Below are 108,421 nucleotides of genomic sequence, written 5' to 3'. Positions count from 1 at the left end.
GAAAATCAAATCAAATAAATACATAATTATAATAAAGGTCAATCAAATGGACCAATATGGCAAGGCCATGATAATCCAGTTGGTAAAGTAAATCCGCTTGGCATCTTTCTTGGCCTTCAGACAACAATTCTGATGGCTAAACTGTCCTGTTTGGACAGGCAAAAAACAAACAAACCAAAAACACTTTCAGCCTTCATCTTCACGTGCATCTCAGCATGCAACTAGTTAGCCCACTGTTGCAGTAGATTCATAGGTATCCATCACTCCTGTGGTAGCTTTTGCTATGACTTGCTCCTTCTGTTCCTGTCAGTTGTGCCAGAAAAAAATGGAACAAATTAACTGACTGTTGAATGACACAGAAAGATAAGCAAAATGTGCTTAAACTGAACTTAATTTTATAGACTGTCTTTAAGCATGTCATCAACTACAGCAATGTAAAGGGCAAATTGTAAATGATCTGTTGACAGACTAACTATAAGTAGCTGAAAACTGCACCAATTACAGCACTGTTACTGGTATATCAGTTGCAAGAAACTTATGGTTATGTAGACCATAAATGGACATTGCATTCTCAGTAAAAGCAATAATGTGAACATAAACCTGTATCCAGTATATTAAAAATGTGACACATTTGTGCTGTAAATACAGCTGCATTCCTCATTTAACATTTATAATCCCCAACTTCCCCATATCTGGAGTAAATGATTTACTATGAAGAAAGTTAAACATATATAAGAAGTGTAGATGACTCTTTTGATGTAAAATAACTAACCTGTGTTTATGAGATAAGAGCTGCTTCCTTCTTGTTTAAAGCCTTAGGGCTTAAAAAGGGTTACCATTTCCTATAGAAATAATACAGTCATCAAAAACATTTCATTCAGTCCTTTCATTCAGTTGCTTGAAGAACCACTGTTAGCAGCAATAACTTGAAGTAATTTTCTGTATGACTTCATCAGTCTTTCATATCATTGGGGAGGAATTTTGGCTAGTTGTTTTTAGAGCATAGCTGCAGTTCATTGAGACTGGAGGCCATGCATTTATTCACAGCTCACGTAAAGGCCTACTGATATCTGGACTACAGCAGCACATCCCTCCACCACCGTGCTTGACTGCTGGTTTGTCTGTGCTAATATGTTTGGTTTTCACTTAACACGGTGCTGTGCATTATGGCTATAATTGTTATGTCTTTTTCTAATGTGATGGACTGTACTAAGTTGTAGTTCTTGTTTCAGCTACTTCTGTGATGTTTGCATGGTCTGACCCCTTAGTAAAATTTGCTTGGAACATCTGTCCCAGGGAAGACTGGCAGCTCTCTCACATGTTTCCCTGTTGTTTTCACTGTAGAATGATGGACTTCACATTTTTGGAAATGGCCTTATACGTCTAACCAGATTGGTGGGCAGCAGCAATTGTTTCTCTAAGATTATTGTTGATGTCTTTCCTCCTTGGGATTGTGTTAACACACACCTGAATCCTCCAGGCCAACAAACTGCCAGAGCTTCTGCTTTTATAAAGGCGCTCACTCTTGATGATGATCAGTTAATCAACTGGATTTGATTAGCAGCACCTGGCTGCTTATTACACTTGTAATTCCTATGGATGCACTTAGTTTTTCACAGGACTACATAGTCTTGTGAAAACTTTCTTGTTCACATAACTGTGTAAAGTCTAGTGACACCCTTTTCATTGCGTGTATGCATTTTGAGGTTAATGAAGAGTGATGCTGCACACATTATCCTTGTTCGCCTTTACACCTGTACCTGAGGAGTCATGTTAAAGTTAAGTAGTCTGTCTTTTTCATGTGTGTAATTTGCTCTTTCGCTCTCTGTCAGCGTGAATGATTAAGGCTGATCTGCTCACAATTTCTTTTTGGCTTAAAGAAAAATAAAGCCAAGGATGTTTTCTCTTTTCTGCGTTTGATGTGTTGTTGTGAACCGAGATAAGAAACGACGTGGAATCATTACCAAACCTCTGCTGTACAATTAAATAACTAAATAAAATTAGGAACACTCAAAAGTAACTAACTAAAAGCATGGACAACTTCAAAAGTGAGAACTAAGTGGAATGACCTTAGTGCTGCGTTCGATACTGTTGACCATAATATCCTATTAGAGCGATTAGAACTTGCTGCAGGTATTACAGGTACTGCGCTGCAGTGGTTTGTATCATATCTATCTAATAGACTCCAATTTGTACATGTAAATGGAGAGTCCTCTTCACACACTAAGGTCAATTATGGAGTTCCACAGGGTTCAGTGCTAGGACCAATTCTGTTTACATTATACATGCTTCCCTTAGGCAGCATCATTAGAAGACATAGCATACATTTTCACTGCTATGCAGATGACACACAGCTCTATCTATCCATAAAACCAGATAACACACACCAATTAGTTAAACTGCAGGAATGTCTTAAAGACATAAAGACCTGGATGGACGCTAACTTTCTGATTCTTAATTCAGATAAAACTGAGGTTATTGTACTCGGCCCTGAAAAGCTTAGAAATATGGTATCTAAGCAGATTCTTACTCTGGATGGCATTACCTTGGCCTCCAGTAACGCTGTGAGGAACCTTGGAGTCATTTTTGACCAGGATATGTTCTTCAACGCACATATTAAACAAATATGTAAGACTGCTTTCTTCCATTTGCGCAACATCTCTAAAATTAGAAATATCCTGTCTCAGAGTGACGCTGAAAAACTAGTTCATGCATTCATTACTTCCAGGCTGGACTACTGTAATTCATTATTATCAGGATGTCCAAAAAACTCACTGAAAAGTCTTCAGCTAATCCAAAATTCTGCAGCTGACAGGGACTAGAAAGAGAGAGCAGATTTCTCCTGTTTTGGCTTCCCTTCATTGGCTCCCTGTTAAGTCCAGAATTGAATTCAAAATCCTGCTCCTCACATACAAGGTCTTAAATAATCAGGCCCCATCTTATCTTAATGGCCTTATACTACCATATCACCCCATTCACTCTCGCACTGCAGGCCTACTTGTTGTTCCTAGAGTATTTAAAAGTAGAATGGGAGGGAGAGTCTTCAGTTTTCAGGCCCCTCTTCTGTGGAACCAGCTTCCAGTTTGGATTTGGGAGACAGACACTATCTCTACTCTTAAGATTAGGCTTAAAACTTTTCCTTTCTGCTAAAGCATATAGTTAGGGCTGGACCAGGTGACCCTGAATCCTCCCTTAGTTATGCTGCAATAGGCATAGGCTGCCGGGGGACTCCCATGATGCATTGAGTTTTTCCTTTCCAGTCACCTTTCTCACTCACTATGTGTTAACAGACCTCTCTGCATTGAATCATATCCGTTATTAACCTCTGTCTCTCTTCCACAGCATGTCTTTCATCCTGTCTTCCTTCTCTCACCCCAACCGGTCGCAGCGGATGGCCGCCCCTCCCTGAGCCTGGTTTCTGCCGGAGGTTTCTTCCTGTTAAAAGGGAGTTTTTCCTTCCCACTGTCGCCAAAGTGCTTGCTCATAGGGGGTCATATGATTGTTGGGGTTTTCTCTGTACCTATTATTGTGCAATCTACTGTACAATATAAAGCGCCTTGAGGCGACTTTTGTTGTGATTTGGCGCTATAGAAATAAAATTGAATTGAATTGAATTGAATTGAATTGAATTGAATTGAATTGAATTGAATGTATGGATGCATTACATGTGAACCTGTATTTATGGCTGTAGATTTCCATGGCAGTAAGTTGAGCTGATCATCTAGTGGCAGATGCTTACTAGTAACATAACCTGTGTGTACTGTTGCTAGCTAGGTTTGTGCTGCTAGTTGACAGGTCAGAGTTCCTAGAAACACTTTTTCTGCCCTTCGCTTCATGCACTCTAATATGTTTTCATTTTAAAACAGGTAACATGCATTCAGCTCTGTCTGTACTCTGCCATTCTGGGAACTCTCTTTAAGGTGGGACTCAGACATTCACATTTTCTTTCCAAATGAGAGTTTTGCAAATTAGGCATAATATGAGCTAGTGCCAGTCTAACCTTCAATTTAGCCACTGGTCAATCCAACAGTCCACATCGATTTGTTATCATATTGGGTAACCAGAGGGTAACACAAGCTTACAGTTTATCTCGCGATGGCCTCCATATATTTTCCGACAGTGGAACGATTCTGACTGAAAGGCTGTAAGACAAAAATGTGAGACCAAGGGTGTAGATTTGGTTTTGGCATTGGTGGGGACGGATGATTCAACCTTTGAACCCTGCCCTGTTTCTTTTTTTTCCTTTTGTCTTTGTTTCTTGATAAAAAAAAAAAAAAAGGAGAAATATACTTGCCCTCATATGCAGTTCTACATGCTTTTAAACCATTTAAAATCGCAATTCATAGTTTTACATTTGAATTATATAATGTTAAATTATTATTAAACAAATGACTGACTAAGTATTTTAGGCTTTAGTTTACTTCAGCCATATTCCATATAAATCAGGTATCATACAAACATAAAAATAGCTTCAAATACATTCATGACAATAAAAGAATATGACTTTAACCCTCTACAGCATAGCGTTGCCCTGAGGCAACAAACCACATTTTCATGCCTTACATGGCCCTTCAAAAAAAAAAAAACTTTTTTTTTTTCAAATAATGCTACCAGACACATCTCTTTCCAATAAAATGATGAGTTGAAGGTGGTGTGACTTTCATTTTGGTGGGGGAGGACCCCTTTCTGCAAGCTGCACTACATGAGGGACATCTCCATTAGGAGGCAAGAAAAATATCACTACTTTACAAGTTTATAGTGAAATAAATGTATATTAAAAAATACTTGTATGTGCATGAATATGTTAAGAAGCATATTTGATTGTTTGTTCTACTTTTGTAAATTTATTTAGACAGTAAAACTGTTAATTTTCATTCATTGCCTCAAGGCAACACTGCGCAGTTAGCCCAAAAATTTTCAGGCATTACCGGGAGTGCAGAATTATTAGGCAAGTTGTATTTTTGAGGAATAATTTTATTATTGAACAACAACCATGTTCTCAATGAACCCAAAAAACTCATTAATATCAAAGCTGAATGTTTTTGGAAGTAGTTTTTAGTTTGTTTTTAGTTTTAGCTATTTTAGGGGGATATCTGTGTGTGCAGGTGACTATTACTGTGCATAATTATTAGGCAACTTAACAAAAAACAAATATATACCCATTTCAATTATTTATTTTTACCATTGAAACCAATATAACATCTCCACATTCACAAATATACATTTCTGACATTCAAAAACAAAACAAAAACAAATCAGCGACCAATATAGCCACCTTTCTTTGCAAGGACACTCAAAAGCCTGCCATCCATGGATTCTGTCAGTGTTTTGATCTGTTCACCATCAACATTGCGTGCAGCAGCAACCACAGCCTCCCAGACACTGTTCAGAGAGGTGTACTGTTTTCCCTCCTTGTAAACCTCACATTTGATGATGGACCACAGGTTCTCAATGGGGTTCAGATCAGGTGAACAAGGTGGCCATGTCATTAGTTTTTCTTCTTTTATACCCTTTCTTGCCAGCCACGCTGTGGAGTACTTGGACGCATGTGATGGAGCATTGTCCTGCATGAAAATCATGTTTTTCTTGAAGGATGCATACTTCTTCCTGTACCACTGCTTGAAGAAGGTGTCTTCCAGGAACTGGCAGTAGGACTGGGAGTTGAGCTTGACTCCATCCTCAACCCGAAAAGGCCCCACAAGCTCATCTTTGATGATACCAGCCCAAACCAGTACTCCACCTCCACCTTGCTGGCGTCTGAGTCGGACTGGAGCTCTCTGCCCTTTACCAATCCAGCCACGGGCCCATCCATCTGGCACATCAAGACTCACTCTCATTTCATCAGTCCATAAAACCTTAGAAAAATCAGTCTTGAGATATTTCTTGGCCCAGTCTTGACGTTTCAGCTTGTGTGTCTTGTTCAGTGGTGGTCGTCTTTCAGCCTTTCTTACCTTGGCCATGTCTCTGAGTATTGCACACCTTGTGCTTTTGGGCACTCCAGTGAGGTTGCAGCTCTGAAATATGGCCAAACTGGTGGCAAGTGGCATCTTGGCAGCTGGACGCTTGACTTTTCTCAGTTCATGGGCAGTTATTTGGCGCTTTGGTTTTTCCACACGCTTCTTGCGATGCTGTTGACTATTTTGAATGAAACGCTTGATTGTTCGATGATCACGCTTCAGAAGCTTTGCAATTATGAGACTGCTGCATCCCTCTGCAAGATATCTCACTATTTTTGACTTTTCTGAGCCTGTCAAGTCCTTCTTTTGACCCATTTTGCCAAAGGAAAGGAAGTTGCCTAATAATTATGCACACCTGATATAGGGTGTTGATGTCATTAGACCACACCCCTTCTCATTACAGAGATGCACATCGCCTAATATGCTTAATTGGTAGTAGGCTTTCGAGCCTATACAGCTTGGAGTAAGACAACATGCATGAAGAGGATGATGTGGACAAAATACTCATTTGCCTAATAATTCTGCACTCCCTGTATAATGCATTTGCATATGAGTGTAGAGATGTGTTTGTGTGCATTTATATGATCATAGTCAATGTTTTATACTTTACAATCTACTCATAATTACAGGACATGGATGTAAATACCTTTTATGGAAGGAAACCAAGGGAATGTGCACTTTCTGTCCTCAGAAATGAGGACAGTGAGCTTTCAGGGAGTGACATTGAAGTAGAGGAGTGGATCCCTGAATGAGGTTTGGGGGGATACTTAGGAGCTCAGGGGTCAGTTGGTAAAGTAACTGTGTCTGTGTGTGTGTTAGTGCCCACATAGCAAGCAGGTCTGGCCAGGATCTGGTATCAAGTCGGCACTGCTGGCCGACTTCTGGCATGATAAGACGTATGTCATCAGGCCTGGCATAGATGGCACTGTCTATGTGATGGCATGCCATATCTGGCTTGATTGTGGCTTGGTTTATGTGGCCCAGGCCTACAGAAAAGAGGTCTGGCATCAAGCTGGCACTTCTGACTGACTGGTGTTTTGGCAGAGTGTATGCCAACCAGATGTGTGCCAGGTCTGGCAATGACGCCACTGTTTATAGCATAGTAGTAGTAGTATTTATTTATTGTCATTGTCAAGAACAAAGAAATTGCGTTTGGGGCTTCCATACAACCCAAAAAAAGAAGAAAATAATAAATACCCCTTAAAACCCAAGTGTACATATTTAACCCAGTGTGACTCCAATGCAATAAGACAATCCTTAGCAATAATGTTCGTAGAAATTCAGACAAAGACCTGAGAAACATGACAAAATACAACAATGCAACCCATTCAATATTATTGTACTGTGAGATATGATATCAGATATGATAGTTATCTATTTAAGAAAGAGGGGGGGGGGGGGGGGGCAGGAGGGGGAAGAGAATAAAGATATGATGCACCAATGCAGACCAGTTCATTGCTATTAAGAAGTTGGATATGGTTATTGTCCGTGAGAGGGGGGCAGAGAGTTCAGGAGCCTCACAGCCTGTGGATACAGGCTGTTGGCCAGTCTGGATGTTCTGGCCTGTATAGACCTGTACCTTCTCCCTGAGGGCAGCAGATGGAAAAGGTGGTGCGCAGGGTGATGTTGGTCCCGCAGGATACTGTGCACCCTCCTCAGACAGCGAGTGGGGAAGATATTACTGATCTCTGGCAGACTTGTTCCAATAATTCTGCCAGCTTCTTTCACCACCCGCTGGAGTGCTTGCTGATCGGCCTTGGTGCAGCTGGGGAACCACACTAGAAATCCATACGTCAGAACGCTGCTGATGGCACAGTTGTAGAAGTTCAACATCAGAGATCTGGGAATGTGTGCGCTCCGCAGTCTCCTCAGGTAGTAGAGGCGCTGTTGGGCCTTCCGTGCAACTGAGGTGATATGGTTGCCCCAGGACAGGTCCTCGGTCACAGTTACCCCCAAGAATTTAAAACTGCTCACCCTCTCCACCGCCTCACTGCCAATGAAGAGAGGCAGATGGTTGTTATGACCCCTCTTCCGGAAATCTACAATGATCTCCTTGGTCTTTTTGGTGTTTAAGACCAAGTTATTGTCGTGGCACCACGACTCTAGTTGTTGCACCTCTGTCCTATAGTTTGTCTCATCATTGTTGGATATAAGTCCGAGCATGCTGAGCATGTCCGAGATATGGCATGCTATATCTCAGGTGGCAGAGCAGGTTACAAACTGATAGGAAGGTTAGTGGTTCGATCCTGGCTCCTCCAGTCTGCATGTCAAGAGTGTGAATGTGTATGAATGTAGTTAGGAAGCACTCTGTTAAGCAAAAGTGGGTGAATGTGGCATGTTGTATAGAGCAGTTTGAGCAATCTGGGAGAGTAGAAAAGCGCTATATAAAAATCAGTCCATTCACTGTCTGAACAGAATTTCGGCATGTTACTTTTGCACTGTTTTGCATGTTCTGCCACATGTTGTTATTGCATGGCTTGATTAAGGTACACATTAGGCTGACATCTGGGGCCAGAGCTGAAACCGTTCTGGGCCAGCACAGGGCCAGCAGTGTGTCTACAACTGGCCCGTGACTGCGCATCACCTACAGATGGCCCACATACTGCAATGAATGACGGCCCTTTGGTGGCCCAGATCAGGTTTGCCAGAGGTAATCCACACATGGGCCAGCACAGGACCACCAGTGTGTCTGAAACTGGCCTTGTGCTGGCCCATGTGTAGGCCACCTCTGGCAAACTAGGTCTGGGCCACCAAAGGGCCGTCATTCTTTGCGTGCACAATGTGTGTGTGTGTGTGTGTGTGTGTGTGTGTGTGTGTGTGTGTGTGTGTGTGTGTGTGTGTGTGTGTGTGTGTGTGTGCATGCGCGTGCATGGGGTTAGGGTCAAATGTTGGATGTATTTTGGTGTTTTATTGTTCTTTTTATTTTTGGTGTTTTATTGTTCTGTGAAATGTTTGCATTGTTTATTTGTTGTTTATTTATTTGTTCATCCTTGTTGTACTAATACAACTTATTATAGCATAACTTGGCATTTTACTACCCTTGTTGCACAGTGTTGTCTTGAAGCAACAAACCAATATCTGTTTGGGGGGGGGCAGGGTGTCAAATTTTATGATTGATATATTATTAGGGACCCTAAAGCTCCCCCAAAATAGGGAGAAATATTTTTTTCCCAAAAAATTAACAACATTAGTTCCGTTATAGTACACCAACATCTCTAACATATTAGCACTAAGGGAACACTGAATGACCTGGTGGTTTTTGTCCATAAAACTACTCATCTAAGATTACCACAAAATATCTCTCAGCAAAATTATGCAACATTTTAGTCACTATTGCCCCGATCAAATCAGTGAGCTGGGATTTTTAATTCTAAACATGAACTACTGTTACAGCAACAGACATGGACTACATGTCCATGGGGCGATCATGGCTCAAGAGTTGGGAGTTTGCCTTGTAATCGGAAGGTTGCCGGTTCGAACCCCGGCTTGGACAGTCTCGGTCGTGTGTCCTTGGGCAAGACACTTCACCCGTTGCCTACTGGTGGTGGTCAGAGGGCCCGGTGGCGCCAGTGTCCGGCAGCCTCGCCTCTGTCAGTGCGCCCCAGGGTGGCTGTGGCTACAACGTAGCTTGCCATCACCCAGTGTGTGAATGTGTGTGTGAATGGGTGGATGACTGGATATGTCAAGCGCTTTGGGGTCCTTAGGGACTAGAAAAGCGCTATATAAATAAAGGCCATTTACCATTTACCAGGCCATGTCCCACACAACAACTCAACGTCCTCTATGTGAAGGAGCCAAACACATGCCTTCTCCTCTTGTTAACTGAGATAAACTGCTGGCATATTTGTTTTACATCTATACTGTCCAATGTCTCCTGGTGGACATGGCATACAGCAGCATTGTTTAATCTCATTTGAGTCATTGTTGACCTTACCCATCTTTTTAGTCTTCTGAGAGCACTGAAGCTTCTTTCAGCCTCAGTACATGCGTTTTATCCTCAGATTACAATTATTATTCTATGCTTGATGTGCCTCACCTTTGGCCCTGGCTCTTCCCCTCTGACTGCACTAGGACATATTGCTACCTGATAAAATAACACATTGATTCATGCCATATAAAAAGTGAGACATGTCAATTCAGATTCTTTGTCAAATATACACTAATGAATCAATTTACATCAGCAGCCTAACAGTTGTCATGATAATAAATACTAGTTAATCTATAGCACCAAATCATCAGTCAGTCACCTGTGACCTCGCCTCTTCACCTCTGTCTGAGCTACAACATGGCAGAGCTGCCTCTGTCAGCTGATGAATAACAGTGAGACATTCCACATACATGCAGTCACACATGTGCTTCAAATACAGTAATGAACCATCAAGTCATCATCCAATTTCACCTGTGATCTTGTATCACCATTACTCTCTATCACCTGACAAATAGGACATACATCAGTAATGTTTGTAGGGTGAGTGCATTTTTAAAACAATTTGTGCAAACTGCACTCCAAGGTGGAATATTTGCACAATCATGACTACCTCATGATATTTTGTCTCAAAAATTAACCCTATGAATATGTCAGTGCCATTAGGATGAAATTATTGTGTCACCAACATTTTAATGTTAGACATATAATTTTAACAGCCTCTGTAAACTAATATCCGGGCTTGCTCGAGGCTGCCGTTTTCTCTGACAGTTTCAATCAAAATTAGAAATGCTACTCTGGGAGACTGAGAGAACTAATAGTGCTGCCTGTTGTGCAGTTAGTTTCCGAAATACTTTTTTATATCCAGGTTCTTCCTTTGTGCTGCCGTCCTCCTCTCCTCCTTGCAGGTCCTGGCAGCGCAGGCTTGCAGCTGCTAAAACTAAACAGAGCTCCCTGAAAGGCACAGCCAATCACATTGGCCATATCTATCACATGACGTAGGACTCCAGTAGAGAACGTAATTTAACTCTTTCTGCACCGCTGGGTGAATGAGACGTCGACAGATGTTTGTTTTTTTTTTCTTTTTATCGGGTTTGTTTTTCTTTACTCGAAGAAATCAAATTATTGGTGGGGACAATTCAATATTCGCTGGATATTGGTGGGGACATGTCCCTTCCGTCCATGCCAAATCTACGCCCTTGTGTGAGACTGACTGTTCAGTAATGTGCACATCATTTAAAGCAACCTTTGTTACAACTTGATTTACAATATTGCCATTTAAAGATGAAATAACAACACAGTTATTAATATGTACAGAAGTCTGAATAAGAGTATTTTTTATTACATTTACTAACATATTTTTAATATAAATGAAATGCAGCACTTATAATGATAATGGATTGGATTTATATAGCGCTTTTCAAGGCACCCAAAGCGCTTTACAATGCCATTATTCATTCACTCTCACATTCACACACTGGTGGAGGCAGCTACAGTTGTAGCCACAGCTGCCCTGGGGCAGACTGACAGAAGCGAGGCTGCCATATCGCGCCATCGGCCCCTCTGGCCAACACCAGTAGGTGGTAGGGTAAAGTGTCTTGCCCAAGGACACAACGACCAGGACAGAGAGCCCGGGGATCGAACCGGCGACCTTCCGGTTACAGATACGATACCAAAGTTGATGATTACAGCAACTAGAAGACGGAAGTAAATAGTGTAAAAAACAAATATTTATCAGTAGCAATATCAGCAATGTCAGTCTGCCCCAGGCAGCTGTGGCTACAACTGTAGCTTGCCTCCACCAGTGTGTGAATGTGAGAGTGAATGAATAGTGGAATTGTAAAAGCGCTTTGAGGGTTTCGAAAAGCGCTATATAAATGCAATCCATTATTATTATCAATATCAATGTAGTAAATTATTCACAGAAAACATATTCAGCGATCAGAGCTCAGAGAAATACATTCAGAAAGGAAATTTAAGCAGCTGCACGTGTACAGATGTGAAGCAGAACTTGCATCTAATTATAGACACCACGCAATAACACGAGGTGCACGCTATACGTTCAGTCATTCCCACCGCATGGCTGTTTGCATGCAGAAATGTTTATATTGCTTTCATGTGATGTATGAACCACTGCTACAAATCCTCCAGCTGGCAGCTCAGTGAGGTCTCTTTACAGCACATGACATTAACAGAGACGGCTTAGCTGCTTTGCTTTAGTTATTAGCCAAAGTGCTAATCTTATACACCCGAGGTCTTCCTGTCTGAGTGGAAAAATACAGCAGGGAAGTGGCATTAAATCGGATCTTTGTCACAGCCAAAGCTCTTTTTTTTTCTAATGCGTAACGTGCAGAGCAATAATTGGGTCAGAGGAGTTAAAGCAAACCAGGTTACTTTGTTTCTCACTTTGGCTCTGTTCATGACATGTTTGCTGTGTAGAGCTCTCGCAGTGTAAGCGGCTGAGAGGAATACTGATCAGTTTTCTGGGGCTGGAAAGGGGCTCTTGGGGGCGGGAGTTTGATGATGGAGAGGTAGGTGTTCACCGCGTTTTTCTTTTGCGCTTTACGCTTTAACGCCAAAAAATGCGGCAGCACTCTGTCGCCAGTTCAATTCCCGATTATCCTACGAGCTTAAGTTCAACGAATGAATAAATTAAGCTTATAAGCAATGCCAAATAATCAGCTGAGAAGTTCTGAATGTGTGCAATAAAACCCCCAGAGCTCTCTGTCAGTGTGAATGAGAGCTTTAAAGGTTTGACAGCAGTTGTCCTATAAGTGTGGAGGAAGTGGAAGGACATTGGGGTGAGGGTTTTCTTATTGTTTTTAAAAAACAAAAACAAAAAAAACAAACAAGAAAAACAAACAAACGAACAAAACCAATACAACTTAATTTGCTACTGATTTTCTCAGCATGCCGAGGGAATTTCTTAAAGGAAGCAGCCTGGACGTACCCGGACAAGAAAAAGGTCTCATGAAGAAGACTCAGTTGCTCGACCGCGGCCAGTGGGCGAGCAAGTTGGAGTTTTTACTGGCTGTAGCAGGAACATTGGTTGGCCTGGGAAACCTTTGGAGGTTTCCCTACTTGTGCTACAAAAATGGGGGAGGTATGCAGATCAAACATATATCCCCTCTGCTTTTCTGTCATTCTCTCAAAATTGTTGATATGTGAACATGAAGGGTAATGCTTGAAGAGATTTGCCCCAAGCGAAATCTTGTGGCATATTTGTGTAATGATCCTCGTGTTTCTACTCTCAGGTGCATTTCTTATTCCCTACGTCCTGTTTCTGCTTGCTTGTGGCATCCCAATGTTCCTCCTGGAAACAGCTATGGGACAGTTCACATCTCAGGGATGTATTACCTGCTGGAGGCACTTCTGCCCCTTGTTTGAAGGTCAGTGTATAAAAAAAGCTGAAATATGTAAGTGAGAGTTGATACTGTGTGAAAACATGCCCTCTTTACCAACAGTTGAATTGTCCTTTAGTTTCACATAAAAAAAAAATGCACATTACTTTTTGGGAATTGCATGTTAAATACATTTCCGTGAAAAACAATAACTCAAATAATAGGTTTTATTTTTTGGAGTGATGTATGGTTATGTATGAAACCATGAAGTAAGCGCAAAAAAGTTTTTTAGCTTTACTTAACTTTGTTCAGAGCACAAGTGTGAGTAATGTGTTGTATCTTACAGTGTCGAGACTGTCGTGCTGTCTCATCTACTGCACTGGTTCGTGTGTTCTTTGACAGATCTGACATATCTGACTGACACAGAACATTTCCCTGAGAAAAAAAACATCAAGGTCGAGATTATACGTTCTTCAGAGAATTGCAAAATAACTTGTTGACTTAAGAAAAAAGAAATCAGTTATGTTCACTGCCAAAAAGAAAAGCTTCTCATGTCTAGGGAAGGGTATTGATAAGATTTTCATGATTCCGATTCCATTTTCGATTCTGTTTGACGATTCGATTCTTTATCGATTCTCTTATCGATTCTTTTTAAAAAAAAAAGGAGAACACTAAGGTCGATTAGCTTAGAACTTTGTTTTATATCTTCTCTTTGAACAAGATAGAAATTTAGGAGTAACATGGCCTTACAAACCCAACAGTGAGATCTTAAGAGATCCACAGCCTACGGCTCTTCAATGGGGTGTCACAGGGTCCCCAGGAAAAAAATTGTAAATGTAAAATAATAAAATAAATATTCTTCTGTAGCAATAACAAAGTATAACATAAATTATTCTGCAGCAATTACACAAGAATATCCAGTAATGTCCCTGCCTACAATTAAACACATTCACTTACCAAAAATCGAGGGCATCTGCTTTGGCAAATGGGTGCAAGCCTTTTACCACAAACTTAGTCACTGCTCGGTGACATTCGTCTATCCTGGCCTGAAAGGAAACGCTACCGGTAGACTGCAGCGAGAACTGCCAGCATCTGAGCCAGACTCTGTCTGTCTCTCTCATCATGGTCACCTAAATGCACAGTAATGGCAGGTTTTGTAATAAGGCAGATCGCGCTAACATAATATGCACTGTTGTTGATTATTTACCTGCCGCATTAACGGGAGAGGACGTGCTGCTGGGTTGAGATTCACGAGTCCGGAGTGGAATTAAAAACACGACATTCATTTAAGCTTATCGCGTGTTTTTTGCATATTCGTAGTGTTTCCTCCCTTAAATGAAATATCTACTTTGCAAGTATTGCAAGTTGCCCCGTTGTCATCCGTTCTTGTAAAGTATAACCAAACTTTTGAGTGTTTGAGCCTCTTAGGTACCATGTTTCGATACCCATCCCTACTCATGTCTGTCCCCAGCACATACAGTGCAAAAGTATTCGGCCCCCTTGAACTTTCCCACATTTTGTCACATTACAGCCACAAACATGAATCAATTTTATTGCAATTCCACGTGAAAGACCAATACAAAGTGGTGTACACGTGAGAAGTGGAATGAAAATCATACATGATTCCAAACATTTTTTACAAATAAATAACTGCAAAGTGGGGTGTGCGTAATTATTCAGCCCCCTTTGGTCTGAGTGCAGTCAGTTGCCCATAGACATTGCCTGATGAGTGCTAATGACTAAATAGAGTGCACCTGTGTGTAATCTAATGTCAGTACAAATACAGCTGCTCTGTGACGGCCTCAGAGGTTGTCTAAGAGAATATTGGGAGCAACGACACCATGAAGTCCAAAGAACACACCAGACAGGTCAGGGATAAAGTTATTGAGAAATTTAAAGCAGGCTTAGGCTACAAAAAGATTTCCCAAGCCTTGAACATCCCACAGAGCACTGTTCAAGCGATCATTCAGAAATGGGAGGAGTATGGCACAACTGTAAACCTACCGAGACAAGGCTGTCCACCTAGGAAGAAAACCCCTTGGAGTCTGCAAAAGACTTGAGACTGGGGCGGAGGTTCACCTTCCAGCAGGACGACGACACTAAACATAAAGCCAGGGCAACAATGGAAGGATTTAAAACAAAACATATCCATGTGTTAGACTGGCCCAGTCAAAGTCCAGATCTAAATCCAATCGAGAATCTGTGGGAAGATCTGAAAACTGCTGTTCACAAACGCTGTCCATCTAATCTGACTGAGCTGGAGCTGTTTTGCAAAGAAGAATGGGCAAGAAGTTCAGTCTCTAGATGTGCAACGCTGGTAGAGACAAACCCTAAAAGACTGGCAGCTGTAATTGCAGCAAAAGGTGGTTCTACAAAGTATTGACTCAAGGAGCTGAATAATTACGCACACCCCACTTTTCAGTTATTTATTTGAAAAAAATGTTTGGAATCAAGCATGATTTTCGTTCCACTTCTCACGTGTACACCACTTTGTATTTGTCTTTCACGTGGACTTCCAATAAAACTGATTCATGTTTGTGGCTGTAATGTGACAAAATGTGGGAAAGTTCAAGGGGGCCGAATACTTTTGCACTGTATGTGCTGGGGACAGACATGAGTAGGGATGGGTATCGAAACATGGTACCTAAGAGGCTCAAACACTCAAAAGTTTGGTTATACTTTACAAGAACGGATGACAACGGGGCAACTTGCAATACTTGCAAAGTAGATATTTCATTTAAGGGAGGAAACACTACGAATATGCAAAAAACACGCGATAAGCTTAAATGAATGTCGTGTTTTTAATTCCACTCCGGACTCGTGAATCTCAACCCAGCAGCACGTCCTCTCCCGTTAATGCGGCAGGTAAATAATCAACAACAGTGCATATTATGTTAGCGCGATCTGCCTTATTACAAAACCTGCCATTACTGTGCATTTAGGTGACCATGATGAGAGAGACAGACAGAGTCTGGCTCAGATGCTGGCAGTTCTCGCTGCAGTCTACCGGTAGCGTTTCCTTTCAGGCCAGGATAGACGAATGTCACCGAGCAGTGTCTAAGTTTGTGGTAAAAGGCTTGCACCCATTTGCCAAAGCAGAAAAGAAAACTGCCTGTGACTCCTGAAAACCTGATGGATGTTGTGTACAAGTCCACGTGATCCACATGACACATTTTGCAACTCAGAGGAGAGGTGCAGACTTTGGGGCGGAGCCAGGCATTGCTTCCGTCTTTTTAACCACTCTTATAGATTTCTTAACCTTTTATTTGCTGTAACTCCTGCTGGTTGGATACGGTTTAAAGATTAGTCATTACAAGGCATGTTTGTGGAGGATTGGCTCTTCCCATAGTTTTAGCACTGTTTTGACATTGCCCTTACTGAGGTTGTAGTGGAAAACCACCTAGATTCATTGTGACGATAGCATCTACAGTAGATGGTCAATAGTACACATTAGGACATAAATATATATAACAAGATATGTGAACATGGGAAAGTGTTTGATTTTTGCTTGTTGTTATATTACTGTCATGATTGTTTGTGCATGCTTTACATCATGACATGTATCCATATACAGTATGCTTTATATATTTAAAATATCTTTTTGTTTTCCTCTTTTATCCCGCTGTAAAGCACTCTGAATTACCTTGTGTCTGACTAGTGCCATACAAATCAAGTTGACTTGATTTATGAAGCCGACTCACACCCCTTCCATTCATAAATATGGCAGAGATGTTGAAACACTTTTTTTTTTTTAAAAAGGAAGTCAGTTCTACCACGCAGAGGTGTCAATATTCCCTGAAGGGCAAGTTTAACCTTAGCGTAAAATTCTCACAGACGTGAGAAAGTCTCTCACGCCTGGATTTGGGGATCCTCTGCCATTCCTCCTTGCAGATCCTCTCCAGTTCTGTCAGGTTGGATGGTAAATGTTGGTGAACAGCCATTTTTAGGTCTCCAGAGATGCTCAATTGGATTCAAGTCAGGGCTCTGGCTGGGCCATTCAAGAATAGTCACAGAGTTGTTGTGAAGCCACTCCTTCGTTATTTTAGCTGTGTGCTTAGAGTCATTGACTGGTTACAAGGTAAACCTTGGGCCCAGTCTGAGGTCCTGAGCACTCGGGAGAAGGTTTTTGTCCAGGATATTCCTGTACTTGGCAGCATTCATCTTTCCCTCGATTGCAACCAGTCGTCCTGTCCCTGCAGCTTTTTTTTTTTTTTTTTTAGCAAACTCCATGGTGGCTTTCATGTGTCTTGCACTGAGGAGAGGCTTCCAGCGGGCCACTCTGCTATACAGCCCCGACTGGTGGAGGGCTGCAGTGATGGTTGACTTTTTACAACTTTCTCCCATCTCCCAACTGCATCTCTGGAACTCAGCCACAGTGATCTTTGGGTTCTTTTTACCTCTCTCACCAAGGCTCTTGTCCCCCGATAGCTCAGTTTGGCCGGACGGCCAGTTCTATGAAGGGTTCTGGTCATTCCAAACATCTTCTGTTTAGAACTGATGAAGCTTCTCGGATGAGAGGTGAAACGTCTTCATGCAACTTAAAGAAGTCCAGACGCTTTTCTTTGCAAGCTCCTTTGACTACGATGACCTGGATGACTGAGAACCTTCACAGACATCTTCTGTTTAAAGATTATGGAGGCCCCTATAGTCTTAGGAACCTTAAATGCAGCAGAATTTTTTTTGTAACCTTAGGTAGCTCTGTGCCACAATTCTGTCTCTAAGCTCTTCAGGCAGTTCCTTTGACCTCATGATTCTCATTTGCTCTAATATGCATTATGAGCTTTAAGGTCTTATATAGACAGGTGTGTGGCTTTCCTAAGTTCAATCAGTATAATCAATCAAATGAAGGTGTAGAACCATCTCAAGGACGATCAGACAAAATGGAAACACCTGAGTTAAATGAATAAGTATCACAGCAAAGGGTCTGAATACTTTGGACCATGTGATATTTCAGTTTTTCTTTTTTAATAAATCTGCAAAAATGTCAACAACTCTGTGTTTTTCTGTCAGTATGGGGTTCTGTGTGTACATTATTGAGGAAAAAATTAACTTAAATTATTTTAGCACATGGCTGCAATAAAACAAAGAGTGAAGAACTTAAGTGGGCCTGAATACTCTCCGTACCCACTGTACATCTGTAATGGCCTTAAAAAACAAGAATTGGGTAAACAAGTTTGAATTTATTCAGAATTTTCTGTAATCTACACAGGGTTATAAGTATGCATGCAGACACAAATATATTTCTACACTATCATTTAAATACTTCCATAAGTAGGGCTAAAGGCAAGGCATATTAGAGTAACTTCTTGTTATGTAAAAGTGTGAAAGCGCATTAAGTTAATTGCATTGGATGCCAAAATGTCAAAGCAAAAATGTCTGCTGCTGTATTTTAAGAAAACATATAAATTTTTAGTCAAAACAGTGAAATTTGTTTTATATGACAAAATAATATATAGTCCAAAATAAGTATTTGGCTTGCTATTTTCCGCCAGCAAAGTTTGCAGTTGCCAATTTGGAAGTGTGTCATGTGATTCAAGTCAAAGCCCTGGGACATTTTTCTTTGTATCTCTGGTATATGGAATATGTTTGTGGAAACAAATGACACCTGATCTTTCAGCTGAGCTTCTCTGCACTTACACTTGCTTTCAACTGACATATTCTAATATAATTTATATTTAAGTCACTTAATCTTATAAGCAGTGAACCCGTGATGGAAGCTAGGGGATAATGAACTATTGCTAATTGCTAATAAGAGACTGCAAGAAGCATTCCTTTAATCTGAAGTTCATAGAGATGTCCCCAGTAGAGTGCCGTGAAGTATAGTTTATTGCTTTAACAACTGGCATGTTCCACGAGGATTCATGTGAATTTGTTAGAGGAGAATATTTCATTATTTCATTAATATATTTCAATATATTAGCTTCTTATCCCCGAACAGCCACCAAACATCTGCTTTACCAACAGTATGGTTTAAAAACCAGTGCACTTCACATGCATCAGTGTCAGTAACCCAAATTCCAGCTTCCATTAGCCCTTGTGAAGCAGGTGTAGTTTCCGGGATATGGTTCTACATCACGAGGGACCTGCAGGAAACAGATAGTGGTGAGTGTGACAATTAGTATCATAAGTGATTGAAGAGTTTTGGAACGGCAGTAAAACATCTCAGAACTGATGGACTATTATTACTGTCCAGTTTAAAAGGAATTGGAGACTTTAGACTGTGGGGCTGTCCAAAACATTCAGTCTAGCCATACATTTTTGTCTGATCATCATGTGGCCATTGTAGCCTTACTGCTTGGAGGTCCTGCACTAACCTCCATCTTTGTGATAGGGATGCTTTCTTTACAGGAAACAGGTGTATTACACATGGAATCTGGGCACTCTTTTACCCCTGCCTTATTTAAATCTTCTGCTTCTTTTTTTACTGGGTACTTTCTTTGGTGAGACCTATAAAATGATTTAGGGGGTATTTTTACTGGTTCTATTCCTTTAATATGTCCAACATCCGTGGACCCCTTTGACAACAATGTGTCTGGAATGTCTTTGTGTGATTTCTCCTCTTCTGTTGTAAGAAAACCATGGATACCTGTCACTATCCCCGGTCATCTAGATGTATTTCTTTTCTTATTTTTGTGCTCCAGTTTAACCTGGTAACATATGCTTTCAAAGAGGGAGAGTACTGTACGCCTGGGTGTCTCTTTTCTTCAGCCCAATCCCTTGTTTCCTCAAATCTTGTTACAAAGGCTTCTAAATCCTGCCACCTCTCAGTTTTCCTTTTCGCTAATGACACGTTAGGAGCTTCAAATCCTCTGTACTGGCCTTTTTCTTCAGGGCCTAATTTACAGGCCACCACTATGCTCCCTTCCAATATAAAGCTGTGAGGAATAAAGGGGCACTTTGGGTTTGAAGAAGTTTCTGCTCATAAGCTGCATCTGAGCCCGGGTCGTCTTTGTAAGACATGGTGCAGTGTATGCCTATTGTGTTTTGGATGTCTGTGTAAGGTCCTGCTCTGCGTCGGGTCATGTCATGCAACTGTGGTGTCACACTGCTGGGGCCACTTGGTACTATGTCCAAACTATACCAGTACCTGGGTGTTTTTGGTGAGAAATGTACAAATGTATCTGTACCATTTTTGTTCATCCTGTCCACCTTGGTCCCATTAACCCAGGTAATACGGAGTTCACCTGAGCAACTGGTCCGTGGTCCGGTGGATTTTGTTGTCACTGTGAGATTTTCCCCTTTGTCTCAACTGGAGACACTGGTCAGTCACACACAAACCATTTTAAATAGCTAGTCTTTTTTCCAATTTATTTTTATTTTATGGTTATTTATTATTATTATTATTAACATGCACAAGCCCTCAAGTGCCTGACTCCTAGTAATAGGCCTACTTTATTTTCCACTCGAGGTTCCGTGTTAGTGGCCCAGACCGCTTGCTCCCAATTCAAGTTGCTCCTCTGGTTCATGGATCTTGTCACACTTCTAGTTGCCTCTGCTCCCGGCCTCTATGTCCTCAAACGGTGTTTTTAACAACACTGGGGGGGGGGGGGGGGGAGATCTTTGATTGTAAGGAATCCCAGACACCCCTGTGCTTGGTCTCGGTCGCGTTCCCGAGGCGAGTGGGGTAGATGGATCTGACTCGAAGGACCAAACTGTCAGAATAAAACTAAACAAAAATAAGGAAAAGTCAAGAACTGGAGCGTTTGTTCTTGCAAGGGACCAAAAGCATCGCTTTTGCATCGCACAAGGTTTCATGCAAGGGGTCGAAGGGGGAAGTCCCCAGTGAGCTTTTTATTAAACTTTGTTAATCCGACCCTCCTTTGCCTTAAGACTGTCACACAATAACATTTTTCCTTCTACAGGCTTCTCACGAGGACAGTTATGAGTGTGTGTACTGTAATGAGCAGATAACTTTTTTTAAAAAAAACTGGGCATACTTCCAATCACTAAGCGCACTGAGTTTATCCTTCAGTATCATACAGCTCATACTAATTAGAAAACACTGCATAGGATATTTTTTCCAAAATGGAGCCTCAATTTATATGAACAAATTGGAGTCTATTAGACAGATATGATTCAAACCACTGCAGCGCAGTGCCTTTAATACCCACAGCATTCTCTAATCACAGTAATAAAATGTTATGGTTAACAGTATCAAATGCTGCACTGAGGTCAATGACAAGCACTGAGATGAGTCCACTGTCAGAGGCAATAAGAAGATCATTTGTAACCTTCACTAAGGCTGTTTCTGTGCTGTGATGGGCTCTGAAACCTGACTGAAACTCTTCAGATAAACCATTCCTCTGCAGACCTGCAGATGATCTGTTAGCTGTTTGACAACTACTCTTTCAAGGATTTTTGAGATAAAAAGAAAGTTGGAAATAGGCCTTACCTAGGATGACTACTGCCAGCTTGAAGGCATGTGGTACATAGCTGGTAAATAGATTTAGGCTCATCATATTTAAGATTGAAACATTGACACACATTAATGGCAGGAGGAATGGGGTCTAAAAGACACGTCGATGGTTTGGAGGAAGTAATTACTGAAGTTAACTCGGAAAGATCAATTGAAGAAAAAGACTCCATCAATGGTACTGAAGGTAGCTGTAGATAACGTTACATATGTGAGATGATTATGAGTCGTTTTTTTCCTAACGGTTAAAATTTAATTTGTGAAGAAGTTCATGAAGTCATTACTAGTGAACGTTAAAGGAATGGTTGGCTTAACAGTGCTCTGACTTTTTGTCAGCCTGGCTACAGCGCTGAAGAGAAACATAAGGTGGTTTCTATTTCCTTCAATCCGTGATAATAGTAAGATGTCCTAGTTTTCTGAAGGGCTCTTTTTTTTTTTTTTTTACATGCAGTGGGCATTCAGTCAGACCTTCTCTTGGTTGGTTCTAACACATTTTTTAAACAACAATGCATTGTGTAGTGAATTAGCTTTCCCAGACTGTCACCACCTCTCTGTCCCTCTTACTTTGGACTGATGTTAGCACCATTATTTTCAAAATAATTTCCAACAGCTACTTTCCAGATAGTTCTGTGAAACTCTCTTGCAGGGCAGGTTTAAAAAAACAAACAAAAGTACATTAAATGTTTTGGATGCCATTGAAATTTACTCCATATGCTGCAGTATAATTTAATTGCCTTTTTATAATATATACTGACTCCACTTTATCTTCTCAGGTATTGGATATGCAACCCAGGTAGTGATTGCATATGCTGCTGTTTCATACATTGTGATCCAGGCATGGGCTTTCTTCTACCTCTTTTCATCCTTCAGTGCTGAGATTCCATGGGCTAGCTGCAGGAATTCCTGGAATACAGGTAGCTATTCAAAGCGAAGGAAGATTTCACTGTGGTCATTCTTTATTTCAGAGTTATTGACATGGTGATCTAGATGATTTGGGGAATCTCACATGACAGTGAGGTCATTTTGTGCTTGACAAATGTGTAGTCTCTAATATCTCTTTTATCAAACATAGATTAAACTTTGTTGACATGGCTCTGCTTTTTTCTTTGTCAGAGTCTTGTTTTGAATTTGATAAAGCAAATGCGTCATCCAACTGGACAGCAGCTGCAAACGCAACAACACCAGCAACAGAATTCTGGGAGTAAGTGTAAATGACATGTGTCTGACCTCGGTAGATGGATTTACCTCTGGAGCTTTTGCCGAACACTGAAGCCATCAGTCCCTAAATTTCAACAACATATATTTGAGTTATTGGAAAGCAGCATTTCCATACTGGTTAACCAATAGCTGCTCATTATTTCTCAATAGTTATCAGAGTAAGCAATCTGTATACACATGGTAACCACACTACATAATCAGTCCAAATACAATTTCCTGATTGTTAATCTGGAACATCCATCTTTTTAGCTCTCATTGTCTTTAGATGTGTTCTTGTAATCTGGTACAGATGTAAGATCCTTTTTGGGATGGATGCTGATAATTGGCGATAATACCATCAAGTCATTTTTGTGTTGGATTATTCAGATACTGATTAGGTCACATCGTGTTTAGTCATAACACGCGGCTGTACACAGCTGTACGCTCATCTGGCCCAGTCTCGATTCTCAGTGTTGATAAAAATTATGAACTCGCCAAATATCAAATTATGTAACTGCTTGAAATATCACTTTGTACCACATACAGCATACCACCTTTGTGCTATTGGATGATTTTAATCATGATACTGTTGGTCACGATTATGGAAGGAGTGGTCCTATTGATATAGTCAATATTAAGAAGGTATGATTGGTGCCTTCTTATCACCATGTATGTCATAAATGTACTGACATCAGTAATGTGATCAGTGGCATGCTGATACTTTTGTGGCCAAGATTACTACTAATCATATACTCACAACAGTCCTGAACTTAAACACTTGGCGCTGAATGAGTTTAAGTTGCCCCTGATATGACTGGTTACAGCCAACTAGTGACTTCACACATTAAAATGCAGCAAATCTCTATGTATCAGTTTGTTCACAAACTCCTCTTACATGGTCATAAGTTATGCAACCAAACTTGGCTGCTAAAAGTTCTTATCTATTTTACATATTATGATTCATCATGTTGCCTAGTAACCACCAAACAACACAATGCAAAATGAGTCATTTACAGTGATTATAACACCTTATCATTTTAACTCCATGACAGTAACATGTCATTTACTGAATATAATAAAAGTATAATCATTTCTGATTCCTTTTCATCTGTGGTGTTTACTGTATAAGTATTGCACTGTATCATTTGATACATTAATTGATTAAATCAAGGTTCCAGTATTTGGGATTTTACAGTATTGTGCAAATGTCTTGAGCCACCCCTCATTGTTTATATTTTTCCAAGTTGCCAGATTTTATTGTAGTTTATTTTATTTTATTTTTTTTTATTTTTTAAGTGCTCAATAGTTTTGAAAGTGAAAGTCTGAAAGTCTTTCGAAGTGTTTCTTTGTTGCTTCTTTGTTGCTGTGTTACTAACTACTAAACACTGTCATCAATCATTTAGGTGTAGAAAAAGCACCTAACTCTGAAATGATATCTTTAGGCACTTTGTGACTAGCAGCCTGTCACAAAAATACACTTTTGTTGGAATTAGACAAGTGGATAAAAGAAGACGTATCAGAACTAAAAGACTATCTGTAGAATTGCATTCTAAATAAATACCTTGAACATATTTTAGGTAATGAGATTTGAATCCACTGAATTTGTTGAAATTATGTGCATTTTATATCTATATAGATAAATAAGGGAGGTTAGTGTCTGGCTGATGGGCAACTACATAACTGACTTTCTGGTTTATTGTAAATAAATATTGTAACATTTGCATTGTGTCAACTCTGTTATCACTTATAGTAGTTGTGAAAAAAGTTCTTTTGCGCCCAAATGGCTTTTGTTTTAACAAATAATATGGGTTTCTTTTCAGGAGAAGAGTACTGGGTATATCTCAAGGGATTGAGGAGATTGGTAGCCTGAGGTGGGATTTGGCCTTGTGTCTCTTACTGGCATGGATCATTTGTTACTTCTGTGTTTGGAAAGGAGTGAAGTCCACTGGAAAGGTAGAGAAACATCTTTAAAATATGATTTATTAGTCTACATTTAGAAAATAAGTTCTGTAAACACAGTTTATACATCTACTATCACATCTGCGATACCTTTTGAAGTAATATTGCAAGAATACATTTGTGAACCCTTGGAAAATACCAGGATTGTTTTAATTGGTCACTGAAAAGAAAATTATCAGAGTCACATCCAAGGTCTGGTTGCTGAAAGTTTAATCGTCTCATATAAATTTGTTGGTGGGAACATATACTTCAATCAAAAGAACCTTCATAGGACCTTAGAAGGACAATACAGAAATACATACAAGCTGGAGTTTATCAGGATGTAACAAGGCAAAAGTTCAGGACTGTTGGTACTCTCCCTGGGAGTGGCTTCCTGTGTAGATTACACTACTGCAGTAGTGTAATCTACACATCTCTTTTAGAATTGCACATGTGCAATTCTAAAAGAGATGAGTAAGAACCTAAGGTAACAGCAACCCCCTCTTAAGTTTCAAAGATCACATGGTTCCAGTATTGCTTAATGTTCTGTGAACAGCTCAAACTAAATCTGAACTCTTTGGGAGGAGGCACAGGGATGTATTTGGAGGAAGAGGAGTTACACCTAAATGCAGACAGCAGTCATGTCTCATTTTGCAAGCAAAAAAAGAGAGACAATACTATGGCACAAATGAGGAATGTATTGTCTGAAATATGTTTAGATGGAAAAAAAAATGTTTTCTTACACCAAAGAACATCAAACTTTACACTGTCCCTGTGATGTCTGCTTTGAACCATGCATTTCCTTCTTGTTGACAGGTAGTTTACTTTACGGCCACTTTTCCCTACGTGATGTTGGTGGTTCTGTTAGCTCGTGGACTCACTTTACCAGGAGCCATAAACGGCTTAGCTTTTTACCTGTATCCTGACCCCACAAGGTTGGTGGACCCTCAAGTAAGTAATAAGATCAAAACAATGTGTCAATACCAAGAAAAGCTGCAAGCTTGCACGCTACCCACGGAAGCCTAAATACTAAAATACCTACATTTTACACAATGAATATCATCATTTAGTGATGAGTAAACTAATATCTGTGTGTTGGCATCAGGTTTGGATGGACGCGGGTGCACAAGTCCTTTTCTCCTTTGGGATTTGTCAGGGGAGTTTGACGGCTCTGGGCAGTTACAATAAGTATAACAATGATTGTTACAAGTGAGTACGCTCCCCCGCCCATGTTCTTAAATTAAAAAAAATATGCTCAAAAATTCTAGTAATCTTATTGTTATGACAAGATAAAACTGCACTAAACAGATGTTTTCAACGTTATTTAATCCCTGGCCACTTAGTTTTAAAATAGCCAGCAGGGAGCATCAAAGTGATACTTTCATAAAACTGCACAGGCTTTCTTAATAACATGCAGACTGTAAATAAAAAAAGTTTACATAATGCTCAAATCCTGTACAACTTTTTTCTTCTTACTTAATATCTTGGGCAGCAAGGTACTTTTTTTTTCATATTTCAACATTTTAAACAGCTGCTTTTGCTTTAAGTGTGTTTCTTGTTTTGCTCTTTGTTGAATGCTGTGTGTTTTCTTCTGTCTCCACAGAGACACATTTGTTCTGTGTTTGGTTAACGGAGGATCCAGTTTTGTTGCAGGGTTTGCAATCTTTTCTGTTCTGGGATTTATGTCCTACGAACAAGGACTGCCAATATCAGAAGTGGCAGCTTCTGGTAGGGCATCATTACACAACGTCTGTTATATTTAATGAAGTCATTACACTGTCAGTGGGTTTTATTAATCCACTTTAAAATACCCCCCCCCCCCCCAAAAAAAAAACAAAACAAAAAAACAACCAATCAACCAAACAAAAAAAACCCCAACCAAAATCAAGGCAAAACAAAGCAATGCTAAATGGAAAAGCTGGGCCTGTGTTTTTACTTGGCATGGAAATGGCTTTAATTTAATTTTGGAGACAAAATTCCTGTATTAGCTTCTCTTAGCTAAGCACGGCTAATACAGTAATTCCCCGCCTTTAATCCTGAACAATCCTCCTGACCTTAAACTCCTTCCAATGAAATAAATGAATGCTATCAGGTCATTATGCCTAACAGTAGGATGTTGCAAGAATTTGTGAGTCCAGATTTAAAACATTTAGAGTGCTGTAACTAAAATATAAATTGGGAGAAGGCTGCAGTAAGCAGTTTTATCCAAAAATATTTAAGTTGCCATCAATGACTGAAAATATTTCTGAACAGGACCTGGCTTGGCATTTATTGCCTATCCGCGCGCGGTAGCCATGATGCCTTTACCTCAATTATGGGCTATATGTTTCTTCATCATGGTCATCTTGTTGGGGGCAGATACACAGGTTTGCTTTAAGCCAATAGAAATCCTGTTTATTTTTCACCACTGTACATGTTTGGTTCTTAGTAAATGTGTTTGATTTGTCTGCGTCTCTTGCAGTTTGTGAGTTTGGAGTGTTTGATGACCTCAGTGACGGATATGTTCCCCAATGTGTTTCGAAGAGCTTATCGTCGAGAATTGCTGCTGCTCTGCCTCTGCTCTGTTTGTTTTTTTCTCGGCCTCCTCCTCGTCACCGAGGTGAGAGCTCTGATTAACTTTCCCACAAGTCTTTACACTACCCTCAGTAGGGTGTAAAAATGGACCAGTGCTCATTACTCTTAACTTACTTCTTTCTAGGCAAAACTGAATTTGTATGCATGCATTTGTTGTCTTTATCTTTGATTAGCTATACCAATTAACCTCTCTGTCTTCCTGCAGGGCGGCTTGTATTTCCTTCAACTCTTTGATCATTATGTGTGTAGTGGAAACAATCTTCTCCTTCTTTCTGTGTGTCAGTCGATAGCGATTGGATGGATATATGGTGAGTCATTAAAATCCGAGAGTCAAATCCTTGCATGTTTGCACAGATCTGGCTAAGAAAGCTGATTCAAATCCTGCTAATCCCACATTAATTGAAAATACACTTAAGACTGCTTTTATTGAGTCGCTTATTACTAAAAGGCCAAAATTTAGGCTTACTGTATAGGCGTTCATTCCAGCTATTCTGAATCTTGCTCAGCTGGGGTCACAAGAATAAGCCGTGTCTTGTGGGTACTGGCTCAGCACCACTTTACCAGCAGCTTCACTTTTTAAACACTTTCTATTGAGGTGGAGTTTTCCCTTCAGGCCCAGTCCAACAGCACAATTATGTGAAGTTAGTGTTAAAAAAAAGCTCTCAAATTAGTTAGAGGTTAAAATTATGACCACTAACTACTGCATTCTTCCAGAGGCTCATCTAATATTTCCTATATCTCCCTCTTGCTAACTAAGGAATTCGTTAAATCAGTGGTTCTCAAATTGTGAAACAGAGTGACAGGTGGGGTTCTCACCTTTTGTTTATGTACTCATGTTGAAATGTTGTTGTTGATGCTTTGCTCTTTTCATTTTTAGCTTTTTTAGCAAATGTTTGGACATTTGCCTTGTGAAAAAAACTGCTTGTATTTACTGCCACTGGCTGAAACATAACCTGAAGGCATAATGGATCCATCCTACTGCTTAACAGCTGACATGTGTTGTGGCTAGAAAGTTCTGCTTTAACTTCATGTACCCATAGGACTTTCTCCGTTTAGCCTAATTTAGATATACAAACTTGCAAACCTCTGATGCTGAATTTAGTGTCGATTATGCATAAAAGTCTTGTGGTTTGGCAGGTGTTGCTAGAGGTTAGGTTTTCTTTCACACATCAACTTCCTTTTAACTACCATTTGTTAATAGTGTTGCAAACTAAAGATACCTGGAAATCCGTCCTATAGCTTTTTCCTACTTTCCTTGCATCATTTGTCTTAATATTAAAAATACTAAGGAGCTACTTAGATGAGCCAGTGGCTGCTGATTGATTGGCTGATGTGGAACTTGTAACCTTGGTAATCATCTGAGAGATCAAGCTAAGCTTGCCTAAACCTTTGCATGGTTTGGTTAGCTCTAAAATTGTACAAGATGTGTACAGTGTGCCCGTTATTTACTAGAAGCAATGGCCTGAAACATTTCTATTCATGTGATGGAAGAAACTGATGCTTAAAGATAATGTGCGGGATAGTGCTGAGGTTATTTAGACTGGAGAAGATGTGGTCATATTTTGTATGTTCAAAAAAATTAATATGCAGACCTTCATTTTACTGTTTTTCTTTGTGCTTTAACTAAATGTGTCATTTTCAAATGCATTTAGTGTTTCTTATGTGTGTACTTTGTGGCACCAAATCAGCTGAAAGTAGTGATTCTTTGAATGTGAATGAACGCAAAAGATCTAAAGAACACTAAACATTCAACTATAACAACACATCTGCAATGCATGAACAAAGCTTTATGGACCGCCTCACAGTGTTTCCTGGTTAGGATGAGAAAAACATTTGGTGTGTGAAGCGGTGATGTCAGCTGATATCTTCATTCATATCTAAGTGTAAATATTGTTATTAAACTCTTTGTGAGACGGTGATGCTCAACTAGGACCGAACCACTGGCACCACGGTGTCAATAATCATAATGTGTCAGATAAATTGGCAAATACTGATTGCACGACTGTTAAAAATCAATTGTCATCTACTGACATCGTACAGCTATCTTATTTAGGAACAGTGATGGGAATAACGGCGTTACAAGTAACGGCGTTTCTAACGGCATTACTTTTTTCAGTAACGAGTAATCTAACTAACGGTAATCACGGTCACTGTCTTGCACAACACCTGGAGCTAAGGAGGCAAAACAATCGCATGAGTGCTGCTGTTTGACTGAGGAAGAATAAAGTAGTCGTGGTAAGCCAATCACATGACCACTTCAACATGACAAAGCAACAAGGTGATATATACCAGTTTTTAAATTGTGTTGATAGGCCACGTAAAACCAGAGTCATGATAAACAATATATAGGCGGCGTTTTTTCCTCAATAGTTTTGTCACGTTTACTGTCTAAGGACAGCGCTAGCAAGCACTCTCTGCTTATGAGCAAAACAAACAAACAAACAAACAGGGGAAGTTTTAGGAGTGATGGTGAGAGAGAGAGAGAGAGAGAGAGAGAGAGAGAGAGAGAGAGAGAGAGAGAGACAGCAGAAAAAGAGAGAGAGCGAGTTTTGAGACGTGAGAGATTTGTGAATTTAGCGTGTTTGGAGTGTGTAGTTAATGTGTTGTCTTGTGTAGTTAGTGTGTAGTGTTGTGGATAGTTTTGTGTTGTGTGTCAGAACAATGAGGCGACTGCTGTCTCCAGGTAGAAAAAGGAGTGAAACACCTGCTGCTGTCAGGCCTGCAGGTATCAGGCTGTGATGTTCTCCTTTATAGTGGACAGAAATTATTGTTTTGGAGTGGCACAAATAATTTGTGTGGCATCTTATTGAATGCAGAACAGCTGATTGTTCTGTAAATAGTTTGAAATGGTTATTTAAAAAATCAAGGTAAAAGGTAAATGGATGCAAATAACTTTGTTTGCAAAACTTGTGCATAGGATTTTAAAATTGACAATTTATATTTGCATTTAAAGTTATGAAATATGATTCATTAAACATGTTTGTGGTTGTTACAGTACAAATATAACTTTTCTACTCTGATTTTATGTTGTTTGTCTGATTTTAGATCAATTGTGTTAATACAGTATGTCAAAATGAAAAGATGACTGTAAATTCAGACATGTGAGGTTGTGCTGAAAAGAATGAGACCAAACAAGGCAAAGTAAATCGTTTTTAAAGGTGAAATGTGGAGGGAACATCAAAAGTAGTTAAAAATGGCCAATTATACCCTGGACCCCAGAGGGTTAAACATTTTTTTAAAGTAACACAATAGTTACTTTCAAGTAATTAATTACTTTTAGAATATTGTAACTCAGTTACTAACTCAGTTAGTTTTTTTGAAGAAGTAGCTAGTAACTATAATTAATTACTCTTTTAAAGTAACTTGTCCAACACTGTTTAGGAATGACTTTCACTGTTTTGGTTGACTTTGTAGAAAGCATTTTATGATTCTATTCATTAATAACTCTTATGATTTTATTATTATTTTATCAGTCCTGGTAAAATTTATAGTGATAATTCTAACCTTGTTATTAACTTCTCATGTTTTGCTCAGGTGCTGATCGTCTTTATGACAACATTGAAGACATGATAGGTTATCGTCCCTGGCCTCTAATGAAGCATTGTTGGCTTTACGTTACCCCTGCTGTGTGTCTAGTGAGTGAAACAGAGTTCCTAAGAACACAAGTAGTCTAATTTATTCATGAAAACTTGTGGACTCTTTTTGTGATAAAGCACCAAACAACAATTGAAAGCTAAAACTTCCTCTTCTAGTTCAGGAAATAGTTTGAGGTGAGGAATGAACAAGAGATGCAAGTGAATAAAGAAGAGAAAAAAGTGTCCATAACCTTCCAGTGTCATTGTGGCATATGACTCTGTGATAAACTGTGCAGGGTGCACCCTGCTGGTGATACACTAAAACTAGTATGAGACAGTTATACGAATATGGTGGCGAGAGATAGGAAAAGTGGGGGGAAAAAAGAGAAAATCTACTATAGTTTATTTCATTATTAATTATTGTGTGTGTTTGTTTTCATTTATTTCAGGATTATTTTTTAGAGACAGTTCACAAAAACAGTCATCTCAAGATGTATTTTATTGCATAATGCAAGGACCCTACATTATCACACTATGAACAGCCAGCAAGGCAAAGCAGAAACTAAAGGACTTGTAGACAAATGTCAATGAGCATCGTGCCAGATAAATATGTCAGCAGGGAAAACAGGGGTTTGGAGGGAAAGTGACACCAGCATCTGCAAGCAAGATGTTTCTTGACCAAAAATCAAATTCTTTAATAACTTATTTTAGATTTGCTGACAATGAAGGAACAATGAATCCACAGAAAATATTCCCAGATGAAGAGAACACAAATCAAAAGTATCCATATACATTTAGAGTAACTGTAGATAACCTATACTTAGCAACCTATACTCATTGTACTTTCCCTGGTGATGATAAAGATTTTTCTAAAACTGAATTTCTTTTAAAATTTCAAAACTTCATTGTTGTGTTGTTTGTGTTTCTTTCAGGGTACTTTTGTCTTTTCAATTGTGAAATATAAGCCTCTCAAGTTCAACAAAACCTACGTCTATCCGACCTGGGCGTACGCTTTGGGCTGGTTTCTTGGACTGTTCTGTGTTCTTCTAGTTCCTCTGTGGATCATCTTTAAAGTTACTACAATGAAAGGGACAATTTGGCAGGTATGCACTCAGTAAAGAAAACAGGAGCACCACCGAAACACCATTAAGCTCCCAGGTGATCTTGTTACTAATTCAGTTCAGTTTAGTGTTAAATGTTTTTCCACCATGACAAGTGCAGTCAGGCTAAGGTAGTGTGGCGGATGGATCAAAACAGTGTCCATGCTTGGATTCAGCAGTGCTGTGTGCATGTCTCCTCTTGTTACTGGTGCCGAACAAAATATTTTAAAAATCTAAAACTATATGAGCTTTTTAATCTGCCAACACATCAGAATGTTCTTTTCTTTAACTAACAGCCCAACACATTCAAGAGCATTAAACCTTACAATTCTGTAGTTTAAAGTAAAAGCTTTTCACATCAGTGTCCTTAAAGTTGCAGCCTCTCTGACACAAGTTATTAACACAGACAGTTCAGCAACTCATCTTAAGCCAAAAACATTAGCAAAGCTGGGCACCAGACAACAAAATACTTCCTGATGGATTACCTTAAACTTTAATATGCTTTTGCTGCCAGAAAAGCCAAAAGGCCGTCATTAGATTGGACTGGCTGAAAGGTCACTGAGTTAAAAAAAAAAATGCTCCAGTGTCGTTCAGATAAGATATCCATCTGGAAACATGTAAGAATAATGAAAAATCAGGGGCTCAGTAAAGTTATCCCCTACATCCTGTGTGGGGGCATTAATATCTGTACTAAATCCCATCACAATCCATCTAATAGTTATTAAAACATTTCCATTAGAAGTCCTGAGTTCATTCTGGTGTTAGAGGAACAGTCAGCAGATCAAGTAGAAGACTCCCGGCCATCATCCTGTCTGTTAAACTGTAAACTTGTTCATTTTCAAAATTCGTAGAACAAACAAATTAGCAGTAATCTAATCAATAGTGAGGGACACTGGGGAAGCTGTAATAGGTGTTTGGTCATTTCTGCACATTTTGAAAAGTTATGATTTATTGCAAATGGACTGAACTGATCGTCTTTCCACAGAACCTCAGGCAGCTGTGCGTCCCGCAGAGCTTGACGCACAGAAAAGCAAAGCAGCCCGAGCAGTGCCCTTTAAACCCAGACATTACTCTTACTCCTGTTGCCAACGAATACAAGGGAAGAGGTGGAGCTGAGATGGAGATGCAAGTCTGAAAACCATAACATTTTTATAAATTTTTCAGATGTGATGTTTTTATTTTATTTTAAACTCAAGGTTTTGTAAAGGAAATACTGATAAGATCATTAATTCCGAAGACTTCTAGCAGAGTTCAGAGGCAGGTCGAGTTTTGAGAGACCGTGTAGACTAGTGACTAGCGAGGTAACTTTATTCCCCGCTACATTTTTTGTCTTGCTAGCAGCAATCAGTTTCAAATCATTCCAGTGTTTGGTTGGCTCTTATTTAGCACCACAATCCTCAAACAAAAGCACTTGAGCCTTGTAGTTGACTTTCACATTAGATTGCCACAAACACTGCCACAATTTCTGCTGATTGATAGAATTCATAACTGTAACTGTGTTGAAATGTACTTTTAATAATGTGGCAATAATATTGATAAGCCTATTAATGTAGGCAGCTGGAAAAAGTTTTTCTAAATTTTCTCCTGCATCTATGCTGAATCTGTCTTACACTGCCTGGTCAAAAAAAGAAAGAAAGAAAAGCAACCACCCGTATTTAAATAAGCAAGCTGGTAAGAGAATGATGGTGAACCATCATCTTGGGGAAAAAGGATGAAATTTTTTCATCTTGGGAAAAAAGTTTTATGAAGCTAACAGCATTTCCACATTGTTAAGACAGTACAAGTTGTGTGGCTTTAGGAAAACTACTTATCAGTGGTCAGCTGACTACCGCTGATGTACTGAATTGCCATCAATGTGTTTTTTTTTCTCATGATTCTGAGAAGACAAATCGAGGATTCAGCAACTCTGAAAGATTAGATTAGATGAAACTTTATTAATCCCTCGGGTGGGTTCCTCTGGGAAATTCAGTTTCCAGTAGTGCAGCACCGACAGAAGTTGCATGTTACAATAAAGGGGATTGAGAGTATGGATGTGAGCATATGTAACACGTGGCGACACTAAAGCGGTCGCACTAAAAAGAAAGATTCTTTAAAATACAAGGGGGAGCAAGAGAGTCAGATACCACGGGCACAGAGAGGAAGCAGGTCTGATCAGAAACAGTTTATTACTAGGCCAGGGAGCACAAATAAAAACACCCTTAAAATGCACATAATAAAATGTTGTCAATCTACTAAAACTAAATAAAACAATTCTAAAACCCGTAAAACTACCATTTTCTACATTCACCAAACCCCCCCCCCCCCTGGTATAATTATGCCACATGTTCATTATGGGTCCATCAGCAGGCCAGGAATTCCTTCTTTAGAGCAGAGTCCACGCCAGCCTCGTCTTCGGCAGACAAGAAAGAGCCTCCCATCTTCTTGTCCTTCCGCTGGCCCATCACTTCCCAGCCCGGCTTGCGTTCTGCACCCGAATCCATCATGCGACCACCGCCACAGCTCCCCTTGCATCGGTGTCCTGTAAAATAACAAATAGGGGCCAGAACAATGGTCCCAGAAGCGGCCCTGGCTCATGGCCATGGCAACCCTCTCCCAATCCAGCGGCACCCAGTAAACAACAGTAGAGACCCTACTCACAAATGCAGGCAGAGGTAAACCTCTGCCCTGCTGCCAATCACACGCGTTGTCTCTTACTGTTGCCGTTCCATGAGGTCAGGACTGGGTTGCCGCGTCACGCTGGCTATCTCGCATTAACCTTCCAGTCTGGGGCCTCTCTCCTTCAGTGCTCAGCTAGCCTGTTTTTAAAAGGTCTTTAGACAGCTGATAGGCCACCTCTGGACACACCCCTGCCTCAGCAGGTGGTCCCTATCAGCTAATTTGTCCCATGTGCAGCCAGTCCACAGTGGATAAAAACCATGTCACATAAAACACTAAAAACCATGCAATAGAAACAGAATAAAACCATGCAAATAAAACGACACTCATAAATAAACACTAAAAATCAGAATAAAAACAATATACAAGATAAATACAAATTTCCACTGTGTGACACATAAATATACCAAATATGCACATATACACATATATAAATACAGAATATATAATATGGATGAATAGGAATACCAGTGGATTGCACATTTGAGTGAGTATATTGCACAGTGATTATTGCACAGTCAAATATAAGAAAAAATATTGCAAATATTGCACAGAGTTGTTTGTGGAACACGAGACAACATTTTCACACATGAATCAGCTGACACAATACAAGATCTTAGTGAAAAATTTGTGCAATTCTTGCCTAAGATTATGAAACGATACCATGGGAATTTGCGTTGTCATCAAAATTTGAAGCAATTCTAATAAAACATTTGAGTTGTTCTTGTTTTTTTGACTTGGCAGTGTAAAATTTTTAATGGCCTTTTTTATTGTTGTTGTTGTTGTTGAAAGTGTTACTTGCTCCCTTTGAAAGAAATATATTAATGTAATATTCTTGTGCCAAAAGTTCCCTTTCGATATGAAGGCAACTCAACACTGAGTTGACTCGCCAACATCTCAGTTGCCTTCGTAGTGTCATATACCACAAACACCACTCAAGATGAGTTTGGGTTTGTTTAGTTTTTTAAATGACCACAGGGAAAATTAGTTAAACCACTTCGTAGTACAGCCCTCAGGTCTCTGCAACATGCACAATAAGCAATAATGTGTCACTGTGAGGCATAGAGCAATAACACACTTTTGAGATAACAAGGTTTGTGAAGTTTGCCAACACTTTTTTTCAGTAAAGGATAAAGGATTACAGCCTGTCACCTTGTTCAAGGATCAGAAGATGCAAATTATCACCGTCCACTGTGACCTCAGATTATTACACAATCTGAAAAAAACACAAACAAAAAAATCAAGTTGCAGCTGATGTGTGTGTGGATACAGTGAGCTCAACATATATTTTATACACTGACATGGTTTCTGTTATTTTAGCTGTGTGGGTAGGAAGATTTTATGTTACGTACAGTTATGAATTTGATGTAGACGTGGTTTTAGAGATTTAATGTGGGGGTTGGACAAAAATATTGCTTTAATCATTTACAAATTCTTGCAATAATTATATGTTGTCCGTCATCTTGAGGGGCTCAATTATAATTGCACTAAAGCCATTTCATTGATATGTGTGTGCTTTGTCTTTTCTTTCTTTTAAGTATATTAATTCTTCATACATCAAGCAGGTAAATGTTTGAGGGGTGTTCAGAAGGTGGCATTTGCATTTTAAGCTGCTGCTGAAAATTTACAACATGCAGTCAAAGATGCTACCAGTGAAAATGAATGAGTGATTTTTACATTGTTAAAACATTAGAAAGTCATTAAAGAGACAGTGAGAACATTAGAAGGTCAAATTCAGAGAAAAGAGAGAAAACAGTGGTGAGGTCTGCAAGATAGACCTACACATCCATGGAAGAGGATGGTTTCTGTGGCTGAAGAAGACTTTCCAGGAGCTGGGCATGTGATTGTCCAAGTCTATCGTAAAGATAAGTGGCTGCAAAGTGCAGTGGTTTACACATTCACTTGATGATTGAAAGGTTCCTGGTTTGAATCCAGCCAGAGACACAAATCCCTTCAGGGTTTGTCTGGTGTGAAACTTTCCCACATCAAACATGCTGAGGATCCTGCTGTGGTGAACCCTTGTCACAATGGAGTAGCCAAAAGTAGTTTCTTCTTATTGTTCTGACATAAAAAGAAGATAAAAGCTGGTTAAAACTAGAGATGGCACGATACCACTTTTTTATGTCTGATACCGATACCGATATCATAAATTTGGATATCTGCTGATACCGATATGAATCTGATATAGTGTGTTTTTTAATCAATAAAACTTTTTTTTAATATCTTGCTGCATTTTGTATAAGTTCATACTCAAGTTTAAATAAACAACAACACTAAAGCTATTCTGTTATACCTGTATGTAAAAAAATACACTGCACCCAAAATATTTCATAGTTCAGCAACACTGATCAATCTAATAAAGTTAAACCTACTCCATCCTTCCTATTCTGGTATTTTAAAGAGTACTTAGCCGAAATATTAAGCAACCTAACTAATAGGGTTGCAAACTCCCAGCAAAAGAAAACAGGGAACCACCACCCACCCTCCACCTCATGATGCTTAATCGATGTAATCAACTTTAATTTGATGCAGTGTGGAAAAAAAATGCACAGAATTAAATTATTTTTCAAGAATAATTAAATAGATTCAACATCTTTCTTCAACAGAATTGCAGACTGCACAGATGGTATCTTCCCAAAGGAAAAAGTATTATAGCTTACTAGGGTATATTAGACACAACAGTTACTATATACAATAATGGACTTCTATACATTTTACATCAGATTAAAACTTTGGGTGTAAGATTCAGATAATTATTTATTAAAAGCTAGACATTTTAAATGAGAATAAGAAAGAAAAGTATGTCTTTGTGCCCCCTTTTCCCTGTTAATGCCCTATCGGGGCATTAACAGTGGACATGCATATTAGATCGTTTTTTAGTGAAATATAATCCCTCCAGAAAGGCAGGAAAAGCCCGGAAACTTACTTTAAAACTAAATATGTTCCCTAAAACGGTGGACAGAGCTACAGACCCATGACAGCCTTACACAGGTAGCCAGCAGCTATGACCAGCACTACTTGTGGAGTTAATAAAAGGACAGGTAATGTTTGTCGCGCTGTTGCACACACAGCACGCTCGTTTGTTTCAGTTCGTCAGTTGCAACAAGACAGCTTACCAACGTGTACGTAATAAGCTAATACTCCTGTGTGCTACACACTACAGTGCACGCTGTACACCTACTTACTGGTTTTGTCGCATCAGTCTGTCTCTGAGTTAATTTGTGTTTCTCCTACAGCTCCGGACCGCAAAAAATGCGCGTGCTCTTTGTGAGCTCGTTCCCGGCTCGTAACCAGCGCGTTCTGCCGTCGAGGGCGATCATTGGTTAAATGTGATCATGTGACTGATGCAAGCCAGATCCTTTTATTTAGCAAAACTATGATTAATAGTTAAATATTATTGTTGAGGGGCACAGACAGGACTCCGCACGCACACACACATAAAAAAAATAATAATATATATATATATATATATATATATATATATATATATATATATATATATATATATATATATATATATATATATATATATATATATATATATATATATATATACAGTGGCGTGCACAGACATTTTGGGGGGCAAGTGCTCCAGGGGGAAAAAAGGGCACTTTTTGCATATGTGGAAAACCTTTTCTTTGTATAATAAAAAAATCGCACAGGTTAAATGCAATTTGACTTTTATTTTCTCCTTTCTCAGCCTCTCTTTCCTAGGCATTATGCTTGCTGAAATTAGTAAATAAATAGACCAAAATGTATGAGAACGAATAAGACTGACTGTGGTCATTACAAGAACAGGGCAGAATGGTCGTTTTCACAGGCAATTGGGAACTGCCTATTTTTCCTTTAGCAAATTAATGTGTTAATGTTGCCAATATGTTACACCAAAAAAAATTAACATGTCTAACCAGTGCTTCTCAAAACTTTTAACATGCACCACCCCCAACACCGTACCCTTCAAACTACCAATAACAACGTCACTGTTCTGTCACAATCAGGTCACAACACAGTGCGTAAATGTCTGCGAGCATCACTGAGTCAGTAACAACCAGTTAGGCTAAAGACTGCATCTTTAGACAGTTGGACGGTGTTCTAACTTTCTCACAGGAGACACCTACTAAAGACAGTCAAAGACATTAATTTCAATCTTACCAAAGTAGGACAGTAGTTGACGTTAGTTATGGAAAGGCTAATCCACAAAAACGGAGAAACGTCCATAATTCTATTATTCATAATCATGTCAAGGTTTTAGGTTTTTCTGCAGTTCCATCTCTAAAAAGTGTGATGTCTTCCCGTCACTGACTTCAGTTTGAAAACTTTGTATTTATTCACAGATTTCCGTGAGATCATCCTAAAATTTGTAACGAAAAATGGGCTCAAAAGAGCCCTCTGCCTAACGGCATGTAGCCTTAGCCTATAGCATAACGTGATATTTTCAATAGTGTATGCAAAAAGGTCGGAATTGATGGAGAGTGGGGTTGCCTAAATGGTTTAGGTTACATTTTAAATGTGTCGTTTTTTTGTTTATCCATATGGATGGATGGAGGGGTAAGCTGGCAAAGTTTGTCATGTGCAGTTTCTGACAGGCTACTTCACAACAAAACAATTGCAGGTTGGTCTTAGAGGGCAAACAGAATAATTTCACTCGATTCATGGGTTACCTGACTGGTTGGGAAGGGAAAGAGCTGCCGTGTTGTCCGCCGTGGCTCCCAGTCGCTATAGTCAGCCTACTATGCCTACTCCAAGTAGTCCTGTGTCATGCCGCTGCTACACGCCTCACAACAAATGAACTGCAAGCGTGTTCACGTGACACGGTGACAGTGAAAAAGCGACAGGGTTCGGGTGTCTTTGAAGAAGGGGCACAAATCAAGCCATTATTTTCACACCTTTTTAAATCGCGCAGCTTTAAAAAAAAAAAAAATCACGTCTTTCAAAAGGGCACTTTTTTGGACTGAGGGCAAAAGGGCAAGTGCTTCAGCACCACCTCGTCTCTATCTGTGCACGCCAGTGTATATATATATATATATATATATACTATGTGTGTATGTATGGATGATCATTTAAGAAAGAAAACGATGTGTGTGTGTGTGTGTGTGTGTGTGTGTGTGTGTGTGTGTGTGTGTGTGTGTGTGTGTGTGTGTGTGTTTTTCTTTCTTTTCCCGCAGGACAGATACCGAGCACGCCCACACCCACGGAACACCTGTGGGCGTAACGGATTTTGACAGGTAAGCACGTTTCTTCACCGTCATGCTCGCACTGTCCCTATAGGCTGTTGGTCATGTTATAACATCTGCACGCACCGCGAATTGCTACATGTTGAAAGAATTCTATCAGAACAAAAAACAAAACAAAACAAAAAACAATTAAGGAGGGAGCTGGACTTCACTGACTAGTCGGCTGCTGGCCCGACAGTCTTGCAAAGCTCGGTTTGTGGCCTCACAGTCGGACAGTTAGGAAACAATTGGGTAACATTTAGGTAAGCTCGTGCACATCTGCATGACACGGTCCCCAGCCCGTCACTCCAGAAACTCGGGGACTTGTGTCAGTTTTACCATTAGGTAAGCTCTCTGCACAGCAGCATGGCAGACTCTCTGTGCAGACTCTTCCATTCCTCCACAAAGACCACTTCAAAAACTGTAGAAGAGCGTGGCAAGTGGGGCAGCAAAAAGGAGTTCATCCTGTCTGTGGCCGGTGCTATTATTGGACTTGGCAACGTGTGGAGATTTCCATATCTTTGCTACAAGAATGGCGGGGGTGAGTATTTCTGTTATTCTCCCCCTTACTTAACCAAAGTGCAGTGCGATGTCTGAACCTCCGAAACTCTTTGTTCCCATAATAAAAAACAGAGAGAGAGAGAGAGAGAGAGAGAGAAGAAACAGAATGACCAGTAGACTATTGTTTTATTAATCGCAGATGACTTTTTCTTGGTTGGGGGAGGGTCTAATTAGAGGATGAAAAACATATTAAATGGTTGATAAGCAGCTTAGTTTTCATCCCCGTTTCCTTCTGCCCCACAGGTTATTGAAAAAAAAAATACATTGCCAGATTTATTCTGTTTTTTTATTACAAAGAAAGTTGCTTTCGCCTTTTTTTCTAGCCTAATTTGAATTTTACTGATTAATCTGCAGAGTTTTAGGCGCATGACAGAAGCAAACAACAAAAAGTGCGCTGGATCAATGCAACAGTGTTTTGGAACAGGGCAGCAAGTTTACCAATCAGAACAAGTTACAAAGTAAACGCCATGTGATGATCTCAGTGTAATAAGGAGTAAAGTAAGTAAAACATCCCGAAAGTCGTTATATTAGTAAATGTTTACACGAGAAGCAGTCGGTTAAACCATCGTAACAAATGCCACTGGTATATGAAGCTGGACTAGAAAACAAGCTCAAGAACCGCCTTTCAGTCAAAGCGCAGGGCGTGGAGCCGGAGTCAGCGTGGTTTTCACGAGCCAGTCTCAGCGGAGACTACATACCTGTTACGTAACGCAGTACCAAACCGCTGCGGTGCGCAGAAAGTCCCACAGTGCATACTTTTCGCATACGGAGCTTATTATCACCACTACTGGCGCACATCCCAGGACTGCTCCTCACCAGAAAACAGTCTGTCCACACGGATGCACAGACCGTGGAGCTGCTCGTTATAGTGTCGTTAGTTATACCAGGGGCGATTCCAGGATCAGAGCTTTGGGGGTGCTGAGCACCCAGAGAGTTGCCCAGCCAGGCAAGATAAACCTGTCTCTGTCAGTCCCTGCATCCTTAAATGTTGTCCCGACTCCCGAGTTCTCTCTGACTGTCACTTTGGTGCATTTAAACCCCTGTTCCTCCCTGTCCTCATTGTCTGTTGTCTTCATCTCCGTTATCAGTCATCATAATTTTACCATCTCTGTGCAAGTCTGCAAATTTCTTTATTAAATCATACGATTCTTAAATTCATCAAGTCTCTCTGTGCCTGTGTCCTCGTCACAAAACATGACATCACTGTTTTGTACATTTTAACACAATTTAATCCCCACAGTTGTGAAAGAAAAGCAAAACACTTTGCCTGTAACAAAACCATCAAATCTGATAAAGGTTATTTAAATGCTGCAAAAGAAGAATGGATTGGAATAGAAAAAAATACATATCCTAACCTTAATTACTCGGGGAGAATAATGAGTGATGCTCATAGTGAGTAAAAAGTAAACTGAGTGCATTTTATGGACAGAGATTCACTTTTATTGTGTATGTATAATATAATACAGATACATTAAAAAAAACACTCCCAAAACAGAATAAATTATTACAAATAAATTATTACAAAATATTAATAAAAACTATAAAAATGGAGGCAACTTTGCCTGTGGTAGAATGTATACAATGACAACAAATCTTTATTGCAGATACTAATTTTACTAATTTAATAATAATAACTTTGTGTTGTAAGATTTATGAGGTTCATGCTTTCATAGTGGTACTTTTTGGACATTTTTTCTCAGGTGGTACACACTGTAAAAAGTTTGAGAAACACTGATAAGTGTATGTGTGCTTTTGGAAAACATTTAAAGCTGCTGTACAGAATCTTTGAAACAAGATTAAAACATTTTTAGAATATAAACAGAGCATCTGCTTCTCTTTACAGCTCCTCACTCCACCAGGGCTATTTGGCACTTTCTGATAATGTGCAAATGTGATGTACGTACTGCGGCAGTCATACAGGCAACTGGACGGTCCAAAAGTTGGCCTACCTATTACTGTCTGAGGTTTTAGTAGAGTTGTGGCTGAACCACATAAAAATATATCATTAATTTTAATCTCCCCAATCAATTATAATGTTATGTTGGAATGTTGTTAAAGAGGGTCAAAAATGTTTCAACCCAGTTTGTTTTGCAGATTCTGTATAGCAGCTTTAATATAGGGAGAACACAACTTCCAGACTGTGTGAGTAAAATCAGGGTTTTTTTTCTCTTTGTCAGTTTAACAGTTTCTGTTGTGCCTGTCACTGTTCCCTGTCTGTTTTCTTACCTGGTTCTTCCTGACCTTGTACTTTCTCCTCACGTTCCCCTCTGTCCTCTCTCCCTCTTTGGACTGACAATCATACACAAATAGATTGTATTCAATTAGATGAAAAATTACATTAATATGAAAAAAATTCTATTAAGATCACTAATAAAAAGTCCTCTCTCAGTCTACTTTCAACCAAAAGGCAAATAACTAAACCACATGAACATCTAATAAAAGATATAAACATTGAAACACTGATCCAACATTATTCTTGATTGATGGATCATTTGATTTTACACTTTTACCTGAATGTGGCTCCTTTTTTTGAAAAAACCTCCTTATATCCATTATGAACCTGGCTGTCTCTCTGTACACAAACACACACTCACACAACAGGAGTTATAAGGTTAATGGGCATTCAGTCAGTTAGCTAGTTAGTATCCATTTCAAAGAGGACAGTGGTAACCAACAGTAGGCTGCAGACAATTTAAAGTTTTAGATTTTAAATAGGCTGTATACATTTCAATGGGAGCAACAGGACGATCAAAAGTTGCTGACAGAGAAGGACGGATAAGGTAGCAAACATTGTTGGAAAACACGTTTTCAACACTGCAGGTTACCTGGTGTAATGCTTTTCAGCTAAAAAGAAACATGGTCTGACTCCTACCTAACTAAGAGTAACTGAAGGTTAAACGCAGCTAACATGTCCTTTTTAAGTCAGGCACTTACACCCCCACTCCGCTGCGTCTCAGCCACCATGCTCTGGCAGCAAGAGCCCTAGAGCCAGAGTAGGGGAGAGGCGAGCTGGAACAAACCATTTTGGGAGGGGGGTTATCTATACTTTTGTTGTTAAAATTTTATGTCTCAAACAAGTACAGTACTGTATGCTTTTTATATTTTTAGTAGTGTGTCACACAAACAGCGAATGTTCTAAAAAAAAAGTAAGAAATCTTTGGGGGTGCTTTGATTCATTTTGGGGGTGCTGAAGCGCCCCCCAAAAATGGGCTAAAATCGCCCCTGAGTTATACACAGTAGTGGTTTTAGATACGGGCGACACGGGCGGTTCCCGGGGCGGCATCGTGGTGGGGGGCGGCATCACGGGCATCGGCAAAAAAAAATGCTCGTACTCATGCTGCCCCAACGTCAGCCAGGGAATGGCATAGGCACCGATCGGTTTTCTATCGCCCATTTGCTGGGTGTAAGGGCGCCCTCCGTTTGCCAGGTGCGCCTGCTGCTTGCGGCACAGGGAGGAGAGGGCGGGGCGGTAGGGGATTCTCTGGCTGGAGCAGCATCTAATAATAATCAACTCACAAAATAAAAACAAAATAAAAATAAACCAACAAACACGAAAACACCAGACATTATGATACAGAGTCAAAGGAGCTTGCAAAGAAAAGCGTCTGGACTTCTTTAAGTTATTATGATACAGACTTATAATTTGCACCGATGTTTTTTCGAAATTCTGTACCGAAAAGTGAGCGCGAGAGCCCTCGGTGCGCCTGCTCGCTGCTGAAGCCAAAGTAAACTTTATTCTCATCTCCGCTACATACAGTCCAGTATATAGAGAGACGAGACGACAAGGCTCCAGTTACAGCAGTGCAAGTAAACAAACAATATATATAAGAAGAGTAAGAAAATAAATATACACTTTAGGACTCGGGGTAAAGGGATCAATAACAATTTAAAATTTAAAATTTACAGTTTGATGATTTAAAGTCTCACACACAACCCGTCGAAAGGGGAGGGGGCCCGGCTGCTTCCAAATAGAGCACATTTCATTTATAATGTTGTAAATCCAAGCCCATTATCTATTCATGATATGAATCCTGGGTTGTGTGAAATCCCAGAAATAAACTCTAGACAAAGTGAATCTGTGAACTAAGGTGTTGGTCTATTAGGTTATGTTGTGGTGATGGGTGTTCATACTGGAGTGCAAAATTAAAACCAATGGAAGATGGACAAGAAAAGTTCAAAGCCATCAGGTGCTCAGTTTAGAAAAAAGAGAAAAGAAGAGGAGAAACAAGCAAAAGATGCAGGTATGCAGATAATGGCAGGTCATCCTGAAACAATCGGAATCAGAATACTTTATTAATCCCTAAGGAAATTATGTGGGTTACAGTTGCTGCAAGAAGAAATGGTAAAAATAGCAACAGTAACAGACTAAACTCCAAACAATACATTATGTTACAGATTTTAATATTAATTAGTCCTTGTCAATTGTTGATTTGTCCTGTTCTCATTGTATGACGAATTATGATGGCTGTTTGGTGGCTATTTGCATACTATGCATACTCTCTCTCTCTTCACATGTGTGTGTGTGTGTACAACAGATTTATGTGGGTAAATGAAACAAAATTTGTCATCAGAGGATGAAAGATGAAGAGCTTTGGCAGTATTTTCTAAACCAGCGGTCCCCAACCTTTTTTGCGCCACGGACCGGTTTATGCCCAACAATATTTTCATGGACCGGCCTTTGAGGTGTCGCGGATAAATACAACAAAATAAAACTAGTACCGGTACCGAAAAAAAGAAAATTTATTCATAACACACGTGAAAAGACCCAGGAAAACCAAGTAAACGATGAAAACGATAACAAAATAACGCTGAAAACTGATAAAACCCCTGAAAACTATACATTTCACACCTGAGCCTCAACTCTTGCGGCCCGGTACCAAACGACTCACGGACCGGTACCGGTCCGAGGCCTGGGGGTTGGGGACCGCTGTTATGTATGTATGTATGTCAATTTTAATGAGATTTATAACAAGAAGAGGAGCGATTTGGCACCAAAAACAGGTTCTGTGCCTCGACAGCTGCAAATATTAATCTCAAAGAGGGTTAAAGGCCACATTTACCAGCAAGTTTACTTCAGCTGCCAGAAAGGTGTGAAAGAATGTGTTCTTTGACACTTCAGTAAATTACTTACAGCTCTTTCTGCTGCCTTCCCTCCAGAAATACATGATACTTTCAGATTTCAACATGTAAGCTAAATCAAACCCAGCCTGTCCCGTCTCAGGAACAGGAGCTGCAGCCCAGGAGTCTTGACTTTGCCTTTTTTTAAAATGTTAAATAAAGCCAGGTTGGCAGAGTACAAATTTGTTAAACTGGACACTTTAGAACAGGATCTCAAGAGCGACTGGGTTTCTAAATCTACCCGCAAGCTTGACTTGCTGTATCACCTTTGTTTACTTGTTATACCTAAAAAATGTTGAAGAGTTTAAATTTTTAGAGGTTACCTTAGGTTTCACCCTTACATTAAGAAATCAAGCCTAACACAAGTGGTGTTTCAAATAGATCCCACAGGTGTATCTGCTAAAAAATCTCAGCCTCAAGGTCAGGGGTCAGAAGTCAAGTTTTCTAAAAATCTTGTGGATATGATAACTCAAGAAGGAAGTTACCTAACATTTTGAAATCGATACCACAAGTGCATTTACTAAAAATCTCCAACGAGTTCGAATCTCAGTGACCTTGAACTAAAGGTTAGAGGTTAGAGGTCAAGTAGTGATACCACAGGTGCATCTATTAGCAGGCTGTGCCACAGCCAGTATTTTAATTGTTGTATAATTCTGTATGTCTGATTAACACTTTGATACATTTTGCATAATTTTCCATTTGTCAGCATGTGTATCTGTTACGGTTTGGAGGAGGACTCAAGCACAGGACTCCGGTTCTGATGCTCACAAGAAGGATTTATTTACAAGTCACCAGGTGTATATACAAGAATGTGCGGGGGGGTGTTATATACAGCTGAGTGGGGGGAGAAGGGGTCTCCAGGGAAGTCCAAGGGAAAGCACGCGTTCTTCAGAATATCCACTCACACGATCACAGGCTCACACTCCGACACTGCCACACAGGAATCACACGGGGAAAAATCCAGGAAGCTCTGTAGACAGGGAGACAGGGTTAAGAACGACGCACAGAGGAAAACACTCTTAACTAAACTTGTTGTAGCTTGACTTCACTAACGCGTGGTAGACAACGATCCAGCGACGAACAGCAGTCACCTCCTGGCTTAAATGCTGCTCCAGGTGTCTCATCTCCCGAGGGCGTGGGCTGAGGGCGTGAACCCACAGTGAGTTCTGCCCCGGCGAGAGAGAAGAGGAAGAGAGAGAGAGAAACAGAGAGGGCTGATCAGCGTGCAGCTGATCCGCCTGGCCGTGACAGTATCTGTAGGTATGCATGTATGTGTGTGTGCTTGCACATGCATGTAGGTGTGAGTCTTGGCATGTCTCTGCTGATAGACTTTATAAATCCGTCTCTCTGGACAGCAAATGGAATTGAGCTAACAGCTGAATCAGATAAAGAGCATTGATCCCCTTGTGTGATTCATTAAACAGTTAAACTGAAAGATACTATTTTGCTTGGTTATCAGGAGGATATAATGTCGTTACTGTATTTCGTCCCTGTTATTTTAACTGTTAACATTTGCTGCCCTCAAAGCAGAGCCAATCCATATGTTGTTTACTGTTTATTTTTTCCTACCTCTAGGTGCTTTCTTAATTCCTTATGTCCTGTTCCTTGTGACCTGTGGCATACCTCTATTTGTGCTGGAGACGGCACTGGGCCAGTACACCAGTCAAGGGGGGATCATGTGCTGGAGGAAGGTCTGCCCCTTGTTTGAAGGTGAGCTAACCACTGGGATTGTGGTGAAGCAGATCAATGAAGAAAAACTGAGGTAATGCAATGTTAACAGTTATGTTGTTTCCAGGCATGGGATACACCAGCCAAATGATCATTTTCTATGGAAGTATCAGCTATATTGTGATTTTAGCCTGGGCTTTTCTCTACTTGTTCTCTTCCTTCTCTGGAGAGTTGCCATGGGCCACCTGTAATAACACCTGGAACACGAGTAAATTCAATTTTCTGTCCCACATATACATCAACAAATTACTGACTTAATTGGTAAATGAATTGGAAGTATGTAAAGATTGGATTGAAATGTTAATATGCAAATATTCACACAACTATACATTTATGAAATACTAAAGCTAATGTTCACAATATTTAATGCAGTATTCACTTGTTGATGTGTCAGCAGAGCGTGTTTAACAAGATTTTGATACATTTCAGATCGTTGTGTAGAAATTAACAACTACAATACTACTGCCAACTGGACATCACCTGTGAATGCATCATCTTCTGTTTTAGAGTTTTGGCAGTAAGTCACAAATCAGAGATAATTTGTTAACAATCCTCAATATTGTTTCAAAATGTATGTAAATTCAGATACGTATATTACATGCATTATATGGCTGTTAGCATTAATGGTAATTAATGGTAATTTATCATGTAGTTTGGAGGGCTTCACATTCACTATATTAAGTAGACCTAGTTAGTACAAGGGTAGATCCATTTTTTTTTTTTTGCCTTCAGAACTCCCTTAATTCTTTATACCATAGATTGAACAAGGTGCTGGAAACATTTCTCAGAAATTTGCACCACATCCCAAAGGTGCTGTATTGAATTGAGATCTGGGTACTGTGGAGGCCAGAGGGGTACTCAATGTCATATTCAAGAAACTATTTTGAGGTAATTAGAGCTTTGTGACATGGTGCATTATCCTGCTGGAAGCAGCCATCAGAAAACGGGCACATTGCGATCATAAAGGGATGGACATGATTAGCAACAAAAGTCAGACAGGCTGCAGTATTTGAACATCGCTCAATTCATGTTGTTTACGTCAGTTCATGTTGTTTACCATCTGAATGTGTGAGCAAAAATCAAAGCTCATCAAATCAGGCAAAACTTTTCTAGTCTTCAGTTGACCGACTCTGGTGAACTTACTGGAACTATAGCCTCAGTTTCCTGTTTGTAGGTGTTTGGAGTGGCACCCAGTATGGTCTTCTGCTGCTCTCCATCTGCTTTCATGTTTGATGCATTTTGTATTCAGATATGGTCTTCTGCACGCCTTGGTTATAACAACTAGTAATTAGGGTTACCAATTAGCGGTATTGGGGTATTGGCCTTGTTGATGACCTCTGGCATCAGCAAGCTAATGGTTTTCTTTGACCATTAGCTATAAACTGTGGATGGTGGCATAATCCCAGTAGATTAGCGGTTTCTAAAATACTCGAGCTACAACTGGCTTATCTGTAATCATGTTCAGAGTCATGTAATTCGCACTTCTTTCTCTTGTTGATGATCACTTTAAAGTTCAGCAGGTTGTTTTGACCACATCTAAGTGCATGAATGCACCGACTTGCTGCTATCCTGCTGGCTGATTAGATATTTACATTAATACAGTTGTACCTAATAAAGTGGCCAATGAGAGTAAGTGTCATTAATTATTGTTTTTCTCTGGCTTTAATTGCTATGATAAGGGACTATGATAACAGATCTTTTTTGCAAAACACTTATTTGCTACTATTTGATGAGTACTATAATAAGTATCATTTGATACTCATTATAGTATTCTGTGTATACTGACATATACTTTATAACACCAGTATAGTTTTTAAAGAATTTTACTTGACTTTTTAAAATGAGAAGTACAAATCTAGAGGAAATTATAGGTTAGGAGTAGTATGAAATGTCATGTGTCTGTTAAGCAGGGTTAAACTGTTATGACACATTTAGAATGTGTAGAACACCAAAACTAAATTAAAAATCTTACAGAAATATCCCACATTTTGATAAATGTTTAGTGTGAAGATGCTTTAGATACAAGTAGTAGGGTCTGTTACTTCTTTTGACATTTTGCTGTCAGTGTGTAGAGATCTACAAACTGTTAAACTGATGTCTCAGTCACTAATGCCCCTGGCATTAAACACTTAATTTGGCCATAATAACTGAAAACACCCATGTACTGAAGGTGTGAAGGGCTTTTAATTGCATGTTGAAGCTTGTGTCATTCTAAATAGTTTCATGAGCTTTAACTTCAACAGACCTTTCATGCCGAACCCAGTGACTTGTCAATCTATATGTAAGTACTTAAGTAGTCCACTGTGTAAGTATGCTGACATCAGTTTTCTAGCCACACTCACTGAATCTTCATTTTTAAAGTCTTTGTGAATTAACTAGATTCAAATTTTTACAAAAGAGTAGGTTTTACCCAACTACATACATTGGTTTAAAAGACCTTTCCATACACTGATAGTACGTCTTCTTTCAGGCGTCGGGTGTTGAATATATCCAGCGGCATAGAGAACTTGGGAACCATACAGTGGGACCTTTCTCTGTGCCATCTTCTAGCCTGGGTCATCTGCTACTTTTGTGTTTGGAAGGGAGTAAGATCCACGGGAAAGGTAACACTAAAAGGAAAAATGTTGAGTCGCATTTTATACCCTCAGCAGTTTTCAGCAGTTGTCACTGGCTTTCAGGTTCTTCAGGGAATCATTCAGATTCATTTCATGTTGCACAGTGTCTTTGTAGCTGTTGCCAATTTTATTGTGAAAATCTAATTTTCATTTATTTGGAGTTTTCTAGAGATAGACAGATGTTTTGCATACTTTCTAATCTGGATTTGTAAACTTTTAGGCACACCTGTTTCCTCAATTTCCCTTCACGACCTTTGTATATCCGTTAGTTGTGTAAGCATGAAATTACATCACCTACTGACATAAAATGCGGTTAAGTTGTTGTGTAGTGAGGTGAGATGATCAGTGGCTGCTGTTATAAAAATCCCAAATTGTTTCGGTACTGAGCTCAAATTACTTACTTGCTACTACTTGTTCTCAGAGTGATTAAGGTGTGGTGTGAAGAAAAATGAAATGATCAGAACTCCCAGACGTCCACTGCTTTTTTTCCCCCTTCAGGCTGCCGCCATGGCAGTCGTTCAGTCTCACATTTGCACATGCCTGGCTATCATACAGTATATTCGAACCACACCACAACACATAACAGCCGAAGTTGGCACAAAAGAGGGTTATGAAAGCAAGTTTTGCAACTGTTATGGACAATACAGCCTCCTTTTAATAAACAAAGGAAAATATAGCAATATTATATTCTTGTACTTCTTTATGTTATTTCTTGGTCCAATGTGTCGCACATGATTTAAATTCTGGTCATGGAAGTCGCAGTTAAATAAGAATGGTATTATGCATTTGGTGTTACCTCCAAAGACCAAATGCAAATATTCACACAACTGTGAATATTGTTCACAGTTGTGGGACTTGTTGAATAATATCTTGATGCTGACATTAACAGCATGGCCTCATCATAGCGTGTGGTCATAAACAAGTAATCCTTAATTTAAAACCTAATTTATTTTTTATATATATACAGGCAACATATTTCACAGCCACGTTCCCCTTTGTCCTGTTAATCATGCTGTTTGTCAGAGGAATGACCCTTCCTGGAGCCTTCCATGGTATCAAGTACTACTTGTATCCCAATCCTGAACGGCTCGCTGACCCACTGGTATGATTCAGCCTCATTTCTTAATCGTGTCAGACATTTCTGCAGCGGTGTTTATGAACTAATAACTTGGTTTACAGGTCTGGATGGATGCTGGAACACAAATATTTTATTCTTATGCCATATGTTTGGGATGCCTAACTACACTTGGGAGCTACAACAAGTACAACAATAACTGTTACAGGTGAGCTCCTCACGAAGATGTGACAAACATTTTAGTTTGTATGTCAGTGGCTGTCTCCAAATACTTTGCCACTAAATGTGTTTACAGCAGCTTTCTTACTTTCTGAAAGGCTTTAGCACTGGTCTAAGTAAATAACACATCAAGAAAACACATACTTGAAAATGATTTTGATTACAGCCCTTGTAATATGTGCATCCATTACCCCTTCTATTTTTATTAACCTTTAAGCACAGGTAGACATTCAGTCACCGTACAAAGCACTTTTCTATCTTACTAACCTCTTAAAGCACTTTAGACTACAGATCACATTTTAATCACACATTCATGTAGTGCTTTATTCCATGCACTTTATTATTTATGTATTCTATGGGCAGACTCCAGTAAAACCATACTGGATTACTGGCGACCGCAGTCCTTGTTTTTTGCTCTCAAGGAGATCCCTGAGAATCTGTAGCAGCTGTAGAACTGGTTTATAAACATCTGCACTGAACTCACTAAGGCTGCAAAGAAAAGCAATCTGTGCTGAGAAGCACCTTGTTAACTGAATTAGCACCTCAAGCACTACCGCAAACAGAATATTAACCAGTGGGTAACAATGAAAGTGTTTCCCACAGCCCATTATCTTTTTGTTGTCTTAAAGAAAATAGTGACATTATGCTTTCTTTCTGATTTGCAGAGACTCCTTTTATCTTTGTTTGTTGAACAGCGCGACCAGCTTCATGTCAGGCTTTGCCATTTTCTCAGTTCTGGGTTACATGTCGCAAAAGCAGGGTGTCGACATTGCTACAGTCGCTGAGTCAGGTACGGATGTCAGTCTGAAAAGTATTTGAGTCTGGCTTTTTTTTTTTTACCTCATCCATTATGCAAAAAATAAAGACAGATTAACATGAAAGCTTGTGATTTAGTTTCAAAGTTGATCCAAGTACAACTCTGGACACAAGAATTTTTAAAAGAGCTTCTTTAACACTGCAAGCAGATTAGTTCTTTCACACAACACATGCATCAAATTGAAAAAAGAGGAAAATGTCATCTAAATGTTCTCAAGATAATATCATGAACTCAGCTGGATCCAGCAGCTCAGTTCATGGAAGCAGTTTTCAGCCTTGGTCGAGGTGTATGAGCTCTTATTTTTCATTTTTATAGTTAGGATTTTTAGACCTAAATTTTAAAATTATCCACAAGCATACAGGATCAGCTCTGGCACTACTGACTTTGACAATATAAGGCATGATGCTGGGGAATTTTCACAAGCATGGAATGATTGTCCCTTATTTCCCAAGACTTGGAGCAGCTTGTGCTTGTAATGCTGAAATGTCTGTACTCCATGCTGTGTAGTGTGTGCTCAACTACTGCCAACCAAAATTGAGTAAGAATGCCACCCAGGGTTTCTGTAGTCAATAACAACCCCAACACATGAATGCAGCACACATTTTATTATCAGATGGTCTGTCAGTCAATATCATAGAGCAATATTTGTATTTTTGGCCATCAGGCTGTTCTATTTAGCAGTAGCAATAATTAGTTATTGTTAATATTTCTTCCCTCACACCCAACTGGTCACAGCAGATAGCCGCCCCTCCCCTGAGTCTGCTTCTGCCGAAAGTTTCTTATCATAAAAAGGACGTTTTTCCTTCCCACTGTTGCCAAAGCGCTTGCTCATAGAGGGTCAAATGATCGTTGTAGTTTTTTTCCTTTTTTCTCTGTATTATTGTTGAGTCTTTACTTTAAAATATTAAGTGCCTTAAGGACACTGTTGGAAACATAAACCTAATGCATCTATCTTTCCCGGCTGTTGTTTTGAACTACTATGTACAAAAAAACACTACTATTATGGAAAATGTTGTTTTCCATTAACTACAACCTGCTTTCTGGAGGCATATTGCATCCCTCAAGGGACTATGCATGCCTTTTCTATCTACATAAAGTACACCGTCTTTCAAGGTTTTACATTTCAGTAAATTTAAAAAAGGCAGAAGCAGTGTATGAAAAACTAAGTGGACTGAATGTTTTATTAGCTTGTGGAACCATCTTTAGCAGGAATAACTGAAGCAGTTGTTTTCTGCATTACTTTCTCGCATCATTCTGGAGGAATCGTAGCGCTCCCTGCTTCTTAAAACATAGCTTCTCTTCACTGAGGTTTACGGACATTCATTTATTCGCAGCTCTCTTAAGGTAGCCACACAGCATTTCTGACTTCTTAATTTCAGCTTGAATTTAGGCCTATTTAAATGTATATAAGAAATCAGCACCTTACTGGTAATTCATTTTCTATTCCTACCATTTAACATGTTTCAGATTTATTTGATCCAATCTGCATTTCCTTAACAATTGTACAACTCCGTAATGATCATAAAGTTGTCATTTAGAGACACTTTGGCATCTGTTTCACTTTGTAGGTCCAGGCCTTGTTTTCATAGTCTACCCACAAGCTGTGACCCTGCTGCCTTGGCCTCAGGTCTGGTCTGTGTGCTTCTTTGCCATGATCATCTTGTTAGGAATAGATGGTCAGGTGAGTTGCAGTTTTTTTATATCTCCTAAGAAAATGTAATGCAGTATTGTTTTTTTTTTTCTTCTGGTTAACTTACCTCGACACTAACCTGTCTTTGTGTAATTCTCAAGTTTGCAGGTCTTGAAAGCATCATGACCTCTTTGACAGATGTCTTCCCCTCCCATTTAAGGAAAGGATATCACAGAGAGCTTTATCTGATGCTGATCTGTGCGCTTTGCTATCTGTTTGGCCTGTTATTGGTGTCACAGGTGAGATGTTTAAAAACAGCATAATTATTATAACTTTCATGCCTGAAATTCATTTCATAAAAGTTGGAACAGTGGCAATGCAAGACTGGAAAAATGTAGTGCTACAAAAAAATGATGGTTGTGTAAATCTGAATATTTAATGGCATCTGCTTTTATATGGATCTTGTTCAGTGTTTTTGTAAATGCCCCAGGCTTGGTGGGCTTGGTATCACGGGTATAACAAAATGGAAATCAAAACAAGGGAAGCACAAAAATCACATGTCTGCATGTGCTCAGGGGAGTCTGGGTGTCCTGCGAGGACACTTCAGGTGTATGTGGTACTGGGCCCGTTGCTGTGGACTTTTAGTTCCTTCACAACAATAGTGAAACCCCGCTTTGAATTAATAGCAATGTCAGGTTTGGTGGGTGTTGAATTCCCTTTGTTTCTGATTCTGTTCAAAATTCTTATTAATACATTTGTGTGAGACATAATGGACTCATGATCACAACCTTGCTTTTTGTGTATGATGTGATCCTTCAGGCTTCATCAAGTGGCAGTTTGCTGGCAAATGGGGAGCAGCAATGATGAGAATTACCACCTTGAAGTCTGATTGGATTGGAATGCCTGCTCCAAGTTGGTTGGCATTGCTGCCACATGTAGAAAAGTTCAAGTACCTCAGGGTCTTGAGTGGGGAGAGTGGTAGGAACAGTGACAGGGATGTTCATAGCCTCACTTATAACCACGAGCTATGGGTTGTGGTCAAAAGGACAAGATTGGAAATAATTAGCAAAAATGGATGTACGTTGAAGGGCATCTGGGACTTAGGCTTACAGTTACAGAGCAGTTTGGTCAATTTGTAGGCAAGGTGTTTTTAGAAGGGTTAGGAAGGATGGCCCAGGCAGGACACAACAGAGTGATGGGGGTGTGGGAATCTCATCAACCCAGACCTGAGTGGAGAAGCGGCTGTCTTTCAAAACTGCAGCAAATGGTTTCTTCAGTTCACAAAGAGCATATTAACCTAATTAACCTAATTTATTGGTAAACATGCCCCTGTCTGGAGATTTATGAAATTTGTTGATGAGATTTTGTCCTAATGCTTCTTTTAGTATAATATAGAGTTCACTTTGCTTTCTAAGTTTGTAGGATATCAAAGTTGTTGATATACTAGATAATAAGTGTGAATAGCTTCAAGATTAACATGATGAATGTTTTAATTTTAGGCTGGTGCATACATTCTGCAGATCTTCGATCACTATGTTTGCAGCGGTCCTACTCTGCTGCTGATGGCAATTTTCCAGTCAGTTACGATTGGATGGATTTATGGTAAGACAAAATTATTATTGTTATAAAAGTCTTTGGTTTGTATGTCTTTTTATAGTGACGTCCTAATAGCTGTCCACTATTATTACCAAAATATATCTTGTAAATCTCTATACATGCTGTATATACATACACATGTAGGGCTGGATTTACAGCACAAAGCATTTTTGGTAATTTAAAAGCAACTGTCAGGACCTGCTAAAGAGGCACAGTATCAACTGAAAGATGGGGATGCAGGTTTTTTTGCTATTGAACTTATTGCATCTTATCGTATCTGCAGAAATCTTGAAATGTACTGAATTTAATGCAGACAAAAGCAGGTCTGTTTTCATACCTGATGCAGTGTTTTTTGGAAGATATTTGCGACATGTTATTATTTGCATAATCAGCACGAGTGGATAGCTGAATGGTGTGAGTCCCCAAGCCCCCCACACCCAGCCCTGTATCTTTTTTTCTTATATTTATCTTTCAAGGAGTCAGATTATCTTATTATATTTTTTAAGTTGTCTTGAATAATACTCCAGGCTTTCTGAAGGTATTTCAAGGTTTTTCTTTGGACGTTGGCTGTTTTCACTTATTGTCAGTCCAGTTCTTGTACCGGCCCATTTTCAGAGGAATGTTTTATTTTGTTTGTTAAACACATAACTCAAGGGATGAACTAGTGTTGTGTCTACAAATAAAATACAAGCAAATAACTGATTTTATATTGTATCTTCAGGCAAAAACATAATTTATTCCCTTTTCTTTGGTTGATTTTATGACAAAATAGCATAAAGTAGTATTTTTGTACCAACAAGGTGATTCTCAAAGACCTATTAGCTGAAAACCTGGCATATATTAGCATGGTATGCAGTGTGTCCTTAAAATAATTTGAGGAACCTGAACAATTGACAAAGACCTCCTCCTTAAAGGAAGCTGAGAGTTTACAGCCCATATTCACTGTATAACTCATTTGAAAAAGCGGTCATTGTAAAAACCTTAAAAATATAATTTTGTTGTGGGGAAATATTAAAAGTTAAACACAAGTTTCTTTCTAGTAAACTGTCTCTGTTCTAGGTGCCGATCGCTTCTACACCAACATTGAGGACATGATTGGATACAGACCTCTGTCACTGATCAAGTACTGCTGGCTCTATGCCACCCCTCTCATTTGCAGTGTAAGTTTCTAAAGCAGCTTCTGTAAACAGTTTATCAGTATGCTCTATTCTCATAAGATAAGATGAGATAAGCTTTATTAGTCCCACATATGGGAAATTCATCCCATAATGTTTATTATTTATATGTTTTCTTTTGAAGGGAACACTTATATTTTTGCTCCTGAGGTACACCCCTCTGAAGTTCAACAACACATACATGTATCCTTGGTGGGCTTACTGCATTGGCTGGTTCCTCGCGCTGTCGTCACTTTCTATGGTCCCAGTCACTATGATCTACAAACTGGCCAAAGGAAGAGGGAGTCTCTGGCAGGTCAGTGATGTTGTTAGTGTCGGCTGTTAGTGATAATAACTGATAATACCTGATAATAACTGACAATATTAATTCCTTTACCAAGCGTCTGAAGACCAGCTCCCAGCCTGCAAGTGATCTTCGAGGAATGGAAAAGGAAATGATAAATGTCCATGATTCACTACGTGCCCCAAAATAACTGTTCAGCCTTATTCACTGAAATGCAAATCTTTAAATGTACCTTTTAATTTGCGTTTTAAATAATACTTAAGGTGTGGGTCCTCTATTATGCACATATATGGTGGCTGGTATTAATATTTTTTATAAGGTGAAAGGGTCTATCTGAAGCACGAAATGTCTGAATATCTGTTAGAGGCTGAATGTATAAAATACTACACTGATATGGAGCCTCTGATATGACTTTAATTTGCATTTCAAATACCTCAAACCCTAACAATAACATTTTTACTTGACTTTTTACTTTAAACTCACTACGAACACAGACGTTGAGATTGAAAAGAAACTTACAATTATTATTTATAGACCAACACAGTGAATAGAGATTTTAAAACTAGTGCTGTCGGCGTTAAATCTTGTTAGAATGACGTTAACACCATAACCGCATTAACGCAGCAAATTTCCGTTAACGCGGATCGCCATGGTGACAACGCGCCGTGCAGCCCCTCGCACCGTGACAAGTTTTTTTTTCTTTTTTAGAAACATAAAAGCAAGGTCTTTTAGTGTTTAAAAGTATTGAGCTGAAAACACATATTCACAGTTTAACACGTTTTTATGATGATCACTTTTTTAATGATTTCCTACATCAACTGCTACTTCTGTTGTGTTTTTGTGATGTTTCATGGAAATCTGGGTTATTTTAACACAACGTTTTTATATATTCATACAAATTGAAAAGTAAAAGGCTGTTTTTCTGTTCCTCTCTCAGTCAGAACCTGTTTTAAAAACTATATCTATCATCATTCTGGCATTAAGTTCTAAATACTTAAATAACATGGGGACCTGCGTAGAAACACCTTCATAACATTTAAAATGAAAAAGATTAGCTTCACTAAGCTTGTAGCTTTATTTTGGTTACAGCTACAACATACAAGATACAAAATGCTTTATAACATACGCATGAAAAATAAAAACTTACATTTCATAGAACAAAGGTCAACATTGCTACATGCTGACATGCTAAGTAATGCCAAGGATCGCACATCAAGTTTTCAGTGTTCTGAACCTTTTTTATGTTTATATTCCTATAGTTTTTTGGCTGAAATACACTGAATGTAAGCAACAGAGGTCAGTTTTGTTTTTGTTTTTTACTTCAGACTCCTTTAGTGCCCCCTCCTTTTTTAATTACCTGGAACTGAGGAGTAACTATGAAATTGTGTCCTTTGGAAAGATTTCTCCTTGACGTTTTCTGGTATGTGTTTCATGTTGCTTGTGCTACACACACATATCAGGAAACACTAGGCCTAACGATCCGTATGTATTTTAAGCATTCAGAGTATATTTCATGATATTCTTTTTTTTATCAACATGTATAATAAACCAAATAAATATTGCTCTTCAAGTCTGTCAAAAAGTGGTTAATGTTTGCTCCTTACATTTATAACTGAACTCCTACTTTTACTTTAAGGTGCATTGTATTTTCTTGGATTATTGTATTGGTTACAATACTTTTTAAATGTGTCTTGATATTTGACCTTGAATTTGTATAATAAAATACTTTGGGGAATAATTTAGCTTTCACTGTGAAAGCTTTTCTGTAATTTAAGTGAATGTGTTGAGAGAGTGTGACAGATACAGACTCTATGGTGCAGGCCAATCCATGACTGATCAGTTTCCATTGTGTCTTTGGAGCATTGACAGATCGTTTGGGCTTGTTGTCATGCTAGAAAATAAAACTGTTGCCAATCACATGCTTTCTAGATGGCATTGCATGGTGGATGACAATCTGATGGCACCTTTCTGTGTTCATAATTACATTAATTTGAAAAAATCCCAAACAACTGGCTGAAATTCAGCTCCTCCAACATGCTTTACAGATGTTTGTAGACACTCGTTGTGTCTCTCCAGAGCTTTCATTTTACAGATATGCAGTAATCAATATTTGATTGATGCTGCTCGTCATTTAATTGCTCTCGTGGTTTTATTCTTGTTCCTTGCGGAGTTAAAACTTATAACCAATACACATTGTAATAATCAATTTGGCTTTAAAACGGAATTTGTTTTGATAGTGATAACTAAGTAGGAATGTCTAATAGTTTGGTGGATTAATATTGTCTACAGGTTATTTGCACAGCTGAAGAAAACACATTTTACTTACATTAAAAAGATATTTATTTAAAAAAAGCAACCAAACAAACAAAAGTTTCATTTAACTGGATACATTTGCTCTGAGAATTTTGATATCATCAGCTGGACGATCTTGGCTGTTCGTCTCCACCATCCCAATCCGGTTCAGCACTCCCATTCCCTGACACACTCTTCCAAAAATACTGTGCTTTCCATCTAACCACTGAGTGGGTGCGAGGGTGAGGAAGAACTGACTGCCATTGGTGTCCGGCCCCGCGTTGGCCATCGCTAGAATACCAGCACCTAACAGGCACAGAGACATAATGAGAAATTATAAATGTCCTCACTATCAGTTATCACACAGGTATTTATCGGGATCACTGGACTCAGTTTATTCAGCTGTGAACTAAAGAAATGTTTCAAAAACACCAGAAACCTTTACAAGTTATTGGTATACATGAACTCTACTGAAGATTTGAATCTAAAAATAAAGCGTCCATATGTGAACATGTGCATACAAATACCAGATTAAGACATCAGTACTGACACACACAAATGATTTGAAGGATTTGCTCCAGAGCCTGTCTTTATAAGCCTATAAAAGCTTCTTCTACGTGCATTACCTGTGAATTTTAGTTCTGGGCGTAGTTCATCCTCAAACTGTTTGCCAAAAATGGAGGCACCACCTCGACCTGTTTGGAAAACAAACATTACAAGTGGCGCATTGGATGAGTTTTCTGAAGACCATGAACATGTGAAATTAATCAGACAGTAGTGACAGGGCCACTTTATTAGGTATACATATAACTACTCATTAATCTAAAAACCTAATCACATAGCAGTAACTGTAGACGTGTTCAAGACGACAATAAAGTTTAAACTGAGCATCAGAATGCAGAAGAAAGGTGATTTAAGTGACTTTGAACTTAGCAGGAGTACTTCAAAATTGCTGATCACGCAACCATCTCCAGGGTTTACAGTCTGTAAAAGAGAAAATTCTCTGGGCAAAAATGCCTCGTTGATGCCAGAGGTCAGATAAGAACGGACAGACCTCTTTAAGTGATATGAAGCCAACAGTAATTCAAATAACAACAACCAAGGTATGCAGAACACAGCGTATTGAAGCGTGAAGCAGACGGGATACAGCAGATCACACTGCGTGCCACTCCTGTTAGTTAAAAACATGAAACTGAGGCTACAATTCACACAGCTGGTGTTAATGGTGTGGGAGATATTTTGTTGGCACACGTTGGGCCCCTTAGTACCAGGTGAACATCTTTCAACAGTCAAAGCCTGCCTGACTATTATTGCTGACCATGCCCATCGCTTTATAGCCACAGTGTTACCCATATTCTGATGGCTGCTTCCAGTAGGATAATGCACCTTATCACAAAACTCAGATAGCCTGAAATTGGCTTGATTTACATTACAACGAGATCACTGTGCTCAAATACAGCACCTTGTTATACAATATTTGAAATTAACAAAACAAACACCCCCCCCCCCCCACACACACACACACACACACACTATATTTTCAGAAATACTTGTGGGTTTTTCTTGTTTGTTTGTTTTTTTGTACTACTTCAACACTAAAGTGGCCCTCACATGAGATGACCGTGCCTGCAGTGGCCCACAGCTCATTCAAGTTTGAGACCCCTGAAATACAGCATCATTGATGAAAGTTGAGCTTCAATAGTAGATGTCCAGCGGACAAAGCTGAATGTTTCCAACATCTTGTTCAACGTGTGCCATGAAGAATTAAGGCAGTTCTTTAGGCAAAAGGGGCTCCAACCAAGTATTAGCAAGGTGTGCCTAATAAAGTGGCTGATTAGTATGTATAAAAGAGGATTCAATATTAAGAAAATTACATATTTTTCTTGGAAAAATACAGACATGCTTTTGATGGCAAAGAAAAAGAACAACTGTAAAATATACAGTATTATAAGCATCTGTAAATATTATTTGCATATGCAAACACACCGTTTAATGAAGTTCTGTATTAACAAACAAAGCATCTGGTTAAAAGTCATGTTAATCACCTGAACACTGGATCTATATTAAGAGTTCTGACTGATTATAAAACTACGAGCATTAATATGCTGCTTCAACAGCCCTCATGATTCCATATAAGAATTTTGGAACCTGGCTGGTTTACAGCCAAATGAGCGGGAATGTAATATTGGGCAGCATCAACACCAAAACTTCATTTATGGAGTTTGCTTTGTGCACAGTCATAAAACAGTCATGTCAGTGTATTAGGGGAGGGGAAAAAAACACAACACATTGTAAATTGGAACAATACGAAAGACATCTACATTTACTTAGCTTCATGTTAAAGTGACTGACATGTTTAGTAATCTAGACACCAGGGGCGGAGCGTGGGGGTGGCTTACGGGGCTTAAGCCCGGGTTGTTTTGTCAGAAGCCCGGGGTATTTTGGAGTGTAATTTTTTCATAGTTAGATGCCTGGCTGACAACTGTATAAAACAAAAAGTACACACAATATTCGAAGCACATAGTGCACACTGTGGGAATTTACGACTGTGCGTGAATCCCCCCCTGATATTGGTATGATCCAAGCTCAGGCACTAAGCGACTGAGCGAGGGGGCGGGGCAGCTGCTGCCCCTGAGTGCGCTGTTGGAGAGACGGAGCCAGCCATACTAAGGAGAGCTTAAGTTTGAGCAGGTACCAAAGCAAATCATTCGTACCATACAAATAATGTAAATATGACGGTGCATCACGAAAGATTGATATGAAACTGATCACTTGACCAATATTATTTTACTTGCTCTTCAAGTGAATCAACAAATGGCGAAATGAAAAGCCGAACAAATGCTATTTTTTAGAGAGTCTTAGCTTACGTGTGTTTATTTCATATTTTCAGTTCTTACCCTCCCCGACTAATTCGGTTTCAGTTATGTACTGAAATATAAGAATGGACATTAGAGGGTTCTTTCAAAGAAAAAACTCAGGTAAATGTTATTTTATATATTATGCTTTGTATGTTGTTCAGTATATTTCTATGCAAAACAAGAGGGATTTCAGTACACAGCAGGATATTCACATTTGTAACCAGATATTTACATACACTTTAGGGAGAAAACATAAAACATTTTTACTGTACAACATCAATTTAGAGTAAACTTTTGTTTTAGATAAATATTGAAATATATTTTGAATTAGTTAAATGTCAGAATAAAGAGAGACAGAGCTGTCTATTTTTTATCACTTTCATTAAATTTAGGAGTACATGTACACTAAGTTTATTGTTAATTAATAAGAAAACTCCAGACGATTCCATTCTGAGCTGAAGAAGCTTCTGATAGGTTAGTAGAGTCCATGTGAGTAAATTGGTGGCACAGCTGTGGATGCATATAAGGCAAAACACAGAGCCTGTTTCTTTGACATGGGAAAATCAAGAGATGTCAACCAAAACACCAGGAAAAGAACTGTGGAGCTCCATAAGTGTGGCTCAAGTTTGAATACAATTTGGTGCCATTTGCAATTAAAAAACACAGACAGTTTCTCTCTTTACTCTTAAAGTTAACAAATATGTTTTTATATTTATCAATCTAAAAAAATAAACATTTAGTCTGATTTGATGTTACAATTAAAAAAGTGTTTGTGTTTTGATCTGAAGAGTTTGTAAATATCTGGTTTCAACTGTATATTTGATGATTGTCAGCACAAAGAGGGAGAGAGAGGAGCAGAGATTGAGATGGAGAATGAGGACAGAACAGAGATGAACAAGAGCAGGTGAGACACACATGTTAGTCAAATGGTTGCTTACTAAAAGTATCACTGTATCATAGGTACTCATGTATCTCGTACCTAGTGTTTCTTTTTAGGTTTGCTATTTTTCAAATTCTATATTTATTAAGTTCTGCAGGCTTGTTTGCACAACAAGGCTAAATAATTATATAAACTTTTCTCAATCTAAATATTGTACTTTGGTAGAATTAAATAAATAAGTGTAGTGCAGGTCTATGATGATTTTTAGTGCTACTATCATCTAGTTCTGATTGTGGTTATGTCTTGGTTAAGTCCTCAGTAATCCTGCTTTTGAACTGTTGTAGTGTTTTAATTCTGGATCAGTTCTGGGTCTGGTTGAATTGGGGTTTAGTCCTCGTGTCTTGATACAGCCCCGACTTCGTTCTGTCTTGCTGCTCAATTAAAAAACTAGTTTAAGGTGTCCTGCATGTGTGATATATATATTTCCCTATATGAAGTCATTCTTTTTTGAACAAAACTCAAAACAGAGCCTATTAATCTTTCAGTCATTTCTACACCCCCCCTAAAAAAAAAAAAAAAAATCCCACATGCATACTACCCTTTAGGGCTAAGCCCCGGGTGTTTCAAATGTCTGGCTCCTCCTCTGCTAGACACCCTTAAGTAGCATTTAGCCTACTCAAATCATGAACCTGTTACCCTAACATGTGGACAGTGGTATTCAAACACTTATCTGTGACGAACCCACCTGTTCCTGTGGGATCTCCTCCCTGCACCATGAAGTCTTTGATGATCCGGTGAAACTTGGTGTTGTTGTAGTAGCCTCTTCTGGACAGCTCTGCGAAGTTCTTGCAGGTCTTTGGTGCATGGTTCCAGTACAGCTCCACCACAACAGTCCCCATCCTGCAACGCACGGCCAGTTAGCATGTCTTTAGCGGCTCTGAATAACAAAGGCTGTCTCTTAAACTAGTTTTTAGCGGAAACGTGCTATGCTTCATGGGGTTTGTTAAAAAGATTGTGAAAAAATAAAATATGCAAAATTTATTAACGCAACAGACACCAACACTTCAGGTTCCTCAAAGCTAGCTGAGTTAGCATCCAGTGTTTCATTGGGGACTTACGTCGTCTCCAAAGCCACTGTGGGAGGCTGCCATGTGTCCGGAGGAATCCCCGACATTATCACCTCAAACCGTAAGCTACAACAGTTGTGAAAAAATGTTTCGTTAAACTTAAGTTCTAATAAGTAGCCAGGAATTTCTTAGCCCAGTGAATTCATTCAACACATTTCAAAAGGAGTTTCTTCTTCTGTGGTTTGCCGAGCATTTCCTTTGAATGTTAGAGAAAGGCTGCCATCTGCTGGACGAACTAAATGATACCACCCCTTTTTTTATTGTGTTGCTTACGTTTAGCATTCTTTACCAGCATCAGCTTCTCAGAAGTTCAGATTAACAGACGACTTTTTAACAGTGTTGTTACTAAGAATAAACTGAAAAACTACATTACAAACCACATTTCACTGTCATTTACGCTTTACTTTGTAAGAAAGAAAAAGGACCCTGTCTTAAAGTTTGGTTATCTGGAAATACATTTTGTCTTGATAATGTAGTTAAAGAGATTTCTAAATATGTATGATATAGTAAATACATTTAACAAAAGAAATTCATATCATTATCATCCCCTGTAGTAGTAATAATAGCAGCAGTAGTTTATGTCATTACTAATAAAGTGCTTCCAAGGTGCAGTAACACATGTATCTTATGCAACTGAAGGATCCCTGGTAAGATTGTAAGAAGAGACGCAGAGCCAGCCTCAAGGGGTGCTGATCCAACCGAGCCTGAAAAGGGAAAAGAACAAAGACATCATTTAAAAACTGGGGGAGAGGGTGTGTGTGTGTGTGTGTGTGTGTGTGTGTGTGTGTGTGTGTGTGTGTGTGTATTGCTACGTAGTATCTTAACTGGACAGAGACCTCTGATGTTGCGCCTGGAATCTGCTGGACCCACTCTCCTAGTTTGCAGCTTACAGCTCCTAATGCTAAATAAGCAGCTGGAAAATGTAGTGGCAACATGAGAAGTGAGCTGCAGGTGCTAGACAGACGTCACGTCTGTCTAGCACAGCATGCCTACAGCAAGTCTACACTGTTCAGCTACAGCATAAGCTGCTTACATATGAATCCCAGATTTTTGTTTAATGACTTCGGTTGAAGCTGAAAAGATTTTATTTGTCGTATATGTCATATTAATTTAACTTAAATGTCTTGATAGATAAAAATTACCAAATTACATCATTGTCCAAAAATTATACTGACATTACTCTGCATTTGTAGTTATCACTTGTTTCACTTTAATAAAATGTTGTCTTTTAAACTCAGATTTGATCCCATCATCTCTCCCGTTTAAGCTTTTTAAGCTTTATGGAGGTGAGAGGACAGACACATGGACAGACGTGTGGACAGTCTGTCCTGCCTCTTTTCTGAAGAAATCTCTGCCTCTGAATCAACATCTTATGTCCTTCGGTGCATTTTTATTTCTGGAAGTATTCTTAAAAGCATTGTAATACATGTTCTGGTTCATGATGTCAAAGCAGGATTTGAATTGAAGGTCTTCCTTAACCAGCTTTGAGTTTACTCTCCCATTCATCCCAGGCTTGTTGATGATGGTCACTGGGTGATTCTAGCACCCCTTGTTGACCCTGTCTAAAACTGCTCCTCAACAGGAGAAAATACAAAATAATCATAAAAGTTAGGCTGCCTGCTCCACCAGGAAGGTCACGAACACAAGCAAAGGGAGAAATGTTATTACTTGCACAGAGAAATGTCAACATAGCACCATAATTCATGAATTGTGGTTGGGTTTCAAACAAGCTTCATTGGCCTTCTTCCCACCGTTCATTTGATACTGGACTGCCCAGTTCTTCCACCCAAGCCTCTCTGTGATGACTGGTATTTACTGGCACCATAAAAGCAGTGCTAAAGAGCAAGAGTTCAAATACTTCGAATGTGGCTGTGAGAGAAGTTGTCATGGTATCTGCTTGCCCATCTTTTCCATCTGTTTCCCCCCTTCCATGGCTCTCTCTCTCTCTGCCTCCTCTATCTCTCATTAATTTCCTGTGTTCCCTAGAGGTGTCACTACCTGCAGGTTTCCCCTGGTTCCCTGGCTGGCACATCTGATTGTAACTCACTGTTCACTCACTTGGACTATTTAAGGATGAACTCTTTTACTCGCTCTCCATCAGATCTTTTGTCAATTGGAGTATCGTTCAGGCTCTCTAGTGTAGCTAGCTTTGCTTTCCATGTGACTTACCCTTTATCTCGATGTGCTTCTTGTGAATCAGAGAACATGTCCAGTCTGGTTTACATATCTAACCGCTCTACAACAGTGTCATTCAAAGATATTCCCTTTACCTGTGAAACATCCACAGCACATTCTCTGTGTCTCCTGCTTTAGAGGTCGCCAGAGCTATAAAACCTCTCCAGAAGTAAATGGTGACAGGTAGGATATACTGACTTGAGGGAAGTAAAGAAAATGGGGCAAAGGAAAGTGGTATCTAATGTGGGACTGATGGAAAGAGGTAAACTTATTATCAATGTACCGATATCCAATACAGGAAAACATTTATCTCCAGTTCAGAAACAATTATTGCTGGTATGAATATGTCAAGTATATTATAGGGTGTTATCCTGGCACTTCAGTACACCCTTCACATAGCTTTTTTTCAGTAGTAAAAGGCCTTTACTGACCAAGTCAAGGCCTGTGCACACTGTCAAACATCACCTTGGAGTGAGTGAAACCCTTATAAAGGAGTAAGCTCTACTGCTTTACTTCCTCCAGTCAACTGGCCCACTTTACTTAAAAATACTCTCAGTGCATCTTGTGTTTGCTTCTCATGTCTGGCCATTGTTCCCTGTGTGTCTTCTCCTTCCCATCTTTATAGTCTCTCCAAAGAAACAGTTCTCACAACTGGACGTCTTTGGACCCACAACATCCTTCAGTGTTAATGCTATTGGCTCCTTCAAGTTATGCCAGTTTTCGTCAGTGGTCACAAATATCTATTAGCTCTCAAACTTATTACCTCCACTGAAGTAGTCATGTGATTGGTTCACTTTGTCTGCTTGCTTGTTTCTTGGTTTGTTAGTTACAAAGGATTGCTGAAAAAAGTTATGGACCAATTTGTATTAAAAATTTTACCTGAGTTTCAATTAATCAGAAAGATTAACTTTTGGAATCGACCCAGATATGTGAACATATCATATTTGTGAACATATCATATTTGTGAACAGATATGTTCACAAATATGTACAGAAAAGATTTTTTTTAAAGGTTTGGCAGCAAGAACTCCAATCAAGCTTTTACATGACTGCGAAGGAATATTGACCCACTCTTCTCCTTTTGAGCATGAACAGTCCCGTTTAAGGTCCAGACGATGCATCTCACCCTGATTTAAGTAAAGAATTTGACTAAGACACTCTAAAATATTCATTTTTTTAAGGCATTCACATGTGGGCTTGCATAGCCAAACTGCACTTGAGCTTCAGGGGATGAATTGATAGACATTCTCTTTCAAGATTTTCTGGTAGAAAGCAAAATTCAACAAGTCCAGTCGTGAAATTTCCTCATTACTAAATATTCTACAATCAGCTGTTAGTGGTATTATAACAAAGTGGGACAAGAGGGAATGTCTCTGCACTCTAGAGCAGTGGAGATGTGGTCTCTGGAGTGACGAATCACACGTCTCCATCTGGCAGTTGACCACCCCAGAGCCTGGACTTCAACAATATTGAAGCAGCGTGGGATCATGTCGACAGATATCAGAACAAAAGGCAGCCAACATTCAAAGAAGAGCTTTGAATGTCTTTCAAGAAGCCTGGAGAACTATTCCTAAAGACTACTTAAAGAAATTATAAGAAGGTCTGCCTAAGAGAATTCAGACCGTGTTGAAGAATAAAGCTGAAAATATTGATTTTCAAGCTCAAACCCTGTTTTTGCCTCACATGTTCGCATGTTTTAATTAACTGCTACACCTATTACCAATGCCCTAGCAAAACATAAAGAGATGACGAGCAGCTCAAGACTTTTGCACCACACTGTACTTGTTTTTCATATGATACATACTATGTTTTTGATTTCTATTTGATATTGTTAATATTAAGAGTTCTAATTGTTCTTTTTGTTAACTAAGCATTAACTACGCATCAAATCGATACAACAGTCACCTTGAGGTGACTGTTGTTTTCATTTAGCGCTATATAAATACAATTGAATTGAACTGAATTTAAATTATGCATGCAGGATTTTTATTTGTAAAGGAATATTTTAACTTTGTGGTATCAAAACTTAATTTTATTTTCTGAATACTTGTTTCACTGCTTAATCAAAGAGAATTTGCCAAAAGGAGCAAAGCACTTGTGGGAAAGCTGAAGAGCCAACACTGGCAGCGAAGGAGGAAAGTATCAGTCTCCACTCAGAGAGAGGTATCAAAGATCCTGAGGTGCCCCCTGCTGTGACTTTGAAATAGTGAGATGCTCATAAATAGTCCTTGATGAGAAGAAATGATGGAAATGAATACGAGTAATTTAGTTACTAGATACTTGGAGGCAACATAATACTAGGACAAGTTAGGAGGGAAGTAGAAGAAAACATAGATATAAAGTGATACATGAAATAGAAAACATTAACAGCTGAAAAATCAAAGTCATATATTTCGTTTCCTAAACATAGACAATTTAGTTTATCCAAAAAGTTAAAAGTAAATAAAAAGTTTTTTATTTTTGTTGTGTTTGCTCAGCATGTGTCACAGTAAGAAGAACAGGAACCTTTTAACATTAACCTCATCAAAATCAACTCCTGCAGATATGGTGACAAATGGTTGAGTTTAACTTTATTATCACAATAGAATACATATCCATCAATTAATCTGAAATTGAGAAAACCAGTCCTGTTAAAGATACCACATCACTAAAGTTTATTGCACCAGGTCTGCTACCTGTTGCAGAAACTGCAAAAGGACATCATCAAAATAGAGCCAAATGCAAAAAGTGCTGTGCATCCTGAGCACAAACACACTGTGAGGAATAACAGCTACACCATTAAAGTTCACCAACCTACCTGAGTGAGTGAGCTTATACAGACACTCACATGTAGAAAGAAAATTTATCCCCAAGTGAAATATTACTTCTACAAATCCTTACTAAAGATTGATTTCTCTACATAGAACAAGAACTTGTGTTCCTCACAACTTTCTACACGCCTGTGTACCATTTGGATTCAACTGTGCACTGGAAACTTTTCTAGCACATAATTATGGGCACATATTCTGATGTGAGAGTGATGTTTAGAGTGTTTATAAATAATGTGAGCTCAAGGTTCACTTTATCAAGAATGAGCAGAAATGTTTCAGGCAGCCAGGAGAACCCTGAGAACAACTCTGAATGACTGTGTAAAGATGCTCTGCTACCTAGTTTTGAAGTTAATTTTCTTACTGGACATATTTCTGTTTCTATGTCAGCTCATCTATCCAGATGAGGCTAAAGCAACTCTCTCCAGATTCAGATAAGAAAGACTACACTAAGACTATAGAAATGTCATCTTAAAGGGCATTGTGGGTCATTTAGTGGGCAAAACCTGAGGCCTGCTTTAAAAATATATATTTTACATGCTTACTGACCAGTGTGAAGCTGAATCCCACTAAGGTTGCTTCTACCCACTTGCAAGGAAGCTTTTGTCACATATGGTCACGTGAAAATAAAGTTTTCACCAGACTTTATGTAGCCCTGTGAAAAAGTGAGTGTGTCTTTACTGCTTGCACAGGAAATAAGATGCTAATTACTTAATTACAAACTGCACATCTGGAAAGGCACAGAGCTGAAAGGTCTATACATTATTTAGAGCAACTTATGCTCCCCTCAACGATCTTTTTTGAAGTAGGCCTTGCATATTTCTTTAAGACAATGCTAAACCGCATGCTGCAGTGTGTACACTACAGTATAGCTTCACAGTAGAAGAGTCCCAAATTTCCCTCTAAAAATAAACAAAATATCTATAAGTCTTCATTATTAAGAAGACAACATGGTGCATTTAGCTGATGGAACGAAATGTACACAGCACAGCACACAGAAAACGGCATCTAATGAGGCTTTAGAAATTCTTGGCCTCCTGGCAAAGACTCTCTTGGGGGCTTCAGTATTAAGTATTGGAAATTCCCTGCATGATCCTTGTTTTATTACACAAAACTGTAATAATGTATAACAATATACATGAATGCAAGAAGACTGAGAGGAGGCTAATCTCTGTTTTTAACTTGGTTAAACTATCACTATTACTGTAGTTGTTAGTCATTTATAGGTGGTTTGAGACAGTGAACCCTCCTTTCTAAGCCTTCAATACCATGCTCAAAAGGAGATTAGTCACACGTGCTTCTCTCTCCTGTTTGTCGGCTATATGCTGGGAAATTACTTTTGGGTATAAATCTAGAGGTCCCCCTTGTGGCCGTGCAGGTCATCAATTAGATAAGCATTAGGTAACCCAATACAAATCTACATCAGACAGTCCCCAGCCAGTCAATCCAGACACTCAAGAGTCTTTGCCAGTACTACCATTAGACCACTTGCTCAGCAGTATGGCAGACTCTCTGTGCAGGCTGTTTCATCTCCCCACAAAGAGCACTTCAAAAACTGTTGAAGAGCGTGGCAAGTGGGGCAGCAAAAAGGAGTTCATCCTGTCTGTGGCCGGTGCTATTATTGGACTAGGCAATGTGTGGAGATTTCCATATCTTTGCTACAAGAATGGTGGAGGTAAGTATTTCTATTCATTATTCTTAATTAATAAAAGTGTAGTATTATGGTTGATCATAGTGGGGGTTTTTTCTTAAGGAATTAAGAAGATATGTTTTTATTATTCACCAAAGCACAATTATGGGCTTTAATTAGATATTTATTTTCACTGCCAAATACGTTCATTCAAAGTTTTGTTAAAAGCTGCAAATGATTAAAACTGTCCAATGTGAAGTGTATCTGCTATCCATCTGTCTCTGTCTGCCTGTTGATTAAGGATTTGACAGGTTACAAAAGGCTATAAAAATAACAGTCTGTGTCCATGCCAAAAATCACAATCAGATTCTTTGCTGAAGCCCTTTAAGTTCAGCATTGCTCCACTTGAATGAAAAATATCTAGCTGTGATGGTGCTAAACTGGAAACAAACTGGACATCGTAAACATTTCACGTGGCAGATTTTGATGATAACGTTCCAAAAATGAACGAATGAAATCAAACGAACAAAAGATAAGATAAGATAAGATAACCTTTATTAGTCCCACACGTGGGAAATTTGTTTTGTCACAGCAGGAAGTGGACAGATGAAATATTATTAACTTACCTCTTAGGGATGGAAATGTTCATTTGAAAGTTGGTGATTTGCCCCTTCTTTGACCTTAAATGAGGACAGATATGTCAGAGGCATTTCAAACAAATAAACTTCAGGCCTAACGACTATTTTCAGCCATAGCAAAATGATGATATTATTTAAATGTTCTAGCTTTTATCCTTGAGAAATTGACAATCTGCTCATAGACATTATCAGCCGTTGTTCCAATTTGATTAAGTGTCCCCATAACAAGTGATAAATTCAGGGTTCTTATTTCCCATCCTTTTTTTTTTTCTTACTGAGAAAAGCCCTATGTCACAGAAGAATCACACATAGTCGTTCAAGGTAACACTTATTTGACAATGGAAGAAAGTGAACTGCACCAGAAAGAATCATCCTGCATCCTGCTTGGCAACAGCAATAAAAAATACTTGTGGCTTTATTAGCTTACCTCATAAAAAATAGCTGAACAATTGAATTATGTAAATATGAGTGTATCTAAGCTATCAGCTAACAGAGATATCTCAAAGGTGTCTGTCTTTTTCTAAATCATCCTATTTTAGACCACACACTATTACATACTATAACAGCATCATCCTGAAACCTGACCTGGTTTCTACTGTTGTACTTATAAACATCTCCCTGCAGTTATAAAAAATCTGAATCTCAGAAATAATAATGTAAAGACTGATGCTGCAGCAGATTCTGTAACCGTGTATAATTTTTTACATTCTGCTGGCTTCAGTCGTTTGTCAGTGTTCCTAATCCACATGAATAGTTCCTTTATCTTGATGTGTCATGGACAGGACACTGTAAGTGGCTGGGTATAGCTTTTGATAGTTAAGTTAAGCACCCCTACTGATTTAGTCATATTGTTTACTGTAACATTGTTCAATGTAAGAAGATTGGAAATTTAAATACTTTGCATAAAATCAACACAAAATGACGTCAGATTGTGCAGAAAAAAACTTATAATTTATAGTCATCTCATTAAAAGTGCATTGCAAAAAGATATCTCAAGATAGGTCCTCTAGGTGTTTTAATGAACTAGATGCAAATTTCTTTTTTTTAAAAAGATTGTTTTTGGGGCCTTTTGGACTTTACTAAATAAAACAATTAAGATAGATAACAAAATGAGGAGAGAGAAAGGGAAGACATGAAGCAAAGGGCAGCAGGTCCGGCTTAAAGCTGGGCCGCTGCACCACCGTATTTTACACCTTAGGCTTTGAACCTTTCCTAAAGTACATAGACTATAAAATATATTTATATTCAGACAAATTGCCTTCAACTGTGTCCTCTGTGTGAAAATTCAGTCAGAGATAGTTACAGTAATATTCACTTGTGTGTAACTGTGTGGTGTGGAATTGCCACAGGTTTTGGGGATGATCACACAGGAATTAACGATATTAAAGAAGTGGTTTGATATAAATAAATTATCATTGAATCTAGATAAAACCAAATTTATGTTGTTTGGAAACCAAAAGAAAAACATCGAAGTAGAAATATGTGTTGACAATGTATATTTAGAAAGAGTAAATGAAATAAAATTTCTTGGGGTGATCATTGACCACAAGCTCTGTTGGAAGCCACACATTACTTATGTTCGGGGGAAATTGGCACGGGGCATTGCCGTCCTGGGGAAAGCAAAGCATATGTTGGATCAGAAAGCACTGCACATTTTATACTGTGCTTTACTACTGCCATATATGAGCTACTGTGTAGAGGTCTGGGGAAACACATACAAAAGTAACACACAAACAATAACTATAATACAGAAAAGGGCCATTAGATTAATAAATAATGTAGGGTACAGGGACCATACAAATGCACTCTTTGTCAAAATGCAAGCTATTAAATTCCAAGACTTGGTGAAGCTTAAAACAGCGCTAATAATGTATAAAGTAAGAAATAAATTGCTTCCCAAAGAAATCTGTAAATTGTTCATAGAAAGAGAAGGTGGGTATAACTTAAGAGGGAAATGGAATTTAAAAATACAAAGTGCTAGAACAACTTTAAGAACTATGTCAATCTCAATTGCAGGAGTTAAATTATGGAACAGTCTAACAGAAGAAATAAAAGACAGTAAAAACATAAAACAGTTTAAAGTAAAATATAAAAACCTAATTTTAAATAAGTATAAGAATGAAGAAAACGGGGTTAACCCAGGACGGTAATGTTGCTGGTAATGGTGTTGCGGTTCTTTTTTTGTTTTTTTGTTTTGGTTTGTTTGTTTTTCCATAACTTGTGTATCTGCAAATATACACATTCTGTATTTTTCATATGAAAGAAACTATACTGTGGTGGGGCTTGCTAATTTCTTTTGTTGATTTATGTATGTTTTGTTTTGCTTTACTTCATATGTTTCATATGTTTCATATGTTGTTTGTTTAATTTAAGACAAAAAAAATTTAAATGAATGAGAGGTAAAACTTGAGGGGGTAGGGACAAATAAGTAAATACTTCAGCCTACTCCTTTTCAAACAAATAATCCATCCATCCATCCATCTTCATCCGCTTTATCCGAGGCCGGGTCGCGGGGGCAGCAGCCTAAGCAAAGAGGCCCAGACCTCCCTCTCCCCAGCCACCTCCTCCAGCTTATCCGGGGGAATACCAAGGCGTTCCCAGGCCAGCCGAGAGATATAATCTCTCAAGCATGTCCTGGGTCTGCCCCGGGGCCTCCTCCCGGTGGGACATACCTGGAACACCTCACCCAGGAGGCGCCCAGGGGGCATCCTTGTCAGATGCTCGAACCACCTCAGCTGGCTCCTTTCGATGTGGAGCAGCAGCTGCTCTACTCTGAGCCCCTCCCGGATGGCCGAACTTCTCACCCTATCTCTAAGGGAGAGGCCAGCCACCCTTCGGAGGAAGCTCATTTCTGCCGCTTGTATCCGCGATCTCGTTCTTTCGGTCACTACCCACAGCTCGTGGCCATAGGTGAGGGTAGGGACGTAGATCTACCGGTAAATTGAGAGCTTCGCTTTTACACTCAGCTCCCTCTTCACCACGACGGACCGGTGCAGCGTCCGCATTACTGCAGCTGCAGCCCCAATCCGTCTGTCGATCTCCGGCTCCCTTCTCCCATCACTCGCGAACAAGACCCCGAGATACTTGAACTCCTCCACTTGGGGCAGGAACTCATCCCCGACCCGGAGTGGGCACTCCACCCTTTTCCGGCTGAGAACCATGGCCTCAGATTTGGAGGTGCTGATCCTCATTCCCGCTGCTTCACACTCGGCTGCGAACCGTTCCAGTGCGAGCTGGAGGCCCTCACCCGATGAAGCCAACAGAACCACATCATCTGCAAAAATCAGAGATGAGATTCTGAGGCCACCAAAGCGAAAGCCCTCCGCCACTTGGCTGCGCCTAGAAATCCTGTCCATAAAAATTATGAACAGCACCGGAGACAAAGGGCAGCCCTGGCAGAGCCCATCACCCACAGGGAACGAGTCCGACTTATTCCCGGCAATGCGAACCAAGCTCTTGCAACTGTTGTATAGGGATCGAATGGCCCGTAGCAATGGGCCAGACACCCCATACTCCCGCAACACCTCCCACAGGACACCCCGAGGGACACGGTCGAATGCCTTCTCCAAGTCCACAAAACACATGTAGACTGGTTGGGCAAACTCCCATGCACCCTCAAGTATCCTTGAGAGGATAAAGAGCTGGTCCAGTCAAACAAATAATGGAATGATATTTTGTAATGATTGTGAAGGCACATGTTTGAAATGTTTGAAATAAAAATGAACTGAACTGAACTGAACTGAACTAACTGTGTGTAACTGTGTGTCACTGCGGATACAAGTGAGACATCCATTCTAGCCAATCAGAAAAGTCTACTTCCATTAACAAAAAACAAACCATTTGTGGTGTACCCCAAGGTTCCCTCATGGGCCCAGTTCTTTTCAGTTCACTCATAATACCTTTATAGTCTACTAACTACAGATATGACATGTTTCTGTAGCTGCATTTTTCTCTCATGATTCAAAAGTATATCCTAGCATTGCCCAAGTAAGTACTTATTGTCTTGAAAGATGAACATGAATATTTTTGCAATATAGTATACCAGTCATGTGCTAATGTAGTTTGTTGTCACCTGCAGGCGCATTCTTCATCCCTTACGTCCTATTCCTTCTCACTTGTGGCATACCTCTATTTGTGCTGGAGACGGCACTGGGCCAGTACACTAGTCAGGGAGGAATCATGTGCTGGAGGAAGGTCTGCCCCTTGTTTGAAGGTGAGCTAACCACTGGAATTGTGGTGAAGCAGATCAATGAAGAAGAAGTAAGAGAATGCAATGCTAACAGTTGTTGTTTCCAGGCATGGGATATGCAAGCCAAATGATCATTTTCTACGGAGGCATCAGCTATATTGTGATTTTAGCCTGGGCTTTTCTCTACTTATTTTCTTCCTTCTCTGGAGAGTTGCCATGGGCCACCTGTAATAACACATGGAATACAAGTAAATACATATGTTGCTATTATACTTTTATCTGCCTTTGCATACACCAAAAAATCAGTGGCCTTAAAAATAGTATGGATAATGTTAATGTCACTTCATTGTGTTTCTAAATGTGACATCTCGCTTAAGCAATTTAACTGACATAAATAAAATTCAAGCCTTTGAAGATTTGTCATCTTTAACTGTGTTTTAATCTATTTCAGATCGTTGTGTGGTAATAAACAACTACAATGCCACCCTCAACTGGACTTTACCTGTAAATTCATCATCTTCTGTTGTAGAATTTTGGCAGTGAGTTATCATGAGTTTTTTTAATAAAACTTCATTTGAAAGCTCAGCTATAGGTATACTATACTAAAGATAAAAGCTCTGCATGTCGATGCCACAGCCACATCAGATCTTTGTTTTTCCACACTGCTTTCGTGTGTTTCTTTGCATGTGCTATGATAAATTTGCCAGTTTTATCATGTAGTTTGTAAGGGTGCAACGATACTCGTATCGATATTGAACCGTTCAATACATTGCTTTCGGTTCGGTATGCATATGTATCGAACAATACAACATTTTTAATTTATTTTATTAACTTTTCTTCTGACGATGCTGTCTGTGTTGAGCGCTCAGTGGATCTGCGTTCGACTACTCCGCCTAGGCTGCACTGTCCAGCGCAGATCCACTGAGCGCAGCACAAGCTAGCAAGACAGAAGCTAAGCTCCTTGCAACATGGCAAATTGAACCTCCCCCACCCTCATTCAGATCTGGCTTTTGGAACTGTTTTGTTCTTCATGTGAAGTATGACCCTGAAGGTAAGCGCGTCATGGACAAAAGTAAAACAGTATGTTTGATGTGCCACGCAGTGCTCAATTACATGGGTGGGAACTAGTGCGTTAGCGCAGTTAGCTCGTTAACGTGTTGACACCGTCCAGCCCCACGCACAGGGCGATCCGTGGTAGCTCGTTAACGGAGATTTGCTGTGTTGTGGCGTTAACGTCATTTCAGATTAACGCTGACAGCACTAGTGGGAACACAACGAATATGACTGCACATTTACGCCGACATCATTCTAGTGCAAAGACAAGTGGAAGCAGACAAAACAACAAGCATGCATGCTACAAACTTTACCCGAGTCATTTAGACAGCCGTTAGCACATGATTCTCCTTATGGGGACCTGATATGTTTAATATGCTGCTGAGAATATAGCCCAGAAGAAGCGTATAGTATAGCTTTTATTTTGGAAAGAGCCATTTCTCTGTAATAAACTCTCTTTTCCAAAGATGAGTGATTTCTCTATCAGATAGATTATTTTTTTTATTACTTTGTTGTTTCAGCAACATTAAATTTAAAAACTGTACTTTTGAGTTAAAATATATATTTATAATTTTAATAAATGACAAATTAAAAAAGAATGAACATTTTTTTTGTATCGAAAAAATATAGAACCGTGACACCAAAGTATCGAACTGAACCGAACCGAGAATTTTGTGTATTGTTGCACCCCTAGTAGTTTGGTGAGTCCCCTTAGCGCCACACAGATGTCTGATTGCTCCTAACTGAAAACACCTTCAAACACAACGTGAAAACAAAGAAATTACCTAATCTGCACTATTATGAAGTTTTATTCAGATCTTCTGCCTTATCTGAGAGACTCATATTTCCTGAGCAAGACAGTTCACGTGTAACAGCATATGCTGTAGCATCTGTCAGCATAGCTCCCCCACAGCACTGAGATGGGATCAATCAACCAGAATAATTGAAAACACCTGTGTACTAAAGGTGTGAAGTGATTTTAATTGCACATTCAAGCATATATCATTCTGAATAGTTTAATGAGCTTCAACTTCATCAGGTCTTTCATGTTGGCCCCAGTGACTTGTCAATCAAATATGTAACTAATAATATTTTTTCTGATATAAATGTTCCTGGGTATTGGATTTTCAACATGCAAACTCACGCAATGCTCACATGTTGCCCATTTTTGTAGCCCTCTCCAAACTCACACATATGTGTAGGTAATGACAGTAATGGTAAAAAAAAATTAAAATCTTAACTAGTAACTACAGTCCAAAGATGAAGTTTTACACAACAACACATACTGCTTTAAAAGGCCATTCATCTAACTAACACTGCGTCATCTTTCAGGCGTCGGGTGTTGAACATATCCACTGGCATAGAGGCCTTGGGAAACATTCAGTGGGAACTTTCTCTGTGCCTTCTTCTAGCCTGGGTCATCTGCTACTTTTGTGTCTGGAAGGGAGTTAAATCCACAGGAAAGGTAACACTAAAATGACAAATGTGTGTCCGAGATTTGTAGTAGATACACCACTATTATCAATTCGAAGCTCCTACTTAGCTTTATTATTGAGTTATTGCATTCAGAAACTTGGGTGACCACAATGCCCGCCCACCCGCCTACTAGCCCACCCCCACCGACCAGCCTACACGGCAGGGTGATGAAAAACCCCCATCAGCCTTTTACAGCTGAGTACTAAAAACCCTTTTAGGAGACTTTTGTTCCACTTAGCACACACCGCATGCTTAACAAAGAAGATAATGTTTGGCACTTAAATTCAATGACAGACATGGTACAGGATGTCTAGTTCACAAAACGTTATAATCAGTAGTTACTTGATGATGAAGGGGTCATAAATAATCTGAAACACTTTCCCTCCTGTTCTAAAATCACCCACAACAACTTTTCCTCACTGAGAATGGCTGAGTGACTAAGGTGTGGCATGGAAAATAACAGACCAGAACTCCCAGACAGCCACAGTTTTTTTTTTTTTGGGCTGCTGCCAAGCCAATAGTTCAGTGTTACGTGTGCTTAGCTTTCAAAGCAGACCACAACACATAACAGTGTTGTCATGCAGTTGTGGTTGTGTCAGACCTGCAGCCACATGCAATCAGATTGTTGGACTCAGTATTAAAGAAATTACTGGTGATTAGTTAAAATAGGAAGCAGCCGCACTGAAGCCACCCAAGGCACAATTCTAGTTTGGTTAAATTTAGATGTTAAGATATCAACAAATTTCCCACGTATGGGACTAATAAAGGATTATCTCTTATCTGAGATACTTTAAAAAAAAAAGTTTGGTTAAACTACTTTGTAAAGAAAAAAGCAGGCCCCTTTTTCACATAAACTACAAAAACAAAAAATAACTCCCATATACATGGGAAAAAAAACACGTTGTGATGTAACATATTCAGTCTATATAACCCAAAGGTTTGTTTTGTCTAGACCGATAAAAAAAAGTAACTGAACAATTTGAATCTTTCAAATATAAACTTAAAGCAGCCACGAGCAAGCTAATGTCAAATACGGTTGCGAGTTTAATTTCATATAGAAAGCAACAGTTTGACGAAACGTTATGAAACACGCGAAGACTCTCGTGTGCCTCGTTCAGTGGATAGGCATGACTCATGTGAGGCTTGTGATTTGTGAGAAAGTGAATTGGAAGTGCTGACTGGGAAATCTCTCTGTGGGAGAGACGTGTGCAATAGATCCCAGCTGTCTCTGCCATATAATTACCTACTGTAGCGTGTAGTAACTTATTTTCTTCCTAAATCACTGGAGTTAATTGAATTAATCCACTGGTGCCTTTTTTCCTGAAGTGATACAGTTAGAAAATTCAAGATTGTAAAAACAATAAATAAAGATAGTCTTATTAAGTAACATTGATGGATTGGTGAAAATTTTTTAAAAAGGTTTGCACAGCCAAAATCACAGCATTGTCACAACATATCCCCTTGCAAATGTTACCATGCCCTCTATTGTTAGTTATGGTGTACTTTTTGTATTGCCCGTTTTATTTTTTTACAGGCTACATATTTCACAGCCACATTCCCCTTCATCACATTAGCTGTGCTGTTTGTCAGAGGAATAACCCTTCCCGGAGCTTTCCATGGGATCAAATACTACTTGTATCCGAATCTGGCACGGCTTGCTGACCCACAGGTATTATTTAGTCTATTTTCTTTTGATTTTTGTGCCACGATAACAGCATTTAGTAGCAGCATTTTTGGAAAAATAATCTTCTGTTGGTTTACAGGTCTGGATGGATGCTGGAACACAAATATTTTATTCTTATGCCATATGTTTGGGATGCCTGACTACACTTGGAAGCTACAACAAGTACAACAATAACTGTTATAGGTGACTACCTGATGAAGATCTAATTTGATGGTTTAAATCACAATTTGCAATTATGTCCTACTATAGCTGCTAATTCCTAATGCTAAAGAATTATCAGTTAATAAGACTTGTGTAAAAGATTCAAAATCTTAATTAAATTTTTTCATTACAAGTGTCGAACCCTTACTATGAGTCAATGTAACTTTAACCTGCACCCAAACAAAAGAATTTAATAGCACTGACCAACACTGTTGTGATAATGCAGGAACAACACAAAATGTGAGATACAGCATGAAGAAGAATTAAATTCACATCAGCACAACTTCCATAAATATGACACACACCCCAAACACACACACACAAAATGTCACGGCGGGGTGCGCCGATGTGTGCGGAAGCAGGACCCAAAAGCAGATGATGACGAGGGATAGTAATGATTAACAGAAAAGTGAACCTTTATTGCGATGACGGCAGGAAATAAACCAAGAGACCAAAGCAAACAGGCAAAACACTAAGAAACAAAACACTGAACTGACAAAACACTAAGAAACAAAACACTAAAGGTACTAAGACCAAAAACTATAACTATGACCGAGGTGGAAAATAAACAGGCTATGACTATGACCATGATTCTGGTGAGAATAAACAGACGAACTGACAATGGCATGAAGAAAACAAAAGGCTTAAATACAGACATGAGGTGATCAGGGGAAGTGGCGACACATGGGGGAAAACAGCTGACAGACATAAACCTAATGACAGGACCAGGAGAGGAAAGCTAAATACAATGAACAAAGAACACATGACATTGTCAGAATAAAACAGGAAATGACAACACAACTTAACAGACCTAATACGTGATGAAATAAATAGAAAACCCCAAAACATAGAAAACCCAGGAACAATAACTGCCTAAACTAAAGGCAAATAGGAAATAACACAAAACTAACAACATCTCAAAAAATGAGAACAATACAAAGAAAGCTCAAAGTGCTGGGTCGGAGACCCAGCCTGTGACAGAGCCCCCCCCTTAAGGGCGGATTCCAGACGCCCCAAAACCTCGAAAAACAAAACCAAAAACAACCCACCAAGGGCGGGCGGCCGGGGTCCAGGTCGGAGGGCCAGAAACAAGGCCAAAAAAACAAAAAGTCCATCAAAATCACAGGAGCGCAGGGAACGGTTCATGACTCCTCAGGGGGCCGACCCGGAGGGTGACGGTCCAGAAAGTCATAGTTCATGCGATCAGGGGGCCGTCCGTGCGGACGGCAACGGCGGCGACACGGAAACGGTTCAGGGGGCCGACCGTGCGGACGGCAACGGCGGCGACACGGAAACCGTTCAGGGGGCCGACCGTGCGGACGGCGGCGGCGGCGCCCAAGTGTCAGGCGTACTGGCCGAGGCTTGGAGGGCACAGGACCAGGCGACGCTAAAGCACAGGCAGAGGCCGGACCAGGCGTAGCAGAAGCACAGGCCGGACCAGGCGTAGCTGAAGACTCTGACGAGGCCGGAGCTGAAGACTCTGACGAGGCCGGAGCTGAAGACTCTGACGAGGCCGGAGCTGAAGACTCTGACGAGGCCGGACCAGACGAGGACGAAGGCTCTGAGGCTGCGGCTGACGAAGCACAGGCTGGAGCTGCGGCTGACGAAGCACAGGCTGGAGCTGGACCGGGCGAAGCACAGACCGGAGCTGGACCGGGCGTAGCAGAGGCAGAACCAGGTGACAGTGAGGCAGCCACAGGTGGTGAAGCAGAAGGTGGCTGGACGGGCTCCTCAGGCCCTCCAGCTGACGAAGCATGAGGCTGAACGGGCTCCTCGGGCCCGCCAGCTGACGTGGCGTGAGGCTGGACGGGCTCCTCGGGCCCCCCAGCAGACGTGGCTTGAGGCTGGACGGGCTCCTTGGGCCCTCCAGCTGACGAGGCTTGAGGCTGGATGGGCTCCTTGGGCCCTCCAGCTGACGAGGCATGAGGCTGGATGGGCTCCCCGGGCCCTCCAGCTGACGAGGCATGAGGCTGGATGGGCTCCTTGGGCCCCCCAGCAGACGAGGCTTGAGGCTGGTGTGGTTCTCCTGAACCTTCAGCAGACGAAGCATGAAGCTGGCTGGGTTCTCCTGAACCTCCGGCAAACGAAACATGAGGCTGGCTGGGTTCTCCTGAACCTCCAGCAGACGAAACATGAGGCCGGACGGGCTCCCCGGGCCCTCCGGCTGACACTGAAATTGGCTGCACCAGCTGTACCTCCGTCTCCGGCTCCAAACCGGCCTGGATAGCAGTACCACAGCAGCTTAGCTGAGCCTGATGGCTAGCTTTTCCAGGGCAAACAGTCTCTGTATAGCCGGGCTCATTAACCGGAAAAGTAGTGTCAATTTCAACAACTTCCTGAGAGAAAACATGAGGAGCCAAAATGTAATCACTCACTTGCGTTTGTGATACGGAGCGTCGGTGGCGCGCACGCCGCTTTTTCTTAGGAGTGGAAGACGGCGGAGCGATGGGTGGAAGTCCTTGGTAACTCCGAGGTCCCCCGAGAGCCAGTCGAGTTCCCCGGAAAGAGTGCTCGTGCTCCGGAATGAGCCACGGCTTCCACCGGAGCTCCTCCTCCAAGAGAGCGCAGAATATAGACTGGCGCTCGTCGTCGTCCAAGTCTATGGTGTGCGGCGCTTCCTCGCGCTGAACTGTGACAGGAGTATGGCGAGACTGTGATGAGGGCGTGGAAACTGGTGAGCTGAGAGGTGGTGACGCTGCGGCGAATCTCAGCGAACCGACACGAACACACTCAGGTTCCGGAGGCAGCAATGGAGATGACTGATTGTGGGGTTGTTGTGACTGGTGGGTGCTGGAAGCCTTTTCCTGACTCGACAGTCCCTGGGCCTGCAGCATCTCCTTTATCCTCGTAAAGGCATCAACGATGGCAGGTGAGTCCGGGAGCTGGAGAAGGCGGGGATCCCTCTCCATAATAGCTTCAGCAGTGTTAATCATTACCAGCTTGCTCTTCAAATCGGGCGCTGTGAGGACGCGGTTGAGGATCGCTTGGATCTGAGCCATCTCCTCCAGACACTCGGTGAGAGCAGAGTCTGCTGGGTCCATGACTGGTCAGTTCGTTCTGTCACGGCGGGGTGCGCCGATGTGTGCGGAAGCAGGACCCAAAAGCAGATGATGACGAGGGATAGTAATGATTAACAGAAAAGTGAACCTTTATTGCGATGACGGCAGGAAATAAACCAAGAGACCAAAGCAAACAGGCAAAACACTAAGAAACAAAACACTGAACTGACAAAACACTAAGAAACAAAACACTAAAGGTACTAAGACCAAAAACTATAACTATGACCGAGGTGGAAAATAAACAGGCTATGACTATGACCATGATTCTGGTGAGAATAAACAGACGAACTGACAATGGCATGAAGAAAACAAAAGGCTTAAATACAGACATGAGGTGATCAGGGGAAGTGGCGACACATGGGGGAAAACAGCTGACAGACATAAACCTAATGACAGGACCAGGAGAGGAAAGCTAAATACAATGAACAAAGAACACATGACATTGTCAGAATAAAACAGGAAATGACAACACAACTTAACAGACCTAATACGTGATGAAATAAATAGAAAACCCCAAAACATAGAAAACCCAGGAACAATAACTGCCTAAACTAAAGGCAAATAGGAAATAACACAAAACTAACAACATCTCAAAAAATGAGAACAATACAAAGAAAGCTCAAAGTGCTGGGTCGGAGACCCAGCCTGTGACACAAAAACCCCAAACATAAGTGTGCATCAGGATAGGCAAAGAACAGAAGACACATACACAGAGAGAGACATTTTTGGAGGTTTTAGTAATTTCTTGTTATCACAGTGTCAGTCCTTGTTGTACGTTACCGATTCACAAATAAAGACAGGAAGCTTTGTTTCTGATTTGCAGAGACTCCTTCTATCTTTGCTTGTTGAACAGTGGGACCAGCTTCGTATCAGGCTTTGCGATCTTCTCAGTTTTGGGCTACATGTCACAAAAACAGGGTGTGGACATTGCTACAGTTGCTGAATCAGGTGAGGCTGCACACCTGCTTGGTTAGATTTCAGACTGGCATGTGTTTTTTTTTTTCTCTAAAGTTACGGATTGTTAATTGAAAAATAATCTTTTTCCTCATGACAATTATTAAGCCTGGAACCTTCTAAATGTTAAAATGCATTAAACATTTCTCCGTAAACCGAAGACACTGTGGCACTCTGACATGATTTACTTGTTCTTGGTTTCACTCTGTAGGTCCAGGACTTGTCTTCATAGTTTACCCACAAGCTGTGACCCTGCTGCCATGGCCTCAGGTCTGGTCTGTGTGCTTTTTCACCATGATCATCTTACTGGGAATAGATGGCCAGGTCAGCTTCAGTCTTTCCTATGTCTTGTAAAAAATCTCTTGCTTAACTTATCTTGACACTAACCTGTCTTTGTGTTACTCTCCAGTTTGCAGGTCTCGAGAGCATCATGACCTCGTTAACAGATGTGTACCCAGCCCAGATACGAAAAGGATACCGCAGAGAGCTTTATCTGATGCTGATCTGTGCGCTCTGCTATATGTTTGGTCTGTTATTAGTGTCAGAGGTGAGCTGTCAGAAGCACATTTATTGTTGGTCAAATGTAATCAGTTTACTGTGTAAAAATTTTTTCCAGCATGGTCAAATGACACAAAATACACAGTAGGTACACTCCTAAAATGTGTTTTTGTTTCCATTAAATCAACAGGATTTTGAGTTGTTTGCAGTAATACTTTTTTTTAAATAAATCAAATCCACTGTATTCGCTGCTTTCATTTTAGGCTGGCGCATACATTCTGCAGATCTTTGATCACTATGTATGCAGTGGGCCCACTCTTGTTCTGATGGCAATTTTCCAGTCAGTGATTATTGGATGGATCTATGGTATGTTATAAATGTCAGTGGTACAATTGTTTATATATATATATATATATATGGAAACCAAAGAGAAACGGAGGTTCACACCCTTCAATGTGCAGACATGGAAAGACATGTAAGTGGAGGAGGCAGCAACAGCAAGCTCCTTGTGCAGGAAAGAGTATGCATTGTTGCGCTTATAGTTGCTGCAAATTGGAAATTAGCAGCAACTGTGAGCATGCTAACCCAGGTAAAAATAGCCCTAGCTTCTTTTTTGTTTACAATAATTAAATAAATACTTCTGTCCTAGGTGCTCAACGCTTCTGTGACAACATTGAGGACATGATTGGTTACAAACCTCTGTCACTAATCAAGTACTGCTGGCTGTATGCCATTCCTCTTATTTGCAGTGTAAGCATCTGAAGCAGTCTGACTAAATAGTTTATCGATATTGTATAATTTCCATCTTTCACTGATTATTATTGACGATGATTTCCTTTAAAGGGAACCCTTGTGTTTTTGCTGATAAGTTACACACCACTGAAATTCAACAACACCTACGTGTATCCTTGGTGGGCTTACTGGATTGGCTGGTTCCTCGCCATGTCGTCTCTTTCTATGATCCCAGTCACTATGATCTACAAACTGGCCAAAGGTAGAGGGAGTCTCTGGCAGGTCAGTGATGTTACTAGTGGCAGCTTTGTATTTGAATAACTAACTGTGATGTTCATCGGCGTAACTTTGTTCTGAACATTGGAGGGGTCAAGATCTCTCTCTAAATAAATAAATAAATAAATCTGGGTAAATTCCCAGATGATTAAACATGCAACTATTTTGCTGGTAATACCTGAAATGAGTAAAGAAAATCAACAGCCTATCTATGAAAGGTCATTCATAATTGTATTGGAGAGGTTATATTGGTCGGGTCTGATTATTGGAGGGTAATAACCCCCTTAACCCCCCTGGAAATTATGCCCCTGGTGATATTCATTGACAATCTTAATGCCTTTTTCCAGCGTCTTAAGACCAGCTCCCGCCCAGCAGATGATCTTCCAGTGATGGCAGAGGTGACAGCAAAAGAAAGGGCGAGCTTCACTGCATGTCCACGATAATGGAGCAAATGACCATATTTTTAAAAAATCCAAACTTTAAGAGCAACTTTAATTTTTTTTATTTCAAAAATATGTAGAGTAGCTTGTTTACTGCATGGTTTTATATGGTGGGTCATTTTTAGTACAGCAAATTGTTTTAACACAAAAAGACCAGCTTGACAGATCAAAGATCTAAAATAAGCTTGTTTTTTTTTTTTATTAAATTGTGTTGAAATTCACTGCCATCATTGCTATATTCAACTCTAAGCTAAAAGGACAAAGTGGTACAGAACGACAAAGTTCCTCTGGCATTAACATCAGCACAAAAGCTGTGTCCTAGGAGCTACATGGCATGGCTTTTCTGTAAGTGTAATATGTAGGTGGTGCAGTACTTTTATCCATAAAGATTATCATCATATTATCAGCATTCCAAATTCTCATTTGTGTTTTTCACTGGGAGGAAAAAATAGCATTTTTTTTACTACATATAAATTTAAATGAATATACAGTACCTCTTTTACAGTTGTCATAGGTGTAATGATGCTTCCTGCTTGAATTTATACAATAATTCTACAATATCTTATAAGCTAGTTTTACTTTGTTATTTTTTAGGGGTAAGTATTTTCTTGGATTAAAGTAGTATTAAGAGCTTTTTTATTTTACTTCTATATTTACGCATGGATTTACATTTCTATTAAGAACTCTAGAACAGCTATAAACATAATGGGTTTGGGTCACTGACTATATGCACCATGACAGCATGACAGGTAAATTTCTGTGGCTAACATTTATTCAGGGTCTAATTCATGTATTTTTATTAAATATAATACACCAAATATGTATATCCTCCACAAAGGTATTAGGACTTGCTTGAATCTGTAACACAATTTTTTTTAACACTTTAATTCAGAGTTTTCCTTTTTTCTAAAGTATTTTTGTACTGATTAAGGGTTTTTATTCAACATGTGACTTTAAATTTGTATAATAAAATAATTTTGGGGGTAATTTTGCTTCTTTGCTTTTATTTTGCATGGAAAAAAAATTACTACAAAAAACGACCACCTGCCATTCTTGTTAAACCCATTCACAGCGTATATAGCCTGTACAGTGACTTTGTATCTGTCACAGTCTGGCTGAGGCAGACTGTATATGTTGTGAAAAAGGACTTGAATGCAGACCGAAACACAATGTGAAATGTGATGTGGATTAACAGAAAACGAGCAGTTTATTATCGCTGGCAAAATAAATACAAACGAAGGGCATGGGTGAACTAAATAATAACCTGAACTGGGTGAACTAAAATGAAACATGAAAAACCCTTAAACATGGAGAACTGGCGTGGCTACCCGGTGACACGATGTGGACTAGCAGTCGCCCTGACAAGGAATGACTGAAAACACACGGACTAAATACACACAAGAGGCTAATGAGGGAAGTGGGAACACATGGGGAAAACAGCTGACACACATGAACACAACGAAGTCACAGGGGAAGTGTAAAACTAAACACACTGAACATAGAAACACAAGACCTCTTCAAAATAAAACAGGAAACATAATGGGACGCAGACATGACAATAAATAGTGAGGGGAACATAAATACAGGGGTAGAAAAAACAAAGTGAATCTAAATAAACAAATGAACTTAAGCAAACCATAAACATCAAAATAAACTAAAACTCAAAACGCTGGGTTAAAAGACCCAGGATCGTGACAGTGTCACTTAGAATAGAATAGAATAGAATAGAATAGAATAGAATAGCCTTTATTGTCATTGTACAGAGTACAACGAAATTGGAGTGCCACTCCCTTGGTGCAAGTTTCAATAATAAATATAAATGTAAAATATAAAAAGTACAAAAAAACAATCGTAAGTACTCAAACAATAGTATGTACAATATATACAGGATAGCAGCATTAATATAATGACAGTATGAATAGCAGCATAATACAATGACAGTGACGGTATGGAATAGGTTCAATTGTTTTTGTGCTTATTTACTACGGTGATAGCTCTGGGAAAGAAGCTATCCCTGAATCTGTTTGTCCTGGTTTTATGTGACCTGTACCGTCGGCCTGACGGTAATAGTTCAAACAGTTGGTTGCTGGGGTGAGAGTAGTCCTTGATGATATTGCCAGCTCTGCTGAAGTACCTTATATACTTTGCTGTGTTACAGCTACAATTATAGTCACTTAAAGCCAGTTTTCAGAACACAGAGCATGTTATGAAGTCCAAAAAAACTTGCAGAGCATTTAATATTGCCCTGGAAGAAGCCAGGAGCCGTGGGGATTTTTTAGGCTTGACTGTCTGACAGAACTATAACAGACCCAACAAAAAACCTTTGGTAAGGCAGTAGAACAACAAACATGTTGAATTCATGGACTGAAAATATTTTTAGTAAAATATGAAAAATTATTCGTTTTCTATTTTTTTCATTAAATCTCTAATACATTAAAGTGTGCAACCAGTGGACTATATGATACTTTCCAGTGTAATCTTACCTGAATTTTGCAAAAATGTTGTTGTTTTTTTATTAAACTGTCTACAACGTGCAGCCCCTCAGTTTATCCACTGTCTGAAACAAATTTGTTTTGGTTTTTTACAGTAGCTTCTCTCAAGTTAAGGTCAACCTTCCCTTAAACTGCCTTACTGACTGCCGCGCACACACAAATACTTTTAAACAGCCGTTGAGCAAGACTTCTGTACTGACAGAACTGCTGTATGTAGCTAAGTTAATCATTTTAAAGAGGTGCTGAATCCATGCAACAAATGTGGTTTCAAAGGATGAAATGGCTGCTGAAATGAGGTCTCACTTCTCGCTTGTGAAGTGATCTCGGCTGACTGTAACAGATTAGTTTGTAAATCCATCAGATAACCTTTGTGAAAGTTAAAAGCTATCCCTCTGAATTCTGTGGGAAAAAAGAAAAAAAGTAGAATCCATTATAGTGCACTATTGGACTGATTGTATTTCCAGATACAATATTTTGTGTTTCATCAAAATGGGGCAGCATGGCTGTGTGCTGTTTATTTTTGATCCTTTATTATATTTATTTATTTTTTAAGTCTTTCAGCTGCTCCCTTGGCACAAGTAGCCCTGCATATTTGTCTTACACCAGATGACCATCCCAGCCACGCAACACAAATTTGATTTATGTCTCCTGCTGGAATTGAACCAGCAACCTTTGTTTGCTTGGTAAATATGTAAACAGCTACACAGCTACTGTTTCACTTCAAGTTTTACTGAAAGATGACCTAATTTCCTTTGAACTGTTTCACTGTAGATTTTGATTGGCTGTATTAGATGGAAATACTTGAGGAAATTAAAAAAGCAAGAATTATAATATTGCTTTATAATAATTATAATATAATGGGGCTTCATCTGAAGATTATCTGTACAAGATGGGAAAATTGTGAAATGTTTTGCAAAACAGGTGCACTATTTAGATAAAGGTATTAGGCCACACCTCCTGATCTTTCAGTTCAGGTGTTGGCCCATTCTGTTGTTGCAGGTCTATGGAAATCAAGCACCTATCCATGCAATCTGCCTTTATTCATTTTTGTAAAAGAATAGGTCTCTAAAGAGCAAGGTTGCAACAAGTCAGCCATGAACAACTGAAGTGGTGTTATTACAAAGTTTAACAGTTTATGAACCACAGCAAATAACCCATGAAGTGACAGACCATGTATGGGCATGTGCTGAGACGCACAGTGCCTAAAAGGATGTAAATATGTAAAAATTGTGTATGTTTCTGTTTTGTGTCTTGTGTACTGTTTGTTTTAATATGTGTCTTTCTTGCAGCTGTTACATCCAAATTTTCCCTTGTGGGACATTTAAAGGATTATTCTATTATTCTATTACCTTGGCCTCCAGTAACACTGTGAGGAACCCTGGAGTCATTTTTGACCAGGATATGTTCTTCAATGCACATATTAAACAAATATGTAGGACTGCTTTTTCCATTTAAGTAACTTCTCTAAAATTAGAAATATCCAGTCTCAGAGTGATGCTGAAAAACTAGTTCATCCATTCATTACTTCCAGGCTGGACTACTGTAATTCATTATTATCAGGATGTCCTAAAAACTCCCTGAAAAGCCTTCAGTTAATCCAAAATGCTGCAGCAAGAGTGCAAGAAAGAGAGAGATTTCTCCTGTATTGACTTCCTTTCATTGGCTCCCTGTTAAATCCAGAATTGAATTCAAAATCCTGCTCCTCAAGTCTTAAATAATCAGGCCCCATCTTATCTTAATGGCCTTATACTACCATATCGCCCCATTCACTCTCGCACTGCAGGCCTACTTGTTGTTCTTAGAGTATTTAAAAGTAGAATGGGAGGGAGAGTCTTCAGTTTTCAGGCCCCTCTTCTGTGGAACCAGCTTCCAGTTTGGATTCGGGAGACAGACACTAGCTCTACTTTTAAGATCAGGCTTAAAACTTTCCTTTTTGCTAAAGCATATAGTTAGGGCTGGACCAGGTGATCCTGAATCCTCCCTTAGTTATGCTGCAATAGATGTAGGCTGCCGGGGGACTCCCATGATGCATTGAGTTTTTCTTCTTCAGTCACCTTTCTGACTAAACATGTGTTAATAGACCTCTCTGCTGAATCATACTTGTTATTAATCTCTGTCTCTCTTCCACAGCATGTCTTTATCCTGTCTTCCTTCTCTCACCCCAACCGGTCCCAGCAGATGGCCCCGCCCCTCCCTGAGCCTGGTTCTGCCTGAGGTTTCTTCCTGTTAAAAGGGAGTTTTTCCTTCCCACTGTCGCCAAAGTGCTTGCTCATAGGGGGTCATATGATTGTTGGGCTTTTCTCTGTATGTATTATTGTAGGGTTTACCATATACAATACAATATAAAGTGCCTTGAGGCGACTGTTGTTGTGATTTGGCGCTATAGAAATAAAATTGAATTGAATTGAATTGAAAAGTTGTCATCGGTCTGCTGACACAATAACAGCCGTGCTTGAAACTTCCTACAGCATTAACATCAGCACAAAAACTGTGCACCGGGACCTTCATGGCATGGGTTTCCATTTTTGTCCATGTAGTGTATGTGATTAAATTCACTTACAGCTTCATTTAAACATTTTATGAAAAAACGTGTGATTGTGTTTCAGTTTTGTCTGGGTTTTTTTCCCCTGAAATATTAAAGGTTTCCTTCTGTTGCTAAGTTTTACACCTGAGGTTCGCTGTAGTTGTCAATTGCAAAATTAACTGCACAGCACACAATACAAAAACCATTCCCCATACTTCCTCTATGAAAGCCTATGCATGTTAACGGAGGTCCATATTGACAGAGCTGTGAGTTAACACCAGTGTTGGTCAAGTTACTCGAAAAAGTATTCAGTAATTAGATTACTTCCCCAAAAAAGTAATCCCGTTACTTTACTGATTACTTATTTTCAAAAGTAATTAATTACTTAGTTACTTAGTTACTTTTTAAAAACACGATTTACAACCTGAATAGGTGATAAAGCGATAGATCTTTCAGCCCAATTCTACTTTTTCTGCATAATCCATCATACAAAATGTAATCAAATGGAAAAGTTTTTTTTTTTTAAACTTGTTTTATCAGTTTTAATCTTTTAACTTTATGCATCAACCAAAAATTAAATTATATGCAACATTCTCTGACTGGAAGAAATTAGTTTAACATTTAAACCTATTTTCTGCACATTCCAGCACATAAAATAAATTATTTTTTGTGTTTACACTCTTTCAAAGAGATGCAAGTAAAACACAGCAGAAAATAAATAAAATCAAAGACTAGCGGTCCTGTTGCTCTATTTTCACCTGTAAAGCAGGAGTGGGGTAGGTGGAGGTGTGCAAGTTTCTCTGTGAATTTCCCGTTACGTCGTTGCGCACTCGGAGCTTGTTTAGGGGTTTTTTTTCGTTGTAAAAAGAAGTTTTCTTCCCACGCACAACGGACGCTAATGTTTTTGTCACTTTTTATGGAATCAAACTCAAAGTAAGGCCAGTACTTCCACGCTTTAAACGCTGCACGCTCATACCCTATCCATTGTTGATCTGCACACAGCTGTTGTCACAAATGTCGCACTTGCTTATGTCACTGTCATGAGACATTCTGGCAAAAAAATCACGGTTTTAGTAACGCAGTAACGCAGCGTTCCTACGGGAAAGTAACGGTAATCTAATTACCATTTTTTGCAATAGTAATCCCTTACTTTACTTGTTACTTGAAAAAAGTAATCAGATTACAGTAACTGCCCATCTCTGGTTAACACTGATGTTAGTTACTCAAGTTCAACATTAAATACCAAAATTCTGACTGACTGATCACAGACCTATGGGCTGCAGTATCTTCCTCCCTCAGCCTACACTTATCTGGGGGGCTTTCTACAAGACTTGGGAATTTGGCTGCAAGGATTTGCTGACATGCAGCCAAACAAGGAGTATGAGGTTGAATACTGATGTTTAGGAGCATGCTGGTGTTCCAGTTTATCCAAAAGATGTTGCTGGGGTTGTGTCAAGACTTTATGCAAGCACTTTCTTCTGCACCAGAACAGTGACACTTGTTATCTTGGATTGAAACCTGGAATGTAAGGGTATATTGTATAAAACACCAGTAATTCTCAGTTTTATTATATTGTAAAAGGAACATTGTGATCTGCAACTTACTATAAGGGTTTAAAAAAGAAGAAGAAATAAAGCCAAAAGACTGAATGCTGGTTTAGCTCACTGGGTTGAGTAAACCAGCACCCAGTATGAGGCACCCCTGGAATTTCTTCCAACAGCTATCCTGTTGCAATAAAGGCTAAAAACCCAAAGAATATATATAAGAAGGTTGAAGACAGAAAAAGTTGAAGACAAAAGCTACTGTCCCTGGCTGCCATGTGTCTTGAGGTATCAAAGTGGATAGAGACCTTAAGCATCCTCAGTAATTCTGTCTGCAAAAGAAAGTGCCTCACTGACCACGTGATATATCACACACCATGCCACCCTGATCCAAACAAGGATGGTGGAGACAATATAATGAACAAATATAAAAATACGATGCTCTACAGTAAGGACTAAAAGTATAAACGTTTGGGGGGTTTTTTGTGTTAAATCACTTATTACATTTTGTAATATATATATATATATATATATATATATATATATATATATATATATATATATATATATATATATATATATATATATACATATATATATATATATATATATATTCCTTTTAAATCACTGAGAAAGCATTTAAAAAACATACTAGAAACATACTGGCACAAGAAAGATTAAGATTACCAGCTGATAAAGATGATATTCGTCATTCCACATTTCATTTTTTCAAATGTAGCATACGGTTGTTCTTGTTTGCTGGTGATGGTGCAATAAAGAAGAAGAAGAAGCTGGGATAGATTTAAAAATCTCAGAAGGCAGGGTCAATTTACAGTGGGGCAAAAAAGTATTTAGTCAGCCACCGATTGTGCAAGTTCCCCCACTTAAAATGATGACAGAGGTCAGTAATTTGCACCAGAGGTACACTTCAACTGTGAGAGACAGAATGTGAAAAAAAATCCATGAATCCACATGGTAGGATTTGTAAAGAATTTATTCGTAAATCAGGGTGGAAAATAAGTATTTGGTCACCTCAAACAAGGAAAATCTCTGGCTCTCACAGACCTGTAACGTCTTCTGTAAGAAGCTTTTCTGTCCCCCACTCGTTACCTGTATGAATGGCACCTGTTTGAACTCATCATCTGTATAAAAGACACCTGTCCACAGCCTCAAACAGTCAGACTCCAAACTCCGCCATGGCCAAGACCAAAGAGCTTTCGAAGGACACCAGGAAAAGTATTGTAGACCTGCACCAGACTGGGAAGAGTGAATCTACAATAGGCAAGCAGCTTGGTGTGAAAAAATCAACTGTGGGAGCAATCATCAGAAAATGGAAGACATACAAGACCACTGATAATCTCCCTCGATCTGGGGCTCCACACAAGATCTCATCCCGTGGGGTCAAAATGATCATGAGAACGGTGAGCAAAGATCCCAGAACCACACGGGGGGACCTGGTGAATGACCTGCAGAGAGCTGGGACCAAAGTAACAAAGGTCACCATCAGTAACACACTACAACGGCAGGGAATCAAATCCCGCAGTGCCAGACGTGTTCCGCTGCTGAAGCCAGTGCATGTCCAGGCCCGTCTGAAGTTTGCCAGAGAGCACATGGTTGATACGGCAGAGGATTGGGAGAATGTCATGTGGTCAGATGAAACCAAAGTAGAACTTTTTGGTATAAAGTCAACTCGTCGTGTTTGGAGGAAGAAGAATACGGAGTTGCATCCCAAGAACACCATACCTACTGTGAAGCATGGGGGTGGAAACATCATGCTATGGGGCTGTTTTTCTGCCAAGGGGACAGGACGACTGATCCGTGTTAAGGACAGAATGAATGGGGCCACGTATCGTGAGATTTTGAGCCAAAACCTCCTTCCATCAGTGAGAACTTTGAAGATGAAACGAGGCTGGGTCTTCCAACATGACAATGATCCAAAACACACCGCCCGGGCAACAAAGGAGTGGCTCCGTAAGAAGCATTTGAAAGTCCTGGAGTGGCCTAGCCAGTCTCCAGACCTCAACCCCATAGAAAATCTGTGGTGGGAGTTGAAAGTCCGTGTTGCTCGGCGACAGCCCCAAAACATCACTGCTCTCGAGAAGATCTGCATGGAGGAATGGGCCAAAATACCAGCTACTGTGTGTGCAAACCTGGTAAAGACCTATAGTAAATGTTTGACCTCTGTTATTGCCAACAAAGGTTATGTTACAAAGTATTGAGTTGTATTTTTGTTATTGACCAAATACTTATTTTCCACCCTGATTTACGAATAAATTCTTTACAAATCCTACCATGTGGATTCATGGATTTTTTTTCACATTCTGTCTCTCACAGTTGAAGTGTACCTCTGGTGCAAATTACTGACCTCTGTCATCATTTTAAGTGGGGGAACTTGCACAATCGGTGGCTGACTAAATACTTTTTTGCCCCACTGTAGATGTACAAAAAGAAAAGCTGCTAGGGGAAACCTAGAGTCTAACTGGATTAGGATGCAAAAACAGCTAAGACCCCAGTTCAAGTCCCAGCCAGCCAGCCAGCTGGGCCTTTGCCACATGCCATTCCTCTGCTGTCTTTGCCAGCGTTTCCTGTCCGTCTTTAAAAACAAAAAACTGACTGCCATTATCAAGTATTGTGAAATCTTATAAAGAAAATGCAGATTGTTTTGTCAAAAAGGGAACAGGAAACATGACAAATTTACTAGTGTAAGATCCCACATGTTATGTTTTCCGATCACAAGATTATGAGTGCTAGGTAAGAACAGCAGAGCCAAAAGTGCTTAAATGAAACTTGATATGAAAGCCTGAGGGTGCGGCATCAAGGGCGTGATGCGCAAAAGTGTCATTACACAAAAGAAGATGAACGAATAAGTAACCCATCATTTGATCAGATTTGGGGAGAGTCTGAAATAACAACAAAAACAGATCACTAAGTGGGATCGTATGAAATACAGATGAGTGCATAACAGCTTTGCACAAAAAGGCCACTCCCATCAGGGTAGATTCATTACATGACAGGATAAAGCAGCTTACTCTCAGAATCTTGTTTTGATTTGCAGTTACTCTTCTGTCAAAGCAGAGAACTGGACCCAAGCATCCCAGAAAAATGTGTCCTACTGCATGAACAAACTGCCACATCCCTTTTTTAGGGTCAAAGGTTTAGATTTTTCCTTTATTTTGTCACTCATCGATAAGTGTGATAATAATATTTTTTAGATCACATCATTTTGTAACATTTTAAAGAAACATGTATTTTTTTAAAATATATAAAAGCCTGTTTAAATTGCAACTATATGCAAACAGTAAATGGTAAATGGACTGGTTCTTATATAGAACTTTTCTACCCTGATAGAGAACTCAAACAATACGCCTCATTCACCCATTCAGACACACTGATACAAGCAGTTTGTATGCGTTTGTATCCAAAAGTCGGGTGGCGCAAATGCAAGAAATGGCACTTAAATTATGGAATTATGTTGTTTAAAATTTACAGATCTATTATATTGCTTACCATAACAAATGATGAATTGACTTCTTTAACCAGAAATTACATTTAAAAACAACAACAATGATAACAATTTGACAACAATTTAGACTGAAAATTTCAAATTTGGATTCATTGCTCCATAAAACTTGTTGCAACTGATTTTCAGTCCAGATAGATAGAATGGTTCCTGTTAAAAGTCTGCAACACAGACATTTTTACCTACAAGATTTACACAGGCTACTGTAGAAGCTGATGGGGTTGTAGTTCACATTGGAAACTGTAGGGGCAGCAGCACGCACATAGGCGCTATTCTTCTTCTTCGTCTCTTCTCGCTCCCACTGTACCCGGTAGTTTTTCTCTTGCTCTCCCACAGACTCAAAGTTTTCTGCATCTGTTGTCAAGGTAATTATTTCTGGGCCACGGTTAATTAATGTAATTGGCCGTTCTGGTAGGTTTTGTTTAATAGTTCGTTTTCTCTGTAAAGTTTAGCTAGCTGATATTTGTCAACCATCCCCATCAGCAGCGCTGCTGCTACGATCGAGGTCCGTATATTAAAAAAAAAAAGTCATTCATACACTCTGCGTTTAGTTTACATTTATGTGTTTATCTTTAACTGAGGGTTTGTATCTTCCCATTCAACCACCTTTACTTGCTCAGTTTTTAATTCCACAATGCCAACTTTTAAGCTTAACCTCAGATTTCCTTGAGTATGTGTCCCTTTACAATCATTATATTTTGCATTAATAGAAGTCATGTAAGAAAAGATGTTAAAATGTAAAAGATTTATATATTCATGCTAATTAAATATCAATATTCTTTGCCAAAAAAGATCAAATATAGTGTTTATAGCTTTTTAAAAAATATTTCTCTATAAAATGGTTGCAGTGATTTATTTGGAGCATGCTTGGACACACGGTACATAAGGTAAAAACGGCTTTGTGCAATTCTAATGAGCTTGAAAGTCAATATTTGGTATGACCACCTTTATTCTTCATTATTTTTCATGAAGTCTGCAGAGGTTCTCAGTCATCCAGGTCATGGAGCAGTTTATTAAGCAAATCAGATAATGCAAATCCATTATGAAGTCTTTATCAGACCCTGCTGGATAAGCCTTTAGATCGATGCTTTATGCTTCAATGAATGAATTTTCAAGCCTCAGAGCATGATTTTGAAATTCTGCTACACTTTTGAAATTGCATATTCCTGAAGACATTGCGGCAGATATTTGACTTACAAAGATTTAAGTGTGTCTCTAGATATTGCTATTTGAAGATGAGTCCACAAAAAACAACTTAAAAACCCATCTCATCAGGAATAACTGGCAGTGGCAGATCAGTGGGCATAGATACCCTGTTATCCTAAGGCACAGACAGCAAGAACGGAGGACTTCTCAGAGTTGCCGCTTCTGTTCCTACTAAGAGAATTGGATAATATTGGGGAGCTAAAACAGAAATTGCTGTTTCTCTAATGTTTTGTTGTTGTTTTGGTGTTTTCTGTTTTTCTTTACTGAGTTTCTAGTAATCCTCATTATGTTTTGGCTTATTTATCTGTTAAGCAAATGGAAAAGATTACTGAACACGTCTATGTGGGTAGTATTGGCACAAAAAAGGAGTCAGTGTAATCACGATAGCATTGTTACTCTTCATGAAAACCTTGAAGTCCCTCACGTTTTTCTGCATCAACACAAACAAACTGTAACTCAAACTCAACCTTGCTGTGACAGACGCAACCATTTCCAGCTGCCATGTGATTAATCAGATGAGGAGGCCTAATCCAATTAGCATACTAGCATGCATGTTGGCGCTTTTAAGCTTGCAGCTAGGTCAGGATATTTTTGTTTGAGAGCTTCGCAGAGGGGAGAGAGTGAAAGAGGTACGGGAGACACGTTTTAATAATTCAAATAGAAACGTATATATTATTTTTTGTTGTATGTTTATTACATTTACAACAGCTTTTATTTTTTGTCCGATATTAACAAGTGCAGCTCTGTTTCTTCTCAAGGTCCTGCACCATGTCCATCGTTAAGATCCACGCCAGAGAGATCTTCGACTCTCGTGGAAACCCCACGGTAGAGGTTGACCTTTACACTGACAAGGGTAGGCCTAAATGTGCCTTCTGGGCCAGTTTTTGTTTTTTGTAGTTAAAATAGTGTTCATTACCTAAATTGTCCTTATGATGTGGTTATCTATGCACGTTTTGTTTTGTTTGTTTTATTATTATTTAGACATTTTTTATTCTTCTGTCATGCTTCCGTTTGCATGTACCTTTCCCAGGCTTGTTTAGGGCCGCTGTACCAAGCGGGGCATCTACAGGAATCTATGAAGCCTTGGAGCTCAGGGACAACGACAAGTCTCGCTACCTTGGGAAAGGTTTGTACATATTTCCTTTATTTAATTTCATGAAATTGTTGAAACATGTTTGGGGTTTTTTTTTGGTTTTTAATAAAGAAGCTTTATTACTTAAAGTATAATTCATTTTTTAAGAAAAATACTTTAAATATTGACTTCTTTTTTGTATTTCTTTTTTGTCTTTCTATGAGTTATCACAACTCGCCATTCTCTCTCTCTTGTTCTCTTTGCCAGATATGAAAGGGTTAGTGAGTTTCCATTGCCTGTCCTTCTAATTTAAAATAAAAATGTGTCCATCTAATAGTCGATCAGTGTGCATGGTGGGCTGTCTGTAAAGCATGCTGTCATTTCAGTATTGATGATTTGCATGTTGATTTTAAAATAGCTGCTAAAACACTGACTATGGGGAAATAACAGAGTTAATTACGCAAACATCTCTTTCTTTGTGTCAAAGTATGAATTTTAGAATCAAAAGTTGCACGTTCTGCTAAATCTATGGCTTTAATATTGAGATTGCAAGGGTTGCCCATAATATTTTGATAAAATAATCTCTAATGTGTCCTTCACAGGAGTCTCACAGGCTGTAGAGCACATTAATTCAACCATTGCTCCTGTACTTGTTGGCCAAGTAAGATCATTTAGTGTCTGCATTTTCTAATATGTATGCTAAGTAACCTTTGGAAGGGTTTCCATCGATGATGAAATGCTAATGTGAAGCTTACTGTCTGCTCAGGATGTGTCTGTGGTTGAGCAAGAGAGAATTGACCAGATGATGATTGACCTGGATGGCACAGAGAACAAATGTAAGTGACAGAAGCATCTGTACTATTATGTACACTACAGCATAGTCTTCATAAATGTCTGCTTGATGACAGATTTCTCATACCTTTAATGGTGATGTTAAACAAATGAAGCATCTAATCAGCAGAATTGCAAAACTGTTCCAATGAGAACAGTTTTGTTTTCTTCTAGTTACACTAAAAGGTTTTCAAATGCTGTGTTTAAGATGGAGTAGTGAGTGAATGTGCAGTCTTTGTCCCCTCAGTCCAAAATTACATTAAAAAGAACCTTTTATTTTAACCTGTTATCAGTCGAGTTTAAAGAAAGGTGCCCATAAAAGGTTAATGCAACAGCGGTTTAAGACCTTTGCAAATGACCACTGGATAGGAGGATTATGTAGCGAGCATAGAATAGAATGGAAATATCCTTTATTGTCCCCCACTGAGGAAAATTCAGTAATGGTAGGTTTATTCTTCCCCTCATGCATCGTGTTATAGCTGCGACACAGAAACTGGAAATCATCCTTCTCCCGATGTCACCAGATGCTCCGCAACACTTATTAAAATGTAGTATACCCATCTTATGATGTCCTCTGCTCTGGCTACTGGCATCCTGCAGTCCTAGGGGCTAGGGAAAGGAACTCGGGGTGTGAACCCAGCAACAATTACAAAAAAAACTGAGTATGTTATATATATTGCACCTTTAAAGATGATTGTCATTAAGCGTTTACAGTCAAATTAGATCCATTTATTTCAATGTGAGACGAATCAAGGTGGTTCATCCTGATTTTTTTTATTTATTACTAATGCAATATTATTACATTTAAAATAATTATATACATTATGTTTTTTTTTGTTTTTGTTTTTTTGTTCATTTACAACTAACAGCCAAGTTTGGAGCAAACGCCATCCTAGGTGTGTCTCTGGCTGTTTGCAAAGCTGGTGCAGCAGAGAAAGAAGTCCCCTTGTATCGCCATATTGCTGACCTCGCAGAAAACCCAGAGGTCATCTTGCCTGTGCCGGTGAGACTTTGCTTATCTGATGGCACGCATAAATTTGCTGGCCTGTCTTCATTCAGTTGACCTTTCAGTAAACCTCTTATTATAATTCTAACATGCCTTATTTTTCCATTCTCTGCATTCATCAGGCCTTCAATGTGATCAACGGCGGCTCTCATGCAGGCAACAAGCTTGCCATGCAGGAGTTCATGATCCTGCCCATCGGGGCTAGCACCTTCAAAGAAGCCATGCGCATTGGAGCCGAGGTTTACCACAATCTCAAGAGTGTCATCAAGAAGAAATATGGCCAGGATGCCACTAATGTGGGTGACGAAGGTGGCTTTGCTCCAAATATTCTGGAAAATCAGGAAGGTAAACATTTGTGCTAAGGATGTATTTCTGTTGTGTCTTATTAAATATATAATGTCGTGTAAAAGAAGTTACACACAAGTTATACGAGAATATTCCTTCAGTAACAAATAATGAACATGTTTGTTCATATGTGATGTTTAACCTTGCAGCTCTGGAGTTGCTGAAGGAGGCCATTGCTAAAGCAGGGTACACAGATGAGGTTGTGATTGGCATGGATGTAGCAGCATCTGAATTCTACAGGGATGGAAAATATGACCTGGATTTCAAGTCACCTGATGACCCGAGTCGTTACATCACACCCGACGAGTTGGCTGATCTCTACATGAGCTTCGTGAAGGATTATCCAGGTAAAATCCCGAAACTGTCTGTTTTTTGCAAATAATCCGAGTTGTAAGTAGTCATTTTAAAGTAAGCAAAGTTTTTGCTTCTATAATTAGCACAACAGTTTTCAGATGAACTCAAATAATTAGTTTTTTTTCCTAATGATCAGTTAAATGTGGATTTGATACATTTGCATTGACTGAATGTGCCATTTGTATACAGCAGCAATGGTTGCTGGACGTTGGCCTCTTTATTACTACTTAAAAATTCCAATAAAATCAATTAACTTAATAACTTAAAGCTACATTTCCAATATTCCTCTATTGAATGTAATTGCAGAAGTGCAACAATCAGATTGTGTTGTTGGTGTTTCTTGTCTTGTAGGACTTCTTTTAATAAGTCTTGGACTTATTAGGTTTTAAAGTATCACAAGTCATAGTAATGTTGTTTAACTGTCCTTCCAGTGGTGTCCATTGAGGATCCATTTGACCAGGATGACTGGGCAGCCTGGACCAACTTCACTGGCAGCACAGACATCCAGGTTGTTGGCGATGATCTGACTGTGACTAACCCTAATCGCATCAGCAAGGCTGTGGAGGAGAAGGCCTGCAACTGTCTGCTGCTTAAAGTCAATCAGATTGGCACAGTTACAGAATCCATGAGGGCGTAAGTGAACCTTTGAAACTCATACAAATGTTTATATAAGTATTAGATTTTAAGGTGTGGGTGACGTGACTGTAATGTTACTTGAGTTGAGGACAGCTTTATATGTTATTTTACAAAAAACTTTTCGCTTCATTTTGCGTGAAATACGTATCATGATCACGTTGTCGGTACAGCAAAGTATAGAAAATAATTTCTTTGTTTAAGTAGGACAGGCTTTCGTGACCTGGTTCTATGGGTTTCTCTCTCTCTTCAGCATACATGTGTTTATGCCCTTGGTTACTATAAGTAACTGTAAGTGTAATCAAATCTTCCCAACATGTTTCCTTTCATGGAAACCCTAAAAGTCTTGCCCAAATATCCCAACTAAGCTTTAATCTGGTGACAGTGCTGATGATGCTACAAGCTAATGCTAACCAGAGCAATCGAATGATAACGTCATTGGTAGACCTTAAAATGCAAAGAAGAGAGGAGGGAAGAAGAAAGTGAAAAGAGTGAGAAAAGAATCATGAATTGTTGGAATTGCATCATCCATGTAGAATTTAAGGAAAATCTCGTTGCTCTCCGCAGGTGTAAGATGGCCCAGCAGAACGGCTGGGGTGTGATGGTGAGCCATCGCTCTGGTGAAACTGAAGACGCCTTCATTGCAGATTTGGTGGTCGGCTTATGCACCGGACAGGTAATACTTGATGTAAAGGTTTGACTTTTTAGAACATAAAATGAAACTTGTTTGTCTAGAATCCAAATGCCTTATTGTATCTGTGAGAAGGGGATTAGTGTTCCTAAACTGGATGTGGATTTTAGATAGATGATGTGCTTGCAGTGTATAGAATAAAGCACTGTATGAATGTATGGTTAAATCTGACTTTAAAGCACTTTGAGAAGAGTAGAAAAGCAGTATATAAATGAAAGTCTATCCTAATTATAATAATACAACTTGAACACATGTATTATAAATGCTAAAATAAACAATGCTTTGACACACTCAGATCAAGACCGGAGCTCCTTGCCGCTCTGAGCGTTTGGCCAAATACAACCAGATTCTCAGGTGAGCTTTACTCAACTCACAAGTTTTATCATGCTTCTCTGAAATGAGCATAAAAAGTGTAAAACATGAACAAGTGCTTTAACCTCCTGAGACCCGAACTCTTTCATGGCATGCATTTTTAATTCCTTTTTGCTATTTGAGTTGTTTGGGACCTGATTAATGTAAAAACAAAGGATTATGTGTTTGTTTTTCATTTGTTTTTACCTGATTTTTGTTTCTGAGAAAAATGAGATCCACATATGAGGACATTTGCTTTAACCCTTGTGTGGTGTTCATATTTTTGTTACTCAGCCAGTGTTCATGGGTCTGGTGGACCCGCTAGAGTTTTGGCTTTCCAAATTAACACTATCAAACAATTTTATGTTAAATTACTCAACAGATGTTTACTTCATCCCAATTACAAGACATATGAACAGCAAACATGGTTAATTTTTTCCCTTTACCTTTGTTAGATCACATTTATGAATTAATGTGCTTCTCGTTTTTTTTTATTTTTTATAAAATGTTATAAAAAAATAAATCAGTTATAATTAAGTAGAGTGCGTGGAAAGACACAACACATTTACACGTGAAGCAATATGTTTCACAACTAAATGGCATCAGCTGCTCATCAGTGGTGACATTAGGCCCAGGGTTGTAAAACAGGGGGAGGTGGTGCACACACTTATCCCACACTGTCCTGATGGCAGCTACCTTGTCTCTCTGCCGTCGAGCTGGTCTGTCGTCTCGGTTATCAAAACGGATAATCCTGGAAATTTTGTGGAAGTTTTCCAGAGACACTGATGCACGGAAAGGTTCTTGCCGGTTTCTGCATCCCACAGGGATTCTGTGGATTCCCCTTTGGACCTGAAAACTCCTGCAAGGATAAGAACCCCAAAGTAGGCCTTTGGGGTTCTTAGATGAATTTGGTCCATCTCCTTCCACCTCTCTCCAAAAACACACCGTCCTTCTAGATTACTGCAATCCAGAATAATTTTCTGGATGGAATCTGGGATGAAAAGCTCAAATGAAGACTTGATGTCCTGCACATGAGTAACTGTCAGCCGTGTTGGCCCTGGCTTATCACAGTAACAGCTCTGCAGGGTGGCTCATTTCTTGGGCAAGAAGACCATTCAATTTCACCAGTTATTGACATCCATATTTCTTCACTTGCTGTCTGGTGGGCTTGTTCTGGTCCTGGAGCTGGCTGCAGATGGAGTACTCGTCTTCGTTTTGTTACTAAATGGTGCTCAACCTCATCCTCTTCTTCAAAGTCACTGTCAGACTCTGAATTTTCAGATATGTGAAATATTCTGAAACCTCTTTGTCAACATCATCATCCGAAGCCCCTCTCTCTTCCAAAATCAATTGGATGGCCCTCGCAGCAGATAATCTTTTGCCATCTTGATCAGTTGTGATAAAGAACCACACTGGCAAAGTCTTATTTATAGTATTATGCCCCTAATTTGCAGGAGGGACAGGGTATGAGAAAATAAAATTTGGATCCCTCAAGAAAGAGGGTAAAATGTGCGGGAATGTAAGAGCAGACGGTGTTGGTAGTTGAATTTTCAACAATGTGGCAACTTTGTGCGCGAGCAGGAGGGGAAGAAAACACTATCAGCAGCACCAGAAAGGAGGAGGACAGAGTGTGGGAACACAGGACCTGCACTTTCAACACTTTTATTAGACCTGGGTCCAGTGGACCCGATCACCTTGTATGTAATGTAAATGCGTGGGGGGAGGTACAGTATGAGGTCATTGAAAATTAGTTCGGATTTATGTTCTTCACAGAAAATAAGCCAAAGCCAATGAATTTCAGGTTGAAAAAATAATTAATTGTTAAATTTTTCTTTTGAGAAAAACTGAAAACGGGTCTCACAGACCCGAACACCATACAAGGGTTAAATTTTGATAGAACAGTGGCAGTATAATGTCCTTGTAAGTGGATTTCAGGCCCTTGTAGAGCAAAATGTAGTATTTTGGTCTAGACAACCCAAAATATGATGTCCACATATGTGGGTCCTAGGAGGTTAAGCCTGGATTCTATCTTAAGGCCAGCAGGTGGCGCTAGTTGTGGTTGCAAAAAATATTTCTGCTCCTATAGAAGTCTATGGGAAAATGGCTTTAGTGTGTTTACAGAAGTCAGTGTTTTGACCTCTATAAACATCTTTCTGCTGAGTTTATGCATTCAGTCACTTGTCTTGGGTCGTTATTTGTGATATGAACCAGCACACTCACTGGCCAATGAGCATGCAGCTTAAAAGTGAGACCCACCCATCGTCATCACAACGGCTTTTTGCAGTCAAGATGGCAACAGTAAATTTAAAAGTTAATTGAAAGTAAATTTTGTATCAAATGTTAAGTGTGATGAAAAGACCTCTTACTAAATTAAAGAGCAGAACTAATTTTGAATCTCTCTCACTACAGAATTGAAGAGGATTTGGGAGACAAGGCTCGCTTTGCTGGAAAAAACTTCAGAAAACCAGTGATGGAGTGAAGACTTTACAAATATGTGCATGCACACAAATGCACAGTAACTTGTTTGCTAATAAATGAAAATACATTTCGGCAATAAGGATAAATGTAGAACTACTCGCATAAAACCTGCTGTAATACTGAATAGAGAACTACCTGAAACTACTTGAACTCTGACTCTACAATAAAGTTTTCTTCCATCTTAAGTTTCTCTCTTTTTGTGGAGTAAAATAATTATTGAAATCTGTTGGAGTTGACACAATACATTGTGATTATTTCTTTTTATTGTGCATATGTTACATATTTTACTCTGATACAATTTTTAAGATGTCTAAACAATGTGATCTTCATAGTATCTTTCCAGATGTTTGGCTTGTACACAGTTTTATTTTTTGGTTTTTTTTTGGGGGGGGGGGGGGGGGTCAGCAGTTAAATTAAAGACAATGAAGCTATTTGGAAAATGAGATGGCTCTACCTCTAAATAAGGGGGCCTGCTGACAACATTCAAATCTATTTCCAATTATCTTTTGACCTGCCAGCTTCATTGAATCGTTTGTCTGACTGCTTGAAAGAGGTCACAGAGTGGCTGTCTGCCAATTCTCTCATTTTAAATGAGAAGAAAACTGAGATTATGGTGTTTGATAGTCACAGTCCACGAGATCAGCTAGCTGCCCGATTTGGTCCCTTTGCTTGCTTTCTTACAGACACTGTAAGTAATCTGTGTTTGCCTGGATAGTTCATTTAAGCTGGATAAACAGGTTTCCTCTGTGGTTAAATCTGGCTTCTTCCAATTGCGCCAAATTTCAAAGGTCAAACGTTTAATACCGTACAAAGACCTTGAAAAATGTATCCATGCCTTTGTGACCTCCAGATTAGATTATTGTAACTCGCTCACCTCCAATGATAACATCCCGCCAGATGCGGATGCGCAGGCAGCTCAGTGCGCACTCGCGGAGCAGATACTGCACATGGAGCGGACATTCCCGGACTCTCTCATTATTGCTCTTGGGGACTTTAACAAAGCCAATCTGAGCCATGAGCTTCCCAAATACAAGCAGTATATTAAATGCCCGACCAGAGAGGAGAGGACATTAGACCACTGTTACAGCACGATCAGGGGGCCTATTGTGCGGTGCCCCGCGCTTCACTCGGACTTTCTGACCACGTCATGATCCACCTAATCCCCGCGTACAGACAGAAGGTGAAGCTCTCCAAACCTGTCGTGAGGACCAAAAAACTGTGGAGCAACGAGGCTGTGGAGAAGCTTCGCACGTGTTTGGAGTCTACAGACTGGGACACAATGAAGGCTGCTTCTAACAGCTTGGACGAGTTTACGGACACTGTCACCTCCTATATCCACTTCTGTGAGGACAGCATTGTGCCATCACACACCAGGGTGAGTTATAACAATGACAAACCCTGGTTTACTCCTAAACTCAAAAAGCTGTGGCTGGAAAAGAGAAAGGAGTTCAGAAGCGGAGACAGGGACTGCTACAGAGAGGCCAAGTACAGGTTCACTAAAGAAGTGGACGTTGCTAAACATCAGCACTCTGAGAAGATGCAGCAGCAGATCTCAGAGAATGACTCGGCCTCTGTGTGGAAAGGTTTTAGGAATATCACCAACTACAAGCCTAAAACCCCCCACTCCACTGATGACTTGCTCTTAGCCAACACCCTCAACGACTTTTACTGCCGTTTTGACGAGCCATCAGGCAGCCTTCACACCTCCAACGACCCCAACAATAGAGACACTTTGGACACTCATTCCCCCACCTCTCCCCCCTCCATAGAGCCATCACCACCTTCAATCACTTCACCTGCAACACCCCCCTCCTCACCCCACACAAAAGAGGATTTCACACCACCTCCTCCCACCACAACTCTTCATATTCATGAAGAAGGTGTGAGGAAGCAGTTTAAGAGTCTGAATGCTCAGAAAGCTCCCGGCCCAGACGGTGTGTCTCCTGCCACCCTCAGACACTGTGCAAACGAGCTGGCCCCAGTGTTTTCTGCATTTTCAACTCCTCACTGCAGGCATATCATGTGCCTGCCTGCTTCAAGTCCTCTACCATAATCCCTGTCCCCAAGAAACCTAGGATCACTGGACTAAATGACTACAGGCCCGTGGCTCTGACATCTGTGGTCATGAAGTCTTTTGAGCGCCTAGTTCTCTCCTACCTCAAGACCCTCACGGCCCCCCTCCTGGACCCCCTGCAGTTTGCATACAGAGCCAACAGGTCTGTAGATGACGCCATCAACATGGCCCTACACTTCATCCTGCAGCATCTGGACTCCCCAGGAACCTACGCCAGGATCCTGTTTGTGGACTTCAGCTCTGCCTTCAATACCATCCTTCCAGACCATCTCCGAGGCAAGCTTTCCCAGATGAATGTGCCTGATCCCATCTGCCGGTGGATCACTGACTTCCTGACGGACAGGAAGCAGCATGTGAGGCTGGGAAAGAATGTCTCGGACTCCCGGACCATCAGCACCGGCTCCCCTCAGGGCTGTGTTCTTTCTCCCCTGCTCTTCTCCCTGTACACCAACTGCTGCACCTCCACCCACCAGTCTGTCAAGCTAATCAAGTTTGCAGATGACACCACCGTTATTGGACTCATCTCGGACGGGGATGAGTCTGCCTACAGGAGGGAGGTTGAACGTCTGGTGTCCTGGTGCAGCCACAACAACCTGGTGCTGAATGCCCAGAAGACAGTGGAGATTATTGTGGACTTCAGGAAGCACACAGCCCCACTCCCCCCCATCATCCTGACTGACACCCCCATCACCTCTGTGGACTCATTCCGCTTCCTGGGTACCACCATCACCCAGGACCTGAAGTGGGAGCCCACCATCACCTCCGTCATTAAGAAAGCCCAGCAGAGGATGTACTTCCTGAGGCAGCTGAAGAAATTCAACCTGCCAACACGGACGATGATGCAATTCTACACTGCAATCATCGAGTCCATCCTCACCTCCTCCATCACCGTGTGGTACGCTGGAGCCACTATCAGGGACAAACAGAGACTGCAGCGTGTTGTGCGCTCTGCTGAGAAGGTGATTGGCTGCAGCCTCCCATCTCTGCAGGACCTGTACACCTCCAGGACACTGGGGCGTGCAGCTCGGATCTCAGCTGACCCTTCTCACCCTGGACACAGTCTGTTTGACCTGCTCCCCTCAGGCAGGAGGCTCCGGTCCATTCGCACCAGAACCTCTCGCCATAAGAACAGTTTCTTCCCCTCTGCTGTTGGACACATGAACAATAACCGTATGACTGTTCCCACCACTAACACATGACCCTACGCTGTGTTCACTGCATCATTCCATGTTTGGCACTGATCACCACCTGCACTCATGTATATATCATGTATATATCTATCTATCTACTTAGCACTTTTAATTCTTATTCTCATTTTTATTTTCATGTCTATTTAAGCTTAATTTATAACAGTATTTATAACAGTATGTTTGCACTGAAGCACCGCAGCATTTTCCTAATGTTGTAAACCCGCTCAACATTTGGCAATAAAACCCTTTCTGATTCTGATTCTGATTCTGATGTTCAGAATACAGCGGCATTTTTGCCTCCATTGCTCCAGTGCTCTCTGACTTACATTGGCTGCCTATTAAATTTCGTATTGATTTTAAAGTTGTGCTGCTTACTTTCAAATGCCTAAACAACCTTGCCCCTGACTATCTCACCGACCTCCTCAGTCTCTATACTCCCG

The 108,421-nt window shown here is 39.8% G+C and overlaps 5 protein-coding genes across 6 annotated transcripts; 4 read left to right on the top strand and 1 right to left on the bottom strand.

Moving 5' to 3' along the window:
* Window positions 1–12,187: 12,187 nt before the first annotated feature.
* LOC308402722 (sodium- and chloride-dependent GABA transporter 2-like) lies at window positions 12,188–36,479 on the top strand. Its single transcript, XM_080891796.1, has 15 exons — window positions 12,188–12,413; window positions 12,792–12,985; window positions 13,137–13,271; window positions 22,410–22,550; window positions 22,750–22,837; window positions 24,654–24,786; window positions 25,588–25,722; window positions 25,877–25,980; window positions 26,375–26,499; window positions 27,025–27,137; window positions 27,233–27,370; window positions 27,551–27,653; window positions 30,880–30,980; window positions 31,853–32,023; window positions 33,006–36,479. The coding sequence occupies exons 1-15, from the start codon at window positions 12,403–12,405 to the stop codon at window positions 33,153–33,155; spliced, it is 1,842 nt and encodes a 613-aa protein (XP_080747922.1). The 5' UTR covers window positions 12,188–12,402; the 3' UTR covers window positions 33,156–36,479.
* Window positions 36,480–39,957: 3,478 nt separating this feature from the next.
* LOC308402723 (sodium- and chloride-dependent GABA transporter 2-like) lies at window positions 39,958–58,878 on the top strand. The gene is made up of 14 exons (XM_080891797.1): window positions 39,958–40,429; window positions 47,143–47,277; window positions 47,363–47,503; window positions 47,725–47,812; window positions 49,766–49,898; window positions 50,878–51,012; window positions 51,090–51,193; window positions 51,870–51,994; window positions 53,590–53,702; window positions 53,813–53,950; window positions 55,151–55,253; window positions 56,307–56,407; window positions 56,547–56,717; window positions 56,803–58,878. The coding sequence occupies exons 1-14, from the start codon at window positions 40,255–40,257 to the stop codon at window positions 56,893–56,895; spliced, it is 1,755 nt and encodes a 584-aa protein (XP_080747923.1). The 5' UTR covers window positions 39,958–40,254; the 3' UTR covers window positions 56,896–58,878.
* A 143-nt stretch (window positions 58,879–59,021) lies between these two features.
* Window positions 59,022–64,048, bottom strand: ppil1 (peptidylprolyl isomerase (cyclophilin)-like 1). The gene is made up of 4 exons (XM_080891798.1): window positions 63,854–64,048; window positions 63,481–63,635; window positions 59,624–59,692; window positions 59,022–59,303 (listed from the first exon to the last, which is right to left on the bottom strand). The coding sequence occupies exons 1-4, from the start codon at window positions 63,907–63,909 to the stop codon at window positions 59,083–59,085; spliced, it is 501 nt and encodes a 166-aa protein (XP_080747924.1). The 5' UTR covers window positions 63,910–64,048; the 3' UTR covers window positions 59,022–59,082.
* Window positions 64,049–70,319: 6,271 nt separating this feature from the next.
* Window positions 70,320–86,548, top strand: LOC308403073 (sodium- and chloride-dependent GABA transporter 2-like). The gene is made up of 14 exons (XM_080892323.1): window positions 70,320–70,518; window positions 75,190–75,324; window positions 75,408–75,548; window positions 75,752–75,839; window positions 77,686–77,818; window positions 79,364–79,498; window positions 79,593–79,696; window positions 83,597–83,721; window positions 83,939–84,051; window positions 84,137–84,274; window positions 84,489–84,591; window positions 84,875–84,975; window positions 85,069–85,239; window positions 85,581–86,548. Exons 1-14 carry the CDS (start codon window positions 70,344–70,346, stop codon window positions 85,674–85,676), a joined length of 1,758 nt encoding a protein of 585 aa, XP_080748449.1. The 5' UTR covers window positions 70,320–70,343; the 3' UTR covers window positions 85,677–86,548.
* A 9,474-nt stretch (window positions 86,549–96,022) lies between these two features.
* eno1b (enolase 1b, (alpha)) lies at window positions 96,023–104,921 on the top strand. 2 transcript variants are annotated; one of them, XM_080892042.1, is made up of 13 exons: window positions 96,068–96,115; window positions 97,437–97,585; window positions 97,715–97,809; window positions 97,987–98,082; window positions 98,631–98,689; window positions 98,795–98,864; window positions 99,729–99,862; window positions 99,988–100,210; window positions 100,360–100,557; window positions 100,996–101,197; window positions 101,765–101,873; window positions 102,184–102,242; window positions 104,649–104,921. In XM_080892042.1, the coding sequence occupies exons 3-13, from the start codon at window positions 97,725–97,727 to the stop codon at window positions 104,716–104,718; spliced, it is 1,305 nt and encodes a 434-aa protein (XP_080748168.1). In that variant the 5' UTR covers window positions 96,068–96,115; window positions 97,437–97,585; window positions 97,715–97,724; the 3' UTR covers window positions 104,719–104,921. The 2 variants fall into 2 exon arrangements, with proteins under 2 accessions (XP_080748167.1, XP_080748168.1); XM_080892041.1 differs by lacking the exon at window positions 97,437–97,585 and having other exon boundaries at window positions 96,023–96,115.
* Window positions 104,922–108,421: the final 3,500 nt, after the last annotated feature.

The sequence above is a fragment of the Rhamphochromis sp. 'chilingali' genome, assembly GCF_963969265.1.
Source record: "Rhamphochromis sp. 'chilingali' genome assembly, chromosome: 9".
Taxonomy (NCBI): Eukaryota; Metazoa; Chordata; class Actinopteri; order Cichliformes; family Cichlidae; genus Rhamphochromis; species Rhamphochromis sp. 'chilingali'.
The sequence above is the reverse complement of the archived record's forward strand: the minus strand, read 5'-3'. Positions and strand labels throughout refer to the sequence as shown.

Excerpts from the sequence above, each read along its gene's own strand:
- LOC308402722 (XM_080891796.1), top strand. Across the intron at positions 26,500-27,024 it reads ATCAGAAGTGGCAGCTTCTG|GACCTGGCTTGGCATTTATT; the intron begins GTAGGGCATCAT and ends ATTTCTGAACAG. Across the intron at positions 27,654-30,879 it reads AGCGATTGGATGGATATATG|GTGCTGATCGTCTTTATGAC; the intron begins GTGAGTCATTAA and ends TGTTTTGCTCAG.
- LOC308402723 (XM_080891797.1), top strand. The coding sequence starts at position 40,255 with ATGGCAGACTCTCTGTGCAGACTCTTCCATTCCTCCACAAAGACCACT. Across the intron at positions 47,813-49,765 it reads TCTGTTTTAGAGTTTTGGCA|GCGTCGGGTGTTGAATATAT; the intron begins GTAAGTCACAAA and ends GTCTTCTTTCAG. Across the intron at positions 51,995-53,589 it reads TGCTACAGTCGCTGAGTCAG|GTCCAGGCCTTGTTTTCATA; the intron begins GTACGGATGTCA and ends TTCACTTTGTAG.
- ppil1 (XM_080891798.1), bottom strand. The coding sequence starts at position 63,909 with ATGTCGGGGATTCCTCCGGACACATGGCAGCCTCCCACAGTGGCTTTG. Across the intron at positions 63,636-63,853 it reads ACAGTGGCTTTGGAGACGAC|GATGGGGACTGTTGTGGTGG; the intron begins GTAAGTCCCCAA and ends CGTGCGTTGCAG. Across the intron at positions 59,693-63,480 it reads AGGAGATCCCACAGGAACAG|GTCGAGGTGGTGCCTCCATT; the intron begins GTGGGTTCGTCA and ends TTTTCCAAACAG.
- LOC308403073 (XM_080892323.1), top strand. The coding sequence starts at position 70,344 with ATGGCAGACTCTCTGTGCAGGCTGTTTCATCTCCCCACAAAGAGCACT. Across the intron at positions 83,722-83,938 it reads TGCTACAGTTGCTGAATCAG|GTCCAGGACTTGTCTTCATA; the intron begins GTGAGGCTGCAC and ends TTCACTCTGTAG. Across the intron at positions 84,052-84,136 it reads TACTGGGAATAGATGGCCAG|TTTGCAGGTCTCGAGAGCAT; the intron begins GTCAGCTTCAGT and ends GTTACTCTCCAG.
- eno1b (XM_080892041.1), top strand. The coding sequence starts at position 97,725 with ATGTCCATCGTTAAGATCCACGCCAGAGAGATCTTCGACTCTCGTGGA. Across the intron at positions 100,558-100,995 it reads CTTCGTGAAGGATTATCCAG|TGGTGTCCATTGAGGATCCA; the intron begins GTAAAATCCCGA and ends CTGTCCTTCCAG. Across the intron at positions 102,243-104,648 it reads AAATACAACCAGATTCTCAG|AATTGAAGAGGATTTGGGAG; the intron begins GTGAGCTTTACT and ends CTCTCACTACAG.